Source organism: Hyla sarda, chromosome 7 (genome assembly GCF_029499605.1).
Source record: "Hyla sarda isolate aHylSar1 chromosome 7, aHylSar1.hap1, whole genome shotgun sequence".
NCBI classification, from domain to species: Eukaryota; Metazoa; Chordata; class Amphibia; order Anura; family Hylidae; genus Hyla; species Hyla sarda.
The window spans coordinates 169,157,945-169,302,123 of NC_079195.1; the positions used below are offsets into that span (position 1 = coordinate 169,157,945).

The following is a 144,179-nucleotide window of genomic DNA, read 5'->3' on the forward strand; positions in this document are numbered from 1 at the left end:
GCTGCTTTGATGTAGGTATGTGGTATGCACATATGAGGACAGAAAAATGCTGAAAAAACATATTTTTCACAACAGCAGCAGTACACAACAGTGCAGCACCACAAAAAAAATGTGTATTAAGCCCAAAGAGTCAAAGAGTATTAAGAATGGAGTGATTTGCTGGTTATTATACCGTCTACAGACTAGTATAAGCAGCAGATGATTTTTTGTGAAAAAAATACACAGAATTGCGCTGAAAAATCATCCCTGCCTCGTCTGCTAAGGTTCATGAAGTTGAGGCAGCTTGTTGAAATATATGAGGCAACGAAAAGCTATCTGTCCCTCTCTGATAAAATGCTGAATAAAGTGACTGGGAGCTTAATGGCTGGCGTAAAAATCCTTTTCAGTGAGAACAAGCAAGGCACTGCTCTCTGACCACAACACCGATGTGACTAGCAGTTGAAAGTGGAACGCTACGGTATGATCAATTCAGAGTGTCTGTGTAACACAGAGAGACACGCAGTCCATCCTATCCCTCTGCAGTGTATGGCATGAAATGAGCAGACGCAAAATGGCTGCCGATTATGTAGGGCTGTGACATCACAGGGGTGACTGAATGCTGATAGGCTGCATCCTGCATGTGATTCAGGGTCATCCCGCCTACCTCCCTTCCTGCCTTGCCTTCCCCCCTTCCAGCATCCCCTGCCCCATGTACTGACATGTGGATCTGCCATTTTTGGTGTTCTGGAGCCTGGAATGCTGTAAAATGGAGTTTAACTAAGCGATTTGCGCGATAGAATCGCGGCGATATTCGCATTCATTGCAAATCGATTATTTCATGAAATTCGTAACAAATTCAGGTTCGTCTGCTTCGATTTGCTCATCTCTAATTCTTGCAACCTTTTGTAGTGTCACAGGGTCTTCAGTGCACCAGGGCCACGATACCTCAGTGCTGTAAATCCCTGCTTTGCCATTCAGTGACAGAAAGCTGTGCTCGGCCTACACCGCCAAACCTTGCTGGAATCCCACACCTGCACCTCCTGAATGACAAAAGGGAGAGAAAGATCAGAGCCTGTATCTATGCTGCAGATGCACGGTGAATGCGACAGGTTAGATCGGCTTCAGTAGCTCTTGTTGTGCCCGTGTTGCCATGCAAAACTACAGCACTAGCTCAGGACTTCAACAATGGTTCAGTGCAGGGGCGGACACAGACAACAGAGGGCCCCTGTGCAAAGAATGTGCCTGGGCCCCCCCCCCCCCCCAAAAAAAAAAAAGTAATATGCCATAAAATTGCACTGCAACTCACATTAATCTGCATTAGATAGGCAGCAGTTCCCCCACATTAGGTAGCATAGATTCCCCACATTAGGTAGCATAGTTTCCCCACATTATGTAGCATATATTCCCCACATTAGGTAGCATTGCATAGTTTCCCCACATTAGGTAACGTAGCATAATTTCCCCACATTAGGTAGCGTAGCATATATTCCCCACATTAGGTAGCGCAGCATATATTCCCCACATTAGGTAGCGCAGCATAGATTCCCCACATTAGGTAGCGTAGCATAGATTCCCTACATTAGGTAGCGTAGCCCCACATTAGGTAGCGTAGCATAGCATATATTCCCCACATTAGGTAGCATGGCATAGATTCCCCACATTAGGTAGCGTAGCATATATTCCCCACATTAGGTAGTGTAGCAAAGATTCCCCACATTAGGTAGCAAGCATATATTCCCCACATTAGGTAGCATAGATTCCCCACATTAGGTAGTATAGCATATATTCCCCACATTAGGTAGCATAGATTCCCCACATAAGGTAGCGTAGCATAACCCCAACAAACAAACACACACACACTCTCACTCACCCACACACTCTTACCTGGCCTGCACTACTTACATTTGCCCATGGGGACTTCCTGGCAGAGGTGCGCGCTATAAGTGACATCATCGCATGCTCTGCGCTGGACGTCAGCGTCCAGGTGCTTGCGATGACGTCACTCACTGCACACACCTCAGCCAGGAAGTCCCCATGGGCAGATGTAAGTAGCAGTTTAGTGACTGGGCAAGACTGGTTTCCCTGTCATATGTGCACTGGCAAGGCTGCCATCAGAAATTTCGGGGCCCCTTACACAACTCAAGGCCTGAGACCCCCACCGATCACCTCGGTTGAAGTGGTTCTCCAGCTGTTGGAAAGCTAAAACTCCCATCATGTCTGGAGAGCCTCAGGCAATGGGAGTTGTGGTTTTGTAACAGCTGAAGAGACACAGATTGGACACAGTTTTACCCATCATCACTGCAGAACTTACAAGTAACTACAGCTCTGATGGGACAGTCATAAGAACACACAATGATGTCAGTGACCTGAGTGACGTCTTCTTTTCTTCTTCATCTCGTCCAGAGACCAGGTCTTCCCCCAGCTCCATCTTCTCTGCAGAGTCTGACATGCAGACATCATTGGCTCCTCACTGTCAGCAGATCCTCATCCTCTGCATGAAGACAGTAATCATTATAACCTTGCCAGAAAGTGTAACCTAAATAAAATACTGCCCCACACTGTACCCTGAATATAATACTGCTATACACTGTACCCACTAAATATAATACTGCCACACACTGTACCCTGAATATAATCCTGCCACACACTGTACCCTGAATATAATACTGCCACACACTGTACCATGAATAGCATACTGCCATACACTGTACCCACTAAATATAATACTGCTATTCACTGTACCCACTAAATATAATACTGCCCCACACAGTACCCTAAATAAAATACTGTCACACACTGTACCCTAAATAAAATACTGCCCCCACACTGTACCCTAAATATAATATTGCCAGACACTGTAACCTGAATACAATACTGCTGTACACTGTACCCACTAAATATAATACTGCTATACACTGTATCCACTAAATATAATCCTGCTACACACTGTAACCTGAATATAATACTGCCACACACTGTACTCCGAATATAATACTGCCACACATTGTACCCACTAAATATAATACTGCCACACACTGTACCCTGAATATAATACTGCTATACACTGTACCCACTAAATATAATCCTGCCACACACTGTACCCTGAATATAATACTGCTATACACTGTACCCACTAAATATAATCCTGCCACACACTGTATCCACTAAATATAATACCTCTTATCCTCTGTGTCCTCATCATTCCTCATCACCCCCATAACCCCTGCCAAACCTCTCCTCAACACTACTATAACCACCCCCGCACCTCTCCTCATCACTACTATAACCCCCCACACCTCTCCTCATCACTACTCTAACCCCCCCACACCTCTCCTCATCACTACTATAACCCCTGCACCTCTCCTCATCACTGCTATAACCCCCCCGCACCTCTCCTCATCACTACTATAACCCCCCCACACACCTTTCCTCATCACTACTATAACCCCCCCACACACCTCTCCTCATCACTACTATAACCCCCGCACCTCTCCTCATCACTACTATAACCCCCGCACCTCTCCTCATCACTACTATAACCCCCGCACCTCTCCTCATCACTACTATAACCCCCGCACCTCTCCTCATCACTTCTATAACCCCCGCACCTCTCCTCATCACTATTATAATGCCCCCTGCATCTCTCTTCACCCCCATAACACCCCCTGCATCTCTCATCACCCCCATAACCCCCCCTGCATCTCTCATCACCCCCATAACCCCCCCTGCATCTCTCATCACCCCCATAACCCCCCTGCACCTCTCATCACCCCCATAACCTCCCCATGCACCTTTCATCCCCCCATAACACCCCCTGCACCTCTCATCCCCCCATAACACCCCCCCTGCACCTCTCATTACCCCCATAACACCCCCTGCACCTCTCATTACCCCCATAACCCCCTGCACCTCTCATCACCCCCATAACCTCCCCATGCACCTTTCATCCCCCCATAACACCCTCCTGCACCTCTCATCCCCCCATAACACCCCCTGCACCTCTCATTACCCCCATAACCCCCCCCCTCTCATCACCCCTATAACACCCCAAGCACCAGTTCCCCTGCACCTCTCATCACCATTGTAGTCTGCAAACAACATAGCCCCCATCCAACCCCCCCCCCCCCCCCACACACACACCCCCCGTTCACTCACCCTGCCGGGGTTCGGTGCAGCTGCTGCTCCTGTCAGAGTGTCACTGCACGGGGAGGATCCGTCGGGAGGCTGCTGGACTGGAGATTGCGCCGGGACAGGTCAGGTGACTGGAGTAGACGTGCGTGCCTGCGCGGGGCACGTCGACTCCCATCAGCCCCTGGCCTGTCTGGCCCTGCCGTACTTCTTAAGGGGCCCGCGCCCTAGAAAGAGCAGGCCTCATAGTCCTGCGGGCCCCCCAGACTATGAGGCCCGGTCATAGTTCTGACGGGTACCCAGCCAGGAGTCAGTGAGTGACAGTCGCAGTCACTCACTGACTAGCCGGAAAAAAAAAGTACAGGGACGTCCGGGCCTCCCTGAAGCTCCAGGCCCCATACAAGTGTATGGGTTTACCCCCTGATGGCGGCCCTGTGCACTGGGTCCGATGGTAGGACCGGCCCAGCGTGTGAGGGCGGGCCGGGCCCCCTCCCACGCTGGGCCCCTGTGCAGCTGAACCGGCTGCACAGGCGATATGTCCGCCCCTGGTTCAGTGACTTAAGCCGAGCCTGGCCCATCTGTCAATGGGCAGAAGGGCAGTCATTTACAGCACAGAGACACTGTGGCTCTAGCGCACAGAAGACCTTAGGTCATTTCTCTCTAACAATTTACCTGCCCATAAAAATACATCTTTCAGCTGAATAAACACTTGCACACAATTCACAAGTATTATTGGTATCCTTTCATTGAAGAGTATGTCACAATCCTGTTGGTTCTATTTGCATTTTTCAAGTGACAGATTTGCTTTAATTACATTTTACCATCTATTGTTATTTTACTGTTTTACTGTATTTTTTATTTTTACATGAATTCATCTTCATTTATTAATGTCTCCTTGGCTGTAGAGTTTGGAGAAATAAGATTGTTAGCAAAAGGATGTCTCATTGTAGTCATAAGATTTTTCAGCTTCTTCTGCTTATTCTTATTCATCTGGCACTTTGCAAGACAAGGACTACACAGATCCTTCTCATTCACAAGATGAAGAGATTTAACTCTTTGGATGGTTTCCTCTTGCTCTTCCTCTGTTTTTTCTTCTGTATTTTGGATAGGGTTTCTCTTGGTGTTAAGCTTCTTCAGTTTAGGCAGCTTCAGTATGCTGGGGGGCACAGAAGTAAGTTGATTATCAAAAAGGCCCACTTCCTTAAGCTCTTTTAGATTCCCCAATGTGGTTGACAGCATATCAATGTGGTTAAGTCCAAGGTTAAGTTGACGTAAGTTGCTCAGGTGGCTCACTTCTATAGGAACACCATTTGCGGTTAATTTGTTGTTACACACATTTAAGTATAGAAGATTTTTTAGTTGGCCTATGGATTCTGGAAGTTTTTCTATTTGATTGCTGTGTAAGTCAAGCCATCGTAGATTCTGGAAACGCTGTATCCAATCAGGAATCTTACGTATTAAGTTTCTACTGAGATCCACCTCTTCTATATCACTGAGTTTCAATAAGCATTTTGGGATGGCAGCAATTCCCATTTTAGAAAGATCTAGTCTTCGTTTCCCATCAAATGTGATACGGATGGAATTCTTGGCTGTTTTCAGGGTAATTTTCTTACCCTTAGGGCTTCCTTTGCCTTTTTTCATTTTCCTGGAAACAAATAACATGTTTAAGAATGTGAGATATAAATAGTACTGACCGCTACAAAAATAAAATCTTTAAAGAAACTGTTTATGCTGCTCCCAGTTGAGATGCAAAAAATTATTTGAATATAACTATAAGGCTGGGTTCATACTACAATATCTCTGGTCGGAATTGCAGGCTAGGCAATACCTGTAGAGAAGAAATCCAGCTCACCACTCCAATGTAGTGCACAGATCTGCTCCCGGCAAAGCACACCAAGTTCAGCATAGAAGGATGAGCCAGCACTTCGAATCAACAGCTTTATTGAAGATCATTTGGACACCATAAAACCGACCATACCATCAGACGCTTTCAAGCGCATGCGCTCTTCCTCGGTTACCGAGGAAGAGCGCACGCGTTCGAAACGTGTCTGATGGTATGGTCGGTTTTATGGTGTCCAAGTGATCTTCAATAAAGCTGTCGATTCGAAGTGCTGGATCATCGTTCTTTGCTAGGCAATGCCTGTACCTTCGCATATGGGAGTCATAAACTTGCATCCTGTACAGACCTAAGTAAGCCCACTGATGAGCCCACTGATGAGCACCTGGACTGTCCAAAATCCTGGACTGCAAGGAGGTATATTGCAGAAATATAGCAATTCCTGCCTGCCATTCCTGTCTGTGTCACAGCCTGCACAGTGTTATCCCTGCCTATTAGTGAAGCAGTCCCCAAGGGGAAAACTACCAGGGCATGGGAACTCAGTATAAGTGCCAGGGGAGTGCCCACAATCCTATTTTGCCTTTTTCATGGTACTTAAATACAAGGCTAGGGCAGCCAACTTGGCTTAGAAATCTCCAGCTATGGTTGCAAGTAGAGTTGAGCAAACTTTTGAAAAGTTCAGTTTGCCAGCAATGAAATCAGCCCCTAAACAAGTTTTTTTTAACACCACCTAACACCCCTAAACCCCTGTTTAACACTGTTAGGAATGTATTCAATTAGTTTTAGGGTGCGTTCAAACGTGTGTATTTTATGCTGCAGATCTGCTGCTGATTTGCTTCAGCAGATTTAACTTCCCTTTGAAGTCAATGGGCAGCAAAATCTGCAGCAGAAAATCTGCATCAGATCTGCAGCAAATATATGCATGTGTGAATGCTCCCTTAAGGTGTTTTTATGGCTCAGTTATAGCAACATGCAGTAACTCATGGTAACTATTACCATTATTTAGGCTTATTCACACCAAAATAAAGCGGCATAAAGTATCCCTGGTTGTCGTTAGATGCCTGCCGGTGTTAATATGCACATGGATGCATGGGAAGAAGCAGTGGCTTTTTCCAAGCGTGCCAAAAATGATTCCTTTTTTTGTGGATGATGGGTTGTGTATGTGTAGGCCTGGCTGGAAGTAGGGTGATGGTGGATATGGTGTTACTAGTAGTTCCAGCATACAGCAGGTGGTGGCTGACTGATGTTACCAGTGTACAGCATGAGATGGCGGACTGGTAGTAGCAGGAAGGTGGTGCTTTTTAAATTAAATTTAAAAAAAATTAAATGATATGGTTCCTAGACTGGTGATGCTGACATGCATGGGTTGTGTATGAGTAGACCTGGCTTAAACTTCCAAGAAAAATGTCATAGTGGCTTAAAGGGGTACTCCACTGGAAAACTTTTTTCTTATCAACTGGTGACAGAAAGTAAAACAAATTTGTAAATTACTTCTATTTAAAAATCTTAATCCTTCAAGTACTTATCAGCTGCTGTATGTTCCAGGGAAAGTTTTTTTTTAAATCTCTTTTCTGTCTGACCACAGTGCAGTCCAGAACTTTCCAGAGCAGTATAGGTTTGCTATGGGGATTTGCTCCTACTCTGGACAGTTCCTAAAATGGACAGAGGAGTCAGCAGAGAGCACTGTGGTAAGACAGAAAGGAAATTTAAAAAGAAAAGAACTTCCTCTGTAGTATACAGCAATTAATGTTTTCCAGCAGAGTACCATTTTAATGTAGGAAGTTGTAGTAGTCTGCGTAAATCAGCTGCTTGAGACACCTTAAAAATTAAAGGGTTACTCCACTGGAAAATATTTTTTTTTAATCAACTGGTGCCAGAAAGTTAAAGAGATTTGTAAATTACTTCTATTTAAAAATCTTAATCCTTCCAGTACTTATCATCTGCTGTATGTTCCACAGGAAGTTATTTTCTTTTTGAATTTCCTTTCTGTCTGACTACAGTGCTCTCTGCTGACACCTCGGTCCATTTTAGAAACTGTCCAGGGTAGGAGCAAATTCACATAGCAAATATCTCCTGCTTTGGACAGTTCCTGACATGGACAAAGGTGTCAGCAGGGTGGTCAGACAGAAAATAAAATAAAATAAAAATAAAATAACATCCTCTGGAGCATACAGCAGTTGATAAGTATTGGAAGGATTAAGATTTTTTTCATAGAAATGATTTACAAATTTGGAAAAAATTTAGATATAACATTGGCGCTGAACATGCCCTAACCAGCTGCCTAGATACGACAAGGTGGATCTCAGCTCTACCATCAATAAATTAAGACCATATATAATATAAAAATGCGTATCGGCGCTTAGATAGGAAAAATAAAACACATACTGTGATCCTGATGTGTATCTTACACCAGACCACTAACAGAAATGAGAGTGTTGTCTCCACTAAAAAGAATGCATATCATTGTCCACTATATCGGTAGATAAATGAAGTAGTGCACATATATCTCCTTTTAAGTAACAAGAACTTCCAGCTCCACTTACTCTTATACGATCCTATAGAGAAAGTGTAAAGTCCTTTTTTAGGTACACAGTTCTGTTCTTTATTGGTGTAGCGCGGCTAAATTGTATAACATCCTTCTTGCTCTTTTCTAACACAGTATAATGTGGAATTATATGGAAAACAAATGGATGTATACTGGTAAGTGTTATTTTCCCTTCCAAATGAAAATATTTCAGCTGTCAGATCATGTTCAATCAAAATACATTCGTACAGTTTCACGGTTACTTAAAGCCTCCGCTGTACTGTAAGTCCATTTTGTCGGTGGTATGCATATGTGGTATCTGCAGGCTGTACTTGCTTCCTGTACTTGAAAAAACCTCAAGAGTCCAGAGTGTCCTTGCTTACTGACACTCTGGACTCTTGAGGTTTTTTCAAGTACAGGAAGCAAGTACAGCCCGCAGATACCACATACACATACCACCGACCAGGTGACCCAGAACTGTATAACACTACAGGCTATATATGTGTAACTTAAACACACTTTTTGGGTGGCAAAGGAGACAGGACAATGAGTACTGAAGGTGTTTGCGGAGCAATATTAAATGAACCAGAACTGTATAACACTACAGGCAAGATACGTGTTACTTCAACACACTTTTTGGGTGGCAAAGAAGACAGGATAATGAGTACTGAAGGTGTTTGCGGAGCAATATTAAATGCACCAGAACTGCATAACACTACAGGCTAGATACGTGTAACTTAAACACGCTTTTTGGGTGGCAGGACTGACAGCACAATGCGTACTGAAAGTGTTTGCGGAAATCTATTATATTCACTACTGTGTTGACAGAACCTAAAAGTATATAGGTGCCACTTGAATATGCTTTGTAGTTGGGTGGCACAGATCAATGCACCTCACTGGAGCTGGTTCAGGAAAACTATTCAATGCAGTTATATTCAGGAATGAGCCTTGAAAAAGGCTGTGGATTTGTGGTAGCAAAAGATGAGCCTTGCCGAGGCTATGATTAACATGACCCCTCCTTATATGCTGTTTTGGTGTATAGGAGCTAGGGATCGACCGATATCATTTTTTTTAGGGCCGATACCGATAATTGGTGGAGGTTAGGGCCGATAGCCGATAACTTATACCGATATTCCGGTATAAGTTATCGGCTATTTATCCCCCCTAGACACCGCTGCAGATCATTGATTTAAAGCGGCGCTTTAAATCAATGCACTGCAGTGGCTTTTGCGGTGCCATAGGCCGCCGCCGCCACCACCCGCTTCTCTCCCCCTACCTGTCAGGGTGGTCCGGGCCATCCATCCTTCCTGTAGTGTCCAGCGGCATTCCGGGTGGAGGGTGAACCGGTCCGGGCTGTCCTTCTTCTCCGAGGGTCCTCTTCTCCACTCGGGGCAGGCTCCGGCCTACTAACGCAGCATAGACGCCGCTGTGCAGTGACGCCCGTGCGCAGCGACGCACCTGACGTCACGGCGTAGCGGCGTCTATGCAGCGTACTAGGCCGGAGCCTGCCCGTGGTGGAGAAGATGACCCCCGGAGAAGGACAGTACGGACCGGTTCACCCTCCACCCGGAATGCCGCCGAACACTACAGGAAGGATGGATGGCCCGGACCACCCCCATTACGGGTAAGTTTAATTTTTTTTATTTACTCGTAGGGTGGGGGAGGGGCCCGACCCGACCCGTATAGCGGTATGGGCAAAAATCCATACCGTGGGAGAAAAAAAAAACGGTATCCGGTTCATACCGTTATACCGCCCAGCGGGGTGCGACGCGGTGCGGTGGGTCGGGGGGGGGGGGTGGTCGCGGTGCAGTGCGGTGGGTCGGGGGCGTGCGGTCACGGTGCAGGGGGCGGAGCATTATCGGCTTATCGGCAAGGTAATTGCCGATAAACCGATAATGCCCAAAATCATGATTATCGGCCGATAATATCGGCCATACCGATAATCGGTCGATCCCTAATAGGAGCCCCTATAGGATTCTTCTTGTATGGGGATTGAATCCTGCTCATACACACACACAATGTCTCTCTTTCTAATCACTAACTGTCCCTATTTCTCTCTCTGCACAAGTTTCCAGCCCTCTGAACACTGTGGGTGACGTCAGTACCCATTTATCTGTGTCTCTGGCTGTGTCCTTTTGGCCTTGTGCTTGATTGACACAATAAGCAAATCACGTGATAGACGTGGGTTATCATGTCATCTGTTGCTTTCCTTGCGACATCTCACAGCCCCCTGCCCCCCTACTACACATATTAAAACAGTTAAGTAAAATCCCTCTCAAATATATCTAGAGGTGTTTAATAAATATGGGTGCATTTTAGCTGCATTGTGCACCTTACTGAAATGCTCAGAGCTGGCATAGATTTCAACTAAAACTTATGCTTGGAGTTTTTGGTGAGCTCAGGCCAGTTCAGGGGTCAACCCTAAAGCCCCCATTGCTCTGAAAAGCACTAAAAAGTGACGTTACTTCTTTTCAGCATGTTTCCCCCATGCTTGTCACTGTAAGGTCAAAAGTGTAGTAAGGTTCCAGATATATGTCAGGTGGACACTAACGCAGTGTGAAACCAGCCCAGACTAGAGAAGATGGTGGAAGTACCGTGTGGTAATAATAAAACTAGCTGAAGATGGTTGCACCAAAACCCTGCTATGTGGTCTGCATTTTTCTTCTGTGCCTGCTGTAGGGGACTCATCTACCCAGGAGATGACTGTTCCACCTAGTTCTCTACAATGTACATTACTTCAATATCTATTTATTCCATTAAAGGGGTATTCCAAGCAAAAACTTTTTTTTATATATATCAACTGGCTCTGGAAAGTTAAACAGATTTGTAAATTACTTCTATTAAAAAATCTTAATCCTTCCAATAGTTATTAGCTTCTGAAGTTTACTGTCTAACTGCTCAATGATGATGTCACGTCCCGGGAGCTGTGCATGATGGGAGAATATCCCTTGCATGATGGGAAAATATCCCCATAGGAGCTGGACAGCTCCCGGGACGTGAGTCATCAGAAAGCAGTTAGACAGAAAACTTCAGAAGCTAATAACTATTGGAAGGATTAAGATTATTAATAGAAGTAATTTACAAATCTGTTTAACTTTCTGGAGCCAGTTGATATATAAAAAAAAGTTTTTGCCTGGAATACCCCCTTTAATCTATATGACTTACCTTTTTATGCTTCTGGTTGAAACAAGCACTTAGGTTCTTTCTTTCTTGTGCCTGACTCTGTAGCTTTATACCTAAACAAAGGGATAGATAATTCATGTGAGGTAATAATTGAGATGCAACAGTCCACTGTTCAGTCATTTATAGTGATAGAGTATTTATTGTTGCCCATCGGCTATAGGAGGTGCAGAAGAAGGAGGTGGATCAGTGCTTGGGTATCTAAGAGGAGTAAAAAGTCCAGTACAATGGTTCCAGCTAGAACAAGAATTTGTTGTGTGGCTGATAGTAAAGCCTCTTTCACATTGCTGTCCGGCCCCACTATATGGAGCTTCACTGGCAATTCTGTCAAAACAACGGGAGAAAAAAAGTGGAGAAAAAAATTGTGCATGCTCAATTTATTTTTATCCAGTAAACTACCAGATCCCCGCCGGACCCCATTTAACCCCTTAGGGACTCAGCCCATTTTCAACTTAAAGGGGTACTCCGGTGGTCAACGTGTTTTTCCGTTTTTGACTTACCCTATTTGTTTTGTTTCATTTCTATTCTTGTTGTTTAGCCTACTCTATTTCCGTTCTTTGTTGTCTTTTTATCCCCCACTTTGTTTTCCTATTTTTGCTTCTATTTCCTGTTTCTTGCTGTGCTGAAAACTACAAATCCCAGCATGCCACATGCCTTGCTGGTTTGGGGCGGCTCCTTTTTTGTTTTGTTTGTTTGCTCCACCCTTTACCCATCCTACTATTTTCCCGTGTCGGCCCCCTTATACACAGCACACTGATATAAATCAGCCCTGGTTGGGATACACTGTCATATGCACACAAAAGGGACTACAACTCCCAGCATGTGTCATTCAGGAGTCTTCAGTCTGTGATATAACACAAGCATGCAGCATCTGTAGTCTCCTGGGGGTTGTAGTTCACCACACCTCTGTAGGGCATACACCAGTGTTTCCCAACCAGGGTGCCTCCAGGTGTTGCAAAACTACAACTCCCAGCATGCCCTGACAGCCTTTGGGGATGCTAGGAGTTGTAGTTTTGCAACAGCTGGAGGCACACTGGTATGTAAACACTGGTGTAACATGATGTGTATGCTGAATAGGCTAGAACAGTGTTTCCCAACCAGTGTGCCTCCAGCTGTTGCAAATCTACAACACCCAGCATGCCAAAAGTCTGTCAGAGCATGCTGGGAGTTGTAGTTTTGCAACAGCTGGAGGCACACTGGTTTGTAAACACTAGCATACACACACACACACACACACACACAACAGGGACTACAACTCCCAGCATGTGTCATTCAGGAGTCCCTCCCTCCATCTTCACATATAGGGGGAGATGTATCAAAACCTGTACAGAGGAAAACTTGCCCAGTTGCCCATAGCAACCAATCAGCTTGCTGCTTTCATTTTTATGAAGGCCTGTGAAAAATGAAAGAAGAGATCTGATTGGTTGCTATGGGCAACTGGGCAAGTTTCCCTCTGCACAGGTTGTGATAAATCTCCCCCATAGAGATCATTCCCAGTATGAGATTTATTCCCCTGCAGTCTATACATCCCCAGTTTGTGCACTTTCTCATCCTCCCCTTCAGATAACACTTATCTTCTCTGTGTTTCTTCTCCTGTGCAGATCTGAGTCCTTATAATACAGAGCAGGGGGGAGGGGAGGTTAGGAGCTGTGTACTCAGCTGGATGAGATGAGGGGGCGTGGCTTATTCCTCTCATGCAGACAGAGAGAAAAAAAAGATGTGACATCTTGTCCACAACAGACTCAGAACTGAGGACAACAGTAAAAGAAAACCCTCTGAACTACAGAACTTCCTACCCAACAAACAGGTAAGAAAAACACACACATGCTGCCAAAACATGTAACACATGTATATTGCAAAAAAACTAAACTTACAAAGAAGATGCCATATAGTCAAAAAATTAACCACCAGAGTACCCCTTTAGAGACTCAGCACTTTTTTGCAATTGTGATCACTCTCACTGTATGCATTAATAACTCTGAGATGCTTTTACCTTTTATTTTGATTCTGAGATTTTTTCGTGACATATTCTACTTTAACATACTAGTAAATTTTCGTTGTTACTTGCATCTTTTTCTTGGTGAAAAATCCCCAAATTTCATGAAAATTTAGAAAAGTTAGCATTTTTCTAACTTTGAAACTTTCTGCTTGTAAGGAAAATGGATATTTCAAATACATTTTATATTGATTCACAAATACAATATGTCTACTTTATGTTGACATCATAAAGTTGACCTGTTTTTACTTTTTGAAGACATTAGAGGACTTCAAAGTATAGTAGCAATTTTCAAAATTTTCACGGAAATTTATTCAAGGACCAGTTCAGTTTTGAAGTGGATTTGAGGGGCCTTTATATTAGAAATACCCCATAAATGACCCCATTATAGAAACTGCACCCCTCAAAGCATTAAAAATGACATTCAGAAAGTGTGTTATCCCTTTAGGTGTTTCACAGGAATAGCAGCAAAGTGAAGGAGAAAATCCAAAATATTCATTTTTTACACTCACATGTTCTTGTAGAGCTATTTTTTGTAATTTTTAAAAGGGGTAAAAGGAGAGAAATCCCCCAAAATTTGTAACCCAATTTCTCAATACCTCATATGTAGATGTAAAGTGCTCTATGGGATTTTGGAGAGTGAATTTTGCTGAAATTGTTTTGGGGGGGGCATGTCGCATTTAGGAAGCCCCTATGGTGCCAGAACAGAAAAAAAAAACACATGGCATACTATTTTGGAAACTACACCCCTCAAGAAATGTAACAAGGGGTACAGTGAGTCTTAACACCCCACAGGTGTTTGACGACTTTTCGTTAAAGTCGGATGTGTAGATGGAAATTTTTTTTTCATAAAAATGCAGTTTTTTCCCCAAATGTTACATTTTTACAAGGGGTAATAGGAGAAAACGCCCCCCAAAAACTGTTAGGCAATTTCTCCCGAGTATGGAAATACCCCATATCTGGCACTAAATTGTTGCCTTGAAATACAACAGGGCTCCGAAGTGAGAGAGCGCCATGTGCATTTGAGGCCTAAATTAGGGATTTGCATAGGGACGGACACGGATGCAAGAATTACACTTGCCCCCGATACCAAAATTACCCTTCGGCAGGGTTTCCCAAATAGGGTGCCTCCAGCTGTTGCAAAACTCCCAGCATACCTGGACAGTCAATGGCTGTCCGGCAATACTGGGAGTTGTTGTTTTACAACAGCTGGAGGCTCCGTTTTGGAAACACTGCCATACCAGATGTTTTTCATTTTTATTGGGGGGGGGGGGCGTAACTGTGTAGGGGGTGTGTATATGTAGTTTCTTATCCTTTATTTTGTGTAGGTGTAGTGTAGTGTAATGTTTTTAAGGTACATTCACATGGGCGGGGGTTCACAGCGAGTTTCCCGCTGGGAGTTTGAGCTGCAGCGGAAAATTTTCTGCATCTCAAACTTGCAGCAAAAAACTCACTGTAAACCCGACCGTGTAAATGTACCCTGTAGATTCATATGGGTGGGGGGTGGGGGCAAACCTCCAGCTGTTGCAAAACTACAACAGCTGGAGGCGCACTGTTACCCTTTCGCTGTTCAGGCATGCAGAGAGTTGTAGCTTTTTGCAACAGATGAAGGCACATTGGGTGCAAAACACTGAGAGTTTGTTACTTAACTCAGTGTTTCGCAACCAGTGTGCCTCCAGCTGTTGCAAAACTACAACTCCCACCATGTATGGTCTATCAGTGCATGCTGGGAGTTGTAGTTTGCAACAGCTGGAGGGAAATTGGTTGCGAAACACTGATTTAGGTAACAAACTCAGTGTTTTGCACCCAATGTGCCTTCATCTGTTGCAAAAAGCTACAACTCTCTGCATGCCTGAACAGCGAAAGGGTATGCTGGGACTTGTAGTTATGCAACTAGTGTTGCTCGCGAATATTCGCAATGCAAATTTTATTCGCGAATATCGCATATTCGCGAATATTCGCGAATATAGCACTATATATTTGTTAAATATTGAATGTTCTGCCACACAATATTTTAGAAGCCATACCTCCTTAATTGCACATGGTCTCTAAAAACATAGAATGGAAAAGCAGGCAAGGAGTGTGCAAGAAGGAGAAATACAGCATTCCTCCATATGAATTCATGTATCTGCATCTGAATGAAGAATATTAATGAATGGAATTCTTTACGTAATTTATGTGATGCAAAAGAAATGTGAGTAAGTGTTTACACTGACTGTTGATAATTTTTTGCCTTATATGCCTAACTATTTGCGGTACTAACATTGAGTGTGGTGAAGCTTCGAATAGGCTGTGACACTGTCCAGTTAGGGGTTATCCCCCATAAGGTGATTTTAGTATGTTGTGAGATTACCATAACACTGTGGCTAGCTTTTTGTTAACTGGCATTTTTTGTTTGAGTTTCCTCTTTGCCTACAAATCCCATAATTCCATTTTCCTCCCTCCCATACATCAGCCACACCACCCTTTGAAACATAAATGAGCTGTGTCCATTCAAAAGACCTGTGTTTTTCAATCAGGGTGCCTACAGCTGTTGCATTAGTTGCAGATTGATCTCTCTCCCACCAACGATCGCTCCACCCATTAAAGCAGACAGGCTGCCTGTCATCAGCTGACTAGTGATGTAAGGTCTCGGCCGCATTGCAACCTGGGAAAAATAAACAGTCATTTTGTATGCTGTAAAAAATAAATATTGGGGTGAAAATCACATAAGAATTGTGAGAAAACCGTCACACACAGGTACAGACACTATATTATGAACTCTACTAACTTTACAGCCCCTGTAGCATAGTCAAATAAAAAAAATTCCTGTAATACCCCTTTAATGCTCAGCTTTTCTTCTTGCACATTATTGCTGGTTGAAGAAAAGTCTTTTGTGCTTTAAGCTACTAGGTGCCTTTTAAAAACACACCAAGAAGCAAAAGTCACATCAAAAACTGTTCAACAAAACAAATTTGAATTTTTTGATACAATATTGGCAAAATTGTAGGACCTTTTGGACAAACACCTAGGGCTTACTATGATTTGGGAAAAAAACACCAGGGTTAACTCATTCCTACCCTGCGACAAATAATAACAACATGGGCAGGAATACGTTAGCATTACAGGACATATAGTTATCTCCTGCCATTTTAACGCTCTGTGAAGTAGAAATTGCTTTATAGATGGTGAGAATTGGCTGCTATCAGCAGCCAAGACTCACTGACAATGCTGGGCAGCGGCGATCCTGCTGATGCCCGATTTTAACCCTTTCGAGCCTGCAATCAAAATTGGGGCTGGTGGCTTTGGGAGGCTACTCGGGAACTCCACAGGGTAATCATGGGGTCTTGACCAGCTAGGATGACAGCTGGAGGTCACTTATCCTCCTCTTTGCCATCCAATTAATGCTTCTGAAATATAGGAAACCAAGGCAGCCTGTATGTCTATGGCATAACACTGAACAGTGTATGCAATCAAAAGATTGTGTGTAATGGGGGACTTAAAAATTGTGGAAAAAACTGTAAATTTTTTTTTTTTTTTTTATGTGAACATGCCTCCAAAATAAAAGTTCAAATTACCCCCCCTCCCACTTTTAAATAAAATAATAGAAAATAAAAATAAATATCATTATATAGTATTACCGAGGAAAACTGGTAAAATATGACATTAGTGAAACTGCACGGTGAATAGTTTAAAGGTAGAAAAAATACCAATGTCCAGAATTGCTGATTTTCACCAAAGAAATCTTACAATAGCCTCAGGTTAAGGGATTTTTAATTTTCCTTGGCCACATTCAACTTACAATGCCACAGGCAGTGATGATATGTGCTGCGTGCTACAAGCTAGTGCAACACTGACTACAGCATTTTAGAGCAAAAAAGGCTTCACAAGCACTGCTAAATAAATACTTAAAATGCTAGATTTGTATTCAGGATAAAGACTTACTATTTTTGGAAGCAGAATATATGTGTAAACATATACAGATGTCATAAGAAAGACAATGGTGTCTATTAGAAATTTGGCCCAATTTGCACGATTTGTGGTGACTTCTAAATACAAGTAACCTAAGACACTGACAATTTTCTCTAATATGCTAGAACTTCCATGTACTCAAAGGGGAACTCCGGTGGAAACAAGTGGAAAACAAATGTTTTCAAATCAACTGGTGCCAGAAAGTCAAACAGATTTGTAAATTACTTCTATTTCAAAATCTGAAGCTTGAATTTCCTGCATGTAGTTATGATTTTTTTCCAGAAGTACGACAAAAATCAAACCTATATAAGTAGGGTATCATTTTAATCGGATGGACCTACAGAATAAAGATAAGGTGTCATTTTTACAGAAAAATGTACTGCGTAGAAACGGAACCCCCAAAAGTTACAAAACGGCGTTTGTTTGTTTTTTCAATTTTGTCTCACAATGATTTTTTTTTCCGTTTCGCAGTAGATTTTTGGGTAAAATGACTGATGTCATTACAGAGTAGAATTGGTGGCGCAAAAAATAAGCCATCATATGGATTTTTAGGTGCAAAATGTAAAGAGTTATGATTTTTAAAGTTAAGGTGGAAAAAAATGAAAATGCAAAAATGGAAAAACCCTGGATCCTTAAGGGGTTAAGGCTAAGTATACACTACGGGACTCTAACACTAAAAGAATGACCTTGATAATTCTTTCAGCAGAATGCATCTAGAATACATTGTAATATGTAAGTACAGTCTACTTGGAATCTTTCCAGCTGTAGTGTGAACCTCGCCTTATAGATTCTTTGTCTGTCCCACCCCACCCTTAGGATAGGTTCACAGAGGTCAGATTTGCTGCAGACAATTTAATAATGGTCCATACTTCTGAGGGGGATAGAAATAATCCTATTTAGAAGTATGGGACACATTTTTATATTCAGGAATTTCTGTAGCAAATTTGCTATGTGAACGTTCTCTATTTCATACACTATGTATACTTTAGGTCGAAGCAAAATCCCAATATTAATGTAACCATTAAAAAGTACCTGGCAGAAGGATGCATATAGAGCTCTGAAATGGTGCTGTGCGTTCTCTTTGCTCCCTTGGACACTTTAGCTTACTTGCGTTTCTTTTACTCGGTTGCTATAAACATTGTTGTTAGGAAGCTGCTGGAATAAAGGTAACACACACAGTGTGAATGGAAACAGACTTGAGTGGAACTCCCCAAGGAGTGGAAATTGCTGTCATTTCTTTTTATTTCTTACGGTTATGTAAATGTTTGGGTTTTTTACGTGCTATTTTACAAAGTATTTTAAATGTTAAATTATTGCTGTAGGAAAGTCTGAATATCTATGAAACAAGAGGTCACTCTGAAGCAGGACATCTCCAATCAAATCAAAAGAGTAAGGCTGTATTACACATTGCAGAAATAGTATTTTACAGTACAGTGGTCCCTCAACATACGATGGTAATCCGTTCTAAACGGACCATTGTTTGTTGAAACCATCGTATGTTCAGGGATCCGTGCAATGTAAAGTATAGGACAGTGGTCTACAACCTGCGGACCTCCAGATGTTGCAAAACTACAACACCCAGCATGCCCGGACAGACGTTGGCATGACAGCGATCACTCCCCCTCCCGTAGGCTTGCATTGAGGGGCGGAGGCGTGACGTCACACGACGCCGACCTGGTGGTCACCTGTAATCATACCCGGAGCGAACACGCTCCGGGGACTGATTACAAACGGGGTGCCGCGTGCACGATCCCAGGGGTCCCAATCGGCGGGACTCCCGCGATCAGGCATCTTATCCCCTATCCTTCTTGCAGGAACAAACATCAGTAAAGCGGCAGGGACTGGAAGGCAACTGGAATCAATAGGGAAATATGAAACGCCATACACACATGGTTTTAAAGCTCAGTGGCAGTTTTTCAAAATTGCAGTCTGGTTATGGCTTTTTTTGAAGACATGGTGGCGTTTTTTCCTCATTTCTCAGGTTAAAAAAATAAATACACAAACACATCATTCTTCAATGGGAATCACATGATGAAAGAATCACTGGACATGTAATGAGAAAAAACATCTATAATAATACTATTTGGACATAAACACCCCAAAAACTGTATCTTGAGAAATGAAGGGGCAGTTTTAGTGTTTTTTTTCCTTGTCAAACTACCACAAAACAAAAGTTGTGCGTGTTCATAGCTTTAGGGTACAAATGATTTTTCACATGTGTAACTAGCTCTAGATGTGTTGATTTTTTGCTCATGTAGTGGTATTTTCTCTCATAGAACTCCATAGATCATGTTGCACTTTTTTGGGTCATGGGCAGTTTTTTCAAATGCTCAGCATGCTCTAAGTGGGGTGTCAGGGCAGCACGGTGGCTCAGTGGTTAGCAATGTTGCAGCGCTGGGGCCCTTAGACAATAGTGTTGAGCGGCATAGGCCATATTCGAATTCGCGAATATTCACAAATATATGGACGAATATTCGTCATATATTCGCGAATATTCGCATATTCGTAATATTCTCGTTTTCTTTTCGCATAAGTGAAAATCCGCGAATGCGAAAATTAACATATGCAAAAATTAGCATATACAAAATTAGCATAAGCGAAAATTTGCATATGCAAAAAATAGCATATGCGAACATTCCCACACCTGTCTCACACAGTAGTATTAGAGCCTTCTTTACACCACACAAGCTGGAAGCAGAGAGGGGTGATCACTGTGATGTGTACTGTGAAAAAAAATAAAAAAAATAAAATAAAAAATAATATTCGTAATTACGAATATATAGCGCTATATTCGCGAATATTCGCGAATAAAATTCGCATTGCGAATATTCGCAACCAACACTATTAGACAACATCTGCAGCAAGTTTGTATATTTTCTTTGTGTTTGCCTGGGTTTCCTCCCACACTCCAAAAACATACTGTTTTTAGATTGTGAGCCCCAATGGGGACAATTGAGTGTACAGTGCTGCAGAATCTGTGTGCACTATAGAAATAAAGAATTCTTTTTTCATCCAGTTTGTGGCTTTCTTCTCCATTGATCCTGCTTAAAAATGCATGTGTTAGTGTGAGTTGTGTTGTTGGTCACATTCTTTAAAATTACCCTTTTTAAGCTGCCCAGACCGCAGTGTCCCGGAGTGGTAATGCCTGCATCAGTTTTATGCTGCCGGCCTTTAGGAGAAATCCTTAAATGATATGATCAAAAATGACATGACTTGTAATGGGAAAATGCCACAGAAAATAATTAAAAGTTCCGCTACAAAATTTCAGATGAGGAATTGAATTCTGCCAGAAGAATGAACATGTATCAATGGGATTTTGAATTTTAGCGTTGATTTTTGCAAAATAAGCACCAATTCTGAGCAGCACAGATCCACTGAAGCATTTCCTTGTGGATACAGTGGTCCCTCAACATACGATGGTAATCCGTTCCAAACGGACCATTGTTTGTTGAAACCATCGCATGTTGAGGGATCCGTGCAATGTAAAGTATAAGACAGTGGTCTACAACCTGCGGACCTCCAAATGTTGCAAAACTACAACACCTAGCATGCCCGGACAGCCGTTGGCTGTCCGGGCATGCTGGGTGTTGTAGTTTTGCAACATCTGGAGGTCCGCAGGTTGTAGACCACTGTTGGAGGAAGTTGGACTCACCTGTCCCCGCCGCTCCGGACCTTCACCGCTGCCCGGGATGTCGCCGTCCATCGCTGTCACCGCGTTCCCGAGGTGTCCCCGACGCTCCGGCAAGGCCTCTGCTTCCCAGGCAACCGCGATCTCCATCGCCGCCATCACGTCGCTTCGCACGCCGCTCCTATTGGATGACGGGACGTCGTGCGCAGCGACGTGATGACATCGATGGAGAGCGCCGACGATGCAGAGGATCTCGAAGAGGACAGGCCGGAGCCCCGAGGACAGGTAATAGACATCACCGGAGCTCACGGGCACCATAAACGGCTATCCGGCAGCAGCGGAAGCAGTCAGCACTGCCAGATAGCCATTTATGCGATGGCCCCGACATATAAACGCATCGTATGTTGATGCTGCCTTCAACATGCGATGGCCTCTGAGAGGCCATCGCATGTTGAAATTATCGTATGTCGGGGCCATCGTAGGTCGAGGGGTCACTGTATTCTTCTATGGGAACCTACCTCGATACCTACCTTTTTCCTACTGTCTGTAAGTAATGAGCCCTCTTCCATTACTTTTAGCAAACATTTATTCCACAGAAGCACTAGCAGTAAAACAGTTGCCTCGGATTTAAATCTGATCTGCGCAATATATGCATTTTATTTATATATTGTTCGCCTTGGTTATTCAAATATGTTTCCTTCATTGATTCCATTTTTATCTGTATTTTTGTATTCCAAAAATACAGCAATAACTTAATTCTAATAAAATTGTCCCAGTAGTGCATTTGCTGTAGGCAAATGAGATTCTAAACTCCACTGGGGCAAGAAGAAATGTGAATGAATACATTCTTGTGATGTGCCTCAGAGTACGGCAAAGCTATATAACTGAGTGGACCAATTTCATTATCTCTACATGTATACAGCAATATTAGACAATGGTTCCAGCAATATCAGGTTATAGTTACAAACAAATCAGCTTTCAGCCATATGAATATTTAGTCTAAAAACTGGAGTTTACATAACTTGTCCCTTTTAATAGTATATTTTCATACTGTCCCTGGCCTTGTTACAAGCAGACACAGATATACGCACCCACTACTTTTATTTTACCTAGAAAATCTATAATTCTTCTTGCCTATAAACATGCTAATAAACTTATTAGTATAAAATAGTATGTGGCAAATCATTTATTGTTGCCTGAATAATCTAAGCTTAAGTTTTAAAGCTGCATCTAATTTATTAAGAAACTCACATACATATTTAAAAAGGACATAAAACAATAAAGATATTACTTTCCCCAAACTGCATTATAGAGGGAGCGAAAGGCACTGGCCTCCGCCTGCTAATATCAGCAACGCGATTTGTGAGCATAACAGCTCTGGCTGTGTATATATTACTTGTGTTTAATACAGATAATCTCTTTATAGCAATCTGATTGGGTCCCAGGAGATTAGAAGCAAAACTCATAAAGCAAAATGGAAAGGAATGGATATCCACAAAGATACAAAGGCATAAATAAAATACTCACCTAAAAGATATGCACACGAAGGCAAATGCAATACAACAAACCTACACACAGTGAATATGGGCGCATTGGGAGAATGGAAGAATAAAAATGCTTTACTATCTATAAATGTTTGTTAAAAAGATTAACTTAAAAACTTTAAGAGGGTTGTTTTGGCATGCTGGATTTTTGCCACCCGACGCTTTTTTTCTGGAAGGATAAGCTGGCACCAGAGCTATGACTTACCCCTCCCATAGAAGGCACATGAACTTTCAGCCGCTATGGTCTATAAAATGATCACATTATTTAACCTGCATTGTGAACCTAATAAAAATGCCAGAATTTCTGAATCCAAACAAATTAATCTTTTTTGCTCTCCATAGTATCTACATAGTAAGGTTTCTATAGTGGAAAGGATGTACCGTAGATTCTGGCAAACCCTGCCACATGGACGTGGCCAGTGCTGGTAACACATAATGTAATGTATTGAATTGGCTTAACCTCTTCAGGACCAAGCCCATTTTGGCTTTAAGGACCGGAGCGTTTTTTGCACATCTGACCACTGTCACTTTAAACATTAATAACTCTGGGATGCTTTTAGTTATCATTCTGATTCCGAGATTGTTTTTTCGTGACATATTCTACTTTAACATAGTGGTAAATTTTTGTCCATACTTGCATCCTTTCTTGGTGAAAAATCCGTAAATTTGATGAAAAATTTTAACATTTTGCATTTTTCTAACTTTGAAGCTTTCTGCTTGTAAGGAAAATGGATATTACAAATACATTTTTTTTGGTTCACATATACAATATGTGTACTTTATGTTTGCATCATAAAATTGAGGAGTTTTTACTTTTGGAAGACACCAGAGGGCTTCAAAGTTCAGTAGCAATTTTCCGATTTTTCACAAAATTTTCAAACTCGATATTTTTCAGGGACCAGTTCAGGTTTGAAGTGGATTTGAAGGTTCTTCATATTAGAAATACCCCATAAATGACCCCTTTATAAAAACTACACCCTCCAAAGTATTCAAAATGACATTCAGTCAGAGTTTTAACCCTTTAGGTGTTTCACACGAATAGCAGAAAAGTGAAGGAGAAAATTCACAATCTTCATTTTTTACACTCACATGTTCTTGTAGACCCCATTTTTGAATTTTTACAAGGGGTAAAAGGAGAAAATTTTTCTGAAACGGATTTGGGGGCATGTTGCATTTAGGAAGCCCTTATGGTGCCAGAACAGCAAAAAAAAAAAAACACATGGCATACCACTTTGGAAACTAGACCCCTCGGGGAATGTAACATGGGATAAAGTGAGCCTTTATACCCCACAGGTGTTTCAAGACTTTTGCAAATGTAAAAAACAAATAAAATAATTTTTACCTAAAATGCTTGGTTTCCCAAAAATGTTACATTTTTAAAAAGGGTAATAGCCCAATTGAAGCCCAATTTCTCCCGATTCAGAAAACATGCCATATGGGGGTGAAAAGTGCTCTGCTGGCGCACTACAGGTCTCAGAAGAGAAGGAGTCACATTTGGCTTTTTGAAAGCAAATTTTGCTCTGGGGGCATGCCGCATTTAGGAAGCCCCTATGGTGCCAGGACAGCAAAAAAAAAAAAAAACACATGGCATACCATTTTGGAAACTAGACCCCTCGGGGAATGTAACAAGGGGTTAAGTGAACCTTTTTACCCCACAGGTGTTTCACGACTTTTGCATATGTAAAAAAAAAAAAAAATTTTACCTAAAATGCTTGTTTTCCCAAAAATTTTACATTTTTAAAAAGGGTAAAAGCAGAAAATACCCCCCACAATTTCTCCCGAGTACGGCGATACCCCATATGTGACCCTAAACTGTTGCCTTGAAATACGATAGGGCTCCAAAGTGAGAGCGCCATGCCCATTAGAGGCCTAAATTAGGGACTTGCATAGGGGTGGACATAGGGGAATTCTACGCCAGTGATTCCCAAACAGGGTGCCTTCAGCTGTTGCAAAAACACCAGCATGCCTGGACAGTCAACGGCTGTCCGACAATACTGGGAGTTGTTGTTTTGCAACAGCTGGAGGCTCCGTTTTGGAAACAGTGGCGTACCAGACGCTTTCATTTTTATTGGGGAGGGGGGCTGTGTAGGGGTATGTGTATATGTAGTGTTTTTTACTTTTTATTTTATTTTGTGTTAGTGTAGTGTAGTGTTTTTAGGGTACAGTCACACGGGCGGGGGTTCACAGTAGTTTCTCGCTGGCAGTTTGAGCTGCGGCAGAAAATTTGCCGCAGCTCAAACTTGCAGCCAGATACTGCAGTAAACCTCCGCCCATGTGAGTGTACCCTGTACGTTCACATTGGGGAGGGAGGAACATCCAGCTGTTGCAAAACTACAACTCCCAGCATGCGCTGACAGACTGTACATGCTGAGAGTTTTAGTTTTGCAACAGCTGTAGGCACACTGGTTATGTATCACTGAGTTTGTGACCTAACTCAGTGTTTCACAACCAGTGTGCCTTCAGCTGTTGCAAAACTACAACTCCCAGCATGTACGATGCATGGTGTACATTGACTGCTGAGAGTTGGAGTTTGCAACAGCTGGAGGCACACCGATCGTGAAACACTGAGTTAGGTAAAAAAAAAAAAAAACTCTGAGTTTCACAACCAGTGTGCCTTCAGCTGTTGCAAAACTACAACTCTCAGCAGTCACCGACAGCCAACGGGCATGCTGGGAGTTGTAGTTATGCAATCAGCAGATGCACCACTACAACTCCCAGCATGCACTTTAGCTGTTTGTGCAAGCTGGGAGTTGTAGTTATACAACAGCTGAAGGTACACTTTTCCATAGAAAAAATGTTCCTCCAGCTGTTGCAAAACCATAAGTCCCAGCATGCCCATAAGGGAATGCTGGGAGTTGTGGTGGTCTGCCTCCTGCTGTTGCATAACTACAGCTCCCAGCATGCCCTTTTTGCATGCTGGGAGCTGTTGCTAAGCAATAGCAGGAGGCTGTCACTCACCTCCTGCTGCTGCCGGCACGCAGGTCAGTACCTCGTCGTCGCCGCCATCGCTCCTGGGGCCCCGATCCCAACATTGACGCCGGGGATCGGAGTCCCCAGCACCCGGGGTGCACGTCCCGCACCCGCTCTAGAAGAGGGGCGGAGCGGGTTGCGGGAGTGACACCCGCAGCAGGCGCCCTGATTGGTCGGCCGGTAATCCGGCCAACGAATCAGGGCGATCGTGAGGTGGCACCAGGGCCACCTCACCCCTGCAGGCTCTGGCTCAGCCAGTAATTCCGGGTCACCGGGTCACTGGAGACCCGATTGACCCGGAATCGCCGCACTGAATTGTCCAGCGATCTGCGGCCATCGCCGACATGGGGGGGCATAATGACCCCCCTGGGCAATATGCCGGGATGCCTGCTGAACGATATCAGCAGGCATCCGGCTCCGGTCCCCAACCGGCTAGCGGTGGGGACCGGAATTCCCACGGGCGTATGGATACGCCCTCGGTCCTTAAGGACTCGGAATGCAGGGCGTATCCATATGTCCTATGTCCTGAAGAGGTTAAAGGGATACTCCCGTGGAAACCTTTTTTTTTTTTTATCAACTGGTGCCAGAAAGTTAAACAGATTTGTAAATCACTTCTATTAAAAAATCTTAATCCTTCCAGTACTTTTTAGGGGCTGTATACTAAAGAGAAATAAAAAAAAGAAATGCATTTCCTCTGATGTCATGACCACAGTGCTCTCTGCTGACCTATGCTGTCCATTTTAGGAACTGTCCAGAGCCAGAGAAAATCCCCATAGCAAATATATGCTGCTCTGGACAGTTCCCAAAATGGACAGCAGAGGTCAGCAGAGAGCACAGTGGTCATGACATCAGCAGAAATGCATTTCTTTTTTGTATTTCTCTTTAGTATACAGCCTCTAAAAAGTACTGGAAGGATTAATATTTTTTAATAGAAGTGATTTACAAATCTGTTTAACTTTCTGGCACCAGTTTATTTAAAAAAAAAAAAAAAAAGTTTTCCACGTGAATACCCCTTTAACGACGCAGGACATATATTTACGTCCTGCGCCGGCTCCCGCGATATGAAGCATCACATCGTGTCGGTCCCGGTGCTCATCAACAGCCGGGACCCGCGGCTAATACCACACATCACCGATCGCGGCAATGTGCGGTATTAACCCTTTAGAAGCGCCGGTCAAAGCTGACCGCTGCTTCTAAAGCGAAAGTGAAAGTATCCCGGCTAGTCAGTCGGGCTGTTCGGGACCGCCGCGGGAGGGACCTTACCTGCCTCCTCGGTGTCCGATCGACGAATGACTGCTCCGTGCCTGAGATCCAGGCAGGAGCAGTCAAGTGCCGATAACACTGATCACAGGCGTGTTAATACATGCCAGTGATCAGCATAGGAGATCAGTGTGTGCAGTATTATAGGTCCCTATGGGGCCTATAACACTGCAAAAAAAAAGTTCAAAAAAAGTGTTAATAAAGGTCATTTAAACCCTTCCCTAATAAAAGTTTGAAACACCCCCCTTTTCCCATAAAAAAAAATAAAACAGTGTAAATAAAAATAAAAATAAACATATATGGTATCGCCGCATGCGTAAATGTCCAAACTATAAAAATATATCATTAATTAAACTGCACGGTCAATGGCGTAAGCGCAAAAAAATTCCAAATTCCAAAAACGCGTATTTTGGTCACTTTTTATACCATTAAAAAATGAATAAAAAGTGATCAAAAAGTCCGATCAAAACAAAAATCATACCGTTGAAAACTTCAAATCACAGCCCTCATACCGCCCTGTACGTGGAAAAATAAAAAAGTTATAGGGGTCAGAAGATGACATTTTTAAACGTATAAATTTTCCTGCATGTAGTTATGATTTTTTCCAGAAGTACGACAATATCCAACCTATATAAGTAGGGTATCATTTTAACCGTATGGACCTACAGAATAATGATAAAGTGTCATTATTACCAAAATATGCCCTGCGTAGAAACGGAAGCCCCCAAAAGTTACAAAATGGCGTTTTTGTCGCGTTTTGTCGCGTTTTTGTTTTTCGATTTTGTCGCACAATGATTTTTTTTTCAGTTTCGCCGTGAATTTTTGGGTAAAATGACTAATGTTACTACAAAGTTGAATTAGTGATGCAAAAAATAAGCCATAAAATGGATTTTTAGGTGGAAAATTGAGAGGGTTATGATTTTTAAAAGGTAAGGAGGAAAAAACGAAAGTGCAAAAACTGAGAAACCCTGAGTCCTTAAGGGTTTAAGCTTACCCGTGTATAATTACCTGGGGAAGACCTAGAGCACTTTTTAAAGATTGGCTGCTAAAAAGTACTAAAAGGATTATAACATTTTTAATAGAAGTAATTTACAAAACTGTTTAACTTTCTGGCACCAGTTCATTTAAAAAAAAAAGTTTTCAACCGGAGTACTCCTTTAAGGATCGTACCCAGAGAGTGATGGTCAATGATTCGTAACCTGATTGGTCCCTGGTTATTAGTGGTGTACCCCAAGGTTCAGTACTGCTCTTGTTTAATTTATTCATTAATGATATAGCGGATGGGATTAACAGCTCTGTTTCTATTTTTGCAGATGACACCAAGCTTTGTAGCACGGTACAGTCTATAGAGGATGTGTATAGATTACAAGATGACTTGGATAGACTAAGTGTCTGGGCATCCACTTGGCAAATGAGGTTCAATGTGGATAAATGTAAAGTTATGCATCTAGGTACTAAAAATATGCATGCATCGTATGTCTTAGGGGGGATTAAACTGGCAGAGTCACTGGTAGAGAAGGATCTGGGTGTACTTGTGGATCACAGACTACAGAATAGCATGCAATGTCAGGCTGCTGCTTCCAAAGCCGGCAGGATATCGTCATGTATCAAAAGAGGCATGGACTCAAGGGACAGGGACATAATACTCCCCCTTTATAAAGCATTGGTACGGCCTCACCTGGAATATGCTGTTCAGTTTTTGTCACCAGTTCATAAAAGGGACAATGTGGAGCTGGAGAAGGTGCAGAGACCTAATATGGGGCATGGAACATCTTAGCTATGAGGAAAGATTAAAAGAATTACATTTGTTTAGTCTTGAGAAGAGACGTTTAAGGGGGGATATGATCAACGTATATAAGTATATAAATGGCCCACACAAAAAATATGGGGTTAAACCCTCCGAAAGGACAAGGGGCACTCCCTCTGTCTGAAGAAGAAAATGTTTGGTCTCAAGGGGCGACAAGCCTTCTTTACCATAAGAACTGTGACTTTATGGAACAGTCTACCTCAGGAACTGGTCACAGCAGAAACAGTTGAAAACTTTTAAACAGGGTTAGATACATTCCTAGAACAAAATAACATTAAAGGACAACTGTAGTGCAAGACTTTTATATATTCCTGTGCCCGGGCCTCAAAAATAAACAAAATAAACTTTAACCCCTTAAGGATTTTTCAGTTTTTGCATTTTCGTTTTTTCCTCCTTACTTTTTAAAAATCATAACACTTTAAATTTTTCACCTAAAAATCCATATTATGGCTTATTTTTTGTGTCACCAATTCTACTTTGTAGTAACATTAGTCATTTTACGCAAAAATCCACGGTGAAACGAAAAAAAAAATAATTGTGCGACAAAATCGAAGAAAAAATGCCATTTTGTAAATTTTGGGGGCTTCCGTTTCTACGCAGTGCATATTTCGGTAAAAATGACATGTTATCATTATTCTGTAGGTCCATACGGTTAAAATGATACCCTACTTATATAGGATTAACTTTGTCATATTTCTGGAAAAAAATCATAAATACATGCAGGAAAATGTATAAGTTTAAAAACATCCTATTCTGACCCCTATAACTTTTTTATTTTTCCACATACAGGGCGGTATGAGGGCTCATATTTTGCGCCGTGATCTGAAGTTTTTATTGGTACCATTTTTGTTTTGATCGGACTTTTTGATCACTTTTTATTCATTTTTAATGGTATAAAAAGTGACCAAAAATACGCTTTTTTGGACTTTGGATTTTTTTTACGTGTACGCCATTAACCATGCGGTTTAATTAATGATATATTTTTATAGTTCAGACATTTGCGCATGCGGTGATACCACATATGTTTATTTTTATTTTTATTTACACTGTTTTATTTTTTTTATGGGAAAAGGGGGGTGATTCAAACTTTTATTAGGGAAGGGGTTAAATGATATTTATTAACACTTTTTTTTGAACTTTTTTTTTTGCAATGTTATAGCTCCCATAGGGGCCTATAACATTACATACACTGATCTTTTACACAGATCACTGGCATGTATTAACATGCCTGTGATCAGTGTTATCGGCGCTTGACTGCTCCTGCCTGGATCTCAGGCACGGAGCAGTCATTCGCTGATCGGACACCGAGGAGGCAGGTAGGGTCCGTCCCGGTGTCCTGCAAGCTGTTCAGGATTCCGAGATTTCACCGTGGCGGTCCCGAACAGCCTGACTGAGTAGCTGGGATAGTTTCGTTACAGACGCGGCGGTCAGCTTTGATCGCCACGTCTGAAGGGTTAATACAGGGCATCACCGCGATCGGTGATGTCCTGTATTAGCCGCGAGTCCCGGCCGTTGATGGCCGCCGGGACCACCGCGATATGACGTGGGGTCACCACGTGACCCCGCGGCATATCGCGGGAGTCGGCACAGGAAGTAAATATGGGTGAAGAGGAGAGACAGCACCGATCCAATCAGCATGTGCAGGTGATCATCCGGGAATGCCAACCCGGAAAGGCATACAGAAATTCAGAGTGGATACAGCACCAAATAGCTGAGGACTCAGGCTGGTAGATGGAGCAAGACTTTATTTGCCATCCATGTGCAACGTTTCGGCAATAAACTGCCTTTTTCAAGCATATCAAACAAAGTGACAATGTGCATATATATAGGAATCACAACATGCTGTGATTGGTTACATAACAGGTGTTATACATATCGTTACAATCAATGGCCACATCCTATTGGCTAAATTGTGTTGTCATAGTGATTCATTACATAATAAAAAAATAATAAAAAAATCACAAAAATAAATTATTTGTTATTTTATTTATTTTTTATTTTTATTTTTATTATTTTTATTTTTATTTTTAATTTTAATTTAATTTTATTTTACACACAATTTTTTTTTTGGGGGGGGGGGGTTTAATTTATCTTTTTCCCTTTTTTTTCATTTTTTGTTTTCACTCATTCTTCTTACCTTTTTTTCAACCTGTTCCATGTATTTAATTTTTATAAGTGACAACATGAGGTTTTTGGATATCTCTCTATGATAATATTTTAATATTTTTTATGTATTTTTTTAGATTCACTTCACTTATTATTCATCATCACCCTATATGAAGATTACAGCTGAGGATGGATTCACTGAGGACTCCTGAAAAAAGTTTTTCCTTTTTGTATAAATGTAGATTCTATGATTTGAATATAGTTTATGTTACACTGATCCTTGTTTCAATATGGCATCTTCTTGTGACATACTTTTTTGTTGGTATTAACATAGATGCCCAGGTTTAAGGAAAATTTGTCTTGGGGAATGCATATATGGAAGTCTATTCAGACTCATATGTATTATGGACTATGCGGTGCGTCTTTGGTCAGGTGCTCCTCGGGTATCAGCGGGCGCATATGATATGCGCAGGCCGATTCACTGATGTGTGGTGACCCATGTAGACGCACTACGCATGCGCAAGCAGTTGGCGCTTGCGCGGATCATATTGTTTTGATCCCGGGCATCTATGACGCTCCTGTATCAGCTGACCTATAGTGGTCAGCTGATCGGAACTACACGGTGTGGAGCCACGCAGCCGCAGTTTGATTATTTACAAGCGAAGCTGTCACACACAGACGCAAGATTTTTCATGCGATCTATCTGATGAAGATGCAATCGGAGACATGGATCAGTGTAAGTGAAGTCCCAGTGAACACATCTGAAGCTTATATATGTTTTAGATGGCTGTTTTCTCATATTTTTTAGATTTATATCTTTTGTGTATTTGAATCACTATGACAACACAATTTAGCCAATAGGATGTGGCCATTGATTGTAACGATATGTATAACACCTGTTATGTAACCAATCACAGCATGTTGTGATTCCTATATATATGCACATTGTCACTTTGTTTGATATGCTTGAAAAAGGCAGTTTATTGCCGAAACGTTGCACATGGATGGCAAATAAAGTCTTGCTCCATCTACCAGCCTGAGTCCTCAGCTATTTGGTGCTGTATCCACTCTGAATTTCTACAGGAAGTAAATATACGTCCTTCGTTGTTAAGGAGTTAACATACCTTCCTACGTGCCCCCGTTGGTCCGGCACAGGCCTCATGGTCCAGCGGTGCTAACCTCATTCAACTTCCTTTGGACGCGGATGCTGCAGTGCCGTCGGCGTATCACCGGCCGCAGCGATGTCCCGCCCCAGCCGGTGATAGGCTGAGCCCACTGTCATGTAAGGAGCTCTGGCCGGCTTCTTAATCACATCCCTTTCCCTTCATCCCACCATACCCTTTCCCTTCAATTTCTTGGTTGAACTTGATGGACGTAGGTCTTTTTTTGACCATACTAACTAGGTAACTATATGGCCCTCTAGTCCAATTCCTACCCCATAACTAGGTAAAATTATGACGTTTTTCTACAAGAATTTAAAATTTGCCAACATATCTTAATGAGTTCCTCATGATTTTAATGACCTCTGCTTGTAGTTATTTAAAAGAATCTTTGAGGATATGTTCTCACATGGTTTTTGAGATCCTCAAGCAATCTTATGGTTCATTACAAAACTCAAAAAATGACAAAAGAAAATGGCTCTTATTTCCAACACATTTTAATTGAATGGCAATATTTTGGTTGAGACATATTTTGGAATTTAAAGGAAATGTGTTACCAATATTTTTTTCCTGATTAAAGCCAGATACTAAAACCTGTTCTTATTTTCTAATTTGTTTCTATTTTCAGTTTTTGATATTTTTTTATTTAATTTCTTTTGTACTTTTTTATGGAGGTTGTCATTTTGCATGAGCTGTTTATAATAGCATTTAGTGGTATGCTTTACACTTTACAGCAGGACAAATGAACCATAGACAGCAATTGACAGGACCTGTCCTATTCACATGAATTGGAGACCTTTAAAGGGGTCATTCTACAGGAAGTGGGGATGCTGATTTCTGCTGTGAATGGTGGTGGTTCCAGTGTTATCTCTCTAGTGGTGGAACATTTCACTCTGGCAATAGTCATTAATGGGAAATGATCTGTATAAAACAAAAAGTCTCAGCTTAGTTTTAGCCTTAGTGGCCAGAATTCAGGATTATTATGAAATATAGATTGCAAAATAGAAATGTATTTTAAAAAATCACCAAAAATTCTCAAAAAATATGTTTAACATAAAAACCTGATTTAAACAATAGGTAATTTGTGATGACACATTTCCTTTAACTTGTTGGGGACCACGGGCGTATGGGTAAGCCCCTGTGCCCTGGTACTTAACCCCTTAAAGGACCAAGCCCATTTTCACCTTAAGGACCAGAGCGTTTTTTTGCACATCTGACCACTGTCACTTTAAGCATTTATAACTCTGGGATGCTTTTACTTTTCATTCTGATTCTGAGATAGTTGTTTTGTGACATCTTCTGCTTTATGGTTGTTGTACATTTTTGTCAATACTTGCATAATTTCTTGGTGAAAAATTACATAATTTTATGAAAAAATAGAAAATTTAGCATTTTTCTAAATTTGAAGCTCTCTGCTCTTAAGGAAAATAGACATTCCAAATAAAATATATATTCATAAACATTTACAATATGTCTACTTTGAGTTTGCATCATAAAGTTGACATGATTTTACTTTTAGAGAACATCAGAGGACTTCAAAGTTCAGCAGCAATTTTCACATTTTTCACAAAATTTTCAAAATCAGAATTTTTCAGGGACCAGTTCAGTTTTGAAGTGGATTTGAAGGGCCTTCCTATTAGAAATACCCCACAAATGACCCCATTGTACAAACTGCACCCCTCAAAGTATTCAAAATGACATTCAGTAAATGTATTAACCCTTTAGGTGTTTCACAGGAATAGCAGCAAAGTGAAGGAGAAAATTCAAAATCTTCATTTTTTACACTTGCATGTTTTTGTAGACCCAGTTTTTGAATTTTTACAAAGGGTAATAGTAGAAAAAGACCCCCCAAATTTGTAACCCAATTTCTCTCGAGTAAGGAAATACATCATATGTTTATGTCAAGTGTTCGGCGGGCACAGTAGAGGGCTCAGAAGGGAAGGAGCAACAATGGAATTTTGGAGAGTGAATTTTGCTGAAATGGTTTTTGGGGGCATGACGCATTTAGGAAGCCCCTATGGTGCCAGAACAGCAGAAAACCCCAAACATGGCATACCATTTTGGAAACTACACCCCTCAAGCCACGTAACGAGGGGTCCAGTGAGCCTTAACACCCTACAGGTGTTTGATGACTTTTTGTTAAAGTCGGATGTGTAAATGGAAAAAAAAATTTCACTAACGTTTATCATTTTTAGAAAAGGGTGATGGGAGAAAATGCCCCCCAAAATTTGTAACCCCATCTCTTATGAGTATGGAAATACCCCATGTTAGGACATAAAATGCTCTGCTGGCGAACTACAATGCTCAGAAGAGAAGGAGTCACATTTGGCTTTTGGAAAGCAAATTTGGCTGAAATTGTTTTTGGGGGGCATGTGGCATTTAGGAAGCCCCTATGGTGCCAGAACAGCAAAAATTAAACACATGGCATACTACTTTGGAAACTACCCCTCTCAAGGAACGTAACAAGGGGTACGGTGAGCCTTAACACCTCACAGGTGTTTGACGACTTTTTGTTAAAGTTGGACGTATAAATGAAAAAAAAAATTCACAAAAGTGCAGGTTTTTCCCCAAATTATACATTTTCACAAGCGGTAATAGGAGAAGATGACCCCCCAAAATTTGTAACCCCATTTCTTCTGAGTATGGAAATACCCCATGTGTGGACGTCAAGTGCTCTGCTGGTGCACTACAAAGCTCAGAGGAGGAGGACCGCCATTGAGCTTCAAGAGAGAGAATTTGTTTGGAATAGAAGTCAGGGGCCAGGGGCATTTACAAAGCCCCCAGTGGTGCCAGAACAGTGGACACCCCCCCACATGTGACCCTTTTTTGGAAACTACACCCCTCACAGAATTTAATAAGGGTTGTGTGAGCATTTACACCCCACTGGTGTTTGACAGATCTTTGGAACAGTGGGCTGTGCAAATTAAAAATTACATTTTTCATTTTCACGGACCACTGTTCCAAAAAATCTATCAGACACCTGTGGGGCGTGAATGCTCACTGTACCATTTATTACATTACATGAGGGGTGTAGATTCCAAAATGGAGTCACAGGTGGGGGGGGGGCGTCCATTGTTCTGGCACTATGAGGGCTTTGTAAACACACGTGGCCTCCAATTCCGGACAAATTTTCTCTCCAAAAGCCCAATGGCGCTCCTTCTCTTCTGAGCATTGTAGTGCACTCGCAGAGCACTTTGCATCCATATTAGACATGTGCAATTCGGTTCGGCACGAATGTCTAAATTAACGAATTTTACCGTTTTCGTGCATTCGGACCGAACCGAATGCACGAAAACATATTTTGAACATTCCCGAATAGCCACGATAATACGAATAGCAAAGTAACGAATACATTCGTTATTTCCCAACCATAATGCTGTAAATAACGAATGCATTCGTTATCTGTAAACGAACGTGAAGAATTCATTCTGATAAATATAATAAAAAGGATATAGATAGTTTGATTTTTCGGATACATTCGGTATTCGGGTACATTCGGTAAATCTTTTTATTCTTTTTTTGGACTTTAGCGATCCTAAAAGATTATGGAGATACTTTTTTTATAAAAATTTCGTAGGGTATCATAAAAAAATCATAATAAAAAAGATACAGTGGTGATGGAAAAAATTGTATCTAATGAAATGTATCATTTTTATTATGAAATGTTTATTCATTTTTAAACAGGGATCAATTTATGTGAGCGGGTAAAGCACTAAAAATGTAGCCGACAATAATGAAAATGTAGTGTGTGCTTGTTTTTCACTTTTTTTAAAAACATTTTTTAGGTAGTACTACTACTCCCAGCATGGAACACACTCTTCCATGATGGGAGTAGTAGTTACCTGTACTAATTGACAGATCGCAGGGGTCCCTTGCGATCATCTTGTATAATGTATAGATGCGGCGGCCGCTCTTCTATGGTCCCCTGCACTCACGTATATGTACACATATTCATATTTCCCGCAGAGCTGTGATTGGCCAGATGGTTCCAGCCAATCACAGCTCTCTGTGAGAAATAGGAATATGTGTATATATACGTGAGTGCAGGGGTCCATAGGAGAGCGGCCGCCGCATTCATACATTATACTGGAGGATCGCAGCGGGCGTCAGGAGTGATACCCGCAGTGATCTTTCCTTTACTACAAGTACTAATACTCCCAACATGGAGCACACTCTGCTCCATGCTGGGAACTGTAGTACCTGTATTAATAGACAGATCGCAGCGGTTACACTCGCTGCCATATGTCTATTAATGCAGGTACTACAGCTCCCAGCATGGAGCAGAGTGTGCTCCATGTTGGGAGTATTAGTACCTGCAGTAAGGGACAGATCCCAGGGATGTCACTCCTCCTGACACCCGCTGCGATCCTCCTTATGTGAATGTCGGGATCAGCTGTTCTCAGGGCTACAGAGCCAGGAGAACAGCTGACGCTGAGCCGTAGGTATACATCGTATATCTACTGCCCAGCAAGAACTTACAGTGAGCTTGCAATGTGTATACAGTATACACATTGCTGGCTCACTTAACCCCTTGCTGAGCTGTGCGCTATGCGCAAGCCCAGCAAGGGAAGGGTTAACTTACACTGCTGGACAGTGTAGGTTAACCCTTTGGGCGGTACACACTATATACAGCTATCTATAGATAGCTGTATACAGTGTATACAGAAGACGAAGTCCAGCTTACTTCCCTCGAGTCCAGCGGGGTTCGTGTAGCTCCGCCCCCTAGTGATGACGTCATTAGGGGGCGGAGCTACAGAAGGGAACAAGGCTAATTAATCTGAAGTTCTGTTCACATTGTACGTTTTGTATAATGTGAACAGACCCTTCTGGCAGTGTCCACCCAGACAGGGAGACTCCAGCTGTTGCTAAACTACAACTCCCAGCATGCCCAGACAGCCAAAGGCTGTCTGGGCATGCTGGGAGTTATAGTTTTGCACCAATTGGTGGCTCCCTGTTTGGGTAGACATTGCATCATGGGTGCTCTCCCCAGCGGACAGCGCCAAAAATGTCATAACCAATTTTTTGTGTTTTTTTCTTCTCGTTTCAGATCCGTGTATGCAGAGGATTACTGCGGATTCGATGGATTACGGCGGATTATTTATTTTTTCCTTTAATAAAATGGTTAACGAGGGCTGTGGGGGAGTGTTTTTTTAAATAAAATAATTTTTCCAATGTGTTGTGTTTTTTTTTTTTTATTGAATTTTCAAGGTTAGTAGTGGACGCTGTCTTATTGACGGAATTCATTACTAGGCTAGGGCTTAGTGCTAGCCCCAAAAACAGCTAGCGCTAACCCCCAATTATTACCCCGGTACCCACCGCCACAGGGGTGTCGGGAAGAGCCGGTACCAACAGGCCCGGAGCGTCAAAATGGCGCTCCTGGGCCTAGGCGGTAACAGGCTGGCGTTATTTAGGCTGGGGAGGGCCAGTAACAATGGTCCTCGCCCACCCTGGTAACGTCAGGCTGTTGCTGTTTGGTTGGTATCTGGCTGAGAATGAAAATACGGGGAACCCTATGCGTTTTTTTAATTAATTTTTTTATTTAAATTTAAAAAAAAAAACGCATAGGGTTCCCCGTATTTTCATTCTCAGCACAATACCAACCAAACAGCAACAGCCTGACGTTACCAGGGTGGGTGAGGACCATTGTTACTGGCCCTCCCCAGCCTAAATAACGCCAGCCTGTTACCGCCTAGGTCCAGGAGCGCCATTTTTGACGCTCCGGGCCTGTTGGTACCGGCTCTTCCCGGCACCCCTGTGGCGGTGGGTACCGGGGTAATAATTGGGGGTTAGCGCTAGCTGTTTTTGGGGCTAGCACTAAGCCCTGGCCTAGTAATGGATTCCGTCAATAAGACAGCTTCCGCTACTAACCCTGAAAATTCAATAAAAATAAAAAAAAAACACAACACATTGGAAAAATTATTTTATTTAAAAAAACACTCCCCCACAGCCCTCGTTAACCATTTTATTAAAGGGAAAAAAAATAATCCGCCGTAATCCATCGAATCCGCAGTAATCCTCTGCATACACGGATCTGAAATGAGAAGAAAAAAAAACACAAAAAATTGGTTATGACATTTTTGGCGCTGTCCGCTGGGGAGAGCACCCATGATGCAATGTCTACCCAAACAGGGAGCCACCAATTGGTGCAAAACTACAACTCCCAGCATGCCCAGACAGCCTTTGGCTGTCTGGGCATGCTGGGAGTTGTAGTTTAGCAACAGCTGGAGTCTCCCTGTCTGGGTAGACACTGCCAGAAGGGTCTGTTCACATTATACAAAACGTACAATGTGAACAGAGCTTCAGATAAACTAGCCTTGTTCCCTTCTGTAGCTCCGCCCCCTAATGACGTCATCGCTAGGGGGCGGAGCTACACGAACCCGGCCCGGGACTCGAGGGAAGTAAGCTGGACTTCGTCTTCTTTATACACTGTATACAGCTATCTATAGATAGCTGTATAAAGTGTATACCGCACAAAGGGTTAACCTACACTGTCCAGCAGTGTAAGTTAACTCTTCCCTTGCTGGGCTTGCGCATAGCGCACAGCTCAGCAAGAGGTTAAGTGAGCCAGCAATGTGTATACTGTATATACACATTGCAGGCTCACTGTAAGTTCTTGCTGGGCAGTAGATATACGATGTATACCTACAGCTCAGCGTCAGCTGTTCTCCTGGCTCTGAAGCCCTGAGAACAGCTGATCCCGACATTCACATAAGGAGGATCGCAGCGGGTGTCAGGAGGAGTGACATCCCTGGGATCTGTCCCTTACTGCAGGTACTAATACTCCCAACATGGAGCACACTCTGCTCCATGCTGGGAGCTGTAGTACCTGCATTAATAGACATATCGCAGCGAGTGTAACTTCTGACACCCGCTGCGATCTGTCTATTAATACAGGTACTACAGCTCCCAGCATGGAGCAGAGTGTACTCCATGTTGGGAGTGGTAGTACTTGTAGTAAAGGAAAGATCACTGCGGGTATCACTCCTGACGCCCGCTGTGATCCTCCAGTATAATGTATGAATGCGGCGGCCGCTCTCCTATGGACCCCTGCACGGCTGTATATATACACATATTTCTATTTCTCACAGAGAGCTGTGATTGGCTGGAACCATCTGGCCAATCACAGCTCTGCGGGAAATATGAATATGTGTATATATACGTGAGTGCAGGGGACCATAGAATAGCGGCCGCCGCATCTATACATTATACAAGAGGATCGCAAGGGTCCCCGGCGATCTGTTAATTAGTACAGGTAACTACTACTCCCATCATGGAAGAGTGTGTTCCATGCTGGGAGTAGTAGTACTACCTAAAAAATGTTTTAAAAAAAAGTGAAAAACACGCACACACTACATTTTCATTATTGTCGGCTACATTTTTAGTGCTTTACCCGCTCACATAAATTGATCCCTGTTTAAAAATGAATAAACATTTCATAATAAAAAAGATACATTTCGTTAGATACAATTTTTTTCATCACCACTGTATCTTTTTTATTATGATTTTTTTATGATACCCTGCGAAATTTTAATAAAAAAGGTATCTCCATTATTTATTAGGATCGCTAAAGTCCAAAAAAAGACTAAAGATTTACCGAATGTACCCGAATACCGAATGTATCCGAAAAAAACAACACGAATACCCGAATACCGAATGTATCCGAAAAATCTAAACCGAAAATATTGCCGAACCGAAATTTTTTTCCAAAACGAAAAAACGAAACGAAATTAAACGAAAATTTTTCTAGTGCACAAGTCTAATCCATATATGGGGTATGTTCTTACTCAGAAGAAATGGGGTTACAAATTTTGGGGGGCTTTTTTCCTATTTTCCCTTATTTCCCTAAATTTAGGGTAACACCAGCATTTTAGTGAAAACATTTTTTTTCTAATTTTCCCATCCAACTTTAATGAAAATTCTTTAAACACCTGTGGGGTGTTAAGGCTCACTATACCCCTTGTTACATTCCGACAGGGGTGTAGTTTCCAAAATGGGGGTCACATGTGGGTATTTATTTTTTTGCGTTTATGTCAGAACCTCTGTAAAATCAGCCACCCCTGTGCAAATCACCAATTTAGGCCTCAAATTTACATAGTGCGCTCTCACTCCTGAGCCTTGTTGTGCACCCGCAGAGCATTATACGCCCACATATAGAGTATTTCCATACTCAACTTTTCCTTTTCATAAGGGGTAAAAGGAGAAAAAGCCCCCCAAAATTTGTAGTGCAATTTCTCCCGAAAACGGAAATACCCCATATGTGGCCCTAAACTGTTTCCTTGAAACACGACAGGGCTCCGAAGTGAGAGAGGGGCATGCGCATTTGAGGACTAAATTAGGGATTGCATAGGGGTGGACATAGGGGTATTCTACGCCAGTGATTCCCAAACAGGGTACCTCCAGCTGTTGCTAAGCTCCCAGCATGCCTGGACAGTCAGTCGCTGTCCAGAAATGCTGGGAGTTGTTGTTTTGCAACAGCTGGAGGTTCAATTTTGGAAACACTGCCGTACGATACGTTTTTCATTTTTATTGGGGGGGGGGCAGTGTAAGGGGGTGTATATGTAGTGTTTTACCCTTTATTATGTCTTAGTTTATTGTAGTGTAGTGTTTTTAGGGTACATTCGCACTGGCGGGTTACGGTTAGTTTCCTACTAGGAGTTTGCGATGCAGCGAAAAATTTGCCGCATCTCAAACTTGAAGCAGGAAACTCTTCATAAACCTGCATGTGTGAATGTACCCTGTACATTCACCTAGGGGGGGGGGGGCAAACCTCCAGCTGATTCAAAACTACAACTCCCAGCATGCACTCACAGACCGTGCATGTTGGGAGTTGTACTTTTGCAACAGCTGGAGGCACACTGGTTGTAAAACCTGCAGTTAGGTTCTGTTACCTTATCCAGAAAGAAAAAGAAACACGCAAAACAGCGCACACCCATAAATATCAAAAAAGTACTCTTTATTAATACATGAATCAAAAAGACAGACAAGGTTCTTAAAAACATTTAAAACAGGCCTAAAGCAGCCAAAGCACAAAACAGGGTGAGCTCCCTCAACAAAGGGATCCCCACCCAGGGCACATGCCTATTACAGTACATCAATATCGTCACTATGTCATGCAAATAAGCTACCGCATAACACTAAATTCATCACAACAGCCCATATACAACCTGTATTCTCATGTAGCAAGTAGTGGTGAAGTGACACAGGACGGTTAATGGAGGTGTTGCCAGGCAAGTGCCCCCCTAAAGACCCCACGCGTTCCGTTGCCCGTCGGCAACCCCTGAGGAAGTTGCCGACGGGCAACGGAACGCGTGGGGTCTTTAGGGGGGCACTTGCCTGGCAACACCTCCATTAACCGTCCTGTGTCACTTCACCACTACTTGCTACATGAGAATACAGGTTGTATATGGGCTGTTGTGATGAATTTAGTGTTATGCGGTAGCTTATTTGCATGACATAGTGACGATATTGATGTACTGTAATAGGCATGTGCCCTGGGTGGGGATCCCTTTGTTGAGGGAGCTCACCCTGTTTTGTGCTTTGGCTGCTTTAGGCCTGTTTTAAATGTTTTTAAGAACCTTGTCTGTCTTTTTGATTCATGTATTAATAAAGAGTACTTTTTTTGATATTTATGGGTGTGCGCTGTTTTGCATGTTTCTTTTTCTTTCTGGATACTGTATTACATTGATACGTATAGCAGCACCCCTTTTCTAATTGATGTGGCTGAGCCCGCTCACATTGTAGTGATTGTAGGTTCTGTTACCTAACTCAGTATTTTCCAACCAGTGTGCCTCCAGCTGTTGCAAAACTACAACTCCCAGCAAGTACTGATCGCCGAAGGGCATGCTGGGAGATGTAGTTATGCAACAGCTGGAGGTACGCAACTACAACTCTGAGCATGCCGAGACAGCTTTTTGCTGTTTGGGCATGTTGGGATTTGCAGTTTTGCAACATCTGGAGGGCTACAGTTTAAAGACCACTGCACAATAATCTCCAAACTGTGGCCCTCCAGATGTTGCAAAAATACAAATCCCTGCATGCCCAGACAGCAAACTGCTGTGTGGGCATGCTAGGAGTTGTAGTTTTGCAAGATCTAGAGGGCCACAGTTTAGAGATCACTGCACAGTGATCTCCAAACTGTGACCCTCCAGCTGTTGCAAAACTACAAATCCCAGCATGCCTACACAGCAACCGATCGCCGCCCGCTGCTGTCGCCAAAGTGTTATTGGACCTTCGGCGCCGGTCCTCGTCGGTTTCCCCGTTCTGCCCAGCTTATTGTGGGTGGGCAGGATAGGGAAACCGAAAGTTAACATCCCCCGCCCCCCATCTGCTATTGGTCATCGCTTCCAGACGACCAATTGCAGGGATAGGAGGGGTGGCACCCCTGCTACCTCACTCTTATCCCTCCAGGGGATTGTGGGTGTCTTGGACAGCCCCGATCCCACTTATTTTCCGGGTCACCGGAGACCCGTATGACCCGGAATAGCCGCAAATCGCCGGTGTGAATTCACTGGCAATTTGCGGATAGGGTATTTGAATGGGATGCCTGCTGATAGATATCAGCAGTCACCCCGGTCTGATCCCCGTTCCGTGCACGGCGGGGACCGAAATTCCCACGGGCGTACAGGTACGCCCTTGGTCCTTAAGTACCAGGGAGCTAACCGGACGGGGATCGGAACAGGATGCCTATTGAAATAATTCAGAAGGCATCCCATGCAAATGCCTGCCCCCCATGCCACAAATCGCCGATCAATTCAGATCGGTGATTCACGGCAATTTCGGGCTGATCTGGTCTCTGATGACCCGATAGCCCGGAAAATAGGGATGATCGAAGCTGTCAGAAACAGCTCCGACCATTCTAAAGGATAGGAGCGAGGTGGCCGATCAGGACTGACCGGCAAATCGCAGGGCAGGGGCGGGGGGTGAAAGTTTATTTCCCCCGCTCTGCTGGATGTTGTGGCAGAGCGGTGGAAGATGGTGATGGTGATGATTTTTTACACTAGCATGCTGGTGTTGCCCCATACTTTTCATTTTCATTCGAGGTAATAGAAAATAAAGACCCCAAAATTTCTCGGAAATACAGAAAGTACGGAAATACCCCATATGTGGACGTAAAATGCTCTGCAAGCGCACAACAAGGCTCAGGAGTGAGAGCGCACTATGTACATTTGAGGACTAAATTGGTGATTTGCACAGGGGTGGCTGATTTTACAGCGGTTCTGACATAAACGCAAAAAAATAAATACCCACATGTGACCCCATTTTGGAAATTACTACACCCCTCACGGAACATAAAAAGGGGTATAGTGCGCCTTAACACCCCACAGGAGTTTGACGAATTTTCGTGAAAGTTTGATGGGAAAATTTTAAATAAAATTTTTCAATTGCACAGCCAACTGTTACAAAGAGCTGTCAAACGTCAGTGGGGTGTAAATGCTCACTGATCCCCTTGTTACGTTCCTTGAGGGTTGTAGTTTCCCAAATAGTGTACCATGTGTTTTTTTTTTTTTTTAATGTTCTTGCACCATAGAGGCTTCCTAAATGGGACATGCCCCCAAAAAAACCATTTCAGCAAAATTCATTTTCCAAAAGTCCACTGTCGCTTCTTCCCTTCTGAGCCCTCTAGTGCACCCGCAGATCACTTTACATCCACATATGAGGTATTTCCTTACTCGAGAGAAATGGGGTTTCAAATTTTGGAGGACATTTTCACCTATTACCCTTTTTGAAAATGAAAAATTTGGGGTAACATCAGCATTTTAGTGAAAAAAATAAAATGTTTCATTTTCACATCCAACTTCATTGAAAATTTGTCAAATGTCAGTGGGGTGTAAATGCTCTCTGCACCCCTTGTTACGTTCCTTGAGGGGTGTAGTTTCCCAAATAGTATACCATGCGGGGTGTTTTTCGCTGTTCTGGCACCATAAGGGCTTCCTAAATGCAACATGCCCCTCAAAAACCATTGCAGCAAAATTTGCTCTCCAAAATCCCCTTATCGCTCCTTCTCTTCTGAGCCCTCTAGTGCGCCCACAAAGCACTTTACATCCACATATGAGGTATTTCCTTACTCAAGAGAAATTGGGTTACATATTTTAGGGGGCTTTTTCTCCTTTTATCCCTTATAAAAGAAAAAAATGTGTCTACAAGAACATACAAGTGTAAAAAAATTTAGATTTAGAATTTTGGCCTCCACTTTGCTGCTATTCCCGTGAAACACCTAAAGGGTTAACAAACTTTCTGAATGTCATTTTTAATACATGAGTGGTGCAGTTTTCATAATGGGGTCCATTATGTGGTATTTCTAATATCAAGACCCTTAAAGGGCACCTCTCATCAAATAAACTTTTGCTATATTTTAGATTAATGAATGTTGAATAACTTTCCAATAGCATGTTAATGAAAAATATGCTTCTTTCTATTGTATTTTTCCCGATCAGTCCTGACAGCAAGCATTTCTGACTCATGCTGGAGTCCTAAACACTCAGAGCTGCCAGCCTGCTTTGTTCACAACCAAACAGGCTGTGAACAAAGCAGGCTGGCTGCTCTGAGTGTTCTCCTTTGTGAACAAAGCAGACTGGCAGCTCGTAGTGTTTAGGACTCCAGCATGAGTCTTAAATGCTTGCTGCCAGGACAGGTAGGGAGACCCCAAGTGGTCATTTCTTCAAAGTGGAAAATTAAATAGAAAAGCATATTTTTTAATAACATGCAATTGTAATGTTATTCTGCATACATTAATCTATAATATATCAAAAGTTTTTTTGATGAGAGGTACCCTTTAAATTCACTTCAAAACTGAACTGGTCCCTAAAAAATTCAGATTTTGAAATTTACTTGAAAAATTGGAAAATTGCTGCTATACTTTGAAGCCCTCTGATGTCTTCAAAAAGTAAAAACATGTCAACTTTATGATGCAGACATAAAGTAGACATATTGTATATGTGAATTAATATATAATTTATTTTGTATGTCTATTTTCCTTAAAATCAGAGAGCTTCAAAGTAATAAAAATGCTAAATTTTCTAATTATATAGATGACAATTTACCACTAACATAAAGTAGAATATGTCAAGAAAAAACATTCTCAGAATCAAATTCATAAGTACAAGCATCCCAGAGTTAATAATGCTTAAAGTGACCAGTGGTCAGAATTGCAAAAAATGCTCTGGTCCTTAAATGGGCACTGTCAAATACAAAAAGTTTTGAGATGTTGTAAAGCATGTATAGGTTTTCCAATTGCTTTCATTAGAAAATGTTCAGTATTTCATACTGAAAAAGCCAGTCAAACAACTGCCCCCCCTGCCTGCTTGGATACATACTAGTCCTGCTGTGTCCATGCTTCATCACCTATGTCATGGACACCCTTCCTTGATTGACAGCTGTGAGCACAGGGCTCACAGCTGGAGGAAAAATCCTCCCACTTTCAGCTTGTGTCCCGCTACTGTCAGTGAGGACAAGATGGGAGTTGTAGTTTTGCTAATGCTAGGGGAGATGTGAGCAGACAGCATACTGAGGGAGGGGGCGGAGACCTGCACAGTGAGGCCACGCCCCCTCCCTTTGAGAAGAATTCAGACTAGTGAGCTAAATTTAAAGTGTAATAAAAAAAATTAAAAAAAGGTGCTAGACACAAAAATTAGATGCACATGGTCAGGATTAGGTACTGAGTGATATGTTAATTAAAAAAATTTGTTGTATCTGACTGGTACGCTCTAAGGTGAAAATGGGCTCAGTCCCCAAGGGGTTAAACATTCCAGAATAGCCCCATATGTCATTTTACAGGCTGTAGTTTGTGCTGCAGCCCTAAAAATGCCTAAATATACCCCCAAAAAGGGCAAAAAAAATGCCTAAATGGAAAAAAAGGGCTCAACAACACTTTAGAGCCAGATTTTGAGGCTTAAAATGAAAATAAAAATCACAGTGTGGAGAGAGCCATATTGTTTACTGCTGCTACATGAAAATCTAGCCTAGTCATTTAAGAATCACATAGGGCAAACAAAAGTCCCTGGACTCATAACCTGGTGGGGCCTACCATGTTTTTATAAAGGGGATATCAACCATAAGGTAAGTACTTACCTGCCAGACAGTAATGGACATGCTTAGGAAGGATCTGCGCTTACCATAATGCTGTGGCTATTTTTTTGAGTTATAATAATATGTTTTGCAATTGCTTTCATTAGAAAATTTTGAGGCTTTCATGCTGAAAAAGCCAGTGAAAAAACTGGCCACTAGGGGTCCCCCTCCCTGCTTGGACACATACCAGTTCAGTCGTGTCCAGCAGTCATTGCCTACGTCATGGACCTAGGTTTGACTGACAGCAGGTCCAGCTCTGCTGTGCTTGCTCCAGGCCCCCTCACTCTGCCTGTGTGAGTGCGTGGCCACAGGGAGAAAGCACAGGGTAAGTAAACTGCACTGCCTGCACTGCCACACCAGTGCCGACTAGTGTTGAGCGGCATAGGCCATATTCGAATTCGCGAATATATGGACAAATATTTGTGAAATATACGCTAAATTCGCATATTCGTAATATTCGCGTTTTATTTTCACATATGCGAACATTTGCGTATGCGAAAATTTGCATATGCGAAAATTATCATATACATAAATTAGCATAGGCGAAAATACGCATATGTGAAAAGTAGCATATGCAAATTTTCGCATATGCGAAAATTCGCACGCCAGTCTCACACAGTAGTATTAGAGCCTTCTATACACCACACAAGCTGGAAGCAGAGAGAGATGATCACTGTCATGTGTACTGTGATAAAAAAAAATAATAAAAAAATAAATAAAAAGAATATTCGTAATTACGACTATATAGTGCTATATTCGCGAATTCGCGAATATGCGATATTCGCGAATAAAATTCGCATTGCGAATATTCGCGAGCAACACTAGTGCCGACATCAGAGCACTTCTAGCATCACTGATGCTGTGAGTGCTAGGAGCGCACTGGGGAATACAGCTGATGTCGGCTATTGCAGCTCCCGGGATCGACGCCACATCAGCCCTCTCACTGCTGCTCGTATAGCCACCGCTCACATCTCTCCCTACCATAGCTGCCCGCCCCACCACTCACATGTCTGTCTGTCACCGCTCACATCTCTGCCCACCCCGAGGGTTAGCAATATTACAACTCCCAGCATGCCCTGACAGTGAGGATATGCTGGGAATTGTAGTTTTGCCAATGCTAAGGGAGATGTAACCATCTGCTTGCTCACATCTCCCCTAGCATTAACAATACTACAACTCCCAGCATGCACTGACATTAAGGACATGCTGGGAGTTGTAGTTTTGTTAATGCTAGGGGAGCTGTGAGCAGACAGCATACTGAGGGAGGGGGCTGAAGCCGTCACAGTGAGGCCATGCCCCCTCCCTTGGAGAGGAATTCAAGCAAGTGAGCATCAATAAAAGTGCAATTAAAAAATTTTTTTTTAAAAAGGTGCTAGACACATGAAAAATTAGATGTTCGTGGTCAGGATTAGGTACTGAGTGATATATTACTATATTTTTTTTTAAATGTTGGTGGATCTGACAGGTACGCTTTTAGGCATTTACCAGGACCTGTTTTGACATCTGTGTTAAAGGGGTATTCTGGGACTTTTTTTTCTTTGTTTGACTGTGCTACAGGGGCTGTAAAGTTAGTGTAGTTCACAATATAGTGTCTGTACCTGTGTTTGGTGGCTGGTCTTGCAATCTTATGTGATCTTTGCTCCGGATGTTCATTTTAAATAGCATACAGAACAAGGGCTATCTCAGCTTTTTCCAGGTTGCAGTGTGGCCTGAGACATTCCATTACTATCCAGGTGTTGAAAGGGAGCCTGTATGAGTTTCAATGGATGGAGCGACTGCTTGGTGGGAGGGAGATCATTCACCACAGGGCAACAATGACTGATGTGTGGAAGGGAGAAACTTACAAACAAGGGATCCCGGAACTTGTAGTTGGAGAGAAGGAACTCCAACAGGAAATATCCATTTCACAAAAAGAAAGCAACAGCGTCATAGTGGACTTAGAACATAGCCATTAAGTCCCAAGACAAGCTCTGATCTTTCCTGTGTTAATCCATTACTGTCTGGCAGGTAAGTACTAAAATCACCTTATGTTGGATACCCCCTTTAAGCAGATTTGGCTGTACAATGCTCAACGAAGTGTGAAAATAGCCTTAGTATCACGGCTTCTGCTGGCTTGCCTCCCACCTACAGAAGAACGTCCGTTTAGAAAAATGTATCCCCTATGCTAAGGATAGGGTATAAGTGCCAGATCGCGGCGGGTCTGATCACTGGCACCCCCTGCAATCTCCCGCACTGTGCCCCTGCTCTCTGCATGAAAAGAGTGGAGTAATGCCCCCTCCATGTAGCTCTATGGCAGAGATGGAGATTGCCGAGTGCAGTGATCCGGCTCTCCCATAGAGCTGCATGGAGGAGGGGTGTCGGCCACAGCTTCAAGCTGTTGTTAACATGCTCCATTAAGTAGGAGAGCCGGGCGGCCATTAGGAAGATAGCTGGGGGGGGGGGTCCCAGCGGTTGGACGTCCCCACGATCTGACACGTATCCCCTATCCTTAGGATAGGGGATAAGTTTTTGTAAACTGGAGTTCTCCTTTAAAGCTTAAAATCATAACAAGGTTGACTCTTGATGGGGCCTTTTGCTATTTATTTTACATTTCTTAATACCTCTAGCTGTAAGTCTTGTTTTGTAATCCTAAACCCTATTGTATCAAAACACTCAGACCCATCAGTTTCTTTTCATCTAAGTTTATAGTGAATGTTTTCTACATTTAAAGGGAAACTGTCATATGTTTTCTCCCGCACTATCCACAGGTACCGGTGGATATTATGGGAGATGCTGAACATTTTGAGTCCTACCTTGCCCGGATGCACTGCGCCGTTCGCCCGTTATAGCAGTTTTTCTGTATATTTAAATTAGCTGCTAACTGTCACGGGCGGGGTTACTGCCTTCATCTGGCACTGTGACGTAACCGCCGCCCGGCCCGCAGCACCGCCCGGCTAATGAATATTCATATAATGTCTTAAACTCTCCTTCTCATCCCGGACGATACTGCGCATGTGCGCCAAAATTGCAGAGTTACACTCTAATTTGTAAATCACTAAAAAATTAAGGAGGGAAAAAGCTAATCCCACATAATATTCACTGAAACCACTATTAATGCCCACACAAGCTTGAGTCATGTAGTAGTACAACCTTCCCTACTGCGATTTTAGTTGAGGCAACCCTGAAGACAGATGGATGTGTTATTGCAAACCTCTGAAGAAAAACGAAGTCTAAGCCTTAGCCCAATTTTATTATTATCATTATTAACACTTTCTTCCCCACCCAAACAAAAACAAAAACATTTTTGTGATTTTCAAAAGTAAAGAGCGAAAACCCTTTGAATATTTAGTGGAAAGTTTCTGTCCCTAAAGTTTGGTGCAAAAAAGTTTTGAATACGTCCCCCATTTTCTTTCTATTTCTTTACCATCTGGACCAGATTTTTTTAAACATGTGTCTTGCTTCATCATTGTACTCTACCATCTCCCACGCCTCATCTACCATCTACCAGACAAATAGCATGGGCTGTGGCCCAGGGAAACAGAGACTATAGCCATCATCAGCTCAAAATCAAGGTAAAACTGTCACAAATTTACCATGATTTTCTAAAAATAGACAGTGGGAGGAAGGTGGTGAAAGAAACATATTTTTTAAGTGGTCCACTGCTTTCATTGCCCTTATAGTGACCCTGGTGGGATCAGACCAGATGGGCTACTCTCCAGTCTCTATTGATACTACTATGTCTGTCCAGTGTCACTAGATGGATGTGTGACAGGGAGGTTTGTCCCTTATTTGTATCTTTGTTCTCATATATGTTGGTTTTGTTTTATTCTCCATTTGGTTGAACAGTAAATAGACTGTTGTTGTTGCATCGTTGTCAACATAACATTTAGTGACAAGGATGGGATAATTGTTAATATTTGTGAAAGATTAGCTCTATAGGGCCAAGCAAGTAGAGGAGAAACATGAGTCAGGGACAGTGACACAATGTATAACCCCTTCACGACGAGCGACGTACATGTATGGCGCCGCGAAGTGTCACTTGGCGCACGGCGACGTACATGTACGTCGCAGGGTTCCGGGAGCGCCGCGTCACCGGTAGCAGTGATCGGGCCGGGATGACTGCTGTTATCTAACAGCAGGCATCCCGGCACATCGCCGAGGGGGGTCCTGAGACCCCCCCATGACCGCGATGCGCGCAAATCGCAGGTCAATTCAGACCTGCGATCTGCGCGATTCCGGGTCATACGGGTCACTGGTGACCCGGTGACCCGGAAAATAAGAGGGATCGTAGGTGTCCGAGACACCCTAGATCCCCCTAAAGGGATAGGAGTTTGGTGGCAGGGTTGCCACCCCTCCTATCCCTGCTATTGGTCGGCCGAGCGACCGACTGATAGCAGACCGGGGGAGGGGGGGTTAAAGTTCGGTTCCCCCGCTTTGCCCACCTATCGGTGTCCGGGCAAAACGGAGGAACCGTCCAGGGAGGGTCGGCGCCGAAGGTCCCTACCTGGATCCCGGATCGCGATCCTCCATGCGGGGATCCCCCACGTGCGGCGGCGGCTTCCGGGTCCTGCTAGGTGAGTTGTTGCCTAGCAACATCCGGAGGGCCACAGTTTACAGTGGTCTCTAAACCCTGGCCCTCCAGATGTTGCAAAACTACAACTCCCAGCATGCCCAGACAGCTGTTTGCTGTGTGGGCATGCTGGGACTTGTAGTTTTGCAATATTTAGAGGGGTTCAGGTTGTAGATCACTAAGTGGTCTCAAACTGTAGCCCTCCAGATGTTGCAAAACTACAACTCTCAGCATGCCCAGACAGCAGTTTGCTGGCTGGGCATGCTGAGAGTTGTAGTTTTGCAACATCTGGAGGGCCACAGTTTTGAGACCACTGGACAGTGATTTACAACTTGAACCCCTCTAAATCTTGCAAAACTACAACTCCCAGCATTCAGGAACAGCATAAGGCTGTCTTGGCATGCTGGGAGTTGTACTTGCGTGCCTCCAGCCATTGCATAACTACATCTCCCAGCATGCCCTTCCGCAATCAGTACATGCTGGGAGTTGCAGTTTTGCAACAGCTGGAGGCACACTGGTTGGAAAATACTGAGTTAGGTCATAGAACCTAACTCAAGGTTTTCCAGCCAGTGAGCCTCCAGCTGTTGCAAAACTACAACTCCCAGCATGCATGGTCTGTCAGTGCATGCTGGAAGTTGTAGTTTTGACCCCCCTCCCGTGTGAATGTACAGGCTACATTCACACTGGCGGCAGATTACAGTGAGTTCCCCGCTGCAAATTTGAGATGCGGCAAATTTTCCGCCGCAGCTCAAACTCCTAGCGGGAGACTCAGTGTAATCTGCCGCCAGTGTGAATGTAACCTAAAAACACTACACTACACTAACATAAAATAAAGAGTAAAAGACTACATATACACACGTACACTGCCCCCCCCCCCACCCCCCACCCCCCTTCTCCAATAAAAATGAAAAACGTATTGTACGGCAGTGTTTCTAAGATGGAGCCTCCAGCTGTTGCAAAACAAAAACTCCCAGCATTTCTGGACAGCAATTGACTGTCCAAGCATGCTGGGAGTTTAGCAACAGCTGGAGGCGCCCTGTTTGGGAATCACTGGCGTAGAATACCCCTATGTCCACCCCTATGCAAGTCCCTAATTCAGGCCTCAAATGCACATGGCGCTCTCACTTTGGAGCCCTGTTGTATTTCAAGGCAACAGAATAGGGTCACATATGGGGTATCGCCGTACTCAGGAGAAATTGCCTAACAAATTTTGGGGGGGCTTTTTCTCCTTTTACCCCTTATGAAAAGGAACAGTTGGGGTCTACACCAGCATGTTAGTGTAAAAAAATAAAAAAATTTACACTAACATGCTGGTGTTGCCCTATACTTTTCATTTTCACAAGAGGTAAAAGGGAAAAACACCCCCCAAAATTTGTAACACAATTTCTCCCGAGTATGGAGATACCCCATATGTGGGCGCAAAGTGCTCTGGGGGCGCACAACAAGGCCCAGAAGGGAGAGTACATTTGAGGTGATTTGCACAGAGGTGGCTGATTGTTACAGCGGTTCTGACAAACGCAAAAAAAAAAAACACACCCACATGTGACCCCATTTTGAAAACTACACCCCTCACGGAATGTAATAAGGGGTGCAGTGAGAATTTACACCCCACAGGTGTCTGACGGATCTTTGGAACAGTGGTCCGTGAAAATGAAAAATTTTGCACAGCCCACTGTTCCAAAGATCTGTCAGACACCAGTGGGGGGTAAATGCTCACTGTACCCCTCATTACATTCTGTGAGGGGTCTAGTTTCCAAAATGATATGCCATGTGGGGGTTATTTTGCTGTTCTGGCACCATAGGGGCTTCCTAAATGCGACATGCCCCCGAGCAAAATTTGCTCTCAAAAAGCCAAATATGACGCCTTCCCTTCTGAGCATTGTAGTTCGCCCGTAGTGCACTTCAGGTCCACTTATGGGGTACCTCCATACTCAGAAGAGATGGGGTTACAAATTTTGGGGGGGTCTTTTCTGCTATTAACCCTTGCAAAAATGTGAAATTTGGGGGGAAACCCACATTTTAGTGAAATTTTTTTTTTTTTTTTACATATGCAAAAGTCGTGAAACACCTGTGGGGTATTAAGGCTCACTTTATCCCTTGTTACGTTCCTCAAGGGGTCTAGTTTCCAAAATGGTATGCCATGTGTTTTTTTTTTTGCTGTTCTGGCACCATAGGGGCTTCCTAAAGGTGACCTGCCCCCCAAAAACCATTTCAGAAAAACGTACACTCTGAGCCCTCTACTGCGCCCGCCGAACACTTTACATAGACATATGAGGTATGTGCTTACTCGAGAGAAATTGGGCTACAAATATAAGTATACATTTTCTCCTTTTACCCCTTGTAAAAATACAAAAATTGGGTCTACAAGAACATGCGAGTGTAAAAAATGAAGATTTTTAATTTTCTCCTTCACTTTGCTGCTTTTCCTGTGAAACACCTAAAGGGTTAAAACATTTACTGAATGTCATTTTGAATACTTTGGGGGTGCAGTTTTTATAATGGGGTCATTTATGGGGTATTTCTAATATGAAGACCCTTCAAATCCACTTCAAACCTGAACTGGTCCCTGAAAAATTGCGAGTTTGAAAATTTTGTGAAAAATTGGAAAATTGCTGCTGAACTTTGAAGCCCTCTGGTGTCTTCCAAAAGTAAAAACTCGTCAATTTTATGATGCAAACATAAAGTAGACATATTGTATATGTGAATCCAAAAAAAAATTATTTGGAATATCCATTTTCCTTACAAGCAGAGAGCTTCAAAGTTAGAAAAATGCTAAATTTTCAAATTTTTCTTAAAATTTTGGGATTTTTCACCAAGAAAGGATGCAAGTTACCACAAAATTTTACCACTAAGTTAAAGTAGAATATGTCACGAAAAAACAATCTCAGAATCAGAATGATAACTAAAAGCATTCCAGAGTTATTAATGTTTAAAGTGACAGTGGTCAGATCTGCAAAAAAGGGCTTCGTCCTAGAGGTGAAAATGGGCTCCGTCCTTAAGGAGATAAAGATGCCTTCTCCAACTTTTATTTCAAACACAACAAAAATAAAGCATTTATGTTTAGGCAGAGAATTACAAAGTTAATCCTGCTAGTCCAAACTGTAACTAGCAATATGTTGCCTAGCTATACAGGTGACATTCTACCACTTTAATTAAACAGTTAACATCAATTAAAGTGTCCCACAAGAGGCTAGCAGACCTAAGTTTCTACTTGGTCTTTTGTCCTGCGTTTTTTGGGTTGAAAATAACGCAAAAGAAAAACACCTGAAAAAACGACAGTGCAATGTCCTGCGTCTGTCGTTTTTTCATTTGTGTGGAAATTGCACCTTGGCAGTTTTTTTTTTGGTACCCCAAATTTGTTGGGTACCAAAAAAAAAAAAAAAAAAAGGATGCAGTAGTGATGGAAAAAAATATGTATATAACGAAATTCATATTTTTTATAACTACATTTTAAGAAATTTTTAATAAAGTGTGTAAAGTGTGTGTGTTTCACTTTTTTTTCTCTATTTTTTAGGTAGTATTACTACTCCCAGCATGGAACAGACTGTTCTTGTACTAATAGACATATTGCCCCGGGTGTCAGTCGTGACACCCGATGCAATCATCCATAATATATGGCAGAGATGCAGAGCGGCTCTATACAGCGCTCGCATCTCTGCTCTGTACTCCGGCCAGTGATGTGAATAGAAATTCACATCACTCATTCATATTTTCCGCCCAGAGTGGTTATTGGCCGGAAGGTTGCAGCCAGTCACCGGTCTCTGAGGGAAATATGAATGAGTGAGTGGCCGGCCAGAATATAGTGCAGAGATGCGAGCGCAGGAGAAAGCAGCTCCATCTCTGCAATAGACAGGACGATCGCAGCGGGTGTCAGTAGTGATACCCACTGTGATCTGTTCTTACCTGCAGGTACTACTACTCCCAACATGGAGCACACTCTGCTCCATGCTGGGAGCTGTAGTATCTGCATTAATAGATTGCAGCGAGTGTAATTTCTGACACCTGTTGCGATCTGTCTATTAATGCAAGTACTACATCTCCCAGCATTGAGCAGAGTGTGCTCCATGTTGGGGGTAGTAGTACTTCCAGTTAAGGAAAGATCACAGCGGATGTCACTCCTGACACCCGCCTTGATCCTCCTGTATAATGTATAGATGCGGCCGGCCGCTCCTCTATGGTCCCCTGCACTGACGTATATATACACATATTCCTATTTCCACAGAGAGCTTTGATTGGCTGGAACCATCTGGCCAATCACAGCTCTCTACGGGAAATATGAATAGGTGTATATATAAGCGAGTGCAGGGGACCATAGAAGAACGGATGGCCACATCTATACATTATACAGGAGGATCGCGACGGCGATCTGGCAATTAGTAAATTTTATAAAAAAAAAAAAAGGTAGGTCCATCACTTTTTTGGATCGGTAAAGTCCAAAAAAGAATAAAAACCGCCTGCAAAAACGCCAAAGTTAAAACCCACATATTGTTTTCTTGGCATTTTTTTCACTCTCATAGACCTCTATGGGAGAAAAACTCCACGATTTTGACAAAAAAATCGCCAGTGGCTCAACATGCTGCGATTTTGGAAAACCGCCAAGGAGCTGAAAAACGCCAAAAAAGAGTGAATAAGAATTTAGCGATTTCTCATTGATTTACAGTTAACATCTGGCCGCAGCATTTTTTTCCCCATAAAAACGCCATGCGGCAGAATTGGCATTTTTCTTGGCGTTCCCCCCCCCCCCCCCAAAAAAAAAAAGAAGTAGAAACTTAACCTAAGTCGTTTACTATACCACCAGAGATTAAGTATCGGCACAACCTCTTTTGCAGACTAAGTTGCACCTTTCTTAAAGGTGTACTCCGCTTCTCAGCGTTTGGAGCAAACTGTTCTGAACACAGCTGCTTAGGTACTTTGGTAAAGACTGTTTTTGGGACTAGATTTTTATGTAATGACAGGCAGATTGGAAGTGGGGCTTCTCATTTCCTTACTGGCTAGTTTAGATTTTCAGTTTTGCTCAAATCAGCACAGATGCTAAAGAATGCTTGTTATTGGGATTTAAAGGGGTACTCCACTGCCCAAATAACAAGCATTCTTTAGCATCTGTGCTGATTTGAGCAAAACGGAAAACCTAAACTAGCCAGTAAGGAAATGAGAAGCCCCACTTCCAATCTGCCTGTCATTACATAAAAATCCACACCCAAAAACAGACTTTCCAAAGTACCTAAGCAGCTGTGTTCAGCTGGGGATTTCAAATATTCCGGGATTTTCTTTATCTCACCCGGCTTTCCCTGGATCAGATGTGTGCTTTCTGAAACCTGATAGCTATATATGGCAGCCATATTTGGGAAATATAATAATCCTGACCACCATTCCTGTAACTGTCACACAGATTATACAGGGTTCATTTGAATTAAAGAAATGTTAAATTCCAGTTACCTTACTGATTCATTTACAATACTGTAACTATAAAATGGCTACCATTGGTCAAATGAAGAAGTTCAATGTCTCCAACCCATCTTTATGGAATTCATATTTTAGCTAGAAGCAAATAAAGTATCAGAACATATTCAGAAATGAGCCGTGCTGCTTAGTGTTATAGGCCCCAAGACATTTGAGATTGCCAGCTCTCTGATGTCCTTTGTCACATCCTCAACATCTTCAATTATAAATAATTACTAAACATTACACTAACCACTGTATACTGGGCACAACCCAGAAGATCTGCTTAGAGGGAGATGCTTCAGTCCAGTTGTCTTGACATCATAACTCGGCACTTTTCTTGCGAATCCTAGATTTTTTAGGTTAAAAAGCTGATGACATCCAATCCATCAAACCGTGTATATACACAACACCTCATAAGTGTAAATATATACATTATATCTGGTAGTATAATTGTGTATATATGCTATTCGTTTTAGAATAGCAGTTGTTCCTAAAGTTAGAATATTAATTCGTACTAAGGTGTCCACTGTAACAGACAGTCAGTATAAGCACTTCTGTATTCACATAAAGTTTTTCTAGACGTCAAGAAGGCTTTTGATTGGGTGAATTGGATATATGCAGAAAGTGCTAACCAAATTTGGCTTCCCTGAACCCTACATAGATGTTATCTTTTCTCTATACTCTTCACCTCACACCAGGGTTAAAGTAAATGGCATCCTCTATCTGCCCTCCCTGCTATCACTAGCTCCCTCCACCTACACCCCCACAACCATTGGCGCCCTCTATGTACTCTTCATCTGAAAGACCTTTATTCCCCTAGCATAGACCTAGAATTGACATATTTTCCCCTTTCCATCTTTCACACAGGCCATCACTCATCTTTGTAAGGTGAGACACCCTTCACAGCATTCTTGCCATTAGTTAGAAACATTTTTCTTTTTTCCCTCTCCGCTGAAGGGACCCCTGTCAAAAACCTCTGCCCTGCTTTTTATAAACCCAGGTATCGTATTTATGAAGGAGCAGGTGCTATTCATATCCTAACACTCACATGGGTTTTCTAAGTGTGTGAATGGCATTGATGGCATAGCATTGATCAGTGTGGGCAATCCGTGTACTGCTTGTTATAGTCCCCTATGGGAGCTATAACATTACAAAAAAAAGTGAAAAAAAGTTAATAAAGATAATTCAACCCCTTCCCTAATAAAAGTTTGAAACACCCCCCTTTTCCCATTAAAAAAAATGTGTAAATAAAAATAAATATAAACATATATGGTATCACCGCGTGCGTAAATGTTCGAACTATAAAAATATTTCATTAATTAAACCGGACCTTTTTGGTGTAGTTTTGGTAACTTTTTATACCATAAAAAAAAAAAATAAGAAGTGATTAAAAAGTCAGATCAAAACAAACATGGTACCAATAAAAACTTGAGATCACAGCGCAAAAAATTAGCCCTCATACATCCCCATATGTGTAAAAATAAAAAAGTTATAGAGGTCAGAAGAGGACATTTTTATTAATTTTCATGCATATAGTTATGATTTTTTCCAGAAGACAAAATCAGACCCTAAGTAGGGTATCATTTTAATTGTATGTACCTACAGAATAAAGAGAAGGCATTATTTTTATCAAAAAAATGCACTGCAGAAACGGAAGCCCCCAAAAGTTAAAAAATTGCGATTTTTTGTTTTTTTTTGTTGTAGATTTTTGGTTAAAATGACCCATGTCATTACAAAGTAGAATAGGTGGCTCAAAAAAAAAAAAAAATAAAAAAAAAAAAAAACACATATGAGTCTGTAGGAGCAAAATTGAAAGGGTTATGATTTTTAAAAGGTGTGGAAGAAAAAACAAAAGTCCTTAAAGCGCAACTGTCATGAAATTTTAGTCCCCCAGACTACTACAATGTTGTTACAGCTATCCATAATGTGAGTGTAACCATACCTTTATGGCTTTTCCTCCTTCTTTTATAACTTATAAAATACATTTACCCAACGGTCTGGCACAGTCGCATAGGCGTGGCTTGGGGTTTGCAAAGCCGCGCCGCCGCCACGCCTGGGATCGCTGTGTAGTAAGGCACAGTGCATGCGCCCCTCCTTACATGTGCGTGCCACCGCCCTGCATTGACAGAGCGAGCACTCGCTCATGCTGCCTATGCGCTCACTGCGCAGGTGCAGTACTAGAGGAAGGGAGGGGCGCATGCGTTGCGTCTTACTACACAGCGATCCCAGCGCTCAAAGGAGAGGATAGGTGTGGCGGCAGTGGAGCTTTGCGAACCCCAAGCCACGCCTATCCGACTGTGCCAGACCTCTGGTTAAATGTATTTTATAAGTTATAAAAGGAGGAGGAAAACCCATAAAGGTATGGTTACATGTTATGGACATCTGTAACAACATTGTAGTAGTCTGGGGGGCTAAAATCTCATGACAGTTGCGCTTTAAAGGAAAACTGGCAGCTTGCTCCCCCCACAATAACCAGCAATACTGGCTGATAGTGTGGGGGATGCTGATCAGTTTGATGCTTACCGTGCCCGGATCCGCCCCACCGTTCGGCTGTAATCTTCTATTTTCGTTATATGCTAATTAGGTGCTAACTTGCACCAGCCGGGCTAACTGGCACTCTGACATCAGCGTTTTTTGGTCGCAGCACCGCCCAGCTCATCAATATTCCTCCCCTCCCTCTGCCTCTCCCTCTTCTCCCCGCTCTGTAATGAAGAGGGAGAGGCGGAGAGAGGGGAGGAATATTGATTAGCTGGGCGGCGCTGCAGCCAAAAACACTGACATCAGAGTGCCAGTTAGCCCGGCCGATGCAAATTAGCACCTAATTAGCACACACCGAAAATAGAAGATTACGGCCGAACGGTGGGGCGGATCCGGGCACAGTAAGCATCAAACTGATCAGTGTCCCCCACACTACCAGCCAGTACCGCTGGTTAGTGCGGGGGGAGCAAGCTGACAGTTTTCCTTTAAGGGGTTAATATCAGCTCAGTCACTGCTCCCTACTGTTGCTGTCCAGGCCTTGCTAGGCAATGGTACAGTGACATCTCTCTGGAATGTACAATAAAACAACACTTAGGCTGGGTTCACACTACGTTTTTCAACTAAGGTTCCCGCATACGTTTTCTATCAAAAACCGTATGGGGAAAAAACGGATGGAACAGTATGGGAAAAAGTAAACCGTATGGGTTTTTAAACAGTATACTGTTTTTAAAAGTGCATACTGTTCCGTCCGTTTTTGTAGAAAAAAAACCCATACGTTTTTGAAAATTTTGTCCATTTTTAATGGGAGGGGTCTTGGGTGGGGACTTTAGGATTCAAATGCGCATGTGCAAAGTAAAAACGTATACGTTTTTCCCGTATGGAACCGTATACATGTGCGTTTCCCATTGACGTCCATGTTAAAAAAACTTATGCGGTTGCAGTACGGTTTTTAAACCGGAGACAAAATCGTGGTCAACCACGGTTTTGACTCCGGTTTAAAAACCGTACTGCAACTGCATACGTTTTTTTTAACATGGACGTCAATGGGAAACGCACATGTATACGGTTCCATACGGGAAAAACGTATACGTTTTTACTTTGCACATGCGCATTTGAATCCTAAAGTCCCCACCCAAGACCCCTCCCATTAAAAATGGACAAAATTTTCAAAAACGTATGGGTTTTTTTTCTACAAAAACGGACGGAACAGTATGCACTTTTAAAAACAGTATACTGTTTAAAAACCCATACGGTTTACTTTTTCCCATACTGTTCCATCCGTTTTTTCCCCATACGGTTTTTGATAGAAAACGTATGCGGGAACCTTAGTTGAAAAACGTAGTGTGAACCCAGCCTTAGCAAGCCATTGTGCAGCCTCTACACAGGCTCTTCATCACACACTTTGGCCTCCACCCCTCAGCATCTCTCCCAACACGGACTCCTTTTTATCAGATCCTCTCTGCGTTGTGGCCCTGCATCACAACACACACCTCCATACCAGCATGAAGCTCTGCCTAGGTCTAAACTAATGCTCACAATTCCTCCAGACATCTGCAAACTTTTATTGGTGCTGCCAGCTACTGAAATGATAAGATGAGTGCATGGTGATAGTGCCAAGTACTGTAACAGTAACCCACAAGGCCAAAGTTAACAACCATTAGGACTTTCTTCCGGCAGCGGCCGTGACTCGCGCGACTATCCTGCTCAGTCCCGGTGCATTGCAATAGAATGAGATTTGCCTTCGGATGAGATGCTCCGCCTCCATCGCATCCTATTGGCTCACACTTGTCACGTGACATATTTAACCGTCACGCATCGACGCGCACAGCAGTCTCAGTTTGGCTATCACAGGGAGAGGATCTCCTTTCCCTGTGATAGCTGAAGCTGCACGGAGCTGCACCGAGCTCTCATGGCCTCTGTGGCCCGATTCAGCTGAAGCTGCACGGAGCGGAATCGGGCCACAGAAGCTCATACACTTACTCAGCTCATACAGCTCATACATTTACTCTTTTATTACATTTACTGTTTTACAGATCTACAGCGCTATCGGGATCCCTATGCCCGATAGCACTGTCAGCGTGCCTCCCCATGAGCGCGATCGCTCCACAGCGCTATCGGGATCCCAATGCCTGATAGCGCTGTCAGCGTGCCTCCCGCCAGCTTATCGATCAACAGCGCTATTGGGACCCCTATGCCCGATAACGCTGTCATCAGCGTGCCTCCCCGCGAGCGCTTACTACACCTCACACCCGCAGCTCTACTCCCCGTCCTCCATTAACTCTCAGGGAGCGGGGAACATACAGTAGAGCATCGGGCGCAGGTAAAGTAGTACTGCGCAGGCGCACCACTACGGGTGCAGCTCCGTGTAGCTTCAGCTATCACAGGGAGAGGAGACCCTCTCCCTGTGATAGCCAAACTGAGACTGCTGTGCGCGTGACGGTTAAATATGTCACGTGACAAGTGTGAGCCAATAGGATGTGATGGAAGCAGAGCATCTCATCTGAAGGCAAATCTCATTCTAACGCAATGCACCGGCCGGCAGGCCGCAGGCTCACTAAATTAAAGAAGTGACTGCGAAACAGCCATTTTGGAACAGTGAGCCGCAATTAAAAAGTCAGATCAATAGCAAAATGGTACCTATACAAAAACAGATTATGGTGCAAAAAATTAGCCTTCATACAGCCTGATATGCGGGGAAAAAAAAGCTACAGGGGTTAAAAAATGCCAATTCAAAAAATTTGAAAAAGTCCAGAATTAGTAAAACATGACATAAACTATACAAATCTGGTATTGGCGCAGAAAATAAAACCACCAAATCTGCAAAATTATCTTTTACTATTTCAATATCACTTCCCTAAATATATATATATATTTTTTTTTGGTTCAGAGAATATATTATTGAAAAATTAAAAGGTATCATTATAGTAGGTAGTTATGGCTATTATAGGGCAAGGAGGAAAAAATTAGAGCATAAAAGCGAAAATTGGCCCAGACAAGTAGATTTTGCTCCATTTTAGTCCCGTGGACAAGTAGTTTTTTATAAAATTTCCACACCCCTGCATTTATGAAAAAAAAGAGGGGGGGGGGGGCAGCATAGTGCCGCCCCTGAAAAGTGCCGCCTGGGACCAATATGGATTTACTGAAGCCCACTGTGCAGAATCCAGATAATACAGTAAGTTTATAGCACAGGGTTGCACGTTACAAGACTTCAGGGTGAACTGTGACCCGGAATCTGTTGTTTTTCAGCAGAAAACCCCCCACATGGCATACATTTTGGAAACAACACCCCTCAAGGCATGTAACAAGAGGTCTAGTGAGCCTTAAAACCCCACAGGTGTTTGACGACTTTTCGTTAAAGTTGGATGTGTAAATGAAAATTTTTTCAATAAAGTGCAGTTTTTTCCCCAAATTTACAATTTTTACAAAAGGTAATGGGAGAAAATGCCCCCCAAAATTTGTAACCCCATAGGGGCTTTCTAAATGTGACTAGTGTTGCTCGCGAATATTCGCAATACGAATTTTATTCGCGAATATCGCATATTTGCGAATTCGCGAATATTCGCGAATATAGCACTATATATTCGTAATTACGAATATTCGTTTATTTTTTTTTTTTATTTATTTTTTTTCACAGTACACATCACAGTGATCATCCCTCTCTGCTTCCAGCTTGTGTGGTGTAAAGAAGGCTCTAATACTACTGTGTGAGACTGGTGCGCGGATTTTCGCATATGCGAAAATTTGCATATACTATTTTTCGCATATGCGAATTTTTGCTTGTGCAGGTTTTCGTATATGCAAATTTTCGCATATGTTAATTTTTGCATACGCGAATATTTGCATATGCGAAAATAAAACGCGAATATTCGCGAATATATGACGAATATTCGTCCATATATTCACGAATATTCGCGAATTCGAATATGGCCTATGCCGCTCAACACTAAATGTGACATGCCCCCCCAAAAACCATTTCAGCAAAATTCACTCTCCAAAATCCCATTGTTGCTCCTTCCCTTCTGAGCCCTCTACTGTGCCCGCTGAACACTTGACATACACATATGAGGAATTTCCTTAATCGAGAGAAATTGGGTTACAAATTTTGGGGGGGCTTTTTCTCCTTTTACCCCTTGTAAAAATGTAAAAAACTGGGTCTACAAGAACATACGAGTGTAAAAAATGAAGATTTTGAATTTTCTCCTTCACTTTGCTGCTATTCCTGTGAAACACCTAATGGGTTAACAAACTTACTGAATGTCATTTTGGATACTTTGAGGGGTGCAGTTTTTATAATTGGGTCATTTTTGGGGTATTTCTAATTTGAAGGCCCTTCAAATCCACTTCAAAACTGAACTGGTCCCTGAAAAATTCCGATTTTGAAAATTTTGAGAAAATTGGAAAATTGCTGCTGAACTTTGAAGCCCTCCGATGTCTTCCAAAAGTAAAAACATGTCAACTTCATGATGCAAATATAAAGTAGACATATTGTATATGTGAATCTATATATAATTTATTTGGAATTTCTATTTTCCTTACAAGCAGAGAGCTTCAAAGTTAGAAAAATGCTAAATTTTCAAATTTTTCTTAAAATTTTTGAATTTTTTCACCAAGAAATTATACAAGTATCGACGAAAATTTACCACTACCATAAAGTAAAATGTCACGAAAAAACAATCTCGGAATCAAATTTATAAGTAAAAGCATCCCAGAGTTATTAATGCTTAAAGTGACAGTGGTCAGATTTGCAAAAAAATGCTCCCGTCCTTAGGGTCATAATGGGCTCCGTCCCCAAAGGGTTAAGGAAGGGGTTAAATCACTTTTATTACCTTTTTTTTTAACACTTTTTTTGCAGTGTTATAATGCAGTACATTGATTGCCAGCACTGTTCAATGCTATGCCATTGCATTGCATTGATCAGTGTTTTCGGCAGTCGATTGCTCAAGCCTGGATCTCAGGCTTGGAAGAACCAATCGCCGATCGGACGCACAGGAGGCAGGTAAGGGATCCTCCTGCTGTGTTCTAGCCAATCGGGACACCACAGTTTTACCGCGGTGGTCCCGATCAGCCTGACTGAGCTGCCGGGAAGCATATTTTTTTACTTTACACACGTCAATCAACTTTGATTGCTGCGTCTAAAGGGTTAATAGCGCATGTCACCCCGATCGGTGACGCGCACTATTAGCCACGAGTCCTGCTTTCATCAGCTGCCAGGACCTTCCCGATATGACCCCGCGTTATATTGCGGGAGAGGGCACAGGACGTACAGGTAAGCCCTGTGTCCTTAAGGAGTTAAAGTGCCACAAAAATACACTAAGTTTTGAGTATGTTCTCCAGAATTGGTCTGATATGGACCATACTTACTTTTAACTGGAGGCATATTTATCATTGCTGCTTTGTGGTACTCTGGCGATTTAAATGTGTTTTTTGCAGGAAATGACCCATATTATGGTAAAAATGGCATGGTTTACCATGATCTGCTAAATGTTTTACCACAATTTCAGAAAATCATGGTAAAAACATGGCAGTACCACAATGGTTCAGCATATAAATGCAAGGTGTGAACACAAGCTTAAAATAGGCAAATGTTTAATGTACATCTTTTTCAGCATGGGAAAATCTTTTGGGTAGGGGAAATTTAACTTTTTTGCCTTTTTTAGTAGGTGTGCTCTCATTCATATCATTATTGGCATCGGATTCTGATGTTGATTTAAATGAATCTCTTTCCGTGGACTTTTTCTGCATTTGCCTAGTGTGGATTTTGACATTTGCAGTTTTTGTATATGGAACACTGGTAGAAGTTGATGTAGTGTAATTTTTTTCATTAGTAACAGAACTGCTAATTTAATTTTCCTAATATCATCATCATCATGAGGCTATGTTCACACGTGCCATTTTCTTTGCGGTACTGTCATGGTATACTCCGTTTTTACTATGATATTAATACAAAGTGTGTGTTTTTTTACAGTGATTATGCAAGTTGCAGTAAATCATGTGATTTTTACCACAATTTCAGTAATTTTCCACAAATACATGACAAAAATGCATTTGATACCGCTCCAGTAGTGCTAATAAAGTGGCATGAACACAGCCTGAAACATTTTTGATCGATAAACCTTTAAGAGGTCTTTGAAGAATGCAATAATAAAAATCCAAAATTTATAACATGTACATTTTCTAGCCAGAATTTTTTTTAGGATTTTAACCCCTTAAAGGGGTACTCCGCACCCCTAGACATCTTATCCCCTATCCAAAGTATAGTGGATAAGATGTCAGATCGCCGGGGTCCCGCTGTACCCACCTGTACGGCTTCCACCTCACACCGGCAATGCTGGAGGCTTCGGATCCCTACCACAATGGCGGACAAGCGTGAGGTCACGACTCCGCCCCCTCAATGCAAGTCTATGGCAGGTATGTCACGCACCCTCCCATAGACTTGCATTGAGGGGGCGGCGCGTGACGTCACACGGGGTGGAGTCGTGACATCACGATTGTCCACCATTGTGGTCGGGATCCGAAGCCTCCAGCGTTGCCGGTGTGAGGTGGAGGCCATACAGGTGGGTGCAGCAGCCGAGATCCCGGGGGTCCCCAGCAGCGGGACCCCGGCGATCTGACATCTTATCCCCTATCCTTTGGATAGGGGATAAGGTGTCTAGGGGTGCGGAGTACCCCTTTAAGGACCACGGGTTTTTCCGTTTTTGCACTTTTGTTTTTTCCTCCTCACCTTTTAAAAATCATAACCCTTCCAATTTTGCACCTAAAAATCCATTGATGGCTTATTTTTTGCGCCACCAATTCTACTTTGCAGTGACATCAGTCATTTTACCCAAAAATCTACAGCAAAATGGAAAAAAAATCATTGTGCAATGAAATTGAAGAAAAAACACAATTTTGTAACTTTTGGGGGCTTCCGTTTCTACGCAGTACATTTTTCAGTAAAAATTACACCTTAACTTTATTCTGTAGGTCCATACGATTAAAACGTACTTCTGGAAATAATCATAACTACATGCAGGAAAATGTATACGTTTAAAATTGTCATCTTCTGACCCCTATAACTTTTTTATTTTACTGCATACGGGGCGATATGCTGGCTCATTTTTTTGCACCGTGATCTGAAGTTTTTATCGGTAGCATTTTTGTATTGATTGGATTTTTTGATCGCTTTTTATTCATTTTTTCATGAGATAAAAAGTGACAAAAAAATGTGTTTTTTTGGACTTTGGAATTTTTTTGTGCATACGCCATTGACCGTGTGGTTTAATTAATGATATTTTTATGGTTCGGAAATTTACGCACGTGGCGATACCACATATGTTTATATTTATTTATTTTTATTTACATTGTTTTTTTAATGGGAAAAGGGGGGTGATTTGGACTTATTAGGGAAAGGGTTAAATGGCATTTATTAACTTTTATTTTACAATTTTTTTTACAGTGTTTTGGCTCCCATATTAGCCCCGGGGCCCGGCTTCAGATACATGCTGGAACCGACCCAATATGACACGTGGTCACCCCGTGACCCCGCTTTATTTTGCGGGAGTCAGCCAAGGACGTAAATATACCTCCTTGGTCGTTAAGGGGTTAAATAGGGGCAAATATGTGACATTTTGTCACAATATGGTTAGAAGTGGCATGAAACCGAAAGCTGACATATTTTCAAAGCAACACAAGTGAGCTACAAAAATGTGGTGGGAAGAAAAAAAAAAGGTGTGAATAATATTATTGTAACCTAAACTACACAGGTTTTTGAACATGTCCCCAACTGTCTCCCTCCGTAGTATTACTTATGATGTCATAGGGGAAGTGCAACTGGAGAGACAGATAAATCCAATATTGCCTATTGCGTGGTAGTATAAAGTGTAAGTGCCCTTGTCAGATCAATTGTGACTGAGCCATGCTATTAAATGCCTTTGTTCTTTGTTTCGCCTCATTGTCTGTTCCGTTCTCCATGTTTTTAATGCCATTTTTTTTTTATGTTTCACAGGATTGGCAGGGTGCACAGTCTTCCCCAATGATATGACTGGTATGAATGTGTGACTTTTAGGTTCCAGACTTTCCACAGCCTTGTGGCCTCTCCTTCTTGAATATCATTTTGACAAGAGCCATGGTAAAAGTTTGGGTGTAAAATTTGCTTTAACAAGTTTTCAGTTGTGTTTTTATTGGCAGTGTTTTTTCTTAGTGTAATGACATTTCAGACAGACGTTAAAGTCTACATTTAGTAGCTTTTGGCATATTTTAAGTCAGCTGCAATTTGTTTTCCACAATGCATTTTTCCCATAGGCTACACTACATGACTTCAGAGATGCCAGAAAACAAGGTTTGTACAAAAACACCAAAACTGCTGACATTCCTATGAACAAATTAATATTTGGCCACGGACACCACATTATTAGATTTTAGCCATCTGTTTTACTTTTTAAATTGGCTTCAGTACACAAGTTTGGGAGAATACCAAAATGTTTAGTATTACTCCATGTTTATGGTGAATTATATCAGCCAGACATAACTCTCCTTTATGGGTGTGTGATGTATTATAAGGAACCTGTGTTGGGGGGAAAACAATCAAAGTACTGTATTTTCATATCTAAAATACATCGTACTACTAGTCATATTGTTTCTGATGGATTGGAGCTAATATTACATTAAAGATGGTATGAATGCCTAACAATAACCAGAATGAAGCTGAGTAAAACCTCTTTCCCCACTTGGATGGTTTGATAAACTTCTGATGCCTTTGTCTCTTTTATCAAGCTTACAATCCAAATATTTATTATCAGCCGGGAAAGCCAGCATTAGTATGTGCTCACTCCCTGGCTGGCTGGCAGATCTGGCCTTTTTTTCTGTACAATTCCGCATAGAGACTTGTACAGCAAAAAAGTTTGGATCTGCCAGCTGACCAGGGAGTGAGCAGTGCACTGCCACTGGCTTACACTGCAGATAACTAGTGATTGCAGTGGGTCTTAGGGGTGCGACTTGGTGCAACCAAAACCTTTGACCATTGTGTGGGCAACATGTCAATGTTTTTTCTAATGACAGTAACCCGTTAGGCACAGCAAGGGATCTCTAAAGGTCATGGCAAAAATCAACAATTAATCAGTAAATGATGGCATAGCCTAACAAAATGCTGTCACTTTCTGTGGTACTAAAACCCTTTTACCTACTCAAATAGCAGAGGAGGGAATGTGTTGCAGGTACTCACATACAGAAAACTCATCAGTGATGCCTGTGACCTTCACAGATCAGATTTTTGGGGGAGGTTACCCAAAAGAGAGCGGAAGAACAGTACTACAGACATTCAAGGCCATTTTGCTGTTGAAGGAGAGGTGTAGCTAGTGGAGAGTACCCTGGAAATGTGTCTTTGTTGGGGGAATTTGTTAACAAGCCATTTTGCTTTGAACAGGGTATTTACAAGACTAGGACAACTGAAGATATGCATTGGATAAAAAAAATGCCAAGCTATGGCTCTGTGACGTGCAACCAGATTGAAGGTCCTCTGGTCCATAGAGGCTAGATGAGGAAGGTGGTGATTATCTGTTATCCATAAGAAGGAAGAGAAGGAGAATGCTCTGGCCAAATGTCACCAAACTACTTTGCATAATAAGATATATTTAAGGAAACAATAGAGCTCCAAACACCGATAAACTCAACATCTAAAGTCACAGAAACCTCTACAAGGCGTGCGCCAACAATCATAATATAAATAAACAAATATAAATAAAAAGATTTTTAGAACAATACAAGCAATAAAGTTTATCAACATCAATATAAGCTACAGGCCTGAGAATGAAAGGGTGCATTACTGACGATGATAGGTGCATCAGGAAGAGTGCATATGTATATGTAACAGGGTTTTGAGGGCGCCCCCTAGTGTCTTCGGGGTCCCTAAACCTAGTTAACTCACTATGCCTGACAGGCGGATCCTGAGCCTCCGCTATCTGGGAGCTGGGGTACATGTCTGTGGCAGTGCCTCCACCCAGTGGAGCATCCAGGGTAGGGATGTGGGGTCCCACTGGGAACATACTTGGTGCAATGAGACTGACACAGCCTAACTGGAACTAACTTTATATAGTAAGTAGCAAATGAACCAACATACATAGGAAAATACAATAGAGTAACACGGATAACAATGCAATGTGGATTTTCCTCACCCACCCACCAGCACACCTGCATCCACCCCCTTATCTTCGCCCTAATGGCCGTTGGTGCACATAGGAGAGTTGGGGCCCTTATAAATCCTGCTCTGCAGTGTCACTGAAGCAGCCTGAGCTGTGCAATGTCCATCACTGGACCTCAGAGTCTTTACTGTGAGTGAGGAGACAGGTGCCCTGTGGTGATACAGGGAGAGGCTTGGATTACCCTCACAACACAATTAACCAGGTCAGTCAGCTGCAGTCTCCTCTCACTGGATTCACCAGACGTCTGGACTCAGTGCTTGTCTTTGCCAGCAGGTCCCTCTCTCAGCTGATGTGATCTTGGGTGAAGCAAATTCTTTCTGCAAGGTGCTAATTCTGTGCTACAGTCTCTCACAGCTAAAAGCATGTCCTTTCTCTGGCTGAGCATGTGGTAACTTCTAGAAGTCTTCCAGGACCTCCTTCCTCAGAGCTGTGCAGGAAGTATCCTAACAGGACCTGCAATGATAGCACAATCATGTGACTGACAAGGCAGCAAGTCATGTGATCAATGCTCAATGTTTTATTAACAGCATACTGAGTCCATCTGCCATCTACTGGGCATTTCAGATAATGCAGCCTGTGTGACTCCACAGGGTTACATATAATAGGAGGTTCAGGTTATTTTATATCCTTGTGTATCATTGTGGAGAACCTATGCGCACAGTTGGGTGAACACACATCCACTAAAATACCAAAATATATATTTTATGAGTATAGCTTGCATAATAATGCAACTTACTGTTAATTATATTTGCAACCATCTATACTTAACTTTGCATCAGTGATTCAAAGCAAAAATTGCATAAAAAGTCATAAATTTTTACTAAAATGTTCACTCAAGCAGACCACTTATGTAAAAAAAAAATACTCTGCAAAAAAACTAAGATGTTTCACATATCACAGATGTCTACGTTTTTGGTAATATTATGTGTTAATTCATACACATGTCTTGCAGAACTAATTGGAAATGATCTCTTATTGTGATAATCAATGGAAATGTTTTCAACTCCACTGGGCAGAAATGTATAAGCTATTCTTTAGTAGCGATAATTGTTATCAATATGACAAAATGCTCTCTAATTGATGAAGTAGGTAGTTATAGGATGAACAACAGTTCAATTTATACCCTGAATAACCTTAAACACAAAGATACAGGGGGGCGGTCACAGTCACAGATGATTCCCATCTCATGCAGACCCTCTTACTCAGGCCGAAGTAGGAGTCACATATTTGAAGTGATCACTATAAAAAAAAGTAAAACTATAAGAACTGTATTTATTACATATTATTAAAGTTTAATGGGCCTTATACTTTAGAGCAAAAGGGATGCAGTTGTCATCTACAACCAGTCAGGTCCCTTCATGTTCTCAAGTTGCTAAGAACAACTTTTTCTCTGCGCAAGATTCACATGTTGGACCCAATACACAAGATTTTGCTAATACCCATCTTACAACCAAACAAACATAGTATAAGGAATTAGACTATGAATTGTCCAATCCTGACAATATAGGAGACCTATATACATATATTAATGCTACTTACAATTCCAAAGACAAATAGAATTATTGGAAGCCAAAAAAAAAAGAAAACACAACCCACAGTTATATTCTTAATCACTCACAATGAGACATTTACTTTGCAGCGCTGACAGTAACTATCGTTTATCCATTGCTTTACTGTTAATATTTACTGAGATATAATATTTTACTTACTGGTTCCAGATTAAACAAAGTGACCAACCTTGCATACATATAGTAAGTGAGCATTGGCTCTTGTTTGTTTCTATCACTATCTCACAACATAATTGTTCAAGATAATTACATCGCTTAATCCTATCTAAACTCCATTATCGCAATCCTGCACAGCCCAGTTCCAGAAAAGCTCCTATTAATCCCATAATTAAGAAGAGCACAGTACTCCAGGGCCATGCTCGTTCGCTCATTCCTTTCTCCCTAAGCGAGCAATCCAGCTGCCCATCTCCAGAGTTTCCCAGTGTTTCCTCGCTCCAGCTAATTAGTAGCTGCCTGGGTGCTCCTGCATCTCCTTATTAATCCCGAGTCCCATAAACAAACAGCAAGAGGAGATTCTGCTGAAGCGGCATGCAATTTAAAAAGCAATAATACACAAATCCAATTTCAAACACAATAGTTTCAGCGTCATGTCAGACCCAGTAACTATCACAGCCCTGAAATTCAATTGCAAGGCTTCTTTCCCAGCAGCAAGCTAAGATTAAATATATTTCTTCTCAATTTAACAATTTGCTGACCCTAAATTAGAGCAGTTTTCAAATACACTTATATATTTTTAGTAGGTGCTTATATGTACATTTAATTTGTACGTGTGTTCACTACAGTATTGGAAAAAATGTAAAATATAAATATACTACAGATTGCCCAAGTATAGTTATTCTATCTGTTTTCCTGGGGGACATATTTCTAATATAACAGAATTTGTAATTCCTCATAAAAAATAAAATAAGAATAAAAATTTACACTGGATTCACACAAACTATTTGGTGCTGTTTTTGATTCAGTCATTCCATTACTAATGTCCAACAGTCCACTTTCTCCAACCACTCACTTGATACTGATCCATCTGCTCACGGCGGAACCACATATAGGCAAAGCAGTGGCATAGCAGAGGCCCTTGCAGCCCCTGCGGTGTGGGGGGGGGGAGGGGCTTATCTAAGTAGGGGCCCCACAGCCAGCCTGCTGTTTTTGTTTGTTTTTTTCAATTTAGTTTTCACCTACCCGTCGGCCGTCCGGAGCCTCTACCAGCAGTGTGAAGCCCATTATTTTAGGATCAAGAAAGGCCGGAGAAAAAATAGTGCTTGCACAGTCTTTTTCTCAGGCTTTTTTCTCTGAAACTAACGGTGGCTATAGAATACAATGGGGTCCATCGGGACCCGTTATTTGCCGGTATGCTCCGGCAAAATTACGGCTGGCAGTGTGAAAGGGGTCTGCTAGCTGCTTGGAAAGCTCTGGAGCTCAGCACTTCCTGGGCCCCCCTCCTCCGTCACTAAGTAAGATCCCCAGCCTTGGGAGTCAGGGAATAGGAGGGGAGGGCTGCAGCCGGACAGTGCTAGCTGGGAGCAAAATAAGGAGCATACACAAGATGAGGACTCCCCTGGAGCTGTCTAAACCTGCCGAAAAAGTAATTGTGTGGTGTGTGTGTTTGTGTGTGAATATATCATCTACCATCTAATCGTGTGTGTATGTTTGTTATTATTGAAATTGTAAACATGTAAAGTGCATGTGTCTGTATTTGTGCAATGTGTGTGTATTAGTGTATACACTGTGTGGGGCACTATATGGGTGGATGGGGGATCTCTTCAGGAGACTGGGAAAGCTGGGTGACAGTGCAGGGCTCATAGTACTTCCTAAGCTATGTGTGTACTGACTGTCACCCAGCTTTCCCAGTCTTCTGAAGGGAATATCTGTCTAGTGAAGCACCCACATTGGAGAGACAAGTAGTGAAGTACCAGTGTCACACTAGTACTCTTAGTGCATGACTTAGGGTATGTTCACACTGCGGAATCTCCGCTCCCAGAGATTATGTCTGGTGGCTGCCACCGAAAAGACTTTGGCAGTAGAACCGCGCGGCACTGCACCGTCACCATTGTATACGTCACCATTGTCACATTGTATACACTGTTTTGATGGAGAGGTAAGTGAAGTTTTTTTCAAAGGGCCTGCCTGCTAAGGGGTAATGTATGTGAAGGGGCCTGCTCTCTATGGGGGCAATGTATGTGAGGGGCCTGCTCTTTATGGGGGCAATGTGTGTGAGGGGGCCTGCTCTTTATGGGGATAACGTATGTGAGGGGGCCCGCTCTTTATGGGGATAATGTATGTGAGGGGGCCTGCTCTTTATGGGGATAATGTATGTGAGGGGGCCCGCTCTTTATGGGGATAATGTATGTGAGGGGCCTGCTCTTTATAAGGATAATGTATGTGAGGGGGACTGCTCTTTATGGGGATAATGTATGTGAGGGGGCCTGCTCTTTATGGGGGCAATGTGTGTGAGGGGGCCTGCTCTTTATGGGGATAATGTATGTGAGGGGGCCTGCTCTTTATGGGGGCAATGTATGTGAGGGGGCCTGCTCTTTATGGGGTTAATGTATGTGAGGGGGCCTGTTCTTTATGGGGATAATGTATGTGAGGGGGACTACTCTTCATGGGGATAATGTATGTGAGGGGGCCTGCTCTTTATGGGGATAATGTATGTGAGGGGGCCTGCTCTTTATGGGGATAATGTATGTGAGGGGGCTGCTCTTTATGGGGATAATGTATGTGAGGGGGCCTGCTCTTTATGGGGATAATGTATGTGAGGGGGCCTGCTCTTTATGGGGATTATGTATGTGAGGGGGCCTGCTCTTTATGGGGATAATGTATGTGAGGGGGCCTGCTCTTTATGGGGATAATGTATGTGAGGGGGCCTGCTCTTTATGGGGATAATGTATGTGAAGGGGCCTGCTCTTTATGGGGATAATGTATGTGAGGGGGCCCGCTCTTTATGGGGATAATGTATGTGAGGGGTCTGCTCTTTATGGGGATAATGTATGTGAGGGGTCTGCTCTTTATGGGGATAATGTATGTGAGGGGGCCTGCTCTTTATGGGGATAATGTATGTGAGGGGGCCTGCTCTTTATGGGGATAATGTATGTGAGGGGGCCTGCTCTTTATGGGGGCAATGTATGTGAGGGGGCCTGCTCTTTATGGGGGCAATGTATGTGAGGGGGCCTGCTCTTTACGGGGATAATGTATGTGAGGGGGCCTGCTCTTTACGGGGATAATGTATGTGAGGGGGCCTGCTCTTTACGGGGATAATGTATGTGAGGGGCCTGCTCTTTATAAGGATAATGTATGTGAGGGGGACTGCTCTTTATGGGGATAATGTATGTGAGGGGGCCTGCTCTTTATGGGGGCAATGTGTGTGAGGGGGCCTGCTCTTTATGGGGATAATGTATGTGAGGGGGCCTGCTCTTTATGGGGGCAATGTATGTGAGGGGGCCTGCTCTTTATGCGGTTAATGTATGTGAGGGGGCCTGTTCTTTATGGGGATAATGTATGTGAGGGGGACTACTCTTCATGGGGATAATGTATGTGAGGGGGCCTGCTCTTTATGGGGATAATGTATGTGAGGGGGCCTGCTCTTTATGGGGATAATGTATGTGAGGGGGCTGCTCTTTATGGGGATAATGTATGTGAGGGGGCCTGCTCTTTATGGGGATAATGTATGTGAGGGGGCCTGCTCTTTATGGGGATTATGTATGTGAGGGGGCCTGCTCTTTATGGGGATAATGTATGTGAGGGGGCCTGCTCTTTCTGGGGATAATGTATGTGAGGGGGCCTGCTCTTTATGGGGATAATGTATGTGAAGGGGCCTGCTCTTTATGGGGATAATGTATGTGAGGGGGCCCGCTCTTTATGGGGATAATGTATGTGAGGGGTCTGCTCTTTATGGGGATAATGTATGTGAGGGGTCTGCTCTTTATGGGGATAATGTATGTGAGGGGGCCTGCTCTTTATGGGGATAATGTATGTGAGGGGGCCTGCTCTTTATGGGGATAATGTATGTGAGGGGGCCTGCTCTTTATGGGGGCAATGTATGTGAGGGGGCCTGCTCTTTATGGGGGCAATGTATGTGAGGGGGCCTGCTCTTTACGGGGATAATGTATGTGAGGGGGCCTGCTCTTTACGGGGATAATGTATGTGAGGGGGCCTGCTCTTTACGGGGATAATGTATGTGAGGGGGCCTGCTCTTTATGGGGATAATGTATGTGAGGGGGCCTGCTCTTTATGGGATCAAGGTTTGTAAGGGGGCCTGCTCTTTATGGGGGCAATGTATGTGAGGGGGCCTCCTCTTTATGGGGGCAATGTATGTGAGAGGGCCTGCTCTTTATGGGATAAATGTTTGTGAGGGGGCCTGCTATATGGGGGCAATGTATGTGAGGAGATCTACTATTTGGTGGCAATGTATGGATGTGGGGTGGACTGCATTTTATGTGGGCAATGAATGTATGGGGGCCTGCAATATGCATGGAAAGAATAGGAGCTGCAGAGAGAAGAGCACCTGGAGCTTCAGAGGATTGATGGAGAGGTAAGTGGTGTTTTCTTTTCATAGGGCCTGCTAAGGGTTAATGTATTTGAGGGGGCCTGCTCTTTATGGAAGCAATGTATGCAAGGGGGCCTGCTCTTTATGGGAGCAATGTTTGTGAGGGGGCCTGCTATATGGGTGCAAGGTATGTGAGGGGACCTGCTATATGGGGGCAACGTATGTGAGGGGACCTGCTATATGGGGGCAATGTATGTGAGGTGGCCTGCATTTTATGTGGGCAATGTACTTAAGGGGGCCTGCAATATGGGGGCAATGTATGTGAGGGGGTCTGCTCTTTATGGGGGCAATGTGTGAGTAATAGGGTCTACTATATAAGGCGGTAATGTATGTAAGGGGATCTACTCTTTGAGGGGAATGTATGTGAGTGTGTCTACTCTATTAGGGCAATGTATGTGAGGGGGCTTACTATATGAGGGAAATATATATGAGGGGGCCTGCGTTTTATTGACTTGTGCTCAGACCAAATAAATAAAAAACAAATATATATATATATATATATATATATATATATATATATATATATATGTACTGCTCAAAAAAATAAAGGGAACACTTAACATAATGTAACTCCAAGTCAATCACACTTCTGTGAAATCACACTGTCCGCTCAGGAAGCAACACTGATTGACAATCAATTTCACATGCTGTTGTGCAAATGGAGCAGACAACAGGCTGAAACTATAGGCAATTAGCAAGACACCCCCAATAAAGAAGTAGTTCTACAGGTGGTGACCACAAACCACTTCTCAGTTCCTATGCTTCCTGGCTGATGTTTGATCACTTTTGAATGCTGGCGGTGCTTTCACTCTAGTGGTAGCATGAGACGGAGTCTCCAACCCACACAATTGGCTCAGGTAGTGCAGCTCATCCAGGATGGCACATCAATGTGAGCTGTGGCAAGAAGCTTTGCTGTGTCTGTCAGTGTAGTGTCCAGAGCATGGAGGCGGGCCAGTACATCAGGAGACTTGAAGGAAGCTGTAGGAGAGCACTGCCGAAGCCCTGCAAAATCTCTACAAATGTGCATGTGTCCACTCCATGAGGGTGGTGTGACAGACTACATGTGGGTGGTATGAGGGCCCGAAGTCCACAGGTGGAGGTTGTGCTTACAGCCCAACACCGTGCACGACGTTTGGCATTTGCCAGAGAAAACCGAGATTGGCAAATTTGCCACTGGCTCCCTGTGCTCTTCACAGATGAAAGCAGGTTCACACTGAGCACATGTGACAGACAAGTCTGGAGACGCCTTGGAGAACGTTCTGCTGCCTGCTATATCCTCCAGCATGACCAGTTTAACGGTGGGTCAGTAATGGCGTGGGGTGGCTGTCACGATTCGGCTTACGGGTTGTGGATCCGCTGTGTCAGCGAGGGATTGGCGTGGACCGTGCTAGTGGACCGGTTCTAAGAGGCTACTGGTTTTCACCAGAGCCCGCCGCAAAGCGGGATGGTCTTGCTGCGGCAGTAGCAACCAGGTCGTATCCACTAGCAACGGCTCAACCTCACTGACTGCTGAGAAGGCGTGGGACAGAAGGACTAGGCAGAGGCAAGGTCAGACGTAGAAGAAGGTCGGGGGCAGGCGGCAAGGTTCGTAGTCAGGATGGATAGCAGAAGTTCAGGTACACAGGCTTTGGACACACTAAACGCTTTCACTGGCACAAGGCAACAAGATCCGGCAAGGGAGTGCAAGGGAGGAGATCAGATATAGCCAGGGAGCAGGTGGAAGCCAATTAAGCTAATTGGGCCAGGCACCAATCATTGGTGCACTGGCCCTTTAAGTCTCAGAGAGCTGGCGCGCGCGCGCGCCCTAGAGAGCGGAGCTGCGCGCGCCAGCACATGACAGCAGGGGACCGGGACGGGTAAGTGACCTGGGATGCGACTCGCGAGCGGGCGCGTCCCGCTGTGCGAATCGCATCCCCAACGGCCATGACAGTGCAGCGCTCCCGGTCAGCGGGACTGACCGGGGCGCTGCAGGGAGAAAGACGCCGTGAGCGCTCCGGGGAGGAGCGGGGACCCGGAGCGCTAGGCGTAACAGTACCCCCCCCCCCCTTAGGTCTCCCCTTTTTTTTGTCCGGTAACTGCCTCCCCTGGGATGAGGACACCGGGAAAGAATGGAGGGTTTCCTCAACGGAAGGCAGTACAGCAGGAGTTGGAATGGGGAGGGAGGGCAGAGGGTGAAGCTTGGCACGGGGCAGGGAGACACAAGGACGGGAGCCATGAGGAGGCACAGAGGCTTGCCTGACGGGACTGGGAGGGGGGGAGAGGCACTTCCTGTGGCAGGCAGAGTCCCAGTTCCTGATCTCCCCGGTAGTCCAATCAAGGGTGGGAGAATGAAGCCGGAGCCATGGCAGACCGAGGAGGACCTCAGAGGTACAATTGGGGAGAACGAAGAGCTCAATCCTTTCGTGGTGGGGTCCAATAGACATCAGGAGGGGTTCTGTGCGGTAACGCACGGTGCAATCCAATCTGACTCCGTTGACCGCGGAGATGTAGAGCGGCTTGACGAGACGGGTCACCGGGATGCTGAATTTATACACAAAGGACTCCAAAATAAAATTCCCAGAGGCACCAGAGTCCAAGCAGGCCACGGCTGAAAGGGAGGAGTTGGCTGAAGGAGAAATCCGCACGGGCACCGTGAGACGTGAAGAAGCAGACTTAGAACCAAGAGACGCCACACCCACGTGAGCTGGGTGCGTGCGTGCGTTTCCCAGGCGTGGAGGACGGATAGGGCAATCCACCAAGAAATGCTCGGTACTGGCACAGTACAGACAGAGATTTTCTTCTCTACGGCGATTCCTCTCTTCCTGGGTCAGGCGAGACCGATCCACTTGCATGGCCTCCTCGGCGGGAGGCCCAGGCGTAGACTGCAAAGGATGCTGTGGGAGAGGTGCCCAGAGATCTAAGTCTTTTTCCTGGCGGAGCTCTTGGTGTCGCTCAGAAAAACGCATGTCAATGCGGGTAGCCAAATGGATGAGTTCTTGGAGGTTGGCAGGAATCTCTCATGCGGCCAGCACATCCTTGATGCGACTGGATAGGCCTTTTTTAAAGGTCGCGCAGAGAGCCTCGTTATTCCATGATAACTCGGAAGCAAGAGTACGGAATTGGATGGCGTACTCGCCCACTGAAGAATTACCCTGGACCAGGTTCAACAGGGCAGTCTCGGCAGAAGAAGCTCGGGCTGGCTCCTCGAAGACACTCCGGACTTCAGCGAAGAAGGACTGGACTGTGGCTGTGGCAGGATCATTGCGGTCCCAGAGCGGTGTGGCCCAAGACAAGGCCTTTCCTGAAAGAAGGCTTACTACGAACGCCACCTTAGACCGTTCTGTAGGAAACAAGTCCGACAACATCTCCATATGCAGGGAACACTGAGACAAAAATCCACGGCAGAGTTTAGAGTCCCCATCAAATTTGTCCGGCAGGGACAAGCGTAGGTTAGGAGCGGCCACTCGCTGCGGAGGAGGTGCAGGAGCAGGCGGAGGAGATGGTTGCTGCTGTAGCAGAGGCAGAAGTTGCTGTAACATGGCGGTCAACTGCGACAGCTGCTGTCCTTGTTGGGCAATCTGCTGCGATTGCTGAGCGACCACCGTGGGAAGATCAGCGAGACTTGGCAGCGGCACCTCAGCGGGATCCATGGCCGGATCTACTGTCACGATTCGGCTTACGGGTTGTGGATCCGCTGTGTCAGCGAGGGATTGGCGTGGACCGTGCTAGTGGACCGGTTCTAAGAGGCTACTGGTTTTCACCAGAGCCCGCCGCAAAGCGGGATGGTCTTGCTGCGGCAGTAGCAACCAGGTCGTATCCACTAGCAACGGCTCAACCTCACTGACTGCTGAGAAGGCGTGGGACAGAAGGACTAGGCAGAGGCAAGGTCAGACGTAGCAGAAGGCCGGGGGTAGGCGGCAAGGTTTGTAGTCAGGATGGATAGCAGAAGTTCAGGTACACAGGCTTTGGACACACTAAACGCTTTCACTGGCACAAGGCAACAAGATCCGGCAAGGGAGTGCAAGGGAGGAGATCAGATATAGCCAGGGAGCAGGTGGAAGCCAATTAAGCTAATTGGGCCAGGCACCAATCATTGGTGCACTGGCCCTTTAAGTCTCAGAGAGCTGGCGCGCGCGCGCCCTAGAGAGCGGAGCCGCGCGCGCCAGCACATGACAGCAGGGGACCGGGACGGGTAAGTGACCTGGGATGCGACTCGCGAGCGGGCGCGTCCCGCTGTGCGAATCGCATCCCCAACGGCCATGACAGTGCAGCGCTCCCGGTCAGCGGGACTGACCGGGGCGCTGCAGGGAGAAAGACGCCGTGAGCGCTCCGGGGAGGAGCGGGGACCCGGAGCGCTAGGCGTAACAGTGGCATTTCTTTGGAGTGCCATTAGGTACCGAGATGGGATCCTTAAAGCCCTAGTGAGACCATGTGCTGGTGCAATTGGCCCTGGGTTCCTCCTAATGCAAGACAAATCTATGCATGTGGCTGGAGTGTGTCTACAGTTCCTGCAAGAGGAAGGCATTGATGCTATGGACTGGCCCGTCCACTCCCCAGACCTGAATCCGATTGAGCACATCTGGGACATCATGTCTTACTCCATCCACCAACGCCCATTTCACCACAGACTGTCCAGGAGTTGGCGGATGCTTTAGTCCAGGTCTGGGAGGACATCCTTCAGGAAACCATCTGTCACCTCATCAGGAGCATGCCCAACCATTGTAGAGAGGTCTTATGGGCACGTGGAGGCCACATACACTACTGGGCCTCATTTTGACTTGTTTTAAGGACATTATATCAAAGTTGGATCAGCCTGTAGTGTGATTTTCCACTTTGATTTTGAGTGTGACTTCATATCCAGACCTCCATGGGTTGATAAATTTGATTTCCATTGATAATTTTTATGTGATTTTGTAGTGTTCCCTTTACTTTTTTGAGCGGTTGTATGTAACTTTATAGCCCGTATTCTGTGTTTTTATTTTGTTGCTATGTGCACAAACACCATTCCCAAAGTATGTGGATTTGAGCCTGAGCATAATAGACAATTATGCAAAAAGTACAGTTAGTCAACCAAATAAAAGAAAAACTATATATTCATCACAGGGGGCATAGCAAGAACATAAAAATTCAGTTGCAATCAGGGAACCCAAGGCTACAAAAAACAGTCTATCAATAGCTTTAGTAACACACGTATAGCACAAGAAACTGAGAAAGTTATAAATTCCCCCAGAAAATGCATTGTATGTAGTATGTGCGTGTATACGAGTGTTTATAGTGGTAATAGTGTGTATGTATATATATATATATATATATATATATATATATATATATATATATATATAGATACAATAGAAGGCAACTGCAGCACACCAACTTAAAGTGCAGGAAAGTGATTTATTCCAGAAAATACAGGCAACGTTTCTGTGGCCTCACACCACCATTTTCAAGCTTGAAAATGGTGGTGTGAGGCCACAGAAACGTTGCCTGTATTTTCTGGAATAAATCACTTTCCTGCACTTTAAGTTGGTGTGCTGCAGTTGCCTTCTATTGTATCTACATGTATTGGATCCAGGACCGGAATCCCTGAGACCGCTTGCACCCATTTACTTCTACTTTAACCTGAGAGTGCTGCTCTACAATTCTTGTATATATATATATATATATATATATATATATATATATATATATATATATAGAAAGGAGAAGACTGTAGCACTCCAATAAGATGAAAAGTGAATGTGGCTTTATTCCAATTCAAACATCAAGGCAACGTTTCAGCTGCACGCAGGCAGCCTTTATCAAGCGAGGCTTGATAAAGGCTGCCTGCGTGCAGCTGAAACGTTGCCTTGATGTTTGAATTGGAATAAAGCCACATTCACTTTTCATCTTATTGGAGTGCTACAGTATTCTCCTTTCTACATTGTGAAGTGTCTCCCGTGACCTGGGATTCCGGCCGTGTGCACCCACCTTCGACCTATATCTCACAGAGTGCTGCTCCTTATCCCTTGTTTTTTTATATATATATATATATATATATACATATATATATATATATATATATATATGTGTGTGTATATACACACATGTGCGCACATGTGTTTTCTATCCCCCTCTTTTTTTGTTGTTTTTACTTGGTCTGCACTCTACCCCTCCCCCTCAGCCCTGCCCTATCTAAATTAGCAGGAAGCTGCACGGACCCCTTCCCTTCTGGCAGCCTCCCAGTCTGACTGGGAGCACATGGTAAGTGAGCTTTTACACCGTGTTCACACTGGTGTGGTGCTGTGCGGCGTTCGTTGCTGCCATAGCCCAGTGTCTATGGGGGGGCACAGCCCTGTGACTGGTCTGAGTGGCATTGGGGCTGCTCAGCCAGTGGGTCGTTCCCCCTGTTGGCACTGGTGTTGTGTCGGTGGTGGTCGCCGCCCATTGCTACGCCATTTTATGCTAGGAATGTTAGAGACCCACTCTAAATAGGTGGCCTTGACGTGGCAAGTGGGCTTGTACTTTTTGATCAAAATGTATACTAACAACCTGTTAGTTTTTGAATTTATGCTGAGAAGCAAGTAGATCAAAATACAAATTGTGGATGTGCGACCATGTCTGTTTTCTCTACTTGAATTCATATACATATATATATATATATATGTATATATAGAAAAACAGCAGTGCGGCACTCCAACAAAAGTGAATTTATTGTCTCACAACATAGCAGCAACGTTTCAGTTCCACACTGCAACCTTTTTCAAGCTTAAAGACACATCCCACTTAAGGGGTATTTATACCCAGAAAACCTGGTGCTCAATTAATTAAATTAGTACAGTGCTTATTAATCAATATGATACAAAACATTACAACAATTCATAATCGTGTTATTAAATAAAGTGCATGGACACAGTGGATTACAAAAGTGAGGTATATAGACAACTCATGGATACAAACACTTACAAAAAGCTTGACCGTGATCCAATGATATCCCAATATCCCAAAACGCCGTGTTTATATGTATTACCTAAGATACATAAATAGCTTACTAAACCACCAGGGAGACCTATAGTCTCGGGACGTGACGCCATTCTGAGTAATGCTTCCATCTTTTTGGATAGAGTGCTGAGGCCATTTGTGTTTCAATCTAGATCCTATATACGAGATACCAGCAATTTCCTGTTAAAAATATGTGACATACAAATTCCGGAACACGTGATCTTGGTGTCATTCGATATAACTAGCCTATATACATCAATTAACCTCACTAAAGGGATTGCTGCAATCCACAAAGTTCTGTCCGCATCTCAGTTCCCCATGGCGGCCCAAGATTTTATGTTACAATTATTATTTCTTATTCTTCCCAATAATTATTTTATTTTTGATGATATTTATTATCTACAGTTAAAAACTAATGTGTAGAAAAAACTGAAGCCAGTGCACTCACCCAATCAGCAGAACTTCTTTATTTCATAGTACAGCAACGTACATACTGAAAGTGGTTCTGGATGCAATCCCCGTGCAGATAGTGCAGAGCAGTTAGTAGGCAGGGACGTTCACCGAAGCACAACGGTGCCGTTTCACGCCGATGGGCGTTTCTTCAGACGCACTCGGTGACCTTGGTGACCGCTGATCGGGTGAGTGCACTCGCTTCTGTTTTTTCTACGCATTGGTTTCATATTTGGACTCTATTATAGCCACTGTTGCACCCCAGCCATACTCCGTCCATCCATACTTTGCATCTGACAGATTTTCCGCTTAGTATATACCAGCAGTGCCCAGGCTCCCCGCTGCCTCACTCACGTTTGTTCCTTTATTATCTACAGTTAGTTGGGACCGCCATGGGGACGAACCTTTACGTTAATTCACTGGAGGAGGATGTGATGGATGGATCCCACCACTTCAGGCATTGCCTGGGGTGGTGGAGATTCATTGACGACATCTTCCTCCTGTGGGATGGTACCATAGACCAATTAAATGAATTTCATGTGTTTTTGAACCAGATGGACAATAATATTTCATTAACTATGACACAGTCAGTAGACAGTATTAATTTCTTGGATGTGCTAGTGATCAAGACAAGAGATAGGTTAGAAACGAGACTGTATACCAAACCGACGGACAAAAATACGTTATTACATTATAACAGCAACCACCCAAGACGGATGGTTGATTCACTACCCTTCAGCCAGCTGTTGCGAGCGAGAAGGGTAGTTGACAATGACGATATTATGACTGAAACAGTGGAAAAGATAGCACAGTCCAAAGGTATATTCAGCTCACCCCTAGTGAGTTGCCACTCACGCGCTGCGGACCCAGCCCGGACTAGGCTGTACACATATAGCAAGAAGAAGATTGTCCAGTGCAGCAAAAACTCGAATGCAAATTTTCTTTATTCTGACATGGCAGTACAGGTAAAATGAACAGCAGTGACGCGTTTCGACCGCCTAGGCGATCTTAGTCATACTGGCACAAGATTTATGTTGTTAGATGTCCTATATAGGGGAGGTGCTCAAAAACACAGGTGTTAATCATCTCATCTTGATGGGGAGCACCTCCCTCTGCACAGAAAATTCTGTTACAACTACAAATGAGAGTAAAAGTATTTCATTTACATATATCAAATTGAACATAAAAAAAAGGAAAGGAAAAACAGAATACACACACCATGTGTGAATAGGATAAAACCTTTGTAGTATGCAATAAAGGAAAAAAAACATAGTGAAGGGATAAGCCTGATGCACCGTGTGATACCTGTGTGGATAGGTTTTGGATAATTTATTGTAATGTTGTATTCATTTATATCCGGACACTATATACCATACACAGTTGCACGATGCGAAAGGCACCCAACCACAGTCATAACTCTTATGGGGGCAAGCAATAATAACAGATGTGAAAGAAAAAACATTTGTTCATGATGGGGGAAAGCATGAATGTTGCAAAATATTGGTCTGATCTGGATGTATTCAATAATGCAGTATTACGTCTTGTCTTTTAGTTAACCCCTTCCGTTATCTACTATCCAAGTACATGATCCAATAGACTTCTCTATCGAGAAGCTTTTGCCTATGGTTCCCACCTCTCCTAGGTGTAGCTACTCTCTCTATGCCTTGAAGAATAAGTGTATCAATGTTGCCATTATGTTTCTCAGCACAATGTTGGCTAATCATGGACACATGTCGGGAGTTAAAGTGCTTAATATCAGAAAGATGTTTTCTAATTCTTATCTTAAGGGGGCAGGTAGTGCACCCCACATACTGTACATTGCACTCCCAACATGTGACCAGATAGACAACATAGTTCGTGTTGCTATTTATATATTGTCTGATGGTATGGACCTCATTTCTACTAGTGGAACGAAATTCTTTAGATGGACACATAATATTGCAGCACAAGCACCTCTGGTGACCACATTTGTAGGAGCCAACATTGGTTAGCCACGTAGGTGGTCTTGTAGTCTCAGTTTTAAATAGACTAGGGGAGACAAGTTGTCCTATTGTTGGTGCTCTCTTCGGTACACATCTGTATCCCTTTTGCATTGCGGATCTATAGGTCAGATCACCCATAATGATTGGCATATTTTTATTTATGATTTTTTTGATAGACCCATAGTCCGCACTGTATTGGGTAACAAATGTGACCGGTTGTTGAATAGCATCTTGTTTTTTCTGTTGTAATTTTTTCCCAAATATTAGATCTGACCAATTTTTGGTTCACGCTATATTAGCTGCTTGATTTATTAATCCTTTTTTGTATCCTCTATGTGATAGGCGCTCACTGATTTTTGTTACCTCCTCTTCATAATCACCGTCCTGCGAACAATTGCGACGTGCGCGTATCATCTCCCCCAGTGGAAAAGATAGCTTCAAATTTTCTTGAGCGAGGATACCCGCAACAGGTTGTTGACAAACATAAGACCATGGTCTTAACACTGGACAGAGAAACAACACTCCGACCCAAACACAGGACTAGGCCCAATAGAATCCCCTTATCTCCATATATGGACAGCATAGTCAGAAAGTTGCTAAAACCTTAAACAAACATTGGCATATTTTAAGAGACAGTTTTCCTGACATATGGGACTTTGCTTACAACCCTCTTATGTCATACAAGCGTTCAAGCAATCTAAGGGATAAACTGGTTAAGAAAGAAGTATGGTCTGATAGGAAAAAGGGTGGTCTGATAGGAAAAAGACATTTCTAACCAGTAGAAAATTAGGATAATTTCCTTGCTTGTCATGTATAAACTGTACACAAATGTCTAAAGGCTCTTCTTTTGCACACCCTGAAACAAAACGTATCTATCATATCAAACATTTTTTAACTTGTGACTTGACCTGGGTTATATACTTACTACAATGCCCATGCAAGCTTTTATATATAGGTCAAACTACCTGGAGCCTGAAAGTTAGAATGAATAACCTCGCTACAGCATTAGGAAAAAGAAAATGGATTTGCCTGTTTCTAAGCATTTCTCAGAGGTAGGACATACTGAAAAAGACCTACGCTACATGGCCATTGATTATGTACCACCACCCACCAGAGGGGGGGGGGGGGGGACAGATTAGCTATATTAAGGAAAGGAGAACTATGGGGGATATACTAACTCAACACCTTGCAACCCAGGGGTTTGAATATCTAATTTAACGCTGTCTAATTTAGTCACCCCAACCCCGGTTATCATGTATACAAAAAAGAAGATTGCAGCAGCACACATTGGTCCAAAAATTGAGGCTCTTAGCGCACCTTTTTGATCAAAAACGTGTCCCCCATCCACCACGGGGAGGTGGCCTCATTTAGGATGGGACCCTAGCACAAATTAACACTCAGATACCAACTCACCTCTGCTGGGCATATAGCCTCTGACTGGGTGACATGCTGGATCCATATACAATTTAAAACACCACCTGGAAGAAATTGGGAGGGGTGCACAGCTAGAGAGGGTGCCATTCCCCCTGTGTAGTAAATACAAGCAAAAAGAAAATTAGCCAGCGCAACAACCTAATACACGGGTGCACACTGCTGTGGCAGATACAGAGTATACAAAAAAGAAGATTGCAGCAGCACACATTGGTCAAAAAATTTAGGCTCTTAGCGCACCTTTTTGATCAAAAACATGTCCCCCATATACCACGGGGAGGTGGTCACCTCCCCGGTTATAATGCTGATCTTAACCACAAGTATATGATTTTATGACACATAACATGTTTCTGATTGTAACATATTTTTATTTATTTACTTATTTTTACAGGATGAACAGAGAATTCATGTTGTTTGGAAACTATTCGTTGAGAGGGACGGCCACGCAATTCACCCCCCAGTAATATTTTTGCTACGAAAATAAGATTATATTTATTGTCCTGTTATTACTGTTTCTTGTAATAAAAAATAAATAGTTTATAATTCTACTCTCAGATGTGGGATATTGATGTGGGGATGGGGAGTTGAGCTTGGCGGGAGATAGGGGACTGCACTGGTAGATCCTTCTGGTATATATTTTTTTATTATATTTATTTGTTATTTTGGCCTTTTGGATCGAGGTCTTATTATGTAAAGTGTATTGTGGGATGCATATCCCTTTTACAGCAAAGGCACCCTAAGGTAGCAGGCGCGCTCCCATACATTGGCTGTGGGGGACACTGTTTGGGGGTGAGGGTTCGAAAGATCTTTTTTCTCCGACAGATCCCATTTATGCTGGGCTTGGATGTGGAATACAAGTCCTAGCCTGACATTCCACAAACCAGGGAGTTGACCCATGTAGTGGGGAGATATGCTGTACAAATTTGGTACAATGTTAACATCCAATGGTCAATTTTTATTTTTATTTATTTATTTATTTTTAATTATTATTTTTTATTATTATCTACTACTCATTATTTATATTTATTTTAATTTTAATTTAAATTTTTTTTATTTTCATAAAAAAATTTTTTTTCATTTAATTCGAGTTCAGTTATGTTTGTGAGGGGTCCCCTACGCAGTCCACACTCCAGACGTGTTTGATCCCCGGCCACACTTATAGATACCTGTGACATCTCGGGTATTATTTACACTTCCTATGTTTACACTTTTACGCTCCTATGGTTGTCATTGATGTGGTTTGGCGTCCTGGCAACCATTGGAACAATCATGTGATCAACACGTGATGCCCGACGTCAGCATGCTGAACGGGCAATGCGGACCTGATCACATGACTCGCAATGTGCTGCGCAGATGCAGTAGCTGTACACCCACGCTCAGGACGCCATTAACAACAAGGGGTAAGCGTGTCCCTCCTTCTCATGTAATTTTACTGTATTGTACATCACATGTGTATCTACAATCATGGGTGAGTGCCCAGAAGAGTGAGAGAAAAAGTGCGTGCTATGTGCTTTCATTCAAGTGGGGTTGCCAATCCCAAGTGAATTCCGGCACCCTGGGGTCACCACTCCCAGGGCACTTGTGCACCTCGGCCTTCACTCTACCCGGACCTTAAGGCCAGATCCAGCAGGGAACAAGTCTCATCGGGGATGACTGCTGTGCTATACAGCCATCCCTGGTACACCCGTCCTACTGTGTGGTTCCCCATCCTGCCTTGGTGGTCTTCCACACCGTCAACTAACAGGAAAGATACTACACTTGATCTTAGCCAAAAGGCCGAGAAGCGATTTTGACCATTGCCCACGGATGACAACTACTGAATGCCAGAAGAGTATTGTTGTCTGTCTCTTTCGTATAGAGATCCGTCACTATATGATTGTTCCTCAACATTACCTTAACGTCCAGGAAACTAACTGAGTCCCCTGAGTACGTTAGTGTAAACTTGATGTCATTGTCAATCGTGTTTAAGTACTTGTGAAAATCCAATAGCTCAGTCTCTGGGCCCACCCAAATGAGGAAGACGTCATCTATATATCTCCACCACCCCAGGACATGCCTGAAGTGGTGGGATACATAGACTGATGTCCCCTCAAGGTGGGCCATGTAGATGTTTGCTTAAGTAGGTGCCATGTTCCTCCCCATAGCGGTCCCCTGCTTCTGTATATAATATTTGTCATCAAACATGAAGTAGTTGTTTTCGAGGGCCTATCTGAGGAGCAACGTTGCAAAATCGACTTTCTCAGCTGGGAAGTCTGCATTCATTAATGCCTGTCTGACAGCCTCTACACCTTCATCATGTTGGATGGAGGTGTAGAGGCTCACCACATCAAAAGAGGCGACATAGGCTCCATTAGGCACATTGATCTTGGAAATTTTATCTAAAAAATCGCCAGTGTCCCTGATGTATGATTTGGTACATACCGCAAATTTTCTTAATATTTTGTCCAGAAAGATGGTGATTAGTGTTACTCGCTAATATTCGCAATTCGAATTGTATTTGCGAATATCGCACATTCACGAATTCGCGAATATTCGCGAATATAGCACTATATATTCGCAATTACGAATATTCAGGTTTTTTTGTCGCTTATGCAAATTTTAGCATATACTCATTTTCACATATGCTCATTTTCTGATATGCGAATTTTCTCCTATGTACATTTTCGCACATGCGAATTTTTCCATGCACTAATTTTCCTACACGCGAATTTTCTCCTATGAATTAGCATATGTGAAAATGCGCATATACGAAAAAGTTCATACCAGAAAATTCGCATATAAGAAAATTCTCATATGCGAAACTTTACATCACAAAATATATAAATTGTTCATATATGCGAATCTTCGGGTATGAACTTTTTCGTATATGCGCATTTTCACATATACCAATTTTCTTATATGCAAATTTTATGGCATACCTTTTTCGCATATGCGCATTGTTACATATGATGATTTTCTCATACGCGAAGTTTTTATATGCGCATTTTCTATAGTGTTAATTTTCGCATATGCGAATGTTCGCGTATGTGAAAATTCACGCGAATATTACGCATATGCGAATATATGACGAATATTCGTCCATATATTCGCAAAATATTGCGAATTCGAATATGGCCTATGCCGCTCAACACTAATGGAGATCCAGGAAGTCACTGAATTTCGAGCCGACGCAATGAGTCTCCCCGGCGGGTTATTCCGATCTTTGTGGACCTTGGGTAAGAGATATAGAAGAGGAGTTACAGGAAATAAAACAATCAAATACTGTTTAGTATCTTCATCAATTAAACTTTTTTCCATTCCCCCCTCTATTACCTTTAAAATCTTTCTCTCTATTTCCGGTCTTGGGTCCCTGTTTGCCTCGTTGATGTATTGAGTACAGTTCATGACAACGGTTGCACCGCCTTTGTCGGCCGGTTTTATTACCAACTCTTTGTCATGGACCAACTCAGACATAAACCTCATCTCTTCACGTGTAATATTTGGATGTTTCAACCTGGTAGATTTTTCTTTAAGCTTCACAAAATCACGTCTAACACACTCTCCAAATGTCTCTAGAGTGTGTGAGATTACTGTAGGTTGAAATTCACTCTTGTTTCTGAGACCATGATCACTGATTCTCAGACTTGTCTGTTTTTCCTCCTCAGACCTTATATCAATTGTAGTAGTCTCTTTATTGCAGAGCCATATTTTCAATTTAAGCCTTCTGAGAAATTGGGAAAAGTCTAATTCTAATTTAAACCCAGGGCTGCCATCAGAAATTTCTGGGCTCCTCACACAGCTCAGTGCCTGGGGGTCTGACTGCTGAGATCCCCACCGATCACCTCGGTTGAAGTGGTTCTCCAGCTGTCGGAAAGCTAAAACTCCCATCATGTCTGAGGCATGTCTGAGCCTCTGGCAATGGGAGTTGTAGTTTTATAACAGATGGAGAGACACAGATTGGACACAGTTTTATCCATCATCACTGCAGAACTTACAAGTGACTACAGCTCTGATGGGACAAGTCAGGAGAATGCACAATGATATAAGTGACCTGATTGACGATGTCTTCTGACTTGAGTGATGTCTTCTCTGTTATCTTTTCTTCTTCATCTGGTCCAGAGACCAGGTCTTCCTCCAGCTCCATCTTCTCTGCAGAGTCTGACATCCAGACATCATTGGCTCCTCACTGTCAGCAGATCCTCATCCTCTGCATGAAGACAGTAATCATTATAACCTTGCCAGAAAGTGTCCCCTAAATAAAATACTGCCCCACACTGTACCCTAAATAAAATACTGCCCCACACTGTACCCTAAATAAAATACTGCCCCACACTGTACCCACTAAATATAATCCTGCCACACACTGTACCCTGAATATAATACTGCCACACACTGTACCCACTAAATATAATTCTGCCCCACAATGTACCCTGAATATAATCCTGCCCCACACTGTACCCTGAATATAATACTGCCATAAACTGTACCCTGAATAAAATACTGCCACACACTGTACCCTGAATAAAATACAGCTATAAACTGTATCCCCAAAATATAATACTACTATACACTGTACCCACTGAAAATAATCCTGCCACACACTCTACCCTGAATATAATACTGCTATACACTGTACCCACTAAATATAATACTGCTATACACTGTACCCACTAAAAATAATCCTGCCACACACTGTACCCTGAATATAATACTGCTATACACTGTACCCACTAAATATAATCCTGCCACACACTGTACCCTGAATATAATAATGCTATACACTGTACCCACTAAACATAATCCTGCCACACACTGTACCCTGAATATAATACTGCCCCACACTGTACCCACTAAATATAATCCTGCCACACACTGTACCATGAATATAATACTGCCACACACTGTACCCTAAATATAATACTGCCACACACTGTACCCTGAATATAATACTGCTATACACTGTACCCACTAAATATAATACTGCCACACACTGTACCCACAAAATACAATACTGCAAAACACTGTACCCTGATTACTGCCCCACACTGTATCCACTGAATATAATACTGCTATACACTGTACCCACTAAATATAATACTGCCACACACTGTAACCTAAAAATTATCCTGCCACACACTGTACCCTGAATATAATACTGCTATACACTGTACCCACTAAATATAATACTGCAAAACACTGTACCCTGAATATAATACTGCCATACACTGTACCCTGAATACTGCCCCCACTATATCCACTGACTATAATACTGCTATACACTGTACCCACTAAATATAATGCTGCCATACACTGTACCCTGAATACTGCTCCACACTGTATCCACTGAATATAATACTGCCACACATGCATATACATCATATATACATATACACCCCCTCTTATCCTCTGTGTCCTCATCACCCCCATAACCTCCCGCCAAACCTATCATGAATATCATGAATATCTCCTCTAAAGTTTTAAGTCAAGACCAAATTAAACTTCTGAATAAGGGATTCAGTTTCTGTCCGAGTACGATGATGGACTGTTCCCTTCCACCTTTTAGAGGTCTTTGCATCACATCAATACTTGGTGGTGTAGGTGGCACATGATGTTTTTAGCACACATTTCCTTTTGTTTCATTTAAAAAAAATTTGGGGGTACATATATTTTATCCTAAGAATATTAATAAAAGTTAAGTTTTACGTAATGCATATCCTCAATACCTATTTGTGCACACTAACACTTTTACAAAAGTGACCATTTTCTTCTCCCTACCTGCCTCAGCAACTATTCTGATCCTGCCACCCGCCTGATGCCACACATCTGATGCCAAGTTATCCGTGTTTCACCCACCTTCGTCACTGGGTACTGGTATTGCCACCCACCGCTCCACTATGTCACAGGGTCACTTTCAGGACTCCTGATACTGCTGATGCCACCTCCAGGCTGTCTCATTCTGCCACCATATGTTCTCCTCATGCTGCTGCCAGCTCCACGCTGTCTCATACTGACACTGTGGTGGCCCAGTATGGGAGTTGTTACCCTGTACCCTTGCTGCCCTGTCAGGCAACCTCCCTGCAGTGTCCCCTGGGCCCCACTGCATCTGTTCTACTGTAATTGTTTATTATCCCCTATGTTATGTATATAAGAATGTTGTATCTTTAACCCCTTAAGGACCAGGCCAATATTCACTGTAGTACCAGAGTGTTTTTTGCACATCTGTCCACTTTCACTTTAAGCATTAATAACTCTGGGATGCTTTTACCTTTCATTATGATTCCGAGAACGTTTTTTCGTGACATATTCTACTTTATGTTAGTGGCAACATTTTGTCTATACTTACATCATTTCTTGGTGAAAAATTCCAAAATTTGATGAAAAAATTGAAAATTTTGCATTTTTCTAACTTTGAAGCTCTCTGCTTGTAAGGAAAATAGACATTCTAAATAAATTATATTTTGATTCACAAATATAATATGTCTACTTTATGTTTGCATAATAAAGTTGACATGTTTTTACTTTTGGAAGACATCAGAGGGCTTCAATGTTCAGCAGCAATTTTCCAATTTTTCACAAAATTTTCAAAATCTGAATTTTTCATTGACCATTTCAGGTTTGAAGTGGATTTGAAGGGCCTTCATATTAGAAATACCTCATAAACGACCAAATTATAAAAACTGCACCCCTCAAAGTATCCAAAATGACATTCAGTAAGTGTGTTAACCCTTTAGATGTTTCACAGGAATAGCAGCAAAATGAAGGTGCCCCCAAAATGTGTATCCCCATCTCTTCTGAATATGTAAATACCCCATGTTAGGATGTAAAATGCTCTGCGGGCGAACTACAATGCTCAGAAGAGAAGGAGTCACATTTGGCTTTTGGAAAGCAAATTTAGCTGAAATGTTTTTTGGGGGGCATGTCACATTAAGGAAGCCCCTATGGTGCCACAACAGCAAAAAAACAACAACATGGCATACTATTTTGGAAACTACACCCCTCAAGGAATGTAAAAAGTGGTACAGTGAGCCTTAACACCTCACAGGTATTTCACGACTTTTTGATAAAGTTGGATGTTTAAATGAAGAAAAAAATGTTTCACTAAAATGCTGGTTTTTCCCCAAATTTTACAAGGGGTAATAGGAGAAAAATACCCCCATAATTTGCAACCCCATTTCTTCTGAGTATGGAACTACCCCATGTGTGGACGTCAAGTGCTCTGCTGGCGCACTACAATGCTCAGAAGAGGAGGAGCGCCATTGAGCTTATGATAGAGAGAATTTGTTTGGAATGGAAGTCGGGGGCCATGTGCGTTTACAAAGCCCCCCATGGTGCCAGAACAGTGGTGCCCCACATGTGACCCCTCTTGTGACCCCCTCATGTGACTCTTCTGAGCATTGTAGTGCGCCAGCAGAACACTTTACATCCACATATGGGGTCTCTTTATACGCAGAAGAAATGGGGTTACAAATTTTGGGGGGCTTTTTTCCTATTTTCCCTTGTGAAAAAGAAAAATTTAGGGTAACACCAGCATTTTAGTGAAAAACATTTTTTTTCTCATTTTCCCATCCAGCTTTAACGAAAATTCGTGAAACACCTGTGGGGTGTTAAGGCTCACTATACCTCTTGTTACATTCCGTAAGGGGTGAATTTTCCAAAATAGGGTCACATGTGGGTATTTATTTTTTTGCGTTTATGTCAGAACTGCTGTAAAATCAGCCACCCCTGTGTAAATCACCAATTTAGGCCTCAAATGTACATAGTGCGCTCTCACTCCTGAGCCTTGTTGTGCGCCCGCAGAGCATTTTACGTCCACATATGGGGTATTTCCGTACTCAGGAAAAATTGCGTTATAAATTTTGGGGGTCTTTTTTTCCTTTTACACCTTGGGAAAATAAAAAGTATTGGGCAACACCAGCATGTTAGTGTAAAACTTTTTATTTTTTTACACTAACAGGCTGGTGTAGACCCCAACTTTTCCATTTCATAAGGGGTTAAAGGAGAAAAAGCACCCCAAAATTTGTAGTGCAATTTCTGCCGAGTATGGAAATACCCCACATGTGGCCCTAAACTGTTTCCTTCAAATACGACAGGGTTCCGAAGTGAGAGAGCGCCATGCACATTTGAGGACTAAATTAGGAATTGCATAGGGGTGGACATAGGGCTATTCTACGCCAGTGATTCCCAAACAGGGTGCCTCCAGCTGTTGAAAAACTCCCAGCATGCCTGGACAGTCAGTGGCTTTCTGGAAATGCTGGGAGTTGTTGTTTTGAAACAGCTGGAGGCTCCGTTTTGGAAACACTCTGTTTTTCATTTTTATTGGGGGGGACAGTGTAAGGGGGTGTATATGTAGTGTTTTACCCTTTATTATGTGCAGTGTAGTGTTTTTAGGGTACATTCGCACTGGCGGGTTACGGTGAGTTTCCCGCTAGGAGTTTGCGTTGCGGCAAAAAATTTTACCGCGGCTCAAACTTGAAGCAAGAAACTCACTATTAACCTGCCCGTGTGAATGTACCCTGTACGTTCACATGGGGGAGCAAACCTCCAGCTGTTTCAAAACTACAACTCCCAGCATGTACTGACAAACCGTGCATGCTGGGAGTTGTACTTTTGCAACAGCTGGAGGCACACTGGGTGGAAAACCTTCAGTTAGGTTCTGTTACCTAACTCAGTATTTTTCAACCAGTGTGCCTCCAGCTGTTGCAAAACTACATCTCCCATCTGCTGGGAGATGTAGTTATGCAACAGCTGGAGGTAGGCATCTACAACTCCCAGCATGCCGAGACAGCTGTTTGCTGTTTTGGCATGCTGGAATTTGCAGTTTTACAACATCTGGAGAGCTACAGTTTAGAGCCCACTGCACAGTGATCTCCAAACTGTGGCCCTCCAGATGTTGCAAAACTACAAATCCTAGCATGCAAAGACAGCAAACTGCTGTGTGATCATGCTGAGAGTTGTAGTTTTGCAAGATCTGGAGGGCTACAGTTTAGAGACCACTGTATAGTTGTCTCAAACTGTAGCCCTCCAGCTGTTGCAAAACTACAAATCCCAGCATGCCCAAACAGCTGTCTGGGCATGCTGGGAGTTGTAGTTTTGCAACATCTGGAGCGCTACAGTATAGAGACCACTGTATAGTGGTCTCAGACTGTAGCCCTCCAGATGTTGCTAGGCAACTCACTGGCTTCCGTATGATCCAGCAAGCCAGCCGCATGACATCGCCGCCCGCCGATCACCGTCACCAGCAGCCTCCGGATGGATAAGTGGATCTTCTGCCATCGGTCCTCTTCGGTTTCCCCGTCCTGCCCAGCCTATTGTGGGTGGGCAGAACGGGGAAACCGAAAGTTAACCCCCCCACCCCGATCTGCTATTGGTCTTCGCTTGTGGCGACCAATAGGAGGGATAGGAGGGGTGGCACCCCTGCCTTCTCACTCCTATCCCTTTAGGGGGATCATAGGTGTCTTTGACAACCGCGATTCCCCTTATATTCCGGGTCACCATAGACCCGCATGATCTGGAATCGGCGCAAATCACTAGTGTGAATTCACTAGCAATTTGTGCCAATCGCCGACATGGGGGGTCTGATGGGCGCATTTGCGCGGGGTGCCTGCTGATAGATATGAAATTCCCACAGGCATACAGGTACGCCCTTGGTCCTTAAGTACCCGGGAGCAAAGGCGTACCTGTACGCCCTTGGTCCTTAAGTGGTTAAGAAAGGTTAACATGTGATCATCAGTTGTCATGTGAGTTGTCATGTGATTGTTACCCAGGAGGTATCAGTGACCAGGTGACTTAAGGGTGACCTATGGGACCCCACCAGAGTCTCACCCATAAAAGCCCTGGGAGTAGTCTCTTTTCTCTCTTAGTTCCTGAGTCTTTGCTGAGGTGCAGTCAAGCTTAAGAGTGTGTCTGGAGTCATAGGAGGCCTCAAGTCAAGTCTGCAGCCACAAGCTATGAGTCTACAAGTAAGCTAAAGTCACAGCTTAGTCTGTCTCCAGTCATGTCAGTCACTGTCATTTATTGTCAAGTCAACGTGACCTGCACTAAATTGTCCAAAACCACTGCAAGTCCCAGCAAGCCCTTAAGGTCTCTGAAGTCACTGGTCGACCCCTTGGGCCCAGCTACACTGTATAGACTGTACAATCTGTCACTCAGTAAAGCTACCGTTGTCTGTAACTTGGGGTTGGATAATTATTGCCCCCATGCCTAGCCCAGGATCCAGCGGTATACCTTTCAGGTGGTATTGAGAATAAACCACGCCCTGACGTCACAAATACAGGGTAATTCCACCTGCCCTACATCTCACACCCCATACCACAACTTTTGGCATCACTAACAGGATACGGGTGTGCCTCTTATGCGACAAGTTCTTCCCCAGTCTGAACCTTGCCTAGTATTGTCAGAAAATTGCCTACGGGACTTTACCAGTGAAAAGTCTTTTTACCCGAGATGCTTGTGAAATAGAGGGGAAGGTGAAGAACAGACTGTTGTCGGCCATTGTGAAGTGTTCAAGTACTGTGTCAACCATGTGCAAGATCAGGTCTGAAGCTGTGTTGCGTTACAAAGTGTTGCCTGTCAGGGCCGAATTAAGAGGATCATGGGCCTGGTGCTGAAGATTTTGATGGGCCTTTTTATTGAAATATATAAGATGAAAAAGCAACACAAAGCAACTTTGTTTAACACAAATAAAGCCCATCCGTCACATGTTTTATGCACATTAAATTACCAGGATAGATGAATATATGATAGTGTCCAAAAGATCGCTTCTTTTATCTTATGTTACTAGGAGGATGTTAAACGCTGCTGGACTGCGCTTTTCTCTGCAAACACACACAGGCTCTGCATCCTATGATCCTTCTGCAGTGTAATATAATGAAGTGACTGTATAGGGCTGTGACATCACAGCGGCCCGCACCGGGTGACACCAACCTAATGGGGTGATACTAAGACGGTGTCCCCCCTCCCCCAGCTACACCGACACCCCTGTCTGTACCCGACCGGCAGCACCCCCATCCCCCCCCCCTTCACCTGCGCTGTGCGCCCGTCCGACAGCACCGCCCCCCCCCCCCCCCCGGCATTCACCTGCGCTGTGCGCCCGTCAGGTCCGTCAGCTGCCCCTGCCGGCCTTCATCGCCGCTGTGCGCCCGTCCGTCAGCACCACCGCATGGGACGTCAGTGACGTCACCCGCAGGGCGCCAGTAGAGAAGGAGCGATGCGCTGGATGGGTGGGCGTGTGTGTCTGTCTGTCGCTATGTCTGTCTGTGTGTGACTGTCTGTGTGTGTGTATGTATGTATGTGACTGTGTGTGTGTGTATGTATGTGACTGTGTGTGACTCTGTGTGTGTGTGTATGTGACTGTGTGTGTGTGTTGCAGGGGGACCCAGGAGCGCTACACCCCTGCCCACAATCATTTCTTGTATTGGAATTATGAGGCCTTCTGGTGTGCCAAGTATGCCTTATTTTCTGTGTGTGTGTGTGTGACTCTGTGTGTGTGTGTGACTGTGTGACTCTGTGTGTGTGACTGTGTGTGTGTGTGACTCTGTGTGTGTGTGACTGTGTGACTCTGTGTGTGTGTGACTGTGTGTGTGTGTGACTCTGTGTGTGTGTGACTGTGTGACTCTGTGTGTGTGTGACTCTGTGTGTGTGTGTGACTGTGTGACTCTGTGTGTGTGTGACTGTGTGTGTGTGACTCTTTGTGTGTGACTGTGTGTGTGACTGTGTGTGTGTGTTTGACTCTGTGTGTGTGTGTGTGTGACTGTGTGACTTTGTGTGTGTGTGACTCTGTGTGTGTGTGTAACTGTGTGACTCTGTGTGTGTGTGTGTGTGTGTGTGACTCTGTGTGTGTGACTGTGACTCTGTGTGTGTGTCTGTCTGTGTTGTATGTGTTTTTTTTTTTGTGGGGGGGGGGGGGTTAAACAGCGATCTAATGTGGGGAGACTTTGACCCATTGTGGGGGACCTGCAAGGGAACCTGCGGCCTAATGTGGGGTAACTACTACCAAATGTGCGGAGTCTATGCTACCTAATGTGGGGATTCTATGCTACCTAATGTGGGGAGTCTATGCTACCTAATGTGGGGAAACTGCTACCTAATGTGGGGAATCTGTGCTACCAAATGTGGGGAAATTGCTACCTAATGTGGGGGAACACGTACCAAATGTGGGGAATCTATGCTGCCTAATGTGGGGAAAATATGCTACCTAATGTGGAGGAACTGCTGCCTACCTAAAGTGGGGGAACTGCTGCCTACCTAATGCTCCCCCCTGGCAGTAGCACCCTCATCATCCACCAGCAACACCCCCCCCCCCAGCAGTAGCACCTACATCAGCAGATCCTGATGGTGGATGATGGCGGTGCTCCTGCCAGGAGGATGATCCTGCGGATGGATGATGGGGGTGATACTGCCAGGGGGGGATGGCCAGTTGCACCCTCATCATCCTCCAGCAACACCCCCCCAGTAGTAGCACCCCCATCATCCACTAGTAACACCACCAAAACCCCCTCTCGTGGTAATAGCATCAGCTAACGGATGTTGAGGGGTGTTACTGCGGTTGTGGTATTATATTCAGAGGGTGCACTGTATGGCAACGTTAAATTCAGAGGGCGCAGTTTGTGGTAGTATTATATTCAGAGGGTACAGTGGGTGGTAGTATTATATTCAGGGGTACAGTATGTGGTAGATTTATATTCAGAGGGTACAGTATGTGATGGTATTATATTCATAATGTACAGTGTGTGGTAGTATTATATTCAGAGGGTACAGTGTGTGGCGGTATTATATTGAGGGGTACAGTATGTGGTAGATTTATATTCAGAGGGTACAGTATGTGATGGTATTATATTCATAATGTACAGTGTGTGGTAGTATTATATTCAGAGGGTACAGTGTGTGGCGGTATTATATTCAGGGGTACAGTATGTGGTAGATTTATATTCAGAGGGTACAATATGTGTTGGTATAATATTCATAAAGTACAGTGTGTGGTAGTATTATATTCAGAGGGTACAGTGTGTGGCGGTATTATATTCAGAGGGTACAGTGTGTGGTAGTATTATATTCAGAGGGTACAGTATGTGGTAGTATTATATTCATAGGGTACAGTGTGTGGCGGTATTATATTCAGGGGTACAGTATGTTGCAGATTTATATTCAGAGTGTACAGTATGTGTTGGTATTATATTCAGAATGTACAGTGTGTGGTAGTATTATATTCAGTGGGTATGGTGTATGGAACGTTTATAATCAAAGAGTATAGTGTATAGTAGTATTATATTTAGAGGATACAGTGTCTGGCAGGTTTATAATAATACTTGTTTTCATATAGAGGATGAGAATGCGCTGACATAGTGAGGAGACGTCTGGGCGTCACATTCTGCAGAGAGAACATTTAGCTGGACCAGGCGGTATGTACCATCTGAATTAGATAAGGGAAGACTATAGAGAAGACGTCACCTGTAATCACTGATATTATTGTGTATTCTCCTCACTATAGAGAAGACGTCACCTGTAATCACTGATATCATTGTGTATTCTCCTCACTATAGAGAAGACGTCACCTGTAGTCACTGATATCATTGTGTATTCTCCTCACTATAGAGAAGACGTCACCTGTAATCACTGATATTATTGTGTATTCTCCTCACTATAGAGAAGACGTCACCTGTAATCACTGATATCATTGTGTATTCTCCTCACTATAGAGAAGACGTCACCTGTAATCACTGATATCATTGTGTATTCTCCTCACTATAGAGAAGACGTCACCTGTAATCACTGATATCATTGTACATTCTCCTCTCTATGTCCTATCAGAGCTGTAATCGCTTGTCAGTTCTACAGTTATGGTGAGTGAAACTACAACTCCCAGCATAACCTCACCACTGCTCAAAGGGGTACTCTACTGGAAAAAATTTTTTTTTTTTTTTTTTTTTATCAATTGGTGCTACAAAGTTAACCCCTTAAGGACTCAGGGTTTTTCCGTTTTTGCACTTTCGTTTTTTCCTCCTTACCTTTAAAAAATCATAACCCTTTCAATTTTCCACCTAAAAATCCATATTATGGCTTATTTTTTGCGTCGCCAATTCTACTTTGCAGTGACATTAGTCATTTTACCCAAAAATGCACGGCGAAACGAAAAAAAAAATCATTGTGCGACAAAATCGAAAAAAAAACGCCATTTTGTAACTTTTGGGGGCTTCCGTTTCTACGCAGTGCATATTTCGGTTAAAAATTACACCTTATCAATATTCTGTAGGTCCATACGGTTAAAATGATACCCTACTTATATAGGTTTGATTTTGTCGCACTTCTGGAAAAAATCATAACTACATGCAGGAAAATTTATACGTTTAAAAATGTCATCTTCTGACCCCTATAACTTTTTTATTTTTCCACGTACGGGGCGGTATGAGGACTCATTTTTTGCGCCGTGATCTGAAGTTTTTATTGGTATGATTTTTGTTTTGATCTGACTTTTTGATCACTTTTTATAAATTTTTTAATGTTATAAAAAGTTACCAAAATACGCTTTTTTGGACTTTGGAATTTTTTTGCGCGTACGCCATTGACCGTACGGCTTAATTAATGATATATTTTTATAGTTCGGACATTTACGCACGCGGCGATACCACATATGTTTATTTTTTTTTTTTTTTTACACAGTTTTATTTTTCTTATGGGAAAAGGGGGGTGATTCAAACTTTTATTAGGGAAGGGGTTAAATGACCTTTATTAACACTTTTTTTTACTTTTTTTTTGCAGTGTTATAGGTCCCATAGAGGGTTAATACCGCACATCACCGCGATCGGCGATGTGTGGTATTATCCGCGGGTCCCGGCCGTTGATTAGCGCCGGGACCCACGCGATATGATGCGGGATCGCGGCGCGATCCCGCTTCATATCGCGGGAGCCGGCGCAGGACGTAAATATACGTCCTGCGTCGTTAAGGGGTTAAACAGATTTGTAAATTACTTCTATTTAAAAATCTTAATCCTTCCAGTACTTATTAGCTGCTGTATAAGTGATTCACAGGAAGTTATTTTCTTTTTTAATTTATTTTCTGTCTGACCACAGTGCTCTGTGCTGACACCTCTTTCCATGTCAAGAACTGTCCATAGTAGGAGCAAATCCCCATTGCAAACCTATCCTGCTCTGGACAGTTCCTGACATGGACAGAGGTGTCAGCAAATAGCACTGTGGTCAGACTGGAAAGAACTACACAACTTCCTGTGGAGCATACAGCAGCTGATAAGTACTGTAAGGATTAAGATTTTAAATAGAAGTAATTTAAAAATCTGTTTAACTTTCTGGCACCAGTTGATATAAAAGTAAATGTTTTCCAGTGGAGTACCCCTTTAAGTAATTCTGGGAGCTGTATATTTAAATGGTGAAAACTTCTTTAACACTTTCCTATTCTGTGGCAACTGGTATATCTGATTATTATACTGGAATTTCTCACAATGCGCTACAACAGTGGTGTCGTCACAACAGGCTAAAACTTACTGGGGGAGGGGGAAGGTATGGGGGTGACACCATTTTCTACCGCACCGGGTGACACCAACCCTAGCAACGCCACTGATCACAGGGGTGACTGGCTGCTGATAGGCTGCATCCTGCATGTGATTCAGGGTCATCCCGCCATGCCTTCCTGCCTTCCTAGCGTTCCTTGCCCCATGTACTGACATGTGGATCTGCCATTTTAGATGCCCTGGAGCCTGCACCGCAGTAAGTGCGAAGGTTAATTGACTGAGTCACTTAACCTGTGTTTGTGGGAGGGGCGGTACTTGCGCTTAAAAGCCGCGGCTCCCTGTGTTCAGTGCGCCGCGGCTCTCGCGTTGTTTGGAGTCCGTGACGTCAGACGCCGTGGGGAATCTCTCCAGCCTCGTGTTCGTTCCTGTGCTCTGCTGTGCACGTCATTTCAGGTTAGTTTAGGTCCGGGGAGTGACTGCAGGAGTCTGGGGGCTCGTGTCTCGTATGAGTCCCCCGTGCCCTGCCTTTAGCATGTTGATGTTGTTGTTCAGCAGCCGTAGCGGGCTGCTGAGCTACGTTGTGCGCTTCCGGCGCATGTCGGGGGGTTTCTTTTCAGATGTTTGGTGCTGGCTGGGGGAGGTGACAGCGGGGGTTACCTTTCAGAGCATATGTCCTTCGGAGCTCCGCGGTATTCTCCCGTCCCGTTCCGCTGCCTTACGCATGCCGGTTTTCTTATTCGGTCACCAGTCTCAGCCGGCAGCCAGTTCGTTACACACCTCCTGCGGCTCAGCTCTGCATGCTGGGTGCTTGTTTGCATACTGTAGGTATTATAGTCTTGTAGTTCCAGGTGTTAGTCTTAGTGTCAGTACACGTTGTCTACTGGTCAGGACGCTTCGTTAATGTGTCACAGATGTCCCTGCTGTGTATTTCACTGGTTGACGCGTTTGTTCCGCAGTTGCTTCTCATATACCTAATCTGTTTCATATTCCATGTGTTTTACACTATTGCTTCTCGTATCTACACTTCGGCCGCATACATTGGTCCGTATTAGTCATGTTTTAACTCATGAGTCTGTTGCATACGCTGCTGATACACTACCATTATATGCTCCGCTATTGTCTGGTACTATAATTCTGTTCTCACATGGTCAATTTGCCTTCCGCTGTTTCGCCTCTGTCCTGTCTTCATGGTATTTATTGCTTCATGATATTTATTGCTAGTCGTAGTTATTTACTTTGCTCGTTGTTTGGTACCGTTTTACTCTAACTTGTCGTGGTAGTGAATAAGGCGGTTGTTCCTAAATTAGTTTGCCTGGCTTGTAGCATGGTCTTCAATGTGCGCTGCTGTTCTGTTGTGCCTGTGCTCCTATGGTTACTCGGTCGTTTTTAGGTAAAAGAGATAAAAGAATATATTTGGAATTTTGCATATGTGGGAAGCCTATCGGCTGAATTTGTGTGAGGGGCGGGAGCTCCGCCCCACACGTGTTCAGGCGGGGTGTCAAGTAGTTGTGGCTAGGGGCGGGGGTATATAACACCCCTGCTCCTACGGGAGGGGCGTACGTCACATTTTGCGGACGTGCTTGTGTTTGGCAGTGGTTCAGTTGCGGGGTACCGCCGCTAGCTCGGGCGCCCCCACCCCACACCCCTTGGGTCGTCAGTCTTTGGAGTTCGTTGGCATCGGTGGCAAGTTTCGGACCTTTGCAGGTGTACCTATCGGGTATGGGCCGGTACCCCGGCCATTTGAATTGCTGTTTTATTTTTATTCGCTCCTATATTAAGTAACTTACTTAGACGTACTGCGGGTCACTGTAACAAGTAGCTGGCAGACATGTGGGGCTGCAGCGCTGCCGAACACTGCTGAATGGTTCCCGGGGGGCCACGGAGGTTAAGTGTTCATACGGCACGTAGTTGTTAGTTATCACAAACCCTCTCGGGGACTCGCCTCCGCAACGCCGACACGGGTCCGGTGTTCTAGGAGGCAAGTTCCAGCAATTCAGTTCCAGCTCCGGCTCGCTGCAGTACACGAACGCCGCCGCCATGTGGCGCTGCGTGCGCACGTGTGCGGTCAGTTATCCTGGTTACAGATAAAGAGGTATATATATAAAAAAAAAAAAAAATAAGTGTATGGGTTCATATGTGTATATGTATAGGGGTGCATGCATGTATGTGTACATATATATACATGCTTATTTGGAAGGGTGTTGTAAGCTTAGTTCATCATAACATGAAGGTCGTTTTTAAGTCCAAGCACATGGTTAGGTAATAGTTTTCTGTCATTGTAGTTATAAGATTATATGCTATATTATTACTGCATTAGGTTGAAATGAACACAGCGCAATAGTCTGCCAAGATCCCCAATATAAATTATCAATGGTCAAATACCAACCTCGGTAAAATGGTTTAAAAAAAAAAAAAAAAAAAAAAAGTGTATAGGTGTATATATACATATACGCGCATGACATTTATTCTGTTCATGCGTTCGTTGTCACGGCATTATACTGTCCATGCGCTCTCAGCATTTACACTGTTCATATGCTCATGGTTTTCCTTTACTCATGGCCTTGTATACTGTTCAGGTGCTCATAGCATTTCACTCGGTTCACACGCTCATTGTTTCTCTCCGTCCTCCCGCTCATGGCACTATTACTGTATGCACGCTCTTGGCTTACTGTATTCACGCTCACAACATTCACACCATTCATACGCTTTTGGCACTAAGCTGTCCGTACGCTCAAGGAATCTATCCCATACGCATTTGTTCACACGCCAATCGCGTTTGCACTGTGCATATGCCGTGGCATTGACACTAGGCGTTTGCTGCGGCTTTGCGCCGTTCATGCGCCTTGGCAGTTATTGTTTTGTTATGCTCATGGCATTTATTCTGTTGATATGCTCAGGACGTCTATACTGTTAATATGGTCAGGACATCTATACTGTTGCATGCTGATCACGGGGCATTTACACTGTTCTTCCATTCATGACATTCCATGTACATGCTGGTGGGGCATACTCTGGGCGAGCGCACAGTGTTCATGCTGTTAGAGCTCATGCCACTGGTGTCGCTCACTTGTTCATGGCGTCATGCTGTGCGCACACTCGGGGCGTTTTGCGCATGGCATTGGCAGTCCACATGTTATGGCTATACGTTCTTAGGTGCTCATGGTATCCATTCGCTCATGGAACATATTGACGATATGTTTGTGGCATTCATGCTGGTCAAGCCATAGTACTTGTTCTGTCGGTTCGCTCGGGCCAGTCATACACTGCAGACACCCGTGGCATGTATACCGCTCATGGTATTTACACTGACCGCTTGTTCACAATCTTATACTGTTCACACACACGAGTTGCTGTTTTATGCACATGGTGTTTACCATTTACATGACCACAACATACATTCTGGTCATACTCTCACGGCACTGATACTGTTGCAGACACCCATGGCTGTTATACTGTTCATAAGCTCTTGGTTCTATAGTGGTCATATGCTCATGGTGTTTACATACGTCCATGGCATCATCACTGGTTTGTTAAAGCATACGGTTTCATATGTTATTGGCATTCTGGTCTTCCGCTTTTTGGCTTGCTCGTGGTTCATACACGCATAGTCATACTGTCCATATGCAATAGCTTTATTCGGATCACAAGCTAAGGATATTTATACCGATCATCCGCTCACAGCAGTTACACGGGCCAAATGGCCCGTGGCATTCACATTTCACCTATGACATTCATACGGTCCACGCGCTCATAGCATCCATACCATGCTGTTCATTCATCCTTAGGCACATACCATCGTACAGCTCATACGATATCAACTACACTGTGCTCACGCTTGGGGGCTTACGTTATAGTGTCCAGTTATTGCCAAAAGTTACTTCACACTGACAGGTTGTCAGTACCTGTCATGCCAGCCACTTCTGCAGGGGGGAGGCCCCCACACAGGTCATTATTACTGACACGCCTTCAGAACAACAACATTATGATACGCAGGGGGTGGTTTACCTGTTGTGACTGCCACAACCACAGGGGGGAGGCACACACAGACTATTGTCCGACACTGCTTCAGAACAACGATAGTATTACACACAGGTGGTGGTTCACCCGTTATACCTGCCACATTGCAGGGGGAGGCATTATGCTGGTTCTTGTTACTGACATTCCTTCAGAGAAATAACGTCATGATACACATACGTGGTTGTTTACCTGTTATGCCTGCCACGTCTGCAGGGGGAGGCACCACGCAGGTTATTGTTACTGACACGTATTCAGAGCAATATCTCGATTCACAGGCTGTTGTACACCCGTCATACCTGCCACGTCTGCAGGGGATGCACCATGGAATTGTTGCACTGACATCTTCAGCGCAATAACATCACGACACATAGGTGGTTGTTTACCTGTTATGCCTGCCACGTCTGCAGGGGGGAGGCACCATGCAGGTTATTGTTACTGACACGCATTCAGAGCAATAACATCTCGATTCACAGGCTGTTGTACACCCGTCATACCTGCCACGTCTGCAGGGGATGCACCACAGAATTGTTGCTACTGACACATCTTCAGCGCAATAACATCACGACACATAGGTGGTTGTTTACCTGTTATGCCTGCCACGTCTGCAGGGGGGAGGCACCACGCAGTTTATTGTTACTGACACGTATTCAGAGCAATAACATCTCGATTCACAGGCTGTTGTACACCCGTCATACCTGCCACGTCTGCAGGTCTGCACCACGTAATTGTTGCTACTGACACATCTTCAGCGCAATAACATCACGTCACATAGGTGGTTGTTTACCTGTTATGCCTGCCACGTCTGCAGGGGGAGGCACCATGCAGGTTATTGTTACTGACACGTATTCAGAGCAATAACATCTCGATTCACAGGGTGTTGTATACCCATCATACCTGCCACATCTGCAGGGGATGAACCACGAAATTCTTGCTACTGACACATCTTCAGAGAAATAACATTATGGCACATAGGTGGTTAGTTTCCTGATAGGCCTGCCACGTCTGCAGGGGGAGGCACCATGCAGGTTATTGTTATCTGTCACGTGTTCAGAGCAATAACATCTCGATTCATAGGCTGTTGCACACCCATTATACCTGCACGTCTGCAAGGGGATGCACCATGTAATTATGGCTACGTACACATCTTCAAAGCAATAACATTACGACACATAGGTGGTGGTTTACCTGTTATGCCTGCCACTTTTGCAAAAAAAAAAAAAAAAAAGGGGGAAATACGCCACGCAGGTTATTGTACTGACACGGCTGTACAGCAATTATTATTATGACATATAGGTGGCTTGTTTACCAGTTACGCCTGCCATGTCTGCAGGGGGAGGCACCAAGCAGGTTATTGGTACTGACACTTCTTCAGAGCAATAACATCTCGATTCACAGGCCGTTGTATACCTGTGAAAACGGCTACGGGGATGCACCAAGCAATTGCTGCTAGGGACACAGCTTCAGAGCGATAATATCACACTTCACAGACTGTTGTATACCCATGCTACCTGCAACTTCTGCAGGGGAAGGCACTGCGTAATTGTTTTACTGGCACGTCTACTGAGCAATTACATCACGACAAGTAGGCGGTTGTAAACTTCTTACCTGCCACGTCTGCAGGAGCATTCACTGTGAAATTGTTGTCACAGACACATTTTCATGGAAATAATTTATGTCACTCAGGAAAGGTCTGTCAGCGTGCGGTGGGTCACTTGCTAACAGTTTATTTTTGCCAACTAGTAGCGGGTACTTGATAGTTTCACAGGGTGCCTGACAGGTATCTATGGGTTTCCCTCTTACCACAATTTCACAGGCAAGCATGTTGAAGAGGCATTTATCTGCTTGTATGTCAGTTTGATCTGGTCGTTGATTACAGAATAGTAAGTCTCCATCAGCTCATTGGTTCCAGGCATCAATTACTAGGCTAAGTAATTTGCAGATTCTTTATTTTGATCTCAATCTAGAGGTTGAATTTGGAGTATGTGTTAAGGTTGTTGGGTTTGATCCATGTTTATTAACCCTTTTTCTATTCCTACCAGGTTCATTTTTGCCCACTATAGGCGTGCCCTCCGTCGCGGTCATTGGGCACAATTCTGACCGTTAGGTTTAGTATATTATTTTCCATACAGGTACGTATGTATTGCTGTAACCACGAGCATGAGCGTGAAGCCCCGAACACAAATGTATATAGGTGTTAATTTAAAAAAAAAAAAAAAATATTTATGTTTAGGCAGGTTGTTTTCTCTTCCCCCAACTCGCCCTTTGGGGCTCGGTTCATGTCCTTTCCACCGACTCAACTCGTCTTTGGGTCCTCATGTGGATCTGCCTTAGCCTGTGTGTTGTTAAGTTATATGCCTGTGTTTTATTCAGCAGTTGTCCACGCACGCTCTTGTGGCTTATACGTCTGTTGTCGTGAACTTCGTGTTGGCTTACCACCCTCGGTACAGGTATGTGCAGTCCATTTTTGGGTTAGTTACAGTAAACATTCTCTTCATACGGTTCTCCTTTAACTCGCAGTGTTCATTCTGGTGGTCTCGCCTCGCTTCAGCTTCTACGTTATTCCAGCCTTTCCACCGACTCAACTCGTCTTTGAGTCCTCGTGTGGATCTGCCTTAGTCTATGTGTTGTTAAGTTATATGCCTGTGTGTTTATTCAGCAGTTGTCCACGCACGCTCTTGTGGCTTAAACGTCTGCTGTCGTGAACTTCGTGTTGGCTTACCACCCTCGGTACAGGTATGTGCAGTCCATTTTTGGGTTAGTTATAGTAAACATTCTCTTCATACGGTTCTCCTTTTGGCTCGCAGTGTTCATCCTGGTGGTCTCGCCTCGTTTCAGCTTCTACGTTGTTCCAACGCCTGTTCGTGTCGAGATTGACCGTCATAACCCAGTTGTCAAGGTGCGGTCTGTTTTAGGCTTCCGGAAGTCCAGGTATTCATGTCTTAGTTCGTTACCCATCACGTCCTTGGGTGTACTCTCTATCCCCTGCTCATCACGTCTTTGGGCCAAGGGGTTCGTTAGTCACGAGTAACTTTACGTGTCACGCTGTTAGCATGTGTCTAGTCACCACTCGGTACTCTTCACTTTCTAGTCCGATTCTGTGGTGGCAGTGGTTTTGATTTCCGGGTTAGTCTTGCTCTGACAGGTGTATTTCGTTTTTTGGTTGTCCCTTGGGTCAGGATTTGATTGTTGTATATCTAATTTTCAGAAATGTCTCACGCATCAGACATTGAAGATGCAGCTTCTGTTCTGGACAATGTCGCTAGAACATCGGATCTGGGTAGCGTCCCATCTCTTCGTAACTGGACCATTCCTAAACTGACGGCTGAACTCGTCCGCAAAGGCATCCCGTTCCCGGCTACTGCCCGCAAGGCGGAACTTTATCGTTTATTGGTCTCTGAGCACTCGGGACCCTGCGATCAAGCAGGCCCTAGCAGTGAAGGAGTGTCCATGCAGACACTCAATACGTCCATCTTGCAGTTGCATACGTTAATTAACTCGCTGTGCTCTAGAGTTGATACCTTGGAATGTAAGAGTTCGGAGGCTCCCGCTCCGGCCCCAGTGGTGGGTTTGACTTCGGCCATTCCACACACTTCTGTTCCCCCTCAGGTTTCTGCTACCCCGCAGGCTTCAGTATTACCGGTTGGACTTAATATGCTCGTGCCAAATGTCGCGCCAGCTCATTTTATCCCGACTAATCTGAAGAAGGACATTCTTGATGGTAAGGATGTTAATCTCGCTTCCTTGCTTATTGCGTCTCATGATGTTTCCGAGAACAAGACTATTGCTTGCGGTGAGGTGTCGGTCATTCTGAAAGCAAAAGATGTAAGGTTAAGTCGCAAGCTTACATTAGCTGAATTCAGTATGGCGTTCGCCATTTATCGTGACGTTTTATGCTCAGTCAAGCCAGAAAGACGTGAAGAGCTTGACATGTATCTGTTCAAAGTCACAGAGTTAGCTCATAAATATGGTGGGTTCACGTTTTATGATTATCATAAGTCATTTTCAGCTAAGGCGGCGGCAGCTCTAGTGCAGTACAACTATACAGTTAATTGGGCGTTGGTTGACACCGAGATTTTCTGCAATCATTTTGCAGGTCTTAAAGCCCCCGTTTGCTCTCGGTGTCAGTCCATCGCCCATACCACTGAATGGTGCAATACTGTTAATTCCCCATCCGAGGTAAATCCCGGCACGTCTTCACCCACATTTCAGCCTAGGAATCAGAAACACTCGGGCTTGATTGACAAGTTAGGTAGGCCCATCAAGTATCTTGGTAAATCTCAAATTTGCAATCATTTCAATTTTGGGTCTTGCAATTATAACCAGTGTAGACTTTTACATGTCTGTGCATTCTGTTTCAGGGCCCATCCTAAGGCCAGTTGTCCACAGAAGTCGAAAGCATGACTAGCAGTGATAGACGTGTTGTGTTTAGAACATTTTCTTGCTGATCATCCAGATAGGTGTTTTGTTCAGTTTTTGATTAATGGATTCCGGTCAGGTTTCCACACAGGTTTCATTACTTTACCCTCTGCTACGTATGAGTGTGACAATTTACGTTCTGCTCTAAGGGACCCTAGGGCTGTAGATACCCTGATACAAGCTGAAATAGACAAGGGTTTTGTTATTGGTCCGTTTGATGAGCCCCCCTTTGACGTTTGGAGAGTTAGTCCATTGGGGTTGGTGGCTGGGAAATTCAGTAATAAACTTCGTTTAATTTATGATTTGTCCGCCCCTTACTCTGCACACACACCTAGTTTAAACTCTCTTATTCCCGCTGAAGAGTTCTCCCTGAAATATGCTTCCATAGATGAGGCAATAGCGGTCATACTGAGCATGGGCGGTAACACGTGGCTGTCCAAGATCGATATTTCCGATGCCTTTAAGCTCCTGCCTATTATGCCTCAGCTATGGAAGTGGCACGGTATTAAATGGCGCGACAAGTATTATTTTGCTGTTAAGTTAACTTTTGGTTCCAGGAGTAGTCCTTGGTTATTTGATAAATTTGCGCAATCCCTACACTGGCTCCTGGAAAACAGGTTTGACTGTTCCCATGTCATCCACTACTTGGACGATTTTTTGTTTATTGAGCCAGGTAACGTGTGCCCCAGGGACTTGACAACCTCGTTAGCAGTATTCCAGCAACTGGCGGTTCCGGTGTCAGACAAAAAAGTTGAGGGCCCTTGCAAGTCACTGACTTTCTTAGGTATTGTTCTAGACACACAGGTCATGGAAGCCCGATTACCGCTCGACAAGCTCTCACGTATTAGACAGGCCATGCATGATCTTGTCAATTCACCCCGGGTGACCAAGGTACAGCTGCAATCCATTCTCGGCATGCTGAACTTTGCCATGCGTGTAATTCCACAGGGTGGGAGTTTTGTTTCCAGGTTGTTAGACGCTATGAATTCTGTGCCTGGCCAAAGCGACGTAGTCATATTTGATAAACAAGCGATTGCCGATTTTGCTATGTGGCATACATTTTTTGACTAACTGGAATGGGGTATCCTTTTTCACCCCTGGTATCGATAATGCTTCTCCTTTAGTTTTTTCCGATGCTTCCTCCTCAGTGGGTTTTGCAGCCATTTGGGAGAATCATTGGTTGGCCAGTGCTTGGCCAATTGAGGTATTTCAGTCTCCGGGTTTTAGCAGGTCCTCAGCATTGTTTGAGTTGTACCCTATAGTTGCAGCTGCCAGTGTGTGGGGTCACCTATGGTTCAGGAAGTCAGTACTGTTTGTTTCTGATAATGAAGCTACGGTGTATATTCTGCTTAAAGGTAGATCCTCGTCCCCACAGGTCATGTCTTTGATGCGTAAACTGGTATGGTTATCTTTGTTACATAATTTTCACTTCTCTAGTGCTCATATAGATGGTGTTAGGAACACGGCTGCTGATGCACTGTCTAGGCTCAATTTTGCACTTTTCTTCCAGGTAATGCCAGAGGCCGATCCATCAGGATGCATGGTTCCAGCGTTCCACGATTTGGTTTTGAATTAAATGCCTATTTGTCTGTAGGTCAGGACTTGATTAATAGTTCACTTTCCCGTAACACTCAGAAAGTTTACCGTACGGCCTTTAATCTGTTTACTAAGTTCTGTCAGTCTCACCCGCATAACGATGTCCTTTCAGTATCTTTTATTTTAGCCTTTATAGGGTTTTGCCACTCCTCCTTACGGCTAGCATATAACACCATAAAGATTTATTTAGCAGGCATACAACACTTTGTTACTTTGAAGTTCCCGGATCGGGCATCATTGTTTACCATGCATGCAGTTAAGGCTGCCCTTAAGGGGGTTGCCAAAAGTAGAGTACCAAAGCCGCCAGGCCGGCAGCCCATCTCGGGGTCGCTGTTTAGGGAGCTGGCAGATGCCCTGGATCACTCCCCGTTTGGTCTAGGTAATAGTTTAACGCTAAAAGCAGCCCTCTTCTTAGGTTTCTATGGCTTTCTGAGGCCGGGCGAGTTCACGAGCAGAACTAGTACCGCTCCATTTCTCAAGTTGGGGCAATTGCAGCGAGCCACGGATCATTTCACTCTCGTTCTGAACGACACTAAGACATCACTTCCCGGTCAGAAGGTGCACGTCAAATATTTTAAAACTTCTCACAAATGGTGTCCGGTCTCGGTCTTTAACTCGTTACTTGCTCTTCGTGTTCATGACAGTCCAGAATGTCCTTTGTTGTTGTTTAATAACATTGCTCTTACTTCCTCAGTTTTTGTTCGTTATTTACGTGTTTTAGTTAAGTCCTTAGGCCATGATGCTTCGGTCATATCCGGTCATTCTCTACGCATAGGGGCAGCCGCGTCTGCCTCTCGTCATGGTGTTCCTGCTCATGTTATCAGGAAGTTAGGTCGCTGGAAGTCCAGTGCGTACATACGTTATGTTCCAAACCCGAAATTGGAGATGCAGTGTGCTTTTGAATCGCTTGTGTTGTAATTACTAATAAAGCTTGTTTTGATTTCTGAGTTGCCTGTTTGGTTTGAGTTTTGCCCTCTTATTTTACAAGGTGTACCCTTACGCGGCAGTATATGGCACAGTTCAGACTGCTTAGCCATAGTTCAGTTAGTATTAAGTAGGTAGGCTCGCTATTTGTAGCCCCGAGCACAAGTGCGAAGGTTAATTGACTGAGTCACTTAACCTGTGTTTGTGGGAGGGGCGGTACTTGCGCTTAAAAGCCGCGGCTCCCTGTGTTCAGTGCGCCGCGGCTCTCGCGTTGTCCCACCCTGCCCTCCCTTCTTTTCTTTTACTTCTTCTAAGGTATGCCCTCTTATTTTACAAGGTGTACCCTTACGCGGCAGTATATGGCACAGTTCAGACTGCTTAGCCATAGTTGAGTTAGTATTAAGTAGGTAGGCTCGCTATTTGTAGCCCCGAGCACAAATGAAGTTTAATGAAGCGATTTGCGTGATAGAATCGCGGCGATGTTCGCATTTGTTGCGAATCGTATACTTTCTGAAATTCGTAATGAATTCGGGTTCGACAGCTCCGATTCGCTCATCTCTAGACATATCTCTTATTTTTCTACCCACAGACTCATATAAAGGCTTGTTTTTTGCGTCACCAATTATACTTTGCAATGACATCACTTATTTTGCCACAAAATCTACAGTGAAACAAACAAACAAATATTTGTGGGAGATTTATCAAAACCTGTGTAGAGTAGTGGTGCAGTTGCCCATAGCAACCAATCAGATCGCTGCTTTCATTTTTCAGAGGCCTTTTAAAAAATTAAAGAATCAGGTTTTGATAAGTCTCTCCCATTAGCTTTATTCTGTAGGTACATACAATTACAACGATACCCAAATCGGGCCATTGACCATGCAGATTACTGAACATTATAAGCGGCGATACCACTTTTTTTATATATATATATATATATATATATATATATATATATATATATATATATATATAACATTATAGTTTTGCAACAGCTGGAGGCACATTTTTTCTATGGTAAAGTGTACCTTCAGCTGTTGTGTAACTACAACTCCCAGCTTGCACAAACAGCTAAAGTGCATGCTGGGAGTTGTAGTGGTGCATCTGCTGGTTGCATAACTACAACTCCCAGCATGCCCGTTGGCTGTCGGTGACTGCTGAGAGTTGTAGTTTTGCAACAGCTGAAGGCACACTGAGTTAAGTAGCAAACCAGTGTGTCTCCAGCTGTTGCATAACTACAATCCCCAGCATCCCCAGCCAAAGTAGTATGCCTCCAGCTGTTGCATAACTACAAGACCCAGCATGCCCTTCCGCTGTCCGTACATGCTGGGGGTTGTAGCTTTTGCAACAGCTGAAGGCACACTGGTTGCAAAACACTGAGTTTGTTACCAAACTCGGTATTTCACAACCAGTGTGCCTCCAGCTGTTGCAAAACTACAACTCCCAGCATGCCTGGACAGCCTTTGGCCTAAAACAGTGTTTCCCAACCAGGGTGCCTCCAGATGTTGCAAAACTACAACTCCCAGATTGTAGTTTTGCAACAGCTGGATGTCCCCCCCCCCCCCCCCCCCCCCCCAATGTGAATGTACAGGGTACACTCACATGGAAAGAAGGTTTACAGTAAGTATCCGGCTGCAAGTTTGAGCTGCGGCAAATTTTCTGCCGTAGCTCAAACTGCCAGCGAGAAACTACTGTGAACCCCCGCCCGTGTGACTGTACCCTAAAAACACTACACTACACTAACACACAATAAAATAGTAAAAGTAAAAAACACTACATATACACATACCCCTACACAGCCCCCCTCCCCTCCCCAATAAAAATGAAAGACGTCTGGTACGCCACGGTTTCAAAAACGGAGCCTCCAGCTGTTGCAAAACAACTACTCCCAGTATTACCAAACAGCCACTGACAGTCCAGGCATGCTGGGAGTTTTACAACAGCTGGAGGCCCCCTGTTTGGGAATCACTGGCGTAGAATACCCCTATGTCCACCCCTATGCAATCCCTAATTTAGGCCTCAAATGCGCATGGCGCTCTCACTTTGGAGCCCTGTCGTATTTCAAGGCAACAGTTTAGGGTCACATATGAGGTATCCCCGTACTCGGGAGAAATTGTGTTACAAATTTTGGGGGGTATTTTCTGCTTTTACCCTTTTTAAAAATGTAAAATTTTTGGGAAAAGAGGCATTTTAGGTAAAAAAAACATATTTTTTTTACATATACAAAAGTCAGGAAACACCTGTGGGGTATTAAGGTTCACTTAGCCCCTTGTTACGTTCCGCGAGGGGTCTAGTTTCCAAAATAGTATGCCATGTGTTTTTTTTTTTTTTGCTGTTCTGGCACCATAGGGGCTTCCTAAATGCGGCATGCCCCCAGAGCAAAATTTGCTTTGAAAAAGCCAAATGTGACTCCCTCTCTTTTGAGACCTGTAGTGCGCCAGCAGAGCACTTTTCACCCCCATATGGGGTGTTTTCTGAATCGGGAGTAATTGGGCTTCAAATTTTGGGGGGTATTTTCTGCTTTACCCTTTGTAAAAATTGAATTTTGGGGGAAAACCAAGCATTTTAGGTAAAAAAAATTTTTTTTACATATGAAAAAGTCGTGAATCACCTATGGGGTATTAAAGTTTACTTTACCCCTTGTTATGTTCCCCGAGGGGTCTAGTTTTCAAAATGGTATGCCATGTGGGGTTTTTTGCTGTTCTGGCACCATAGGGGCTTCCTAAAGGTGACATGCCCCCCCAAAAATCATTTGCCGCTCCTTCCCTTCTGAGCCCTCTACTGCGCCCGCCGAACAATTAACATAGACATTTGAGGTATGTGCTTACTCGAGAAAAATTGGGTTTCAAATACAAGTAAACATTTTCTCCTTTTTACCCCTTGCAAAAATTCAAAAATTGGGTCTACAAGAACATGCAAGTGTAAAAAATGAAGATTGTGAATTTTCTCCTTCACTTTTCTGCTATTCCTGTGAGACACCTAAAGGATTAAAACGCTGACTGACTGTCATTTTGAATACTTTGGGGGGGGGGTGCAGTTTTTATAATGGGGTAATTTATGGGGTATTTCTAATATGAAGACCCTTCAAATCCACTTCAAACCTGAACTGGTCCCTGAAAAAAAGCGAGTTTCAAAATTTTGTGAAAAATTGAACTTTGAAGCCCTCTGGTGTCTTCCAAAAGTAAAAACACGTCAATTTTATGATGCAAACATAAAGTAGACATATTGTATATGTGAATAAAAAAATTTTTTTTTGGGAATATCCATTTTCCTTACAAGCAGAGAGCTTCAAAGTTAGAAAAATGCTTAATTTTTCAAATTTTTCATCAAATTTGGGGATTTTTCACCAAGAAAGGATGCAAGTTACCACAAAATTTTACCACTATGTTAAAGTAGAACATGTCACGAAAAAACTATCTCAGAATCAGAATGATAACTAAAAGCAATCGTAATTGTATATTATCCCCTATGCTATGTATATAAGAATGTTGTCATGTGAGTTGTCATGTGATTGTTACCCAGGAGGTATCAGTGACCAGGTGACTTAAGGGTGACCAATGGGACCCCACCAGAGTCTCCACCATAAAAGCCTTTGGAGGAGTCTCTTCTCTCTCTCAGTTCCTGAGTCTTTGCTGAGGTTCAGTCAAGCCTATGAGTGTGTCTGGAGTCCTAGGAGGCCTCAAGTCAAGTCTTCAGCGACAAGTTACAAGTAGTGTTGAGCGGCATAGGCCATATTCGAATTCGCGAATATTCGCGAATATATGGACGAATATTCGTCATATATTCGCGAATATTCGCATATTCGTTATATTCTCGTTTTATTTTCGCATATGTGAAACTTCGCGTATGCGAAAATGAAGATATGTGAATATTAGAATATACAAAGTTAGCATACGCAAAAATTCGCATATGCGAAAATTCGCATATGCGAATTTTCGTATATGCGAATTTTCGCGTATGAGAATTTTGGCGCGCCAGTCTCACACAGTAGTATTACACCCTTCTTTACACCACACAAGCTGGAAGCAGAGAGGGGTGATCACTGTGATGTGTACTGTGAAAAAAAAAAAAAAAAAAAAAACAACGAATATTCGTAATTACGAATATATAGCGCTATATTCGCGAAATTCGCGAATTCGCGAATATGCCATATTCGCGAATAATATTCGAATTGCGAATATTCGTGAGCAACACTAGTTACAAGTCTACAAGTAAGCTAAAGTCACAGCTTAGTCTGCCTCCAGTCAAGTCAGTTACTGTCATCTATTGTCAAGTCAACGAGGCCTGAACTAAATTGTCCAAAACCACTGCAAGTCCCAGCAAGCCCTTAAGGTCTCTGAAGTCACTGGTCATGTCCGTGAGCCCGGCTACACTGTATAGACTGTGCCATCTGTCACTCAGTAAAGCTACCATTGTCCGTAACTTGGCGTCGGAGTCATTATTGCCCCTGTTCCTAGCCCAGGATCCAACGGTATACCTTCAGGTGGTATTGAGGATAAACCACGACCTGGCATCACGAATACAAGGGGTTAATGTCATCTGCCCCTAGGGTAATTCCACCTGCCCTACATCTCACACCCCATATCACACCACCATATGTTCTCCTCATGCTGATGCCACCTCCAGGCTGTCTCATACTGCCACCATATATTCTCCTCATGCTGATGCCAGCTCCAGGCTGCCTCATACTGCCACCATATGTTTTCCTCATGCTGATGCCAGCTCCAGGCTGTCTCATTCTGCCACCATATGTTCTCCTCATGCTGATGCTACCTCCAGGCTGTCTCATACTGCCACCATATGTTCTCCTCATGCTGATGCCACCTCCAGGCTGCCTCATTCTGCCACCATATGTTTTCTTCAAGCTGATACCAGCTCCAGGCTGTCTCATACTGCCACCATATGTTCTCCTCATGCTGATGCCAGCTCCAGGCTGCCTCATACTGCCACCATATGTTTTCCTCATGCTGATGCCAGCTCCAGGCTGTCTCATTCTGCCACCATATGTTCTCCTCATGCTGATGCCACCTCCAGGCTGTCTCATACTGCCACCATATATTCTCCTCATGCTGATGCCAGCTCCAGGCTGCCTCATACTGCCACCATATGTTTTCCTCATGCTGATGCCAGCTCCAGGCTGTCTCATTCTGCCACCATATGTTCTCCTCATGCTGATGCTACCTCCAGGCTGTCTCATACTGCCACCATATGTTCTCCTCATGCTGATGCCACCTCCAGGCTGCCTCATTCTGCCACCATATGTTTTCTTCAAGCTGATACCAGCTCCAGGCTGTCTCATACTGCCACCATATGTTCTCCTCATGCTGATGCCAGCTCCAGACTGTCTCATACTGCCACCATATGTTCGCCTTAAGCTGATGCCAGCTCCAGGCTGTCTCAAACTGCCATAATATGTTCTCTTCATGCTGCTGCCACCTCCAAGCTGTCTCATTCTGCATCTATATGGTCTCCTCATGCTTCCGCCACCTCCAGACTGTGTAATTCAGCCACTATATGGTCTCCTCATGCTGCCGCCAACTCCAGGCTGTGTCATTAGGCCACTATATGGTTTCATCATGCTGCCGCCAACTCCAGGCTGCGCCATGCAGCCACTATATGGTCTCCTCATGCTGCCGCCAACTCCAGGCTGAGTCATTCAGCTACTATATGGTTTCCTCCTGCTGCCGCCAACTCCAGGCTGTGTCATTCAGCCACTATATGGTCTCCTCATGCTGCCGCCAACTACAGGCTGTGTCATTCAGCTACTATATGGTTTCCTCATGCTGCCGCCAACTCCAGGTTGTGTCATTCAGCCACTATACTGTCTCCTCATGCTTCCACCAACTCCAGGCTGTGTCATTCAGCTACTATATGGTTTCCTCATGCTACCGCCAACTCAAAGCTGTGTCATTCAGCCACTATATGGTCTCATCATGCTGCCGCCAACTCCAGGCTGTGTCATTCAGCTACTATATGGTTTCCTCATGCTGCAGCCAACTCCAGGCTGTGTCATTTAGCCCGGCTACACTGTATAGACTGTGCCATCTGTCACTCAGTAAAGCTACCATTGTCCGTAACTTGGCGTCGGAGTCATTATTGCCCCTGTTCCTAGCCCAGGATCCAGCGGTATACCTTCAGGTGGTATTGAGGATAAACCACGACCTGGCATCACGAATACAAGGGGTTAATGTCTCTTCATGCTGCCGCCAACTCCAGGCTGTGTCATTCAGCCACTATATGGCCTGCTCTTGCTGCAGCCACCTCCACGCTTTGTCGTTCAGGCACTATATGGTCTCCTCATACTGATGCCACCTCCAGGCTCTGTTATTGTGCTGCTTTGCGACAGTGATTCTAATAGTGACACCTCTAATCTGCATGTCATACAGAATAACAGTATTATTTCACTAACCCAGCACACACCCTATGCGTGTTACAGCAAGGCTAAGTGTTCTACACCCCTATTGAGGCTCTCTGTAGGCCAGAAATAGCAGTTTTTAATACAGATTTATAGATTTGTTGCAAATAAATTAGGACCGAACCAAATTTTTTCAGAAAATTTACACTACAAATTTTGGGGGTATTTTTCTCCTTTTACCCCTCATGAAAAGGAAAAGTTGGGGTCTACACCAGCCTGTTAGTGTAAAAAAAAAAAAAAAAAAATTACATTAACATGCTGGTGTTGCCCTTTACTTTTTATTTTCACAAGAGGTAAAAGGAAAAAAAGACCCCCAAAATTTGTAACGCAATTTCTCCTGAGTACAGAAATACCCCATATGTGGGTGTCAAATGCTCTGCGGGCGCACAACAAGGCTCAGGAATGAAAGTGCACTATGTACATTTGAGGTCTAAATTGGTGATTTGCACAGGGGTGGCTGATTTTACAGTGGTTCTGATATAAACCCCAAAAAATAAATACCCACATGTGACCCCATTTTGGAAACTACACCCCTCACGTAATGTTTTTTTTCATTTACACATCCGACTTTAACAAAAAGTTGTCAAACACCTGTGGGGTGTAAAGGCTCACCGTACCCCTTGTTACGTTCCTTGAGGGGTGTAGTTTCCATAATAGTGTGCGATGTGGGGGGGGTTTGCTGTCCTGGCACCATAGGGGCTTCCTAAATGGGACATGTCCCCCAAAAACAATTTCAGAAAAACTCACTCTCCTAAATCCCATTGTTGCTCCTTCGCTTCTGAGCCCTCTAGTGCACCCGCCGAACACTTGACATACACATATGAGGTATTTTCTTACTCAAGAGAAATTGGGTTACAAATTTTGAGAGGATTTCTTTCCTTTTACCCCTTGTAAAAATTCAACAACTGGGTCTACAAGAACATGCGAGTGTAAAAAATTATGATTTAGAATTTTCTCCTTCACTTTGCTGCTATTCCTGTGAAACACCTAAAGGGTTAACACACTTACTGAATGTCATTTTGAATACTTTGAGGGGAGCAGTTTTTATATGGAGTATTTCTAACCTGAAGACCCTTCAAATCCACTTCAAACCTGAACTGGTCCCTGAAAAATTCTGATTTTTAAAATTTTGCGAAAAATTGGAGAATTGCTGCTGAACTTTGAAGCCCTCTGATGTCTTCCAAAAGTAAAAACATGTCAACTTTATGATGCAAACATAAAGTAGACATATTGTATATGTGAATCAATATATAATTTATTTGGAATATCCATATTCCTTATAAGCAGAGAGCTTCAAAGTTAGAAAAATGCTACATTTTCAAATTTTTCATGAAATTTTTGAATTTTTCACCAAGAAATGATTCAAGTATCGACGAAAATTTACCACTATCATAAAGTAGAATATGTCACGAAAAACAATCTCGGAATCAAATTTATAAGTAAAAGCATCCCAGAGTTATTAATGCTTAAAGTGACAGTGGTAAGATTTGCAAAAAATGCTCCCGTCCTTAGGGTCATAATGGGCTTAGTCCCCAAGGGGTTAAGGACCAGGCATTTTTCGTTTTTTGCACTTTCATTTTTTCCTCCTTATCTTTAAAAAATCATAACTCTTTCACTTTTGCACCTAAAAATCGGTATTATGGCGTATTTTTTGCGCCACCAATTCTACTTTGTAATGACATCAGTCATTGTACCCAATCTACGGCAAAACGGAAAAAAAAATCATTGTGCGACAAAATGTTTTAAAAAAAATGCCATCTTGTAAATTTGGGGGCTTCCGTTTCTACGTAGTACATTTTTCGTTACAAATGACACCTTTTCTTAATTCTCTAGGTCCATACGGTTAAAATGATACCCTACTTGTATAGGTTTGATTTTGTATTACTACTGAAAAAAATCATAAATACATGCAGGAAAATTTATACGTTTAAAATTGTCATTTTCTGAGCCCTATAACTTTTTTTATTTTTCCATGTTCAGGGGGCTGTGAGGGCTCATTTTTGCGCCGTGATCTGAAGTTTTTGTCGGTAGCATTTTTGTATTGATTGGACTTTTTGATCGCTTTTTATTCATCTTTTCATGATATAAAAAGTGACCAAAAATACGCTATTTTGGACTTTGTAATTTTTTTGCGCGTACGCCATTGAACATGCTGTTTAGAAAGTGGTATATTTTTATAATTCGGACATTTCCGCACGCGGCGATACCACATATGTTTATTTTTATTTTTATTTACACAGTTTTTTTTTTTTATTCATGGAAATGCCAGGTGATTCAAACTTTTATTAGGGGAAGGGATCATTGAAAGGGTTAATGATTTTTTTACACTTTTCTTATGCAATATTATAGCTCCTATAGGGGGCTATAACATTGCATTAACTGTTCTTTTACACTGATTGATCCATCTCCATAGGAATGGATCAATCAGTGTTTTCGGCGATTGAATGCTCAAGCCTGGATCTCAGGCTTGAAGCATTCATTCGGCGATCGGACAGCGCAGGAGAAGGTAAGGAGACCTCCTCCTGTGCTACAGCTGTTCGGGATGCCGGGATTATACCGCGGCGATCCCGAACAGCTCCCTGAGCTAGCCGGGCACTTTTACTTTCGTTTTTAGCCGTGCGGCTCAGCTTTGAGCGCGCGGCTAAAGGGTTAATAGTGCGCGGCACTGCGATCAGTGCCGTGCGCTATTAGAGGCGGGTCCCGGCTTCACTATGACGCCGGGCCCGCCCATTTTTCATATCAACTGGCTCCAGAAAATTAAACAGATTTGTAAATTACTTCTATTAAAAATCTTAATCCATTCAGTACTTATCAGCTGCTGTGTACTACAGAGGAAGTTGTATAGTTCTTTTCAGTATGACCACAGTGCTCTCTGCTGACACCTCTATCCATGTCAGGAACTGTCCAGAGCAAGGGGAGGTTTGCTATGGGGATTTGTTCCTGCTCTGGACAGTTCCTGACATGGATAGATGTGTCAGCAAAGAGCACAGTGGTCAGACAGAAAACAACTATACAACTTCCTCTGGAGCATACAGCAGCTGATAAGTAGTGGAAGGATAAAAAAATGAATAGCTGTAATTTACAAATCTGTTTAACTTTCTGCCACCAGTTGATTTGAAAAAAAAATTGTTTTCCACCGGAGTACCCCTTTAAGATGGTATAAGGAAAAGTGGTTCCAGCTAATATAGCAGGAATGTTAGAACAATTTGCCTGAAATAAGGGAATAACCAGTATGTTCATTGATGTGCTTTCCATATACCAGTAGGGATATAGAAACCTGCCCACCATCTAAACACTGTAAATAAAAAAAAGGATGATGCAGCAGATGCCACTGATTTTGATGGCATTATTTTATTGATAAAAATAATATAATTGAACAAAAAGAAAGCCAGTTCAGCTTATATTTGTCAAATGGCTTATGCAAATATTTGTGACTTTGTTACAGGTACAGTGGGGCAAAAAAGTATTTAGTCAGCCACCAATTGTGCAAGTTCTCCCACTTTAAAAGATAAGTGAGGCCTGTCATTTTCATCATAGGTATACCTCAACTATGAAAGACATAATGAGACATTGTCTGATTTTTAAATAATTTATTTGCAAATTATGGTGGAAAATAAGTATTTGGTCAATAACAAAAATTTATCTCAATACTTTGTTATATAACCTTTGTTGGCAATGACAGAGGTCAAACATTTTCTGTAAGTTTTCACAAGGTTTTTACACACTGTTGCTGGTATTTTGGACCATTCCTGCATGCAGATCTCTTCTAGAGCAGTGATGTTTTGGGGCTGTTGCTGGGCAACACGGACTTTAAACTCCCTCCAAAGGTTTTCTATGGGGTTGAGATCTGGAGACTGGCTAGGCCACTCCAGGACCCCGAAATGCTTCTTACAAAGCCACTCCTTCATTGCCCGGGTGGCGTGTTTGGGATAATTGTCATGCTGAAAGACCCAGTTACGTTTCATCTTAAATGCCCTTGCTGATGGAAGGAGGTTTTCACTCAAAATCTCAGGATACATGTCCCCATTCATTCTTTCCTTTACACGGATCAGTTGTCCTGGTCCCTTTGCTGAAAAACAGCCCCAAAGCATGATGTTTCCACACCATGCTTCACAGTAGGTATGGTGTTCTTTGGATGCAACTCAGCATTCTTTCTCCCCCAAACACAATGAGATGAGTTTTTGACCATCTGACCATATGACATTCTCCCAATGCTCTTCTGGATCATCCAAATGCTCTCGCAAACTTCAGATGGGCCTGAAAATCTCCTGGCTTAAGCAGGGGGACACGTCTGGAGTTGCATGATTTGAGTCCCTGGCGGCGTAGGGTGTTACTGATGGTAGCCTTTGATACTTTGGTCCAAACTTTCCCATGGTCATTCAATAGGTCCCCCCATGTGGTCCTGGGATTTTTGCTCACCATTCTCTTGATCATTTTGACACCACAGGGTGAGATCTTGCATGGGGCCCCAGATCGAGGGAGATTATCAGTGGTATTGTATGTCTTCCATTTTCTAATAATTTCTCACCAAGCTGCTTGGCTATTGCAGTTTCAGTCTTCCCAGCCTGGGGCAGATCTATAATTTTGTTTCCGGTGTCCTTTGACAGCTCTTTGGTCTTGGTCTCGGCCATAGTGGAGTTTGGAGTGTGACTGTTTGAGGTTGTGGACAAGTACCTTTTATACTGATAACAAGTTCAAACAGGTGCCATTAATACAGGTAATGAGTGGAGGACAGAGGAGACTCTTAAAGAAGAAGTTACTCTCATGACCGACTGGGTGGACAGGGAGAGTGAGCCCTAAGCGGTCCCTAGTAACACTCTCCCTGCCTACTTGCCCATCCACCCTAAGCGGTGGATAGACAACTTAGAGCCAGTCCTGCTACAGTGCAGCGACGTAAAAACAAATAATATACATAGTCAGATATACCAGACAGGATACAAATACTAACAGGGCAGAATATAGTGTAAAAACAAACAGTTTACAAACTGGAATCCACATAAACAGCAGACATGGATAAATTAACAAGACTGAACAATACAGCAGAAACCAGAAATTGCAGGGGATGAGCAGAAGAACTGAAAGCTAGACACTAAACTGATCAGGGGCATAGGACACTGTTCACACTGGGACACAGAAAAAACTAACTGGACTAGTCCACAAAAGGAGTAGACATATTTATAAAGCCAAATAGACTACTGGCCAGCGGGCACAATCCACCGTGGGATTAGGATGCTGACCCAGTAGGAAACAGAATATATAATACATGAAACTCTAGACCAGAACCAGATGAGTCTAAATAACAGGATACCAAACAGGAATTATAACATACAGAGCACAGGTAACAAGCACGACTAAAACCGGATGAGTCTGAACAGACTCCAAGATACCAAACAGGAATAATAACATACAGAGCAAAGGTAACACTAGACTAACAGTGTGAACACAGACTAAGCAGAATGGATATACTAATCCTAAAACCGACAAATGTAACACAGTCTAAAATCTACAATAAACAAGACTATTTAACCATGGCTAAAACTCAGATAAAATCACAGGATAGATACAAGGTAAATGCTCAAGCAGACATAGTCAGAGTATTTCACAAACAGACATCATAGTAGCATTATTGCACAAAATAACCAGCAGAGAATGCAGGAGAACATTGGATAAAATAGACCCACCCGAGATCTCATTGGTTCTGAGCATTAACCATTCCCAATCCAGTGAGAATAGCAAACTGCTCAGAACAAACTAGTGTGAAAAACAAATAAATGCACATTACAGTTACAGGTCTGTGAGTGCCAGAAATCTTGCTTGTTTGTAGGTGACCAAATATTTTACAGAGGAATTTACCAATTAATTCATTAGAAATCCTACAATGTGTTTTCCTGTATTCTTTCTCCCCATTCTGTCTCTCATAGTTGAGGTATACCTATGATGAAGATTACAGGCCTCTCTCATCTTTTAAAGTGAGATAACTTGCACAATTAGTGCACAATTGGTGACTACATACTTTATTGCCCCACTGTATATGTCATGACTCCACGTAAAAAAAAAAAAAAAAAAAGGTCAGAGTTATGCATGACATTAAGGTGGCATGCCACTGTTGTCCCAGCATATATGCTATGATATATACCTGAAATTATAGCTGACATATTTATACGAGCTTAGAGTTGATGTATAATTCAAAGTGCTTTGCCAAGGAGCTGCTCATGTGCAGCATTTATTAAGATGCTTATGTATCTAGATCCAGCTAATCTAACATTAATAAGATTTTACTTAATACTGACATGTTCCTTTGAACATACCACAAAATGCGTCAACAGGATATAAAACTTATAAACTAAGATAGCAAAGCATTTCTGAAAAATTACTGAATATTTAACTTTCATAACATTATCAAGATTTTTACATTGATAAAAAAATAACATAAATATAAAAACGATGGTGTCCTTATACAGAACATCATCAGTGTAACACTCACGTTTCAGAAAACAGGAACCCCGGTGGATGTGGATATGCTGGACCTGTGTGGCAGATGACTCAAACAATACCAGGGAGTGAAGTCTAAGGTGCCGCTGGTTTTCACCAGAGCCCGTCGCAAAGCAGGACGGACTTGCTACGGCAGGCGGCACAAAGGTCGCTCCCCCTGGCATGGCTTGACCAAACAGGTGGCTGAGGAGATGCGAGGCACAGGAGGGATAAGAAAGCTCATAGTGAGGATAGCAGAAGGTCAGGGCAGGCGGCACAGTAGCGTAGTCAGGAATGTAGCAAATGGTCAGTAGGCAGGCGGTAAGGAGCAAGGTCAGGTCACGGAGCAAAGGATCAGATACACTGCAATGCAATATCAGGAATGCTTTCTCTCAGGCTCAAGGCAATAAAGATCCGGCAGGGAAGTAAGCCACAGGTGAATACACTAATGAGCGCATTGGCCCTTTAAATCTTAAAGCTCCGGCGCGCGTGCCCTAGAGGACGGGAACACACACGGGGGAGCAGAGAGGCAGAGGCGGGGGCAGGAGAAGCACCAGGTAAGTGACGGACTGGGGCTCACATGCGGGCGGGTCCCGCAATGCGAGTCCCAGCCCTGCCGGCAGCAGCAGGTAACGGGACCATGCACTCACGGCCAATGTGTGCGGCCGAAGCGCATAACGTAAAAATCAGCTGCATCAAAAGCATCTATCTTTTTATTTTTGTTTACACATTGAAGTGCTGCCTCCCCTGATCAATAGCTTACTGCTGTGTACACAGAGAGAGTCTGCCTCTGGTATTACTGAAAAGATTGCCTCTCTCCTGCCTCTGCTACCATCCATAGGATTGCTGTTCTCCTGCCTCCACTATCAGCCACAGAATGGCTGCTCTGCTGCCTCTAACATTAACGATAGGATTTACTTTCTCCTGCCTCTGCCATCAGGTAAGGGATTGCTGCTCTCTCTTGCCCATTGCTCTCTTGTTTCAGACTTGTAGGATTCTACTCTATTTACTATGGGGATTCACAGATTGACAAGTCGGGAAACTTTTCTGACCAGCTTTTTCTTGGTGAAAATTACCAGCCATTTAATCACAATATTTTCTGTGATTTCAATAGTAAATTGGTTGGGTTGTGAGAGCACGCCCCTTTTCTGTGTTTGTAGGTCTATTTTGGTGCATTGCACCACATATTCTGACACAGATACAATTCCCACCCCCACCCCAGGAAAGTTACCTATTGGAGGAGGAGGCCTCAGCGGTGGGCAGGGGAAGCCTTCCTGTTCCCTGCGGCACAGGCAGGTGTCGGAGTCTGTGATGGCCTGCTCCCCCAATAGGGTTGCAGCCAGCTTGCATAGGAGCATGGGGGGAGGGTCCCCTTCTGCTCTCCTCCCCGAGAGACATTGCGGCCCCTGCACTCTCATTAACCCACTCAGGATGCAGGGCATACAGGTACACTCTTGCGTCCAGGTACTTAAGGTACTGTACACCCTGGTCCCATTACCAGGGTTTAAAGTGTCTCACAAGCTGAGCACACTTCAAACCCGGTGGGTCCCGACTGCTATCAGCAGCCAGGACCCAGGGTTAATGCCAGGCACCGCTGATTGGGCACGTCCCATGATGTGAATCCCAGCCCCGACGGCAGCAGCAGGCAACGGGACCATGCGTTCACAGCCAGCGTGTGCGGCCGAAGCACATAACATAACAGTACCCTCCTTTTACGATTCAGAAAACTCTTGAGAAGGTCACGCTCCAGGATATTCCCCTCAGACTCCCAAGATCTCTCAGGACCGTAACCCTCCCAGTTGACCAGAAAAAATTGTTTACCTCTCACTATTTTAGTGGCAAGAATCTCTTTAAATTGTAGACGTCAGAAGAGCCGGAGACAGGTGTGGGGACAAGATTCTTTTGAGAAAACTGGTTTATGACAAGAGGCTTGAGGAGAGAGACGTGGAAGGAATTGGGAATGCATAACGTAGCAGGTAGGCAGAGTTTGTAGGATTAATTTTTTGTAGAATTTGGAAGGGATCAAGGTAGCGAGGACTAAGCTTGTAACAGGGTATCTTGGATGAAAGCCACACCATGTCACCAGGAGAGAAGGACGGAGGAGGTCTTCTACTCTTATCAGCTTGCACCTTAATGCGTGAAGAACGACTGTCGGGTCTGTTGCCAGATGGTGAAGAAGTCACAGACCAGCTCATCTACAGCAGGCATACCGGAGGAAACTTGGAGAGGAAGAGGAGAACGGAGATGGATTCTGTAGACAACAAAAAAGGGAGACGACCTCGTGGACTCGGAATCCTTATGATTATATGGTAATTAAGCCCAGGGGAGAAGGTCGACCCAATCGTCTTGGCGAGCTGAAACAAAATGCCAAAGATAAGTCTCAAGGATTTGATTAACCCTCTCCACCTGACCGTTGGACTGAGGGTGGTAGGCCAAGGAGAAGTCCAGATTGATGTCCAGACGGTAACCAAGGGCTCGGCAGAACTCAGAGACAAACTGCACACCACGATCCAAAACGATATGAGGAGGGAGACCATGTAAACAAAAGACATGCAACAAGAAGTACTTCGCCAGCAGTGGTTCAGATGGAAGACCTGGTAGAGGAATAAAATGAGCCATCTTGGAAAACCAATCTACAATGACCGGAGGAACTTGCTGAATTTCAGCAGGAGCGGCAGGAATCAAACGGTCAGGAGAAATAATATGCTTAGGTGTGGAGTCCAAACCAATGACGTCAGAGGACCTGGAGAGAGCATCTGCCCTGATGTGCTTATCTGCCGGACGGAAGTGGATGAAGAAGTTGAACCTAGAAAAGAACAGTGACCACCTTGCCTGGCGGGGGTTCAAATGCTGAAAAGACTGAAGGTATAGAAGTTTCTTATGGTAGGAGTAGATGCTGACCGGATGAGAAGAACCCTCCAATATATGTCACCATTTCTCCAAGGATAGCTTGATAGTGAGGATAGTGCTGCAGAGCGGGATAGACTTGCTGCGGCAGGCGGCACCCAGGTCGCTACCCCTCACACGGCTTGACCACACAGGCGGCTGAGAAGATTCGAGGCACAGGTGGGATAAGACAACTTGTGGTTAGGCTAGCAGTGGGTCAGGGATGGCGGCACAGTAGCGCAGTCAGGAATATAGCAAGTGGTCAGTAGGCAGGGAGCAAGGTCACGGAGCAAGGGGTATGATACACGGCAAGGCAACTCTCAGAAAAGCTTTCTCTCAGGCACAAGGGCAACAAAGATCCAGCAGAGAAGTGTGTGGGGTGGAGGAATTTATCAATGAGCCACAGGTGTTACTTCACTAATGGGCACACTGTCCCTTTAAATCTTAATGCTCCGGGGCGCACGCCTGAGGGGACAGGGACACGCGTGCCGGAGAGGCAAAGGCGGGGGCAGGAGAAGCACCAGGTGAGTGACAGGCTGGGATTCGCATGGGGGCATAACATAACAGTGAGTAGAATAACAGTAAGTGAGTATTCAGCAGAATAAATTGCAAAGAAGTAACTTGTGTAGACGTTACAAGTCTTAGTTAGTATAGGAAATATGTTAGGTTAATCATAAGGAATCTGATTGTCTAACCTGATACACACTCTGGTCATAATACTAGAGTGTACCTGATTTCTAAGGGAATTTTTTGTCTAGCAGTCAACATATACCTGCAATTGATATCTGTATTAGCTTGAAGGAGTCAGCGCGGTAAACAGGGTTAGAGCATTGCCGGTGGACAGAGGGGCGCGGCGCTAGAGATATCGGGTGGGATTATCGGGCTGGATTCATCTCAGACACCCCTTCATGAGGCTACTTTAACCTATGCGGGGTCACTGTATCTACATTATCAGGACTCCTCGAGGATAACCATTCTTTTTATCAGGTCCCAATTATACCCACCATACTAGTGCCTGTCCACACGTCTAATATATCCTTTGCTGCAACCAATCTTAGGATAATGTTCTACATGCACACCATACAACCAATCATTCTACCATACATGTGCAAGCACTCTTGGTGCATGGGTGATCTGTCACCCTTAAAGTATTCCCTAGTAATCCCTGAGGAGCTGTCTGTAATGTTGCAGACAAGCGAAACATGTTGGATTTACTTGGATGTGTATGGATTTGCTTGGATGTATATATTGATACCTAATTGGTTATGCACTCAGATGTACAAGTCTATGTTCAATTATTGAATACTAAATTATTACTAACCCTTGGGATACCCCCATGGGTCTGTCCATATGAAACTGGGCAGGGACAGGTAGGGAGGGACCTGTTGGTTGACGTCACCGCCCTGCGTCCTCTAGCCAGGGGTGGCCTAACAACACAGAAGCAGATCCTCAGCTCTGCTCGCCCTCAGAATCTTTGACCGGAATATTGGAAAATTGCTGCTGAACTTTGAAGCCCTCTGATGTCTTCCAAAAGTAAAAACATATCAACTTTATGATGAAAATATAAAGAAGACATATTGTATATGTGAATCAATATATAATTTATTTGGAATGTATGTTTTCCTCACAAGCAGAGAGCTTCAAAGTTAGAAAAATGCTAAATTTTCTATTTTTCATCAAATTTGTAATTTTTCACCAAGAAATGATGCAAGTATCGACACAAGTTTACCACTAACATAAAGTAGAATATGTCACGAAAAAACAATCTCGGAATCAGAATGAAAAGTAAAAACATCCCAGAGTTATTAATGCTTAAGGTGACAGTAGTCAGAATTGCAAAAAATGCTCCCGTCCTTAGGGTTATAATGGGATCCGTCCCCAAGGGGTTGATAAAATGGTTAACGAGGGCTGTGGGGGAGTGTTTTTTAAAATAAAATAAAAATTCCAAAGTGTTGTTTTTTTTTTTTCATTTAATCTTCAGGCTTAGTAGTGGAGGCCGGTCTTATTGATGGAATCCATTACTAAGCCAGGGCTTAACATTAGCTCCAAAAACATTTAGCGCTATCCCCCAATTATTACTCCAGTACCCACCGCCACAGGGGTGCCGGGAAGAGCCTGTTCCAACAGGGTCGGAACGTCAAAAATGGCACTCCTGGGCCTGAGCGGTAATAGGCTGGCGTTCTGTAGGCTGGGGAGGGCCAGTAACAATGGTCCTCGCCCACCCTGGTAACGTCAGGCTGTTGCTGCTTGGTTGGTATTGTGCTGAGAATGAAAATATGGGGAACCTTATGCCTTTTTTAAAATTTTATTTATAAAAAAAAAAACTCATAGGGTTCCCCGTATTTTCATTCTCAGCACAACACCAACGAAGCAGCAACAGCCCAACATTACCAGGGTGGGAGAGAACCATTGTTACTGGCCCTCCCCAGCCTAAATAATGCCAGCCTGTTACCGCCTAGGCCCTGGAGCGCCATTTTTGATGCTCCGAGCCTGTTGGTATTGGCTCTTCCCAGCACTCCTGGTGAGGTGGCTACCGGGGTAATAATTGGGGGTTAGCGCAAGCTGTTTTGGGGCTAACGCTAAGCCCCAACTTAGTAATGGATTCCGTCTATTAGACAGCCTCCATTACTAAGCCTGAAAATTCTATAAAAAAAAAACACAACACATTGGAAAAATTATTTTATTTTAAAAAACACTCCCCCACAGCCCTCGTTAACCATTTTATTTAAATAAAAAAAATCCAGTTCATCTGTCATAATCCATCGAATCCGCCGTAATCCTCATACACGGATCTGAAACAAGAAGAAAAAAAAAACACAAAAAAATTGGTTAGTACATTTTTGGCACTCTCCGCAGGGGAGTGCCAAAAATGCAATTTCTTCCCAAACAATAAGCCTCCAATTGGAGCAAAACTACAACTCCCAGCATGCCCAGACAGCCTTTGGCTGTCTGGGCATGCTGGGAGTTGTAGTTTAGCAACAGCTGGAGTCTCCCTGTCTGGTAAGACACTGGCAGAAGGGTTTGTTCACATTATACAAAATGGACTATGTAAACAGAGCCTTATACCCTTACCAGCCTAGATCCTGTCTGTAGCTCCTCCTCTAATGACGTCATCACTAGGGGTTGGAGCTACACTGACCTGCGGGGACTGGAGGGAGGTAAGGGGATTTCTTCATCTTCTGTATACACTATATACAGCGATCTATAGATAGCTGTATATATTGTATACTGCCCAAAGGGTTAACCTACACTGTCCAGCAGTGTAAGTTAACTCTTTCCTTGCCGGGCTGTCTTAGCGCACAGCTCAGCAAGGGGTTAAGTGAGCCAGCAATATGTATACTGTATACACATTGCAGGCTCACTGTAAGTTCTTGCCTGGCAGTCGATATACGATGTATATCTAGTGCTCAGTATCAGCTGTTCTCCCGGCTCTGTAGCCTTGAGAACAGCTGGGTCCCGACAGTCACAGGTGGTGTCAGGAAAAGTGACCATAGAAGAGCGGCCAGTCGCATCTATGCATTATACAGGAGGATCACAGCGAGTGTCAGAAGTTACACTCGCTGTGATCTGTCCCTTACTGCAGGTACTACTACTCCCAACATGGAGCACACTCTGCTCCATGCTGGGAGTTGTAGTACCTGCATTAATAGACAGATCTCAGCGAGTGTAACTTCTGACACTCGCTGTGATCCTCCTGTATAATGTATAGATGCGACTGGCCGCTCTTCTATGGTCCACTGCACTGACATATATATATACCTATTCATATTTCCCACAGAGTTGTGATTGGCTGGAACCATCTGGCCAATCACAGCTCTCTGCGGGAAATATGAATAGGTGGGTATATATATACGGCAGTGCAGGGGACCATAGAAGAGCGACTGGCCACATCTATAAATTATACAGAAGGATCGCAAAGGGGCGATCTGTCAATTAATACAGGTACTACTACTCCCATCATGGACCAGTGTGTTCCATGCTGTGAGTAGTAGTACTTCCTAAAAAGTAAAAAAAAATAGTTAAAAACACACATACACTCACACACTACATTTTTATTATTGTCGGCTACATTTTTAGTGCTCTGCCTGCCCACATAAATTGATCCCTGTTTCAAAATTAGTAAAAATTTTGTTCTAAAAAAGATGAATTTCGTTAAATACAATTTTACAAAAAGTCTAAAATTTGGTATGGCTGTAATCATACTGACCCACATGATATAGTTCTCATCAGTTTTACATACAGAGAACACAGAGATAATGGATGCCCCACAAAAAGTGTACATTGCATTTTTATTTCATAGCATAGCATTTTTTTCTTCATAATACATTATATGGTGAAATGAAGAGGGCCAATAAAAACTACATTTGGAAGGAGTTCATTAGTTGTCCTCTATTTAGTGTAGAGATGCTCAGCAGACTATCTGTGTGGTATATTACCTCAGTATGAACTTGATATTGACTTACAGTATGGTGATAATTTGGGCATTCTGGTGGTGTTACAGTATTTACTTAGTCACAGTATGGTTGTCGTTCTCCAGTCACAGTATGGTGGTATTATTTAGTCCTGGTATGGCAGTGTGATCCAGCCCCAATATGGTAGTAATATTTAGTTTTTCTGTTCATCTTCCTCTTTGTTAACACTAACCAGTAATCGCAATCGATATTGGATGAGTCTACATGAGTCATTGCTGGGTCATATTCAGCCTTAGTGCCTAGGGCAGCATGAACTGTAAATGGAACAGCTCTGTTTATGGAATTGTACAGAAATTTAAAAATGGATTTATAATAAAGATAAACCTTTTAAATACAAGAGTTCTGGATATCTACATAAATTTTTTAAGTTTTGCCTGAATAAGTGGTCATCTGAAGTAAGTTTGCCTGACCTGAGGTGAGCTGACAATGTCTTATCAATGCCATAAAGGTAAAAGCCAAGGTTGGCACACCGTGAGTTTAACACAGGCTTGTAAGTCCCAAAACACTCTTTTAAAAGAAAACTGAGCATGGAATAAAAGTAATTAAGTTTTTGAAGAAAGAAAAAAACTGTATTGTGGATTTCAAGGGATCCATGACCCTTATTGCCCCAGGGCGCAGACAGTACCCAGGAGTTTGGCAAAGGGGGGGGGGGGGGGGGATGACAACGCCTTGAAAAAAAAGTAATTTAGAAGACACATATAATTTACAGCAAATATGTATACTAGTCTTATTGTGACATCATTATGCCAAGTGCTTTGTTGCTCTCTGCCACCGCACACATTCCAAATTCTGCCCTGAGGTCTGTTTATGTATCTTTGAAAACTAATTGTGGTTATTCTGGCTGATCGGCTCAACGAGCATTTTAATTGATTTCTGCTGGTCTCTCCCACAGAGAGACGTCTTCCACGGCTGAAGGTTAAATGCATTGTTATTGGTTTTCCCCTAAATATGCCAGTTTATTAGATCATTAGATACTCAGATGTAGTGCCCGCCATCTGGAGCTGTGAATTGAAACATCACTTATGCGAGAATGCATGAAATTGAGGCGCCTGTCTTCTCTATCTCTGCCATGCGGATCACTGTACGGGAAAAGTGAAAAGACATTACTCATGCGCTGTTATTCCTCATCATGTCAGACTTAGACATCTCCACCGGGTACTGACACAACTCCTGCCTGAGGCTGCTTTACATGGTCGGAAACTAAGACAAGCTGAGATGTGAAGATAGGCAGAGGGGTTAGCTGTCACATGAGGTGATGGGAATCTTCATTGCTTAATGGGAAGCATGCTTAGTAGAACGGATGTGATAAAGATGTACTTGTCGTATTTGTTGGAACCAGCAGCATAGGTGAGAAACTGATATTACACCCCTGAGCACCTCAACAATTACGACCACTGGGTTATTTGCATCTTTGGTGAAAAAAGGCAGGTATTTATAGAAAGAATAGCCTGTATTAAAATTTCTCATGTAGTACCAGGAGATGTGTCATAATGTGCTTCAGTTTGCAAACTGGGTCATTTTAATATGTCTTTAAATTATGAGAAGACGACAACAACAAAGAAGGATAGGATTATTGTGATGGGTGAAGCTTTATATCAAAGGTTCATAATCTGTTATAAAACCTATAATAATTCATACTGGAACTGTCTTAGTTTAGCCAAGTTAGGTATTTAAAGATGGCCATACACATTAGATGGAAATGGGTTGATAGTTAAACAAATGCTCCCAATTGTTTCGCAGGCATAACATTTTACCATATTGGCCTTAAAGGGGTTATCCAGGAAAAAACTTTTTTTATATATCAACTGGCTCCCAAAAGTTAAACAGATTTGTAAATTATTTCTATAAAAAAAATATTAAAGGGGTACTCCGGTGAAAACCTTTTTTCTTTTAAATCAACTGGTGGCAGAAAGTTAATCATATTTGTAAATTACTTCTATTAAAAAATCTTAATCCTTCCTGTACTTATTAGCTGCTGAATACTATAGAGGAAATTATTTTCTTTTTGGAATGCTCTCTGATGACATCACGAGCACAGTTCTCTCTGCTGACGTTATTATAATAATAATAATAATAATTCATTTATTGTTGTCCTTAGTGGGATTTGAACCCAAGTCCCCAGCACTGCATGGCAGCAGAGCTAACCACTGAGCCACCATGATCTGCCATGCATCTGCTATGCATCTGCTATGCATCTGCTATGCATGGTTGCTAAAATGGACAGAGATGTCAGCAGAGAGCACTGTGCTCGTGATGTCATCAGTGTTGCAAAAAGAAAGGAATTTCCTCTGTAGCATTCAGCAGCTAATAAGTACTGGAAGGATTAAGATTTTTTAATAGAATTAATTTACAAATATGTTTTACTTTCTGCCACCAGTTGATTTAAATGAAAAAAGGTTTTCACCGGAGAACCCCTTTAATCCTTTCAGTACTTATGAGCTTCTGAAGTTAAAGGGGTACTCCGCCCCTAGACATCTTATCCCCTATCCAAAGGATAGGGGATAAGATGTCAGATCGCTGCGGTCCCACTGCTGGGGAGCCCTGGGATCCCCGCTGCGGCACTGCGCTCGCATTACAGCACAGAGCGAGTTCACTCTGCACGTAATGACGGGCAATACAGGGGCTGGAGCATCGTTACGTCACGGCTCGCCCCTTTCAATACAAGTCTATGGGAGGGGGCATGGCGGTCGTCACGCCCCATCCCATAGACTTGCATTAAGGGGACGGGCTGTGATGTCAAGGGCGGCGGAGCCATGATGTCACGCTGCTCCGTCCCCCGTATCGCCCGTCATTACGCACAGAGCGAACTCGCTCTGTGCTGTAATGATAGCGGGGTGCCGTAGTGGGGATCCTGGGAGTCCCCAGCAGCGGGACCGCGGCGATCTGACATCTTATCCCCTATCCTTTTTTGCGCGACCAGTTGTCCTTTGTAATGACATCACTCATTATATCATAAAATGTATGGCGCAACCAAAAAACACTATTTTTGTGGGGAAATTAAAACGAAAAACGCAATTTTGCTGATTTTGGAAGGTTTCGTTTTCACGCCGTACAATTTATGGTAAAAATGACGTGTGTTCTTTATTTTGAGGGTCAATACGATTAAAATGATACCCATTATTACATACTTTTATATTATTGTTGCGCTTAAAAAAAATCACAAACTTTTTAACCAAATTAGTACGTTTATAATCCCTTTATTTTGATGACCTCTAACTTTTTATTTTTCCGTATAAGCGGCGGTATGGGGGCTCATTTTTTGCGGCATGATCTGTACTTTTTTTTATACCACATTTGCATATAAAAAACTTTTAATTAATTTTTTATAAATTTTTTTTTAATAAAATGTATAAAAAAGTAGGAATTTTGGACTTTTTTTTTTTCGTTCACGCCGTTCACCGTACGGGATCATTAACATTTTATTTTAATAGTTCGGATATTTACGCACGCGGCGATACCAAATATGTCTATAAAAAATTTTTTACGCTTTTTGGGGGTAAAATAGGAAAAAACGGACGTTTTACTTTTTTATTGGGGGAGGGGATTTTTCACTTTTTTTTTACTTTTACTTTTACATTTTTTTACATTTTTTTTTTACACTTGAATAGTCCCCATAGGGGACTATTCATAGCAATACCATGATTGCTAATACTGATCTGTTCTATGTATAGGACATAGAACAGATCAGTGTTTTCGGTGATCTTCTGCTCTGGTCTGCTCGATCTCAGACCAGAGCAGGAGACGCCTGGAGTCGGACGGAGGAAGGAGAGGGGACCTCCGTGCGGCGTTCTGAATGATCGGATCATTCATTCAAATCGCGCACTGCCGCAGATGCCGGGATCTGTATTGATCCCGGCACCTGAGGGGTTAATGGCGGACGCCCGCGAGATCGCGGGCGTCGGCCATTGCCGGCGGGTCCCTGGCTGCGATCAGCAGCCGGGATCAGCCGCGCATGACACGGGCATCGCTCCGATGCCCGCGGTTATGCACAGGACATAAATGTACGTCCTGGTGCGTTAAGTACCACCTCACCAGGACATACATTTTCGTCCTGCGTCCTTAAGGGGTTAACAATTGATCAAACTGACCATTTATTATCAATTATCTCAAGCTTAGGACAATCAATCTTTTAGGGAACCGTCTAGGAAGTGTCTACAAGGAATTGACTATATTTGTGTTGTTTTTATAATGTAGCTGAAATAGAAATGCAAAAAAAAGTTGAACAAATATGCACCTGTGAACTATGCAATAATAAAACCTGCATTTTTACATTTACTTTGTTGACTTCTGTAGGTATAAAATTGTTCTCTAAGTAATAAAATCATTACAAAATAAAAACTGGTACAATTCCAAGATGCAAAAGTGTGAATGAGACCTAAGCTCATACATATCATTTTGCTGCATTTTTGGTTGAAATTATTTTAGGCCAAAATGCAGTAGATGTTATTTTAAAGGGGTACTCCGGTGGAAAACTTTTTTTTTAAATCAACTGGTGCCAGAAAGTTAAACAGATTTGTAAATTACTTCTATTAAAAAATCTTAATCCTTCCAGTACTTGTCAGCAGAGAGCACTGTGTTCCAAAAAGAAAAGAATCCTCTGTAGTATTCAGCAGCTAATATCTCTGTCCATTTTAAGAACTGTCCAGAGTAGGAAAAAATCCCCATAGCAAACATATGCTGCTCTGGACAATTACTAATATGGACAGAGATGTCAGCAGAGAGCTCTGCGCTCGTGATGTCAGAAGAGAGCACTGTGTTCCAAAAAGAAAATAATTTCCTCTGTAGTATTCAGCAGCTAATAAGTGCTGGAAGGATTAAGATTTTTTAATAGAAGTAATTTACAAATCTATTTAACTTTCTGGCACCAGTTGAATAAAATAAAAAAATCAGTTTTCCACCGGAGTACCTCTTGAAAGTCTATAACAATTTACTGCAAAGTTTGATAAATACAGCATTTTTGTTTGAGATTTTTTTGAGGAGTATTTTAGAGGTAGCAATCATGTAATAAACATATCCCATTGCAATTTATTCCAAGAAAGCATGGCCTGTCAACTTTTTCATAAATAAGAGTCGCTCTGCTTAAAGAGTGCATTCAAACTAACAAAAGATCTTCCTACAAAGTTCCCTAGCATGTATACCATGGGAGCTTCCAAACATAGATGCAAGCTGCACAAGCAGAAATGTCATAAAAATATTCATATGTATTCATTATTGGACCGTTTTCGTTTTTGTCATTTTAGTATTCTGCATCATGCGGATTTTCGACGTTTCGTTTTTCTTATTCAGATTGTCAATTTGGATTATCGAATTTGTACAAATATATGAATACATTTTGTTCATAGATTCAGATGGACCAGAATGTCCAAATATTTATTAGGAAACAAATTGCTTATTTCCAGCTTTCCCTAAATATTATTTGGGACACCCACATTTGGCAGCAAACACAATGCCCTTGGACCAACAGTTGATGAACTGTTTCACTTCATGTATTTTACCATACGCTGCACTTGTAAATTCTTCCAAGGTAGGTAGATACCTACAAAATGGCATGTGATCCTACCGCTGGTGATCTGAGCCAAGTCACAGCTTTGTTGGTTTGCGTGTGGCTATGCACCAACATATGATTTTGGCCCCTCTTGAAATGAACACTGGGTCTAGTATTCAAAAGTCAGTGTCCACAGTATGTTTTAATGTTTATGGAGGATTTGCATCACTTCACTAGTATGGGCATTTAATGTACCACTGCAACGAATGATTGTATCATCATTTTTGAAAAGGCAAATAAGATGGCAATAATTTCAACATGTTCCCATTAAACAACTGGAGCCGAGGAGCACCCTTGAGGCAATACTATAATGTAAAGATAGGGTCCCTCTCTCCCTTGCTCTATTCAAGCCTCCCAAGGTTTTGGTAGAAGTAGTATACAATTACTACTTCACTAAATGGGGTCACACTGGTTGGCCCCCAGCAGGGTTCAGATCACGCTTTTCTTTCTCTGCAATGCTCTCTCCAGGATACAGGTTGATTTAAGATATAGCTTTATAGTCACATAGTTAACTAGGCCATGTCTAAAGCCCTGTGGGGTCCTAGACTTGCAATAGGATACTTGAACAGCTTCTTCCCAATGACTTGTGGTTGAAGAATATTCCTTTTTTTTCTCTCTCTCTCTCTCTTCTTCCCTCTTTCTCCTTTCTTTAGTATTCACTTTAGCAGAAGTAGCTTTAATGTAAATTGTCCCACAAAGTTCCAGAACATGCTGGAAGATTCCAGACAAAGCCTTACCTCATTGATTGTAACTGCGGTCTCTTGCTGTGAGTATAAAGGTTATCCAGGAATAGAAAAATACAACTAATTTCTATTAAAAACCACTCCCTGTCTGTCTCCAGTTTGGCTGTGGTTCTGCAGCTCAGTTCCTTTGAAGTGAATGGAGCAAAGTTGTAAAAACACACACAACCTGGGGATAGACGTGGAGCTGTTTTTGAAAGAAATTAGCTGTGTTTTTCTATTCCTGGATAACCTCTTTAACAGTGGTAGCCACAGTATTTGAAAAGCTACCTCCAGGACATGACCCAACCTGGACCCCTGGCTTGGAAGGGCACTAACTTTGCATGCCTTTCCAGAGACCCCTAAATATTCTCTACCCAAGCTTTGATCGAGTGAAAAAATGAGGTGATGTGTGAGAAACAGACTACTGCTGCAGCTAAGGTGGACTATATTCCTTATGCCATGGTGCCAAAATTTAAAAGGATTACCTTACCCGTAGAACCCGCGTCTACCTAGATGCAGTTGTGGCATGTTTTTCCCATAGCAACCAATGACAGTTCATCTGTAATTTCTAAAATTGCTCTGGTAGAAAGAGAGGGGAGCATTAATTGGTTGCTATGGGCAAATCAGCCAGTTTTTGTCCAAGACAGAGAGTGAGATGCAAGTACATTGACCTAACTAGAGACTAAGAGGGAGATTTTTCAAAACCTGTGTAGAGGAAAAGTGGCGCAGTTGCCCATAGCAACTGATTAAAGTGCCTTCTTTTTTTAGGCCTCTGAAAAATAAAAGAAGCAATCTGATTCCATGGGAAATCTGAATCAATTTCTATGGGCAACTGCACCACTATTCCTCTGATAAATACACCCTTTCCTTGCCACACTGCCACAATATATATATATATATATATATATATATATATATATATATATATATATAATGTAGATCCAGTAAGTTAGCTTGAATTAAAACAACTTAGTAATACAACAATAGTGATATTTCTTGTGGTGTCCTTTGTAGGGTCCTTACTTTGGACTTACCACGATGAGACTGGTAGCAGATATGCATAAATTAGAAAATACAAATAAAATAGGCATAAAATGTATAAGTAATGGGTGCTGGTATCCCAGTTAGGCAAATAATAGGTAGCGCTATAGGTGCATGTACAGGGATCATGCTGTGCCTGGTGGAATAATACAATGTCTTATGATCTGAGCAGCGATGTCTCTGTGTGGCTCGTATCTGATAGAGATATTGGCCCAGATTTATCAAAGAATCTATACAGTAGAGCTATTTGCCCATGTTTATTTGGGTGGGGGTTTGACTAGCGTGCATCTTATTTATCAAGAAGGTGCAGCAGGATGATGAATTTTGCGCAGCTCTGCTGTGGTGGGAAAAGCTCTACCACATACACTTTTTCTAGACACTTGTGAGGGAGGGAAGTAGACACTTTCCCGGGTCCTGAATTTGGCAGGTTAGGCTAGGTTCACACTACGTTTTGTAACTACTGTTCCCGTATACGGCTGGGAGGAGGGGTGGTGGGGCTTAATCGCGGCGCCCGCACTCAGCCGTATAGGGGAACTGTATTTAATGCATGTCTATGAGCCGACCGGAGTGAACCGCAGCCTCTGGTCGGCTGCTTTTTCAGCCGTATGCGGTTTCCCGACCGTAGGCAAAAACGGTTGACCACGTGTTTGCCTGCGGTCGGGAAACCGTATACGGCCAAAACGCAGCCGACCGGAGGCTGCGGTTCAGTCCAGTCGGCTCATAGACATGCATTAAAAATGGTTCCCCTATACGGCTGAGTGCGGGCGCCGCGATTAAGCCCCGCCCCCCTCCTCCCAGCCGTTTACGGGAACCGTAGTTACAAAACATAGTGGAAACGAGCCTAAGGTGTTTTTACTTACTTTCACAGAGCTGCCTGGACATTTTTACTTGCATTTTAGACGCTACAATCACATTTGATTCTGGTGTCTAAGGGGTTAAAGCCGGGCATCACTGTGACCAGTGATGTCTGGCATTATAGATGGGTCCTGGTGGCAGATAGCCTCCAGGACCACCTAGCTAGGACCCACACTCAGCTCCTGAGAACGTGTCATAGAAGGGGAGCGGGATGCTGTGGTCCACAAGGGGTTAAAGGTTGAATTGTGGAAGGTAGAAGTGATTCTCATGCCTACTGGTAGGTGGTGTAGCTTTGCGCCTAAAAAAGTACCTTTGCGCACAAAATAGCGACTTCTGACAAAAGTCGCAAATGATAAATATGTGACCACTGCATGGTCAAAAAGAAAAAGTTCTACGGGTAGGCAAAAAGAGTGAAACTGTCTATATCAAAAGGTGCATATAAGTCTCAAAATATGCTGCTTGCGCCTGAACTGCGCCTAAACATAGACAAAAAAATGCTCTAAAAGCAATGATAAATCTCCCCCATTGTGCGTGGCAGCGAGCCGGTAAGTGAGTGAATTCAGTGCACTCTGCGGTGCTGGAGATTCCTTATATTTGTCCCACTCTATCCTGATGGCACAGGAATAGAGATTAGTGAGTGGGATGTAGATAGTCTGTTATTTGTAATCCTGTGGGTACATGAAGCTGTGCTCTGCAGTGCTGGAGTCCCCTTAAATGTGGACCACTCTACCCCGGCGGCATGGGAAAAGTTTGAATGGGTTTAGGGGTTTGGCACACTGTACCTCTTACCAGCAATGTCCTGGAGCAGTTTTCCATAAAAAAAGCCAGAAAAAACCTGTGTGGAAACTTAGCCTTAAAGGGGCACTCCACTGGAAACATTTTTTTTGTAAATGAACTGATAACAGAAAGTTAAACAGACTTGTAAATTACTTCTAATAAAAAAATCTCAATCCGTCTAGTACTTGTCAGCTGCTGTATACTACAGAGGAAGTTCTTTTCTTTTTGAATTTCCTTTCTGTCTGACCACAGTGATCTCTGCTAACACCTCTCTCCATGTCAGGAACTGTCCAGAGCAGGATATGTTTGCTATGGGGATTTGCTCATACTCTGGACAGTACCTAAAATGGACAGAGGTGTCACAGAGAGCACTGTGGTCAGATAGAAAGGAAATTCAAAAAGAAAAGAACTTCCTGTTGAGCATACATCAGATGATAAGTACTGGAAAGATTAAGATTTTTTAATAGAAGTAATTTACTTATCTGTTTAACTTTCTGGCACCAATTGATTTAAAAAAAAAAATTTCCAATGAAGTACCCCTTTAAGTCTTCCAAAAGGCCTTTGCTTTCCTCCATCCAAAAAATCTGCAAGCCAGCCCAGTGCTTTAGACAATGTTGCCTAACACGTGCCCTCTTACAGTCAATTCTGCTTATTCCTAATTCTGGCCCACAATGAATCAGTATATTGCCCCCACATTTTCCAGTCTATCTCAGACTATTTCCAAGTACAAACCCAATGGCTTTCTTCCAGTGATGCATCAGAGGCCTTACTGTGCATGCTGCTCTGTAACTATGGATTTCCCAGTTCTCCCTCAAGCTCACACTAACAATCCTACAACAGCTAATTCTTTACCTCTGCTATTTACATCTACAAAGATGCAAATGTACAATGTTAAAGTTAAATGTTAAATGTTGTAAATGTTATAAGAAAAAAATCCAACTTTTGACACATTATAGAGACATGTCTAAAGTTTTGATTTGGGTGCTGGTTGCTAGTACATGTAGGGGGAAGCACTCAGCTGAGCACTTTCCACCTGTCTCTCTCTGCAGGAGAACAATTGTATAAAAGTTTAAAGGAGCTCCTTTTATGACTTTTTATTATGCAAATTATATTTTTCCCATTTACCTAAATAATTTATGTAAATAAGTCAGCAAAATTCTCATGTTATCAACTATTAAGAGTACAATTCAAATTTTATTGAGCAAACCTCCTAATAATAACAGTATTTTTTTAAACATAAACCGGCATTTAGCATTGTAGTTGTAAGTGAAGCATTTTTCTACACCTTTTTTTGTGTGCTGGTAATGTGTAGGAGCACCGAATTTATTAAATGGTCACAAACCATTAGATACATTTTGTGTAGGTCACATTTTCTGAAATTTCACTCTTCACATACACCAAAAAGCTAAGCTAAGTCTGTGCTGGTGTAGTTTTAGAGACTTTTCAGTGGCTTTGCGCCTTTTTTGCGCCTTTTCACAAAATGGTGCAGTTCATAAAACCCTTCCATATCATGTGTATTGACAAAATCAGTGGATTGCAACTCAAAATCAGCAGAAATGTGTAAACCAAAACAGTGTGAAAGTCGCAAAAAAAAATAATAATAATCGCATCACATGAAAAAAACTACCAAATATACTCCAGCTCAAGCATGGAGCAGAAAAGGCCACTACCAAAAAAAATGAAAAAATAAAAATTGCTTACGTGCAACAAATTTGTCAACAGTACCCCCTATCAAATAAATAGCATCAAACATAGAAATGAAGGTAAAATGAAGGTAAGATATTCTCTTAGAATGTTGCCAATACCAGTTGTATAAGAACAACAGTGTATATAATGCCATAAATTGTATACATAAGACAGGCAAACATAATCAAATAAAATACAAGAGAAGAGAGACAACGTGTAAAGTGATCAATAGTGTGCTGTGGGAGCTTACAGAAGAATAGAGTGTATATATAAGACCTGAAAAAATATAGTAAACAGGTCCAAATGTTTGAACACCACTTCTCCAAAGAGAATATAACAATCCCGCTGGTGGAAAAAAGTAAAGAGAAGCTGCCACAGCACATCCAAGATCACCACTACGCCATTTCACTACCCGCTTCGTCAGGGGCGTAGGGGCTGTGTGTGTTCTCATTCTTTATGTCTTTTATTAATTATGCCTGTACAATAAAGTTTGTGATTTTACCTTCATTTCTATGTTTGGTGCTATTTATTTGATAGGAGGTATTGTTAATGTGGTATGCACCAAACGCAATACATTTTTCCCATTGAAAAGTTACTTTGGTCATACATTTTGGTAAATTTATCAACAGGCTGCAACCAGTTGATAAATAAGTCGCATGTAAGCAAAAAAATTGTAAGGAAAAAAAAACTAAAAAAAAAACTGAATACATAAGCAAACTGTTACGTCATGTGCTCCGGCCACATACGCTGGCCGTGAACACATGGTCCCCTTACCTTCTGCTGCCAACGGGGCTGGGACTCGCATCGCATGTGAGCCCCAGTCCGTCACTATCCGGGTGTTTCTCCTGCCTCTGCCTCTCTGCTCCGGCGCGCGTGTCCCCGTCCCCTAGGTCCCCTAGATTTAAAGGGCCAGTACGCTCATTAGTGTAATCCACCTGTGGCTCATTTATAAATTCTTCCACCCTCTTCAGTTCCATGCCAGATCTTTGTTGCCTTGTGCCTTTGAGAAAGCATTCATCTGTATTGCCTTGCCATGTATCAGATCTCTTGTTCTTGTGACTTGATCTTGCTCCTCTGCCGCCTGCCTACTGAACTCCTGCTTCGCTTTGACTACACTACTGTGCCGCCTGCCCTGACCTTCTGCTATCCAGGCTACGAGTTGCCTTATCCCTCCTGTGCCTCGCATCTCCTCAGCCGCCTGTGTGGTCGA

General features: G+C 43.2%; 1 protein-coding gene and 1 pseudogene across 7 annotated transcripts; both read right to left on the reverse strand.

Annotated features, from left to right (window-relative positions):
- Nucleotides 1-2,026: 2,026 nt before the first annotated feature.
- Nucleotides 2,027-49,004, reverse strand: LRRC18 (leucine rich repeat containing 18). 7 transcript variants are annotated; one of them, XM_056529906.1, is made up of 5 exons: nucleotides 48,927-48,959; nucleotides 18,628-18,747; nucleotides 11,634-11,704; nucleotides 4,135-5,752; nucleotides 2,027-2,470 (listed from the first exon to the last, which is right to left on the reverse strand). In XM_056529906.1, the coding sequence occupies exon 4, from the start codon at nucleotides 5,746-5,748 to the stop codon at nucleotides 4,969-4,971; it is 780 nt and encodes a 259-aa protein (XP_056385881.1). In that variant the 5' UTR covers nucleotides 5,749-5,752; nucleotides 11,634-11,704; nucleotides 18,628-18,747; nucleotides 48,927-48,959; the 3' UTR covers nucleotides 2,027-2,470; nucleotides 4,135-4,968. The 7 variants fall into 7 exon arrangements, with proteins under 7 accessions (XP_056385881.1, XP_056385882.1, XP_056385883.1 ...); XM_056529907.1 differs by having other exon boundaries at nucleotides 18,628-18,750; nucleotides 48,927-48,942; XM_056529908.1 differs by lacking the exon at nucleotides 18,628-18,747 and having other exon boundaries at nucleotides 48,927-49,004.
- A 38,420-nt stretch (nucleotides 49,005-87,424) lies between these two features.
- Nucleotides 87,425-87,497, reverse strand: LOC130283617 (U2 spliceosomal RNA; annotated as a pseudogene).
- Nucleotides 87,498-144,179: the final 56,682 nt, after the last annotated feature.

What these genes read in the sequence shown, in the direction of transcription:
- LRRC18 (XM_056529908.1), bottom strand. Translation starts at nt 5,748, where the DNA reads ATGAAAAAAGGCAAAGGAAGCCCTAAGGGTAAGAAAATTACCCTGAAA.